General features: G+C 42.6%; 1 protein-coding gene across 2 annotated transcripts; it reads left to right on the top strand.

Moving 5' to 3' along the window:
• Positions 1–33,668: 33,668 nt before the first annotated feature.
• LOC126419841 (UDP-glycosyltransferase UGT5-like) lies at positions 33,669–115,431 on the top strand. Of its 2 annotated transcripts, XR_007576006.1 has the most exons (6): positions 33,669–33,770; positions 68,406–68,655; positions 84,105–84,685; positions 96,123–96,275; positions 108,590–108,809; positions 115,040–115,175. XR_007576006.1 is itself a non-coding variant. In XM_050087092.1 (4 exons), the coding sequence occupies exons 1-4, from the start codon at positions 33,765–33,767 to the stop codon at positions 115,347–115,349; spliced, it is 786 nt and encodes a 261-aa protein (XP_049943049.1). In that variant the 5' UTR covers positions 33,669–33,764; the 3' UTR covers positions 115,350–115,431. The 2 variants fall into 2 exon arrangements, 1 of the variants encoding a protein (XP_049943049.1); XM_050087092.1 differs by lacking the exons at positions 84,105–84,685; positions 96,123–96,275 and having other exon boundaries at positions 115,040–115,431.
• The last annotated feature ends 28,748 nt before the right edge of the window (positions 115,432–144,179 follow it).

Genomic DNA, 144,179 nt, shown 5'->3' on the forward strand with positions numbered 1-144,179 from the left:
GCTGGAAGCAACCATTATAGTCGTCCATTTATCTTCTTACTTGTAAAACTCAACGTTTGCACCACATGAAATTGTTAACTTGGTCACCCTCGCACTTTCTGTGCATCCACAGCCACACTAAGATGCAGAAAATTATGTGGAAGTCACCAGTTGACTTCTTCGCGTTGTCTGAAAAGCGATCTAAGTTAATCAACAACAATCACGTCTCTGGCCACACACTCATTTGTCACGGTGCATACCGTCCGACCGTCGATTATCGATATTTTCCTGGGCGCCTTCTCCGCCCTGCGCTTTTACGTGCACAATATTACATTTTTTGCTGTAAGTATTATAAAGATTTACGACGAAAGGAAATGCCACGCACCAGAGAATAAATATGTTAATAATAACAAATAGTTGTGTACCAGAAACCAAGCTGACACTAATTAGCAACATAAAAATACGTAACACAATGTAAAAAGAGAAAGAAAGAAAGAAAGAAAGAAGAAAAGAAGTAGCCAGTACGAGTAACGTGCCCACAGGTTCTGCTTAGAGATGGGTCGAACTCGTTCATTCCCGTGAACTACTTCATTCATTTCACTCTTTGCAGTGAAGCGTTCAAATGAAGTAGTTCATTCATGAAGTACGGAAGCCTGGCGAAGTAGCCCAGTTCGCCGCTCAGCCGCGGCTACGCTCGCTTCGCCTCGCTCGTACAATAAATGCTTCATAATTTTAACAACAGATGGCCGAACTATGCAGTAACGTGCACGCAACGTTTTACACTCTTACAGTGTCTGAGTTAAATAGAGCATGGTCGAAGGGAACAAAGAAAAGATAAACAGAGAAGCCTGTCACATATAAAGAAGGTATTACATTTTACCTTGCTCGACATTTTCTCATGAAGCGCCCAAAAAAGTCTTTATCTGCCAAATGAAACACTATTTGTTGTATTCATGGACTGAAAACTAGGGCTACCAACGAAATGCAGTCCAATTTTATGTTCCTTTTAAAACTTAATCCAAAATTGAATGAGTATGTTTACCACTGTCACAAAGTCTATATACCGACCGGTACGTTAAGTATTCATACAGAAGTTTTTCTGTAGATTTTATTTTTGATGAGAATAATAACCCTCCTTCAAAACTGTCACCTGTAGTCATTGGTACGATTTCAAGTAAAATCCCTCTTTCAGTGTTATTAACAACCTTTTATTTTCATGTTGGCTGTGTGTGCTCACACAGCCAGCCTCTTCATTTGTATCTTTAATATTCATTTGTCTGCAAGCGCTGCCAACGGTAGGTTACCCGTAGACGCGAAGTTTAACTGCACAAATAGTCACGGGTAATGATGTCAGCACTGCAGGAAGCAGCTGACGCTGCTTTCCCCTCGCCCCTCACCGCCCCAACCCTCGTAAACCTATCGTTCCCCACAAACACCGTGCGATTCGTCGACAGGCAGTAGAGGGAGGACTTCAGGTTGACTGAAGTGAAGGGAGGGTGAGTGACGTAGCGCCAATGTAGTGGGAGAGGGAAAGGGGAAGAGAGTGAGTGAACTAGAAAAAAGTGTGGAGTGTGCTGTCTGTGAAGAGTTTGAAGTACCAGTTCATTGAAATTGAGTGGTTAGTTCACACTTCACTGGAGTGAAGCGTTCATTTGAACGACTCATTCACGAGCTCCCCATCACTAGTTCTGCTGACACGCGATCAGAGCGTGATCTGGTAGGGCTATTGCCTGCCAGAACTTTTTTTGGAAGCACTCGGTCATCAGTTGAAATCCCCGTGAGCCTAGCTCTGTGGAGGTGAAGGCTCTGTTCTGCCGTAGAGGAGCTGAATTCATGATTACTCTGCAATTCACTATGAAGTGCTTGGCAGAGGGTTCATCGAACCACTTTATTTTTCTACTGTTCCACTCTCGAACGGCAGTTCTAAATACTGTTATTTTATCATGATGATCGTTTCGGTCTATGTAGGTAGGCTCTAACAGAATATTTTCTCAATTCGAGGAGAAATTTTAGTGAATGAAATTTCACGAGAAGATCGTGCCGTAATGAAAGCCGCCTTTGTTTTAATTATTGTCGCCCCAATTAACGTATCATGTGCGTAGCAGTCTCTCCACTATTTCGCGATAAGTCAAAACGAGTTGCACCTCTCTGAACTTGTTCGATACCCTCCGTCAGTCCCATCTGATGTGGATCCCACACCGGACAGCAACACTTCAGATGAGGGCTGACAAGCGTGGTGTAAGTAGTCTCATTAGTTGATCTATTGCACTTTCTATGTGTCCTGTAAACGAATCGCAGTCTTTGGTTTCCTTTTCACGCAACTTTACCTATGCGGTCATTCCAATTTAAGTTATTCGTAACTGTAATCCCCGAGTATTTATTTGGATTTATAGCCCTCAGAATTGTGCGATTTATCGTGTAACCGATATTTAGCGGATTTTCTTTAGTACTCTTGTGGATGACTTCACACTTTTCATTATTTAGAGTCAACTACCACTTTCTGCACCATACAAATATCTTGTCTAAATCATTTAGTAGTTTGTTTTGCTGACGATTTTACAACGCGTTAAATGACAGCATCATCTGCAAACAATCCAAGAGGACCGCTCAGGTTTTCTCCTATGTCTTTTATGTAGATAAGGAACAGCAGAGAGCCTTGTGGGACGCGATATATCACATATGTTTTACTGCAAGAGTTTCCGTCATTTACTACGAACTGTGACCCTTCTGACAGAAACTCGTGAATCCAGTCGCACAACTGAGACATTCACCACAGGCACGCTGTTTGATTAGAAGTCGATTGTGAGGAACAATATCAAAAGCCTTCTGGAAATCTAAAAATATGGAATCAATTTGACGACCCCTGTCGATAGTACTCATTACTTCATGAGAATAAGGTGCTAGTTGTATTATGTAAGTACGATAGTTTCCGAATACGTGCTAACTATCTGTCAACATCGTTTTCTTGGAGGTAAGTCATAACGTTCGTACACATGTCTCAAAACACTACTGCATATCGACGTTAGTGATATTGGTCTGTAATTCAGCGGATTAGCCCTATTTCCTTTCTTAGTTATTGGTGTGACATGTGCAATTTTCCAGTCTTTAGGTGCGGATCTTTCGACGAGCGAGCGGTTGTGTAAGATAGCTAAGTAGAGAGCTATTGTATCTGCATAACCTGAAAGGAACCTAAATGGTTCACAATATGGACCGGAGGCTTTGCTTTATTAAGTGACTTAATGGGATAAAATAGGGCTATCAGAAAAGCTACGAAAAACCACGACCAAATAAATTTAAAATCGGGGATTATGTTTTATGACAAGGATACAGGGCAGGGAAGAAATTCAAGTGTAGGCTTCATTTTAAACAAGAAAACTGAAAAAAAGATATTGAAAAACTCTCAGACAGAACAGCAAGGCTTATTTCAAAAGGGTTCGACCGACAGCCCAGCTATTCGTATTTATGCATAAACTTTTAGTTCAAAAGTAGGATAAGAACCAAGGAACCCTCTTCAGTAGAGAATTAAGAACAAAAATAACAGAAAATGGTCGTTGGTAGAAAGTGCGAACAGAAACTTATTGATCCTAAACATATTTTCAGACCAATATAAAAATTTTAACTGATTCAGCTTGGTGAAACATATATTGTGTTGTGTCGGTAGCTGGGCCGACACCGTGAAGTTTAGATGGCTGAAAATGCAATCTACACTAACGCTGTAGCCGATAGGGCACGCACGGCTAAAGCAGACGGGCGTGAAGTCTGGAACATGAGAACTTATAAATGAATAAGAAGAAAAGTATGTAGATGCTTATTACTTATCTTTTAATTAGTCCTTGGAATACATCTCTCTTGAATACTCGTAAGCTATAGGCACTGATACAAATGGCGCCTTGCTAGTTCGTAGCCATTAACTTAGCTGATGGCTATTCTGTCTCTCGGCTAATGAGAGAGAAAGGCTTCGTACATCTGGTCGGTAGCTAGGTTCTCGTACAACTGGGCGGTAGCTAGGTTCTCGTACAACTGGGCGGTAGCTAGGTTCTCGTACAACTGGGGCCGAGTCCACTCTCGTATCACGAGACCTGCCTTGGTGGTGGCGCTAGGTCTGCGATCACAGTGGCGACACGCGGGTCCGACATGTACTACATGGACCGCGGCCGATTTAAGCTACCACCTAGCAAGTGTGGTGTCTGGCGGTGACACCACATTCCTCCCCCGCAAATCGGCGAACGGTCGTGTGATAAGGCTTCCGCCCGCCGTGGGGAGGACCACATGTTGACGTATGCGATGAGGTGGGGAGCCTAACAACAGGCGAGGCTGTGCCACCCGCACCCGGCCATACGGTCCGAGGGGAGCTAGGAAACGCCTGAAAAACTAGTCCAGGGTGCACGTCAACATGCGGTGTATGCGCCCATAAAGAGACAGGAGTGACCGAAGGATCAACCTCCATTGCGTCGGGGTAGCCGACGCGCGATGACGTCATGTGGTCCGGAGCGGGCGGGAGTTCCATGGCGGAGGACAGCTGGTCACGGGAAGCGATCGGCGGCGCGTGACCCTGGGAGGCGCGTGGCGGCGGCAACGAAGCGTCGAATGCGGGCGGCGCCGGCGGGAGAACAAGCGGCGGCGGCGGCGGCTGCTGCTGCTGCGGCGGCGGCGGCGGCGCGTCGCCATGGGGCAAAATGGAAGGCATCGTCGGTAACACCTGGGGATGAGGCGAGCCAGTAGATGGGTCCCCAGGGCGCTGACCGGACGGCACCGTCGCTGAAAGCAGACGGGGAGCGGCAGAACCCGAGCGACGACAGAGGCGCAGCTGATTGAGATGCCGACGCACCTCACCAGAGGCCCCCAAAACCAAATACATCGCGCGGCCGAGGCAGCGAAGAATGCGCCCTGCGAGCCAACGCCGTGAACCTCGATAGTTGCGATAAAATACAACGTCGCCTGGAGCAAAAGCAGGAGTCTGCCGCTGCACAGGAACCTGATGCGGCGGATGCAGCAAAGACATCAAGGTGCGATGAGGACGACCGTGGAGCAACTCCGCCGGCGAGCGACCATCTCGGGGCTGAGAGCGATACGAAGACAAAAAGAGCAACAATGCGTCCTCCCGAGAATGCGACTCTTTCAATTTCAACATCTGTGACTTGAAAGTCCGGACCAATCGTTCAGCGGCACCGTTGGACTGAGGCGAAAACGGCGCGGATGTCAGATGTTGAATACCATTGGCCTGGCAGAATGACTGAAATTCTGCGGACATGAATTGTGGGCCATTGTCGGAAACAATAGTCTGCGGAAGACCTTCAATGCAAAAGATAGCAGACAACGCTTGGATGGTGGCGGAGGACGTCGTGGAAGACATCCGGACAACAAAAGGAAAATTACTGAAGGCATCGACCAGAACCAACCATCGAGCATTCCAGAATGGACCAGCAAAATCAATGTGCAAGCGTTGCCAAGGGGAAGTGGCTTTTGGCCACGCAAAGACTTTCCGCGGCGGTGCGGACTGTTGTGCGGCACACGCCGGGCACGAAGAACACATATTCGTAATCGCAGCATCGATTCCGAACCAAGTACAGTGCTGACTAGCAAGTTGTTTCGTTCGCACTATACCCCAATGTCCTTGGTGAAGAAGCCGTAAACAGAGGACTGTAACGAACGTGGGACCACGACTCTGGACTGATCATTATCAGAACGCAACAACAAAACACCACGTCGAACAAAAAGTCTCTCCTTGTGAGCAAAAAATCGGCGAACCAACGGATCCTCGATCCGAGACTGTGACAAAGGCCATTGCGTAGCAACAAAACGTAAAACAGTAGCAAGGACAGGGTCAGCAGCTGTGGCTGTAGCGACACGACGAAAATCAATCGGAAACGATTCGACCACTTCATCGGTTTCCGAATCAATGAACATGCAAGCAAGTTCGGAAGAATCGAACGCTTTATCCTCAGCAACAGGCGAACGGGACAACGCATCGGCGTTTCCGTGCTTAGCAGTGGACCGATACAAGATATCGTAGCGGTACTGCGAGAGGAAAATAGACCAGCGAATGAATTTCTGCGCTGTACGTGGAGGTACCGGCTTGGTCGGATGAAAAAGCGATGTCAAAGGTTTGTGGTCTGTGATGATGGTAAAGTGACGACCATACAAGAAATCATGGAACTTAGTAACACCAAACACGAGAGCCAAAGCTTCTTTCTCTATCTGTGAATAATTTCTTTGCGCAGACGAGAGCAATTTGGACGCAAAGGCAATAGGGCGATCATGGGAGCCAACTTTGTGCGCAAGCACAGCACCGATCCCGAAATCCGATGCATCTACCATCAACAAAAGGGGTTTCCGGGGATCGAATGGCGTAAGGCAAGTATTAGAAAGCAACGCCGATTTCAACTGGCGAAAGGCGCGTTCGCATTCCGTCGTCCAGAGAAACGGAACACCTTTACGGCGTAAGCGATGAAGCGGAGCTGAAATAGAAGAGGCATTGCGCAGAAAGCGATGATAATAATTAATTTTACCCAACACACTCTGTAGCTGTTTCACATTTTGAGGGGAAGGCAATTCTTGTATGGCACGGAGGTGCTCTGGACTCGGATGTATGCCTTGGGCATTAATGACATGTCCCAGGTATGGTAAGTCACGAGCAAAAAACACACATTTGTCCTTCCTCAAGCGAAGACCATTTTGCCGCAAGACCTGAAATAATGTTCGTAAGTTCGCAAGATGATCTTCTTCTGTCTGTCCGGAGATCACTATATCGTCCAGATAGTTTGCTGCAGTAGGGACCGACGCACAAATAGTTTGTAAATATTGCTGAAACAAGGCAGGGGCGGATGCACACCCGAATGGCAGTCTTTTGAAGCGGTACAATCCAAGATGCGTGTTAACCACCAATACGCGCTGGGATGCGTCGTCCACCGGTATTTGCAAGTACGCATCGGCTAGGTCCAACTTTGAAAAATATTTTCCCGGGCACAGTTGAGCAAAAAGATCTTCCGGGCGGGGCAAAGGAAAAGTAGCAGTCACTAGCTGTGGATTCACTGTGGCCTTGAAGTCCACGCAAAGTCTCAATTTTCCGGAAGGTTTTGGCAAAATTACTAAGGGTGAAGCCCAGAGAGAAGCTTGCACACGTTCAATTACACCCTGTGATTCGAGATCGTGTAACGTTCTTGCGACCTCATCACGCAATGCGTGGGGAACATTGCGCGCCCTGAAAAATTTCGGTTGCGCGTTGACCTTCAGTTCTAAATGTGCTTCATAGTTTTTAGCGCAACCTAAGCCCGGTGCAAAAATGTCTGCAAATTCGTCACACAGCCGAGAAACACTGTCTGTAGGCACAGTCTGATTCACTGATAGGACCTGATTTACAATAGACATGTTAAACAACTTAAACAAGTCTAGCCCAAACAAGTTCACTGCGGAAGAAGAACGAAGAACGTAAAATGACACAAGTTTTGTTTGTCCCTTGTATGTTGCAAGAAGGCTGCACTGCCCTAACACAGGAATTGTCTGTCCGGAATATGTAGTTAGCTTAACATTTGCGGAACGCAACGGAGGTTTGCCCAGTTGTTTGTACGTGTCATGATTGAGCAATGAAACTGCAGCTCCGGTATCGAGCTGGAATGGTATCACTTTGCCTTCAAAGTCTAAGTCCACAAAAAGTTTATTGTCCTGCTGACGACAAGAGCGACTGTTTTGTGCAATTGGAACAGACACTGGTACAGAATCACTTGCTAATTGACGTGATTTCCGGCGACGTCGACGCACAGTTTTTGTGGGACGATCACAGTTACTGTTAGAGAAAGTGTCACTGGACGAAGCGGAATTAACGACATGAATGTCCATAGGCGAAGGTCCACGAGCCTGAGTGTCCTGGGTTCGATTCCGGCGCGAAGCAAAGGGCCTGGAATGATTGTGATTGTCTGATCTGAGCTTTTTCTGGCAAACACTTTGAACATGTCCTTTCTTATTGCAGAAAAAGCAAATAGCTTGGCGTGACGGGCAATGTTCACGCGAATGTCTAGTAGCACACCGCGGGCATGATTTCACTGCATTTGTGTGCTGGCGCGGCACACCTGGCATAGCACGCGGCGGTCGCTGTGTCGACGTGCGCAAGGCCCGGTTACCGGGCCGCGCAGCGTGTCCAGCGGGCCGGTTAATGTTACACACGGCTGGCGAAGTTTCAAAAGATTCCTGAGCACAGTCAAGTGTGTCCTGTCTATCCAATATGTCTATCACTTGTTGAAGGGAGGGATTAACTAGTTTCAAAATTTGCTCCCGTATGCGAACATCAGAAACGTTCTGTGCAATTGCATCACGCACCATTGTATCTGAATAAGAAAGACCACAGTCACATTCAAAGGCACAGTCCCTAGTAAGTCCTTGCAATGTTGCTACCCACTCCCTATTAGTTTGACCGGCCGTACGTTTTGTACGAAAAAACGTATACCGTTTTGCAACCACATTAACTGTTTCTTTGAAATAGGCATCTAATGCAGACAAAATTTCCTCGTAGGACAGAGTTGCTACGTCGCGTCGGGGAAACAATTTCACTATCACACGGTATGTGGACACACCGACACAAGAAAGCAAAAACGGCTGCCGCTCATTACCTTGAATTCTGTAGGCAGCAAGGTGGAAGTGGAACTGGCGAGACCACTCTTGCCACGTCTCATCGGCTGCCACGTATGGTCGAAAGGGAGGTGCAACAGCGTTGAGTGGCAGCGGTAGCGAAGAAGCGGCGGCGGCCGCATCGGTGTGCAGCGCACGTTGACCCTGGACGAGCTGTCCAAGGGCATCCAGTAACGCCTGCGTCTGCTGATTCTGCAAGCGATAAAATTCGGACAGTACATCTGGAGAATGTGGCGAAGCCATGACACAATTAAATGTAAGCAATCAGAACACTTTAAATCGTCGCCAATGTTGTAAACTAATTAATACAAACTCTTTTGCTCGTCGCCAATAAATGTTGTGTCGGTAGCTGGGCCGACACCGTGAAGTTTAGATGGCTGAAAATGCAATCTACACTAACGCTGTAGCCGATAGGGCACGCACGGCTAAAGCAGACGGGCGTGAAGTCTGGAACATGAGAACTTATAAATGAATAAGAAGAAAAGTATGTAGATGCTTATTACTTATCTTTTAATTAGTCCTTGGAATACATCTCTCTTGAATACTCGTAAGCTATAGGCACTGATACAAATGGCGCCTTGCTAGTTCGTAGCCATTAACTTAGCTGATGGCTATTCTGTCTCTCGGCTAATGAGAGAGAAAGGCTTCGTACATCTGGTCGGTAGCTAGGTTCTCGTACAACTGGGCGGTAGCTAGGTTCTCGTACAACTGGGCGGTAGCTAGGTTCTCGTACAACTGGGGCCGAGTCCACTCTCGTATCACGAGACCTGCCTTGGTGGTGGCGCTAGGTCTGCGATCACAGTGGCGACACGCGGGTCCGACATGTACTACATGGACCGCGGCCGATTTAAGCTACCACCTAGCAAGTGTGGTGTCTGGCGGTGACACCACATATTGTATTAACTAAACGAAATACTTTTTTAGCTTTGTTTCACAAACTTTATTATTACTGCACTACTAAGGTCCCGGGTTATAAACCCATTTCTTAAATTCACCCAATAGATGGGAAACAAGTGAAGATAAACATGTAAACTTTTTAAATCTTTCCATTCTTGACTTAAACTGTTGAAGTTATCTCTGTTGACAGTTTTGGTAAATTACATATTGATTTGCAAAATTCATTAGGACAGCTTTCACGAAGCTCATTAGTACAATATTTACGATAGCTATAACTTAACGTGCATTGGACTAGAGCTTTGCGCAGGAATAGGATGTTTTGTTGTGTCATTGAGGGCACCTTCAGTCACACAACAAAAAATTCCATTTCTGCGCATAGCTCTAGTCCAACGTACGTTTAGTTACATTAGGGATGGTTGGGGGAGGAGACAAGACAGCGAAGTCATCGGTCTCATTGGATTGGGGAAGGACGGGGAAGGTAGTCGGCTGTGCCCTTTCAAAGGAACCATCCCGGCATTCGCCTGGAGCAATTTAGGGAAATCACGGAAAAACTAAATCAGGATGCCCGGACGTGGGTTTGGACCGTCGTCTTCCCGAACGCGAGTCCAGTGTGCTAACCACTTCACCACCTCGCTCGGTAGTTAAATTAGGGCTTGTACGAAGGCACAGGGTCAGTTTTTTTTTCTCTCTCCCCATTTGCGAGTAAAAAAAGAAGAGGAATGACTCTCCGCCATGCATCGTACGATGGCTTGTGGCGTATCTGTACAGACTCAGATGTACACTACTGACCATTAAAAATGCTACACCATGAAGATTACGTGCTACAGACGCGAAATTTAACCGACAGGAAGAAGATGCTGTGATATGCAAATGATTAGCTTCTCAGAGCATTCACACAAGGTTGGCGCGGGTGGCGACACCTACAACGTGTTGACATGATGAAAGTTTCCAACCGATTTCTCATACACAAACAGCAGTTGACCGGCGTTGCCTGGTGAAACGTTGTTGTGATGCCTCGTGTAAGAGGGAGAAATGCGCAACATCACGTTTCCGACTTTGATAAAGGTCGGATTGTAGCCTATCGCGATTGCGGTTTATCGTATCGCGACGTTACTGCTCGCGTTGGCCGAGATCCAACGACTGTTAGCAGAATACGGAATCGGTGGGTTCGGGAGGGTAATACGGAACGCCGTGCTGGATCCCAACGGCCTCGTATCACTAGCAGTCGAGATGACAGGTATCTTATCCGCATGGCTGTAACGGATCGTGCAGCCACGTCTCGATCCCTGAGTCAACAGATGGGGACGTTTGCAAGACAACAACCATCTGCAGGAACAGTTCGACGACGTTTGCAGCAGCATGGACTATCAGCTCGGAGACCACGGCTGCGGTTACCCTTGACGCTGCATCACAGACAGGAGCGCCTGCGATGGTGTACTCGACGACGAAACTGGGTCCACGAATGGCAGAACGTCATTTTTTCAGATGAATCCAGGGGTTCTGTTTACAGCATCATGATGGTCGCATCCGTGTTTGGCGACATCGCGGTGAACGCACATTGGAAGCGTGTATTCGTCATCGGCATACTGGCGTATCGCCCGGCGTGATGGTATGGGGTGCCATTGGTTACACGTCTCGGTCACTTCTTATTCGCATTGACGGCACATTGAACAGTGGACGTTACATTTCAGATGTGTTACGATCCGTGGCTCTACCCTTCGTTCGACCCCTGCGAAACATTACATTTCAGAAAGATAATGCACGACCGCATGTTGCAGGTCCTGTACGGGCCTTTCTGGATACAGACAATGTTCGACTGCTGCCCTGACCAGCACATTCTGCAGATCTCTTACCAACTGAAAACGTCTGGTCAATGGTGGCCGAGCAACTGGCTCGTCACAATACGCCAGTCACTACTCTTGATAAACCGTGGTATCGTGTTGAAGCTGCATGGGCAGCTGTAGCTGTACACGCCATCCAAGCTCTGTTTGACTCAATGCCCAGGTGTATCAAGGCCGTTATTACGGCCAGAGGTGGTTGTTCTGGGTACTGATTTCTCAGGATCTATGCACCCAAATTGCGTGAAAATGTAATCACATGTCAGTTCTAGTATAATATATTTGTCCAATGAATACCCGTTTATCATCTGCATTTCTTCTTGGTGTACCAATTTTAATGGCCAGTAGTGTAGATCATCAGCTATGTTCATCCATGTTGCTCATGCACTTTTTGCTACTATAGTCCTCTCACCTCCCATTAGCCATGTTTTGGAATCCATTGCCTGGCTACATGTCCAGCACCCCGAAACAATGCTTTCCATAAGAACCACAGAAAAAGTTTACCAACTCGATATGACTCGTCGGCTTGCAACGGCAGGCTTTCCTTCCATCCACAAAAGCCCAATGCTTTGAAAGTGTAAGATTATTCGTGACGAAAGAATCTTTGTGCTTGGCTGTTAAGGCAGTGCCAGCGTACCAACATTATCTTTTCTTCCCTATGCCGTCGTGTTTACGGACGAGGCTATTTCCTTGGCAGGATGAAATCACCATCAACGGCGTGCGTGCCAGTTTTCCCGTAGCATTCAATCGGCTATCAGGAAACAGTCTGGGCAGAAGTCGTTGGTGGCAACTTGACTGAGTGTCCTAATTCATAGGTACGAGTATAACTGACATAACTGAATAAAACTACCTGGGTTTTTAAGTCACGTCAGTTCGAATAAAATTCTCTAGCTTTCGATGACTATCTCCGCTATTGTCGTCAGAATAAAAACCAGTGGCTGTTGGGGCTGTTTTTCTTCTGCCAGCTGACAAAAAAAAAAAGCTCTACAGCCAAAGACTGGATACACTGTATTTAAAAGATCTTTAAAATATATAAAAGGTGACAATAACATATGATTTTGTAAAAAAGGTTTGTGGTCGATATTTACTACTTTTACACAAAAGCAAGTGACAATGAACGAGGGTTCTTATGAAAGACACATAGATGGAAAATACTGATGGTTTTTAGAACTCGTTTGACGATTTTATACGACAGTTAATTCTGGTACAAGAAAGACCTACCACGATGAAGGTGCAACGATGACTATGGCCGTGTGGCCTTGTAGAACTGTAGGTAGCGACGTGAAGACAGCAAGGTGGAAGAAGAGGGAGGGGCAAAAAGGGGGGGATGGCGTGGTGTGAGGTGGAGCGTTGTGATTAGGGTTGGAAAGAGTGGTACATCTCGGGAGTGGGAGTTGGTTAGTATTCCGGAGGGAGAGGATGAACAAGGAGTGGAGATGCACAGAATATGGACTATGGATGTAGTGGTGCACCAGGGTGCGTAGATTTGTTATTAGTGGGTGAGAAATTGGGTGCTGGGACTAGGTTTTGTGATTAAGTCATATGATCTGAAGGTGCTCTAGGAAGAGGCGAAGGTGTGCTAAATGGATGAGTTGGTACAAGATGCGAGTTGTGGAAGGTATGCGCAAGTGGTAGGTGCCGTGGAGTGCGAGTCTTACCAGCAATTCAAGGCACTTGTAGAATTTAGGGGAGGCAGGGATCCATTGAACGCTGGCCTAGGTTAGGATGGGGTGGACGAGGGATTTATAAGTGAGGATTGTTCCGGCGTAACGTCAAGCGCCGGAACGTCGGCATGGAACCTAACCATAGAGAAGGCTGTGAGACGACGTCAGCCAATAGTAACGCTGACTAGGACCGCACCACCACAGGAGCGGCCTCCATCCAAAGAGAATATAAGCCCCGCTCTAGAGTAAGAGTTGTGACCCAAACGAGTTAGTCGTGACTTATGTTTCGCTTCCATGGAAATTGTATATTTCGAATGGCACTGATTATTTGCATGTCGCCAATTGCTTCGCTGTAGCAACGGAAGTCAAGTATTGTCAATTCAATTACTGTAATGAACTCCATTAATATGATTTGCTTGTGTGTTGTCCAGCTATCCGAGAAAACAGCTTCCTAGGCACCCTATAAGAGACGAGTGGGCAGGGTCCCACAAGGATAATGGTAGAAGGAGGTATTCCATCTTAGTTCTCTGTAGAGAGTTAATCGTAAATTCTTTAGCATGTTAGTCAGAGGCATCTGTCGGTTGTGGATCGGGAGATGGAAATCTAGATTACGGAAATACAGAGGTTTAAAAGATACAGCAGGCGTGACTTGAAGAGCAGTCCAGAATTCCACACGCGGTCGAACGCTTTTTGGATATCAAGAGGGACAAATATGGCGGACATTCGTTTATTCAGTTGATGGGACATTAGGTGAATAAGGTAAAGAACTCGGTGGTCGGTGGAAGAGTTGGGACGAAAGCCACGGTGGGTGCTAAGAAATGGTAGGTAGGTGGGTTGCAAGGTGCTGGTGGACTCGTTGGGTATGAAAGGCTTTAAAGATGTTGCTACGGCTACAGCCTACTTGTCAAGCTCCCTTTGTTTAATACGTCACTTGTGCTCAGTACAACTCTCCGCTGCTGTGCAAATTCTCTGACCTATATAGATGCTGGCGCATTTGCGAGGGACACCGTGCATTCCGGGCACACGAAGGGCTGTGTCGTCTCTAACAGTGCGCATCATGTCTCGTATCATGGGAACACTGGCCTCCGTCCATGTCACTGCGGCACACTTGCTGGTTGTTGGCCCACAGTGTGGCAGGAAAGCAGCTGGCTTGGCATCTTTCTACCCAATCACAAGGCGCCCTTCTTCAGTGCCACCTGAAAGTGTTTGCACCTTGCAGCACTTACACAGCACTCTACGGAAAGGACTAAACACGGCGATAACAGCTGACGAAATTACACAAACACTTGGTAGTAACCCAAATACTACACCCAGTCACGATACTATTACCTACCGAAACCGCATGGAATGTCCCAGATCCTATCACGAAACCCTTTCCATCCTTTACAATGCCATCCTGTACCCAGGTTATTGTCCAGAGCAGTGGAAAACTTGTAAAGTCCTCGTCTTCCTGAAACCTGGTAAACCACACTCGCAGACCTCATCATATCCACCTATCAGCATCACGTAAGTTTTCAGCAACATCTTTTCAGCCATACCCAACGAATCCATCACCACCTTCCAACCCACCTACCCTTTCCCAATAGCCAACTTGGCTTTCGTCCCAACTATTCCACTGACGACGAACTTCGTTACCTTACCCACCTAATCTCCCATCTACTGAATAATAGGAAGTGCGCCATATTTGTCCCTCTTGATATCCAAAAACCCTTCGACCTGGTGAGGCATTCTGCACTGCTCTTAAAGCTACAAACTTATGTAATCCCGATTAACTATACCCACCTACTAGTATCCTTCCTTCAAACCGTCCTACGGATGTCGCAATCAACCAGGCCTGCTACCGCATCCTTCACACCGTTGCTGCCTCAGGGCTCTGTCCTTTCACCCCTCCTTTACATCCTGTGCACTGGAGACATTCCCAAACCGCCACCTTCGACATACCTCCTACAGTGAGTTGACAACACCTATCTAGCCACTCTCCATACTCTCCAACTCTCCCATGCCTCCCTCCATCGCCAGCGGCATCCCCTGGTCAGATGTTGTAACATGTGGAAACTTCAAGTAAATGCGCAGAAGAGACAGGCCACCACCTTTGGTCGCACCTCTCCGCGTTTCCGCCGGCTAGATGTCCATCTCTTCACCTACTGCCAACCCATCCCTCTGACTAACGTAGTAAAGCGTTTAGGTCTAACATGAAACACACATCTCTTTAACATCTCCTTACCATCTATCACAGTGCTCGAAACTGACTGAAACTACCAACAGGTTGTACCTAGGTCTACTGTTACTCTTACCTATGATTCCCTCATCCACCCCAACCTAACCTACGCCAACGTTGCCTAGAACTCTGCCTCAACTAAATTCTACAAGTCCCCAGGAATTCTAGCAAGACTTGCACTCAATCTCGCCCTCCACCTTCACCTACCTTCCCCAACTGCCATCTTGTACCAACACATCCATTTAACACACCTTTATCTCTTTCTAGAGCACCGTCGGATCCGATACCTTAATCACAAAACCCAGTCCCAGCACTGAATTTCCCCACTCTCTAATAACCAGTATAGGTACCCTGCTGCGCCACTACATCCATAGTCCTCCCTCCGAGCACCTCGACGCCTCGTCCATCCTCTCCCGCCGGAATTATAACCAATTCCCACTGCCCAACAATGAAATCTGTCCTGAGATGTACCGCTCACATCGTCCTCCTTCCACTTTGCTTATTTCTGGTCGCTACCTGTGGCTCTACAGTGCCCATGGTCATACACATCATCGCACCTTCGTCGTGCAATTTTTTTGTGTGTTACCTAGCATTACCATTAAACCATGGCATCATTCACGTTCAACAGTGAAGGTATTTTAAGTGTAGAATGAAATCGCCAAACGAGTTTTAAAAATCCATCTGTATTTTCTATCTATGTGTATTTTACAAATCCTCATTTATTCTCAGTTGTTTTTACGTAACAACCGTCTCTGTCGTCCACCTATGTATGTTTTTGCGAAATCGTCTGTCACCTTTTATGTGTTTTAACCTTTTAAATATAGCTATTGTACCTTTTGTTGAAGCGAGGTTTTTATCCGCTGCCAGTCCACCCCCGTTGTGGGGAATGGAAGTAACAATAAAGAAAATGAAAAATCAGCCCCGGGGAGCAGTGGTTTTATTGCTGACGACGATGGCGGAAATGGCCACAGAAAGCTCGAGGATTTTATTTGAACTACGGCGTCTTGAAAAGCGAGATCATTTTATTTAGACATGGCGCCGTGAAAGACTCCATGGACACAAATGACATAACTATTTTCACTTTTTGCAAGTGGAATTGGACCTATTTCATCTGCGTTTTAATTTACTCGCTAGAATGACTGCCCATTAACGCTCTCCGAACCATAATATTTAAATTAGATTTCATTGTTAACACTTTGTCCTTGCAGAATCAGATGTCGACTACATCACTGCAGTCGTGTTCCTTGATGGCAGTTTATTATCTTATCAAATTCATGTCATTTCCATAATTTTAATGCGTTTGAACCAACTTTCAAGCTTTACCCCAGTAAACACAAAAAAATCTCGTTTAACGGAACCAGTTGTACAAAGCGATCGAAATTTACTAAGTCATGATTGTTTAGCTTAAACAACTGTCTTGAGGTAATTTAATCAGTACTTGACACAAGTTAGCGTAGATGTACACACTTTGGTACTCTCATCACGTATTGTTTTAAAAGGTTGTCAACATAAATTAAAGAACATTAAAAAGCCGCCAATTGTCCGGACACCAGAGACGTAACAGTTCACGAAGCAACACATATATATATATATATATATATATATATATATATATATATATATATATATGCTGAAGTGAAATTAGTATTAGCGTATTACGGTGAAAATTTTATCTTACATGTGCTATAAAGTAATGAAACCACGAAATGGTATTGAAGCCTAAAAAAAAGTATCATAAATTTCTTAGGTCGTTAGACTGCCGCTTCAAATCTTGGTACCAATTCCCTGCTTCAGTTTACATAGTCTTGTGACTTTGTCGTAAGCCATACACGTCGGAAATTGTGAAAGTAGTGCCGTGTCTGGCTTACGACAGAATTAAAAAGGCCCTGTAAACTGAAGCAGTAAATCGGTACCGAGAAATGAAGATGGTCACTGCTGACCGAAAACGTTAGTCTAAGGATCTAACAAGCTCGTGGTTATAGGTGGAAATAACGAACTTTATTCTACACTTTCTGTATCACTGTTCTGTTCGCAGTTTCGGAGAGTAATGTACTGCAATGCGCTGTAATGTACAGCTGAACATCAGTGGGCGTTTGTCTGAACGTGAATGTGTGTTTATCTCACAGTTCTGGAATACTAAGCACACACACACACACACACACACACAAACACACACACACACACACAGAGAGAGAGAGAGTTAAAATCTACCAAGAAGTTCTTTAGCGACATTCGACAACTCTTTTTAAAGAAGCGCTTGTTAAAGTCTGCATCTGACTATCGCACAAAAATGGCCCAGAAAGTTTATTAAGTGTGGCTGCGCAGTGCCATGTGAACATAAACATAGCACAATGGAAACGACACTGCAATACGCTTGAGCACTCCCAACTATCTTACCGCCACATGTGGCTGCGAACATTGATAAGCGTTACATCACTGCAGTCCTGTTATCAAGAGGCAATGGATATCATTAAAGTAACGAACATCGTTTCTGTAAAGGCAGATCGTAGTTGTTTGCTTATTTTAGTAGATAAAAAAGTTACGGGAGTTAACCATAATGCAAAATACTCGTCCCTTTAAGTGCTATCACCAGTAGAAAATGTATTTTGTTTTGTTTTTTCTCCCACAATCTTGTTAAAACTTTGTTCACGATTAGCTCGCCTCCAAATTTCGATTCGTAAAACGTACCGTGGCTTAGTTTTAGAGCGCATCGCTACGGGGCAGACGTATTTTGGTGTCGTCGTTGTTGTTGCTGTGGTCTTCCGACCGAAGACTGGTTTGATGCAGCTCTCCACGCTACTCTGTCCGTTGCAAGCTTCTTCATCTCCCAGTACCTAGTGCAACCTACATCCCTCTGAAACTGCTTAGTGTATTCATCCCTTGCACTCTCTCTATGATTTTTACCCCACACACTTCCCTCCAGCACTAAATTAGTGATCCCTTGATGTCTCAGAAAGTGTCCTACCAACAGATCCGTTCTTTTGATCGGATTGTATCACAAATTTATCTTCTCCCCATTTCTATTCAGTACCTCCTCATTAGTTATGTGATCTACCCATCTAATCTTCAGAATTATTCTGTAGCTCCACATTTCAAAAGCTCCTATTCTCTTCTTGTCTAAACTACTTATCGTCCATGATTTACTTCCATACACGGCTATACTCCATAGAAACACTTCCAGAAAGGATTTCCTGACACTTAACTCTATACTCGATGTAAACAAATTTCTCTTCTTCAGAAACACTTTCCTTGCCATTGCCAGTCTATATTTTATATCCTCCCTATTTCGACCATCATCAGTTACTTTGCTTCCCAAATAGCAAAAGTCTTTTACTACTTTAAGTATCTAATTTCCTAATCTAATTTCCTCACCATCACCCGACTTAATTCGACTACATTCCATTATCCTCGTGTTCCTTTTGTTGATTTTCATCTTATATCCTCCTATCAAGAGACTGTCCATTCCATTCCATTGCTATTCCAAGTCCTTTGCTGTCTCTGCCAAAATTGCAATGTCATCGGCAAACTTCAAACTTTTTACTTCTTCTCCCTGGACTTTAACCCCTATTGCAAATGTTTCTTATGTTTCCTTTGCTGGTTGCTCAAAATATAGATTGAATAACGTCGGGGATAGAAAGTGTCTCACTCTCTTCTCAACCACTGCTTGCCTTTCGTTCCCCTCGACTCTTATGACTGCCCTCAGATTTCTGTGCAAATTGTAAGCAGAGTTTCACTCCCTGTATTTTACCCCTGCCACCTTTAGGATTTGAAAGAGAGTATTCCAGTGAACATCGTCAAAAACTTTCTTTAAGTCTACAAAATCTAGAAACGTAGATTTGCCTTTCTTAATCTACCTCCTAAGATAAGTCGTCGGGTCAGTATTGCCTCACGTGACCCAACATTTCTACGGAATCCAAGCTGATCATCCCAGAGGTCCGCTTCTACCATTTTTTCCATTCGTCTGTAAAGAATTCGCGTTAGTATTTTACAGCTGTGACTTATGAAACTGATAGTTCGGTATTTTTCACATCTGTCAACACCTACTTTCTTTGGGATTGGAATTATTATATTCTGCTTGAAGTCTGAGGGTATTTCGCCTGTCTCATACATCTTGCTCACCAGATGTAAGAGTTTTGTCATGGTTAGCTCTCTCAACGCTGTCAGTAGCGGTAAGGGAATGTTGTCTAATCCCGGGTCCTTGATTCGACTTAGGTCTTTCAGTGCTTTGTCAAATTCTTCGCGCAGTATCATCTCTCCCTTCTCATCTTCCTATACATCCTCTTTCATTTCCATAAGACTGCCCTCAAATGCATCTCCCTTACATAGACCTTTCTGCTTTCCTTTCCTTGCGTACGACTGGTTTCCTATCTGAGCTCTTTACATTCGTGCTGGTGGTTCTCTTTTCTCCAAAGGTCTCTTTAATTTTCCTGTAAGCAGTATCTGTCGTACCGCTAATGATATATGCTTCTACATCCTAGCCATTCCTGCTCAGCCATTTTGCACTTCCTGTCAATCTTATGTTGTAGACGACTCAGCATGTAGCGGAGATGCTGAGCAGCGACAGGCACAATAAAAAGATTCACATAATCATAGCTTTCGGCCATTAAGGCCTATGTCAGCAGTAGACACACATACACACACGCACACTCACGCAAGCGTAGCCTGCACACACGTCTGAAACTACACTGCGAGCAGCAGCACCAGTGCATGATGGAAGTGGCGACTGGGTGGGGGTAGGAGGAGGCTGGGGAGGGAGGGGGAGGGATAGTAGACGGCCGGAGTGGCCGAGCGGTTCTAGGCGCTACAGTCTGGAACCGCGCGACCGCTACAGTCGCAGGTTTGAATCCTGCCTCGGGCATGGATGTGCGTGATGTCCTTAGGTTTAAGTAGTTCTAAGTTCTAGGGGACTGATGACCACAGATGTTAAGTCCCATAGTGCTCATAGACATTTGAACTATTTTGAGGGATAGTATGGTGGGAGTGCTGCTGTGCTGCTAGAACATGTGCATTTACAAGTACGACACAACATGTGGTTCATGCACGATGGAGCTCCTGCACATTTCAGTCGAAGTGTTCGTACGCTTCTCAACAACAGATTCGGTGACCGATAGATTGGTAGAGGCGGACCAATTCCATGGCCTCCACTCTCTCCTGACCTCAACCCTCTTGACTTTCATTTATGGGGGCATTTGAAAGCTCTTGTCTACGCAACCCCGGTACCAAATGTAGAGAATCTTCGTGCTCGTATTGTGGACGGCTGTGATACAATACGCCATTCTCCAGGACTGCATCAGCGCATCAGGGATTCCATGCGACGGAGGGTGGATGCATGTATCCTCGCTAACGGAGGTCATTTTGAACACTTCCTGTAACAAAGTGTTTGAAGTCACGCAGGTACGTCTTATTGCTGTGTGTTTCCATTCCATGATTAATGTGATTTGAAGAGAAGTAGTAAAATGAGCTCTAACATGGAAAGTAAGCGTTTCCGGACACATGTCCACATAACATATTTTCTTTCTTTGTGTGTGAGGAATGTTTCCTGAAAGTTTGGCCGTAGCTTTTTGCAACACCCTGTATACAGTCGGCGCGGACGGTGAAGGGAACGCTTGCTCCTAGACAGCTTCTTGTCTTGGCAGCAGTGCCCAGCCAGCACACTTTACGACTACAAAATTATCTATATCGTTGTTAGCTGAACTTTACGATAAGAAAATCTGTACTCATTAATGTTCTATAAAATATTTAGTCCGATTGCTCTTAAGATTTTAACTCCAAAATTTCCCAAACGGAACCGACGGTAGATGGTGGCGTCTGAACTGTGTCCGTTTTTATCTCCTGTATCTTGAAGCTTTACAATAATATCTCGAAACTTGTTACATCTTGTAATTCTTCAGGCTTTCCCGGCGAGGCGTTGTCATGTTGAATAATCAGGTTTCTTCTTTCCTGCACGATGTTTCAACTGCAAGACTAGCAGTCTTCATCAGGTGCTGCCTGATGCTGATTCCAGTGCGGGACGAGTCCGGATATGCTGTGCTGGGCGTTTCCTCTGCGGTCCGCGTCGCACCTGGTGCTTTGTCCGTGGTGTGCACCGACCAATGGCAGCGCCTGTAGCGGTTTTTTCTAGACGCGACTCTTCCTAACGCAGTGCGGGTACTTTGTGTTTGTCAATCATGCTGTATTAGTTCTGAATGACGCCGCCGATGCCGTGCTGGACTCCATGATCTAGAACGTTTAGTTACCGTGGTGTGTCGTATTAGGCATTCCGTCCGAAATCCTTGACGAACCCGCTCCCCTCCCCACAGGAGCGGCTGAAGTGTTATTTTCAGGCCCATGGTGTTCTAATTGCCACTCGAGACTCGGGAGAACGTCCTCAGATATTGTGTCTGTTGTCTGAGATACCATTACACGCGGGTCCTTTGTTACATGTACTGGGCTGTTTTCTTTAACTCCATCTTCATACTTGCGTCTGTCGGGGTCTTGGCGTTGCCTTCGTTGTGTTTTCAGATGACCGAGTGCCGGGTTCCAGGCGGAGCTCAGCTGGAAACATGTGTCACCGTTAATGAGATTCTCCGCGACCTTAACGTCAAAGAATTCTTTGATGACGCTGTTCCAGTATCTCGACGTTTGTGTTAAAATCTTGGCATAAATCTACTGCATAGAATGATTGAGCTCTAAACAATGCTCGGCAGTCGCTGATTTGGTTGCTTTGACTTTGGTGCTCTTTGACATCAGATGCAAAGAAAGCAAACAATAGACCCCACAAGCACATCTTTGGTACTCATACATCACTCTGGTTTGTGTGCTCTCCACACGCCTCGCAGGCTGCAATTACAAGACGCACAATGTCCCAGAGAACCAGATGACATAGCGTCAGCTTCTGTTCTCTTACTGTACTAAGGAAGGATAAAATAAATTCTAAATCTACTTTCTTTTCCTTATTCATTTACAATATCGTAATCGAAGTCAACAGAAAGACTTTTCTGTTTAAAGTAACTTTTTTTAATATTATTATTGCAGCATAAATCCTTTAAAACGCACGAAATAATTAATGTCATCTTACTAAATTTTTCATTGGGAATCCATGACCTCTGCTCTTCATAGATTTCTTCACTCTTCTTTATATCTATGCAGATAGATATTTATTTTGTCTTCTTTTGGCTAGTTTGTATTAAATTATTCTTGTAATAGCTGTTCGATTGTTTCGTAAAGTCGAGTGACCTCAACAAGCTTGTATCTGTGTGTGGCTCACTTAGAATATGGATTAGCTCACTACTAAAGTCTTTCTTTATCGACAACTCCTATGCGTTTTCGTTGTCTACATTTAAAAAGAACTGTGTCTATTACATTTACATTTCTCAATAATACGCATTTCTTAATCATTTTATCTGCCCGTAACATCGCCCGTTTTAGTCAGTATTTACACTTTAATTAATCGTTTGTCTTACAGCAAGCATATGCGTTTTTAGAACACTTCTTGAGACGTGAGAGAAATAAATATACTCCATTTCCATTTCTCCACTAGTTATGTCAGTCTACTGACCCCATTACAACTCAATTCTCTACTGAATGCATCACCCTGAGACATCACATCCATTTTCTTATGTCAGCCTGTTGACCTTTTTACACAAATATGATCGTTACGAAACGTCCTCACCTCTCCTTCGAAATACAGCAGAAACATTTTTTCTTGCCTCTGTATGGTACTAGCTTATTGAATATTCTTTTAATTACAGACAACGCAATAACCCACTTAAATACACGAGTACTTAATGCAGATATCAGTTCTACAGATTTTAAAAAGCTTCTGTATTTAGTACACCTGTCGTGCAGTACTTAAAAATTTTCCTCATAATCGTTACCTTCAGCTGTCATAGCCTAATTTACTCGTACTACAATCTTCTCGGCTGAAGCTGCAGCGTTTCAACGAAAATCTTAAATTTTTAACGCACACTCACCTCCCGTGATTACCGTTACATAATCCTGATATGTCAAAATCGGCAGTAATACTTAAACTAGGAAGACTATTACTCACTATTAGACTCTTTTGTGTCCTATGCTCCGCATCGGAATAAAAAGAATTAAGTCTAAGTCTAATTAGACTCTTTAAAAACTTGTAGAAATATAATTCTTATTCATTAAGACAGGAAAGAAGCAGGAATGAAACCAGGAAACTGAAATAAGTTTTCATCCAACTGGGAGTGCACAGTTCACCAGGCTATGTATCTGTCAGGGAGAGGCAGATTCTCTGCAGACTCTAATCTATAGACAGGAGAATCAACCAGTTGGCGTCGCACCGGCCTCCAGACTGTGTATCTGCCAAAGATTGGGAGAGTCCCTTCAGACTTTGATACTATTATCCACCAGTTTCTTCAGATCCATAATGTTTCTGATACCCAAGTCTGTCTTACTTTCGGGGTACTCAAGCCTGTAAGCATTCGCATGGGGGTTACCTATTATTCACATAAATAAGGAACAGGGGGGGTCTATAACGGATCGCTGGACTACGACATGCTCCAACTTTAATTCTTGGGAGACTGTTTTATGGTCTGATACTACCTGCCTTCGGTTTTCAAGAAAACGTTGAAGAGTTGCCAGAACAACAGTTCCAGTGCCACAACACTTCAGCTGTTTAAGTAGTATGTTGAGCGAGGTGCAATCAAACGCCTTACTCAGGTCACAGAGTGTCAGTACCACACTTTCTCTGGCCTTAACCCTTGCCTTACCTTTATAATTAAACACAGTACTGTTACAACCATTGACCGTCTTTTGCAAAATCTGTGGAAGAGTTTATTGTCTTCAATATCACTGAGTGTCTGGTCTTTCATCACAGACTCCATAACTTAAGCTAAATTGGTATGATTGAAATTAGTCTAAAACTGGACACTTCACATAGATTACCTTTTTTGTAGACTGGTACTGTCGGTGCCAGTTTCAGGAATTCTGGGGAGATGTGACGAAGCAAGCTGGGATAATTTTAGTTCCCCTCTGATTTTGCCATCTGCCTCCTTAAATTCATTTTGTTACTTTTAACTAATTATCATTAACATACGTGAATATAACCTGCATTTCCATTAAAGAGAAAGATAGGCCCTTAGTTTTAAAGTAAATAACACCAGACCTAATTTCGTACTTTGTTTTATGTATGTAATTGATTTTCTAATTTATTTTGACTATCCATAGTTAGTATCTTTCATCATAGGGCGAAATCAGTAATTCGTAACGTAAATTCTATTGTTGTCATATAAACAAATATAAATTACGTATTGTTGACATATAAACAAATATAAATTGCGTAATAACTGCAAACATTTGGAAGACGAAGTACTACTAATCTTAAAGTATCTATTTAGCTCTGTTCAAAAACATGTTAGCAAAACCAGCTCTTCATTAATTGCAAAGCAATCAACAGTTTTATCAAAAGTATTGTTGCGTAACTATATTTGTTAATTTCACGATTTAAACAAATAATTCGGCCTAAACCTCGTAGTAGAAGAAATTGCTAAAAAGACGCAATTTTTCGATGTATTCAGTTAATTGAGTTAAGTTTTAATTGTAATTTCTGTAAATTTAACTTAGAACAATGTGTAGTTTCAGTACAGATTATTGTAATGATATATAAGGGCCCGATTTTTGGTCACGAGACAGTCAGTCAACGGTCGAGTTTCAGACGAGTAGCCTGTGCTGGTTAGAACAACAACAATGCTTCAAATTAACTGTGGAATAAGTGTTCAACAGTTAGCCGGTGTGTTACAACAGTGACAGTGTCTGCACCATACGTACCTGATTATTCTTCAAGAATTGTGAACTTTGTAGCTAGCTTTTACTGCTCATAGATGTTCAACAAGAAACTATTGTAGGAGTATGTGGAGTTTCGCTTGCTAACTATTAATGAGGCTTATCGAAGGTTAAACAATAGTGCACTGGCCATATAATTGTGTAATATTGGGGGTTGTGCAAAGTGAAAATTAAAGTACTGAGAAACGTAATTGTGCACCTGTCGGCTACATGATTTACAATAGTGTGTGTCGGAACCCACAATCCATTTTTCAGCCAGTGTAGCAACGCAGTACGCCGTCACCGAGGGCAACAAACGAAATAATTAAAAGCAGGTGGAACCGCCACAAAGATACCGAAGGATAAATACTTGTTGAGCACTATGGGTAGTGGCTGAGCAAGCTCTGGAATAATTTTCATCAGGACCGTGCAGGAGTTGCCATGCATGTCTGTACTCCCTGAATTTTTATGCGAATTCACTGTTTTTACAATGTCCTTATAGCGCGCTTCATTCCAGTTTTTAATAGTGCAACAGCTTACATTTTTTACATTAACTGTAGGATGCAAGTCTGAGTCTGAAATTTCACTTGCAAAATTTTTCACTACCCTAAAAAATTACTGGTTGAAGAAATCAGGACTGCAAAAATATAAAGCGACGGTAGGCTTCTTCGTGTGATCATTTACTAGATTGCAATCTGCTTTACATGGATTATGAGCCTCTTCGCTGAACCTGTCATTGTATTTCTTTCTTGCATCCGCCATTTCCCTTCCGTAAAATCTCTTGGATCTTAACTATTTAAGTGAAGCAGCTCTTTAGTTAGAGGATTCATTCGGTCCTTCAACATTATTACAACGTATTATAATTTATCTAAGGCAGGTGAATACCACATCTTCTCTTTAACAGGTTTTCCCCTTCCTTTTAATGCGTCTACAGGATTCTTCTAGGGGATTATGTGGAACATGTTATTGAATTTCGTTTTTAACGTTCGGAACAGACATCAAATGAGTTACTGGTCCTCTTCTCTGCAATTTCTGCTGCCATTTTACACCAGCATTGCTACTTTCAAGTCATTTAGTCCCTTTTCGTCACTAATCCGCCTACTGAGTGCGTAACTTAAGTGCCAAGCGCTTAGTTCCAATTTACTCTTGCTCTTCATCCTGAATTCCATTACTAATGCGCTGTGAACAGCAACCATTGGTCCAACTGCACTGATATTATAATCCCAAGTGTTGAGGTTGGTGATAACTGTGTCTAGACAGGCATCACTCCTTATTGGGAGTTGGTTTGCCACAAACAGCCCACAGGTGTTTATTAAGCTCGTGAAGACCCCCTCTCTGGGATTCCCACCACCTATATGTATGATGATCCGATGTTATTCAATCTGTGCATTCAGAAAGTAGCAAAAGAAACCAAAGAAAAATATGTAGTAGGAATTAAAATTCAGGGAGAAGAAATAAAAATTTTGAGATGTACCGATGATATTCTAATTCTGTCAGAGACAGCAAAGGACTTGGAAGAGCAGTTGAACAGAATGGACAGCGTCTTGAAAGGAGGGTATAAGATGAACATCAACAAAAGCAAACGAGGGTAATGGAATGTAGTCGACTTAAGTCGGATGATGCTGCTGAGGCAGTTAGATTAGGAAATGAGACACTGAAATTAGAGCATGAGTTTTGCTATTTGGGCAGTAAAATAACTGGTGATGGTCGAAGCAGAGAGGATATAAAATGTAGACTGGTAACGGCAAGAAAAGCGTTTGTGAAGGAGAGAAATTTATTAACATTGAATATAGATTTAAGTGTCAGGAAGCCTTTTCTGAAGGGATTTGTCTGGAGTGACTGGAGTGTAGCTTTACATGGCAGTGAGAGGTGGACGATAAACAGTTCAGACAAGAAGAGAATAGAAGCTTTTGATGTGGTGCCACATGCTGAAAATTAGATGGGTAGATCTAGTAACTATTCACGGGGAACTGAATAGAAATGGAGAGAAAAGGAATTTGAATTTTGAGACATGTGTATTCTCTTCCCAATGGGTTACAGTAACACACAAACAAAACGATTTGTGCAGCACGTATACGAGTTTAGCCGACGAAACGTGCGGTGGACGTGTTTATCTGACCAGACATGTAAGAAAAATGAAAGCGTTCTTGGACATCCATCCTTCACCTCGCTCCATTCTGTGTCATCCCACACCATTGGTCGGAGGCTCAAGGCAGCCCGACTGCGGAATTACGACCCCATGTGCAGGTTGCCATTAACATCACAACACAAAGATCTGCGTTTGGAGAGGTGCCAACACCGGGAAGTGAGAGTTGCTGACGAATGGCGTCGCATTGTGTTCAACAATGAATCTCTGTTGTGCACTGCCCAGGATGGCCATTCTCGGTGAGTGCAGCGGCGACCTGAAGAGAGGCCCCACTCTTCCAATACCTTGGAGAGACAAAGCGGTATCACTCGTGATGGAATGTTGCGCGGAGCCATCGGGTATGGTCTTAGGTCAAGGCTGGCAGTGCTTAAGGGAACACGGCACAGCTCTACGTCACGGGCATCCTGCGTCCTCATGTGTTACCTCTCATTCGACAATATTGTGGCGCCATTTTTCAACAGGACAACGTTCCTACAGTGGCCGCACGTGTCTCTGTGAATTGTCTGCGTGTTGTTGAGGTACTTCCGTGGCCAGCAGCAACCCCAGATCCATCCCCAGTTGGACACCTGTGGCATCAGATCGGATTCTGGCTCGGAACCAGTGCCCGTATCAACAGCTGTGGACCAGGTTACCTCACCAGAGGATAAGACGGCTTTACGATACCCTTCCCAACCAAATCAGAGCACGCATGCAGGAGAAGACAGCACTGTCACACTGATAGATAGGCTCATAAGCTTTCACTAAATTTGATTCAGTTTTATAATCACTGAAATAACACTTACATAGGCAGGTTGTTCGGCCGCCTAGAATTGGTAGGAGGGAGGGGGAGGGGGGGGGGCTGAATACTATCCAGTGTGCTGCGGCCGGGTGCTGCGGCCGGGGCAGCAGAACAGACTGTTGCTGGTCAGCCCAGATATTAAGGTGGGGACAGGGTGGCAGGAAATGGGTAGAGCCCAGAGCATGTGGACAGCAGTTGCTCGCTTAGTCAGAGGACAGAGAGTGCACCAGAAATGGTGGAGCATAAGGCAGTCTGAAAGGTGGCCTCTTACAACTTATAGAAATTCTAGAGTAAATCACAGTTCCACAATAAAACAAATCTGAACACAACTGATATTCAAGAAAAGGAGGCACAGCCAATGAAACAATAACATTTTGATTATCTTGACCACATCTCATTGCGGATGTAGGACGTCGCAGGCTGGGCAGACTGGTAAAACGGGACAGGTGGCGAACTGTGGTGGAAATAACATTATACTTTAATGCTGGCCAGAGTACAAGTGTGTCTGAACACACAGTGCACGGAACACTCATAAGAATGGGCCTCTGCAGCCGACGACCCATGCGTGTGCCGTTCTTGAAAACACGACATCGGCCACTTCGACTGAAGTGGGCATATGACCATCGGTACTGGACACTGGTGCATTGGCTGAGCATTCAATGGTCTGATTCTTCATCACTCCGATAAGAGGGCACGAATCGGTCGTCTTCCAGGGGAACAGCTCCTGCAAGACAGTGACAAGCTGCCTGTGGCTCCATTACGCTTTTGTGAAGATCCACGAGGCCATACATGGGTTCAGTGGATGTCGAGCAAGACACAATGACGATCAAGGAGTATCGTACGATGGTTGCAGATCACGTACACACCTTCATGACAATAACGTTTTTCAACAGCAGTGCCATTTTTCAGCAACGTAATGCGCCATGTAACAAGGAGAGGAGTGTGATGAAGTGGTTCGAGGAACACAGTGGCAAGTTCCAATTGATGTGCTGGACCCTCAACTCACCAGATCTGAACCCGATTGAACACATCTGGGATGTCAGAGCTCATCACCCCCACTTCCCCGGAATTTACGGGAATTAGGTAACATGTGCGTGCAGATGAGGTGCCAACTCTCTCCAACGTCCTTCCAAGGCCTCATTGCTTACATACCATGACACGTCACTGCTGTTGTCCGTGCCAAAGGTGGACAGTCCAGCTGTTAAGCAGGTGGTCAGAATGTTCTGGTAATCACCGTATTTTCACAATGAACCCTGGAATTACAGAATCTTAAAATGCTTCATTCGATTTCAGTAAATGATATTTTAGATTATGCCATTGGACTGTAGCTAACATCAATGAAAACTATGTATCTGTAACTATTTTATTTATTGATTTATTATTTTTATGTCATTTTTACTATGCAAATTTTTGTCAGAGCATTGTATCCTCCACCATAACACAGTAACTGATTGCAGCATGAGTACCTCACATCTTCTCTAACTTCTATGATTATTTAAGGAATCTAATACCGCCAATAACTTTAGTTCAATATGATTAAAGTCTATACAAAAAATCACTGTAAATTAAAAATGATCATTCGCCTATCATAGCTGATACCACTATTGAAACGAGTGCCAAAAGAGGCTTTTATCAAACAGACATGAATAATTGTTTAAGCGATATTTGACAAGATTTTGCAGTCACTTAACGTGAGCAGACTTTCACAAGAATGCTAGCTTATTTTTTATGAACAAACTTTTTTTGCATTTACTGTAAATTATCTGAATGTGAATGTTTATAATATTACATGTTGTTGTAATATAGTAATTTAGTGAGGAAATCATTAAATTCAAAATCACGTCAGTAGAACATAATAACGATCTGTTTTTGGTGGCGACAACCTTCAGCCAATGGAGAAGCGGGCAGTGGCGGAATAATACTGGAGTCAAGTGGAGAAAGACATTTCTCGAGTGGGGGCGCTCAAGAGAGCGATTTGGGGCACTTTAACGTTTTATTTGGTGAAAGGAAAACCTGTCTGTGGCAACGAGCGTTATTCAGTCGCGTGGGTGATAGGCTCCGGGGTGTGAGTGACCACTACTGTACTTTAACTTTTGAAGAGAGGCTAACTTTCGCGAGGTTCGAATGTGTGAATAGACAGAGCATGAGTTTCTACTTGTCATCTCTCGTGTGTTACTATGGAAATTGTCATACTGAACTCTAAATTACGTCAACTGGCGAATATTTCGTGTATTGTGATCACGAAATGGGCTTACCGTAGTTTTCCGCGTTTCCTGGTTTGGGGATCCTTTTACCATTCTAATAACGCTCTCAAAGCAACTTCATTGCATCATTATAAGGTTGTTTTCTGTATGTGTTTTTTCCTGTCTTGAATAAACGTTTTTCAACAGAATTCTCTGGTGTTGTCTACATCAGTTAGTGAAGTTACAGTAGAACACATTTTTATTAATTATTCATTTATCATTTATTTAATATTTCTGTTTATTTGATTAATTCGCAGTTCTAAAAAAAATGGTTCAAATGGCTCCGAGCACTATGGGGCTTAACTTCTGAGGTCATCAGTCCCCTAGAACTTAGAACTACTTAAACCTAACTAACCTAAGGACATCACACACATCCATGCCCGAGGCAGGATTCGAACCTGCGATCGTAGCGGTCGCGCGGTTCCAGACTGTAGTGCCTAGAACCGCTGGGTCACTCCGGCCGGCTCGCAATTCTAGCCAATGCATATTCCATTCGACTGCGGGATGACATTTCCGGATTATTTATTATTTGCAACGAGTTATCTGCTGGACATGAAAGCAGACATGTGTGGTTCGAGTCTGTGACGACACCGAGCTATTCCTTTTTAAACATAGCCATGCATCTTCCAGTTACCTAAAGCATGACTAACTGCAGGTAAAGTCGCAGTTGGATTGCTCGTTTGGGATGCTGCTTAGAGCTACTACTCAGCTGAATGTTCATTACGTAATATCACTAAAATCAACCAGTTACGTGTCATCTCGTTCCCCCCTGCCTTTCTGCGTGCTTCACTTTTCTTGTCAGGCTGTGTAGTTGCTCCAAATATGTGTCTCCATTGTGAAACGATTTCCGCACCACGGTGGATGGTATCATCGTTCACTGGCTGCAGCTGGTGCAGACCATAATTTGGGTAGGATTTTCGTCCCATTCTTTTGGGTGTTCAACAGTAGATTTGTGTCACTGAAATGTGTCACAGTCTATTACAACCCTATCATTAACTACAAGGGAGAACACTGTACGTTTAGACCTGCTGGTGTTCTGTCGAGTGTGAATGGAACTTAACATATCTTGTCGATGATGGTTATTTATGGAAGCCTTATCTCAGGCAACGTTCATTAATGGTCAAATGGTTTTTTCCCTAAATGAAATGCTTTTGCCTGGTAGTACTGCCAGTTCACGTTTACTACCGAAAAAACTTTGACTCGTCTGTCAGCTACCAAGTTCATCAATAGTATCATATATATTATTTCTCAAGTCAGAATCTCTTTCATCAACACGTACTAATCATACAGGGATGAATGAGGTATCGATGGAAAGGTTTTTTAAGCAATTTCTGACATTGCACATCGATTTTGTACTAAAACGTACTATTTGTGGAGAATATTAACATAAAAAAGGTTCTTAAGTATCATTAGGCAAACGGGTGTTCGGACGCCCAGCTTAACACCTATATTTTACGAAGCTAGCTTACTGATCACGAATTACAAACTCTATTTTTATATTAGCTTATTAGAAATACTATTTTATTTGTTTTAAAGTGCTTATTAACTGGATAGCTTATATTCAGAATGGTCAGAGATAACATACGTGACTACTGCGGTAGTCCATTACCTCTGCCCCTACTCACTGAAGAAAATGAGAAACAAAAAGTGTACAAAGATTACATTCCTACGTGAAGTATCGTTTACACAGAGTTACTGTAACGCCCAGTAAGCAATTTTGTTCAAAATTATATGCATCAAAATATATATAAACAAGGCTTTTTTCATAAATTCAGGATTATTATTTCACGTCGTTCAGTTCGTTTTTAAAGTTGTTTTCTCTTCCGCACACTACTCCTATCCCAAAAATTACACCTATGCTAAATACTGTTATTTACAGCTATAGAAGTGCGAAAATTTCGCACCGGTCAACTGTTTACAACCAATGCTCAGCTGACTGACACCGGGAAACCAGATGTAATACCAGGGATAAACTGAACGCTATAGTATAATAAAATAATGGAATAGATGATAATAAAATGCGTGGCTTTTTAAAATGTATTGAATTAATGAGATTAATTTTTCGGCGTGAATGACAAGCACAATAAGCTGAGCTATGCCTGGAAATAAGTCCGTATTAGTTCATATTATTTTGCAGGGCGGAGTAGTTTCTTTATCCGCTGTAGATTTGTGCTTACCATTCTTTATAATACTACGTTTGGTCGCCGCGTTCACCTTTGAAGTCTTGACCGTGTTCCTATTAAGCTTATCGGACCTTCGTAATTTTCCAAAGTACACAGGTGGGCTTCAGTTATTGTAATTATTGTACTATTTGAAATAACAACTCACACGACCTTTCTGTTAATAAAACAATACTGTATTTTTCTAAACGGTGCACATATGAAATCCACACTCCTCACTTATTCATAGCGACCCCAAAATGGCGGTCTACAATTACTCGCTAAAAAATTGACGTGCTTCTCACTCTTTCACTAGCTGAGCGCGAATCCCTCCTTCCTCCTACCGGTACCAGAAAAAATCCTCTGTTTATTAACAACTGAAAGTCAAAAAATACATGACGGTAGGCATAGGCTCTATGATGGGCTACCGCTTCATCTTGTCTCTTTGCCTTTAAGGAAGACGAAAACATAAAGGAAATGCAAAAGGTTTATCACAACGCCCAGCGTGCCTCTTCGATTGACAAGAAGACATTTGAAAATGAGCCGGCCGCAGTGGCCGAGCGGTTGTAGGCGCTACAGTCTGGAACCGCGCGACTGCTACGGTCGCAGGTTCGAATCCTGCCTCGGGCATGGATGTGTGTGATGTCCGTAGGTTAGTTAGGTTTAAGCAGTTCTAAGTTCTAGGGGACTGATGACCTCAGATGTTAAGTCCCATAGTGCTCAGAGCCATTTGAAAATGAAAATCGTATTTGCGATGACTATAAACACGTCTCAGGGCGAAACGCTTCAAAGAGCAGGAGTGTATTTACCAAATCTTGTCATTACTTAATGACATCTGTATGTAGCCGTATCAAGGTTAACTTAATCGGCTGCCATTTTTGTATCCCTTAAAGAAAATGAAAAACAAAAAGTACACGAAGATTACAATCTTACGCATTGTAATACACTTTAAGGAATTTCGTTCAAAATAATGTTCATGGAATGATTGTCATACAACACAAAGTGTAGCTACTCTGTATTCGACGGATTTTAATCATTTAATTTTCGTATTCTCAACTGTATGCAAGCTGACAAAGGTAACTGATGAACTAATATACAACGTTTAAACGCTTTTACGGGGGGTAATTGGCGTCCAAAATAAATCAACAATTGAGTTTTAAATTTCAGCAGAGGACAACAGGAAGTCGTAGGGACACTAATCCGTTTCACATGACAACCGCAGATCTTATCGTCGCATGCACTAGAGGTAAACAGTTTTGCTATCTGTGAGCTCACGTGAGTGTGGCGCCGCTGTGTCACGCACTTAAAGCGACGCTCCTTTATCGGGCAAGGCCAACCGGCTAAAGAGGCGGGACGATCTAGGTCAGTCGGGCTTCATCCGGCAGTCGCAACGCACCAGCACGGATCACGCTGCTGGGCCCAAGGAGTACACGGGAATATCGACGCACAATGGAAGTAAGTTGGCAGCACTGCTTGATAAAACTGGTATGAAACTGGCTTCGTCGTACCAGCAGCGTGTGTGTTCAGTGTACGTAGTTTTGTTGCTGAGCGAGTCGACAATGTGGATAGGCGCTCATAAGATATACGTTGTGTGCTAAGGGGTAAGGGGACTGGTCCGTGAATACTAAGGGAAACCTTGAAAAAACTGTTTTCCAACAGTGTAACTCAAAGAATATGATTTGAAAGCACATATAACGCTTACCATCTGCTAAGACATCTTTTGGGAACATCTTCGTGTCTGAACCACAGCTTTAGCTCTCACACTTTTTTTAATTGAATTTTTTTGTTGCAAGTGAAATAAACCTTGCTAACTATTAATGTACACCATAGGTACACATGAGTCAAAATACAAACGAAGTAGAAGGTTTATTTTTTTCCTGTAAGTTCTTTACACTATCATCTTGAAAGCAGACTATTGAAAAGACGGTGCTGTCAGAAATTGGGGCACAAAAAATTTCAAGTATGATTATCAAATACTTCAGAAAAGAATTCAGTGTTTTTCTTCAAAAAAGCATTTTTTTCAAAGGTAAGTCACAAGAGTAGTCTGCTTTGTAGTTAAGCATGTTTTAAGACAGTATACAAAATTACAGCTCTCTGTGTTTAGTAATTTTTTCGACAGTGTGTACCAGAACGTGAAATAATTTAACTTTCGGTGAATTAAAGTTAAAGTTAAAACTTGCTTTTTCTGTTAAACTTGCATGGCACTAATGCATCCCAGGTCCCTATTCATCTCGTTTCCTGTGTTTCTCTTCCTCCCTTCTACTTTTCACTCTTCTTTTTCTTATTCTTGCTTCTTTGGTGGTTTCCAACACTGATTTTTCTGCTTCGAAGAGTGCCCTTCGGTCAATGTATATTAGTGCTGTATGCATATTTACAGGCAAACCCATCAGCTCCATGACATTAAGCCTTGGCATTGCACCGACGTTGAAACGTAGAACAGCATCTAGCACACCGATTTTCAAAGTATTTATTCCTACCAGAACAGTTTTCGGTGTCCGTTCCCATATACAATTGTTGAAACTTTCATTTGGATTTTGAGTCCTAGCCGGCCGGAGTGGCCGAGCGGTTCTAGGCGCTACAGTCTGGAACCGCCCGACCGCTATGGTCGCAGGTTCGAATCCTGCTTCGGGCATGGATGTGTGTGATGTCCTTAGGTTAGTTAGGTTTAAGTAGTTCTAAGTTCTAGGGGACTGATGACCTCACATGTTAGGTCCAATAGTGCTCGGAGCAGTTTTTTCAAAAGCCAAAAGTTAAAGACAGTCCTGATCATTCATTACAATAGTAATTACAGTTTTATGCACAAAGTCTCAGCGGTAAAAGAAAATGCACACGGAAGTAGTGGATTCCCATGCAGTCTTGAAGAAGTAGTGTTGTCCTTCCAACGGAAAGACAGTACTGACTCTTGACATGCAGACAGGTAATGGGCCACAACAGAGCAAACCCACAGCAGAGTCAGTCGAAGTTTTGAAGAATATTGGTAGGTAGGTCATCACAGAGCAGACCTGTAGTATTTCTTGTAGAGATAATGGTATTTGTGGTCCACCACAGTTGCAGACCCACTGTAGTCCTTGTAGAGACTATGATATTGGTGGGCCACCAAAGATGCAGACCCACTGTAATCCTTGTAGAGATGGCAAGCAGCCATCCGTTGCGACTGTGCGGTCCACAATCACCATCGAAGAGTCTTGCAGATAATATAACAAGTTAATGAACCACCACTTGTGCACTAAAAAAAAAAAAAAAAATTGAAATGCCCTTCGAACCAGCAATGCTGTTAACCAGTCCCTTACTGAATTATCAACACACGTGATAGCACTAAGAGTCCTTTTTTCTAACTTCTCACATATTGTGCATATACTGTGACCAACAGAAATGTGTGCACTGAAATGAAAACCTACTATTTACTTAATTTGAAGAACTGGTGTCAATTACAATTTTATGACATGAGAATACATCTATAAAGGTACAAAAAAACATAATTAAGAAACGTAATGATAACATTAGTAGTAAACCAGGTGTTACAAAAGAATAGAAATAAGCATATACATGAGTAGTATAGGAATTGTGACACAAGCAGATAAATGAAAAAAAAGAGAATATTGCTATAGCTACATAGATACTCTGCAAATCACATTTAAGTGCCTGCCAGAGGGTTCATCGAACCACCTTCACAATTCTCTATTATTCCAATCTCGTATAGCACGCGGAAAGAACGAACACCTGTATCTTTCCGTACGAGCTCTGATTTCCCTTATTTTATCGTGATGATCGTTCCTCCCTATATAGATCGGTGTCAACAAAATATTTTCGCATTCGGAGGAGAAAGGTGGTGATTGGAATTCCTTGAGACGATTTCGTCGCTACGAAAAACGCCTTTCTTTTAATGATGTCCAGTACAAATCCTGTATCATTTCTGTGACACTCTCTCTCATATTTCGCGATAATACAAAACGTGCTGCCTTTCTTTGAACTTTTTCAATGTACTCCATCAGTCCTATCTGGTAAGGGTCCCACACCGGCCAGCAGTATTCTAAAAGAGGACGGACAAGCGTAATGTAGGCAGTCTCCTTAGTAGGTCAGTTACATTTTCTAAGCGTCCTGCCAAAAACGCAGTCTTTGGTTAGCCTTCCCCACAACATTTCCTATGGGTTCCTTCCAATTTAAGTTGTCTGTAATTGTAATACCTAGGTATTTAGTTGAATTTACGGCTCTTAGATTAGACTGATTTACCGTGTAACCAAAGTTTAACGAGTTCCTTTTAGCACTAATGTGGATGACCTCACGCTTTTCGTTATTTATGGTCAACTGCCACTTTTCACACCATTTTCTTTTCTAAATCGTTTTGCCGTTTGTTTTGACCTTCTGATGACTTTATTAGTCGATAAACGACAGCGTCATCTGCAAACAACCGAAGACGGCTGCTTAGATTGTCTCTCAAATCGTTTATACAGATAAGGAACAGCAAAGGGCTTATAACACTACCTTGGGGAACGCCAGAAATCACTTCTGTTTTACTCGATGACTTTCCGTCAACTACTACGAACTGTGACCTCTTTGACAGGAAATCACAAATCCAGTCACATAACTGAGACGATATTCCATAAGCACGCAATTTCACTATGAGCCGCTTGCGTGGTACAGTGTCAAAAGCCTTCCGGAAACCCAGAAATACGGAATCGATCTGAAATCCCTTGTCAATAGCACTCAACACTTCATGCGAATAAAGAGCTAGTTGTGTTTCACAGGAACGATGTTTTCTAAACCCATGTTAACTGTGTGTCAATAGACCGTTTTCCTCGAGGTAATTCATGATGTTCGAACACAATATATGTTCCAAAATCCTGCTGCATATCGACGTTAACGATATGAGCCTGTAATTTAGTTGATTACTCGTATTACCTTTCTTGAATATTGGTGTGACCTGTGCAACTTTCCAGTCTTTGGGTATGGATCTTTCGTCGAGTGAACGGTTGTATATGGTTGTAAAGTATGTAGCTAATGCATTAGCATACTTCGAAAGGAACCTAATAGATATACAGTCTGGACCAGAAGACTTGTTTTTATTAAGTGATTTAAGTTGCTTCACTACTCTGAGGATATTTACTTCCACGTTACTCATGTTGGCGACTGTTCTCGGTTCGAATTCTGGAATATTTACTTCGTCTTCTTTTGTGATGGCATTTCGGAAGGCTGTGTTTAGTAACTCTGCTTTGGCAGAGATAGTATCTCCATTGCTATCGCGCAGGGAAGACATTGATTGTTTCTTTCCGCGAACATAATTCACATACGACCAGAATCTCTTTGGATTTTCTTCCAGGTTTCGAGACAAAGTTTTGTTGTGGAAACTGTTATAAGCATCTCGCATTGAAGTTCGCGCTAAATTTCGAGCTTCTGTACAAGATCGCCAATCTTGGGGATTTTGCGTCTGTTTAAATTTGGCATGTTTGTTTCATTGTTTCCGCAACAGAAAATAAAACTGATACTTGGGCATAAATGAGAAAACATAACAGAATAAGTAAGATTTAAACATTTTTCCAGAGTAAAGAACAGGTTATATTTGAAGATAACAGTACTCCTCATCATAGTAAATGCAGCTTAGTATTAGAAAAATTCTACAATATAACTCCTACCAGATGAACACGTAAAGACAGGAAGAACATAGACACTCAAGGGTACACATAAACATATAGCAGAATAACACGGAAGGAAAGGACAGGGTTTTGTTTTCAGTATAACATTTGGTACTGCAGTATTTATCGTATTTCATTTTCAAACAACACATTCTTTAGAATGAGATTATCACTCTGCAGCGGAGTTTGCGCTGGTATGAAACTTCTAGGTAGATCAAAACTATGTGCCGGACCGAGACTCGAAATCGGGAGCTTTGCCTTTCGTGGGCAAGTGCTCTACCAACTGAGCTACCTAAGCACGACTCACGCCCCATCCTCACAGCTCTACTTCTGCCAGTACCTCGTCTCCTACCTTCCAAACTTTACAGAAGCTCTCCTGCTAAAGTGCGCGTCATTTACGACGGCGGCTGAGTTTAGGTTCGTTCTGCACATCTGACGTCACAAAACACAGTCAGCCAATGAACAGAGAACGACGTTGCCAGAGCTCGTCTGGTGTGCACAGCTCGGACGAGTGTCTTCAGTTTTAGAAACATTCAGTCATAAATAATGTAATTGAACAAAAGCAATACCTTGATAGCAGACTTTCTTTTATAGAAAGTTTGGAAAAAGCGTTCTTTATACCAATTGCTTCATATTCTATTAATTAATTAAACCAAACAAACAATAAGCCTCCTAATTCAGGCGATAGCAAGAAAAGGTGTTTGTATCATTCTCACTAACCGCTTTTCCGCAATAAAGAACAGTGGTAATTGTTTATTTCCTATTGTACTTTGACGAAACGTGAGTAATTTATAATCATACCAACAGTGTTTGTCGGTATTTTGCGTGACATATTAAAGTCCTCTGGGAGGTCTATTAAATGACAAGCTGCATTAGCCTAATGGTTAAAGTGTTTTGTTGCTAAGCGAAAGGTTCTGAATTCAAACCTCGTTCGGTGCTTAATATTTTCTTTATTTAAAAACAATATCAAAGTGTCTTACTTCATGAATTTTATTCGTTTGAATGCAATTTTTTGAAATTTCTAGTGGCAACTAAAATCGACCATATGGAAAGTATGCGCTATGGACTTTTACCTCTGCAAACTCTTCAAAATTTCGTGCAATGGTTTACTACATCTAACGCTGCACAATAACTGCATTGAACATCGAAACAAAATTAAGTCATTTATGGGGGGGAAGGTATCAGTCAAGAAGATGTGTAAAAATCAAATTTTTGGGCCAAATAGTTTTTGTGAATTCGAATGATAAAGTGTGTCAAAGCAGTCGAAACACCATGTATCTGCACAGGCGAGCAGTGCAGTGATGACAAAATCGCACGCAGCACGGAATGCGTGTAGCACGTCTCTGTAGCAGCGAAAGGGTTAATGTGGCCGTGGTGGCTTTACTTCATAAACTGCGTGCTCCCCCTAAACTTAAGTTTGCAAACTATACTATGGCGCTGCTTCTCTTGGCGCATACAACTGGCAACGCAGCAATTTCCCGCATCTGGGCAGGCATGCGCGAACCGCCAAGATAAAAGAATTGAACTATAGCAGAAGTAAAGCTGTGAGGATGGGGCGTGAGTCGTGCTTGGGTAGCTGAGTTGGTAGAGCACTTGCCCGCGAAAGGCAAAGGTCCCGAGTTCGAGTCTCGGTCCGGCACACAGGTTCAATCTGCCAGGAAGTTTCAACAGTTTCTTTACTTCTCAGAGATCTCCTTTAGTTCGTCATTATTCCCAAAAAGCCCTATCTTCGCATGCTTTCTGTATTAGTATTTTCACGTATTTTTTATCTCCATATTTGTTGTCAAGAAAGTCCTACCTAACCCTATTGTCCCTAAACCCTACTTTTCTATTCAGACCCTCTTTCAAAATAACTATTTCTAATTGTACAATACTCTTTTTGGCCCAAATCTTTTTCATATAACTTCTCAATGCAGTCTTTCCCTATTCTTCATATATAATTTCTTATATAATATCCCCTTCTTAAGCTAATTTAAATCTACTGAGTTCAGATACATAAACTAAGGGACAAGGCAATACAGCAGCATAAACATTACCACAAACAAGAACAAGAAAAAAATGCAAAGTGGCAAAGCAAGCAGCAATAAATGAAAATTAGCAAATCAAATGCAACATTGCAACTAATATCAGCCCATGTGCAGCAATAAGAAAAATAAGTCAGTAGTAAAACTGGCATAGCAGATAATACAAAGTGAAATTCAATAGGACAATTCCTGTCAAACAGCAGCAGCAAAAGCAATAAAGTATACCTAAACATGACAAAGCTCAAGCAGAAAAAATATTACAGCAATGCAGATAAAGGAAATGTCTGTTGTTGTTGTGGTCTTCAGTCCAGAGACTGGTTTGATGCAGCTTTCCATGCTACTCTATCCCGTGGAAGCTTCTTCATCTACCAGTAACTACTGCAACCTACATCCTTCTGAATCAGCTTAGTATATTCATCTCTTGGTCTCCCTCTACGATTTTTACCCTCCATGCTGCCCTCCAACACTAAATTGGTGATCCCTTAATGCCTCAGAATATGTCCCATCAACCGATCCGTTCTTCTAGTCAAGTTGTGCAACAAATTTCTCTTCTCCCCAATTGTAGTCAATACCTCTTCATTAGTTATGCGATCTACCCATCTAATCTTCAGCGTTCTTCTGCAGCCATTTGGAAAGCTTCTACTCTCTTCTTGTCCAAACTATTCATTGTCCACGTTTCACTTCCATACATGTCCACACTACATACAAATACTTGCAGAAACGACTTCCTGACACTTAAATCTATACTCAACGTGAGCAAATTTCTTTTCTTCAGAAACTCTTCACTTGCCATTGCCAGTCTACATTTTATATCCTCTCTACTACGACCATCATCAGGTATTTTGCTCCCAAAATAGCAAAACTCATTTACTACTTTAAGTGTCTCATTTCCCAATCTAATACCCTCAGCATCACCCAATTTAATTCGACTACATTCCATTATCCTCGCTTTTCTTTAGTTGATGCTCATCTTATATCTTCCTTCCAAGACACTGTCCATTCCGTTCAGCTGCTCTTCTAAGTCCTTTGCTGTCGCTGACAGAATTACAATGTCATCGGCGAACCTTAAAGTTTTTTTTCTTCTCCATGGATTTTAATTCGAACTCCGAATTTTTCTTTTGTTTCCTTTACTGCCTGCTCAATATACAGATTGAATAAAATCGGGTATATGCTACAACCCTGTCTCACTCTCTTCCCAACCACTGCTTCCCTTTCATGCCCCTCGACTCTTATAACTGCCATCTGCTTTCTGTACAAATTGTAAATAGCCCTTCGCTCCCTGTATTTTACCCCTGCCACCTTTAGAATTTGAAAGAGAGTACTCCAGTCAACATTGTCAAAAGCTTTCTCTAAGTCTACAAATGCAAGAAACGTAGGTTTGCCTTTCCTGCCATGGCTTATTAAACTATTAGTTCGGTAATTTTCACATCTGTCAACAGCTGCTTTCATTGGGATTCGAATTATTATATTCTTCTTGAACTCTGAGGGTATTTCGCCTGTCTCACACATCTTGCTTACTAGAAGGTAGAGGTTTTTCAGGGATGGCTCTCCCAAGGCTATCAGTAATTCTAATGGAATGTTGTCTACTCTCGGGGCCTTATTTCTGCTTAGGTCTTCCAGCGCTCTATCAAACTCTTCACGCAGTGTCGTATCTCCCATTTCATCTTCATCTACATCGTCTTCCATTTCCATAATATTGTCCTCAAGAACAACACCTTTGTATAGACCCTCTATATACTCCTTCCATATTTCTGCTTTCCCTTCTTTGCTTAGAACTGGGTTTCCATCTGAGCTCTTGATATCCATAGAAGTGGGTCTCTTTTCTCTGAAGGTCTCTTTAATTTTACTGTAGGCAGTATCTATCTTACCCCTAGTGAGATATGCCACTACATCTTTACATTTGTCCGCTAGCCATCCCTGCTTAGCCATTTTGCACTTTCTGTCGATCTCATTTTTGAGACATTTGTATTCCTTTTTGCTTGCTTCATTTACTGCATTTTTATATTTTCTCCTTTCATCAATTAAATTCAATATATCTTCTGTTACCCAAGGATTTCTACTAGCCCTCATCTTTTTGCCTACTCCATCCCCTGCTGCCTTCAGCATCTCATCCCTCAAAGCTACCCATTCTTCTTCTACTGTATTTCTTTCCCCCATTCCTGTCAATCGTTCCCTAATGCTCTCCCTGAAACTCTGTACAACCTCTGGTTCTGTCAGTTTATCCAGATCCCATCTCCCTAAATTCCCACGTTTTTGCAGTTTCTTCAGTTTTAATCTAAAGTTCATGACCAGGAGAATGTCTATTTACACCTTAATACCTACGTCACATCTTAGCACTAGAGTGATGCATCACAATAATTCATTCTACCAAACAAGTTACCAAGTCGTTGAAAAAAATTATGTATGCAATTCCTGTGAAGGTAAATGTTTATTTACATCCTAACATCTATATCAGTTCTCCTTCCTGTACTTCTTTAGTTTCCTAGTGCTGCCCTTTTTGTTAAGAATGAAATTATTATTTAATGGATATGTAGGCAGAAATTATTTACATTAGTGCATCTATTAATTTTTTCCTGTATGTTAACCAATGCTGCAGCACAGCTAGAATGTAGATATCAAATAAAATAGGCAAATATATATAAGGCAAAGTATAAAGATGTCATTCACTAGCCATATGGTATTTCATAAGGCAGTAAAAAAAAATCTCTCAACTAGAAAGACAGTACTCATAATGAGGTGTGTAGACATAAGATATTTCCCATCATTTCATAGGCATTTCAGTATATATCAGAAAGTACAAGATTCAAAGAGTACTCATATGTTTTCAAGTATGAGCGTGTCGTGTTTCTACAAAGAAATTTCAATAGCGAGGTTAATTGTCACTTTTTTTCTACACCTGTGCCTCTGAAAGGCCCAAACTAATGGTTTTTCTGCAGGTGACGGTCGCGCAGCTGGACGCCCACAGCGCACAACGTCAAGGTCACTCACCTGCTTTACTGAAATGTTTACGACAGCAGTTTCCACTACAGTGACAGTTAGATGCCAATAAAAATTTCACAGGTCGCAAATTTACGTTAGAAGTGTGTAGAAACAAAATCTCATACATAACAGTGTCTAAAACATTTTCCATCGGCATTGTGGTACTTACATTCACACACACACTAACCCTTCACAATGATCACAACCACACCTCGACGTCACAATACAGATCGTCGTCGCAATAATAACATCATAACACCTTAATCAAATCTCAAAAATGTCACAGCTTTCTTCAATAATTTCGAAGTCTCTAAAAAAAAATGCTCTAGTAGTATCACAGTGGTTTCTCAAGGAAATATGAACAGTTCTCAAAATGCAGACCAAATACAATTTCATAAGTGTGAAGTTAATCAACTGTGTATACATGCTGGCCGGTGTGGCAAAGCGCTTCTACGCTCTTCAGTCTGGAACCGCACAACTGCTACGGTCGCAGGTTCGAATCCTGCCTCGGGCGTAGACGTGTGTGATGTCCTTAGGTTAGTTAGGCTTAAGTAGTTCTATGTTCTAGTGAACTGATGACCTCAGATGTTAAGTCACATAGTGCTGAGAGCCATTTGAACCATTTGTAATTACGTAAACATGTGTCACTGACATGGGAAAAAAAGTTTGTCTCTCAGAAAAATATGGTCTGTTAGAGAAATATGGTACTGATGTGTGAAACTGAATAAGCAAATACCATATTAGCTAGGGCTCCTAGCGCTTGCCACACACTTAGTACACAAATTAAGCATACTCCCCTGAGGGTTAATGCAATTATGACCTCGGAAGATGAAATATATCACTAAAAACCTTCACTGTATCACTGTAATTCAAGAATCTTTCTAAACTGTTCCAAGTAGCTCTAAACTGTGCATGTCATTACTTAACGGTAAAGCTGTGCCAAGTGTCGTATCTATCGCCGTCCATAAGCAAAGTTCTGCAGAAGTCAATGTCATAAACAAAACTGAAATGCTATGCGTATAGATGTCGTAGTTACTACGATAATTGTTGTGATCAAGAAAATACTGCACTCTAACGTATTGTTGTGTTACGGAAAAGGGTGTCTCATTGTAGCTATACCACAAAAGTTACTGCTAAAACATGTTTTACTTTTCAGGAGAATGCAGAAAAACTGTGCAGTCACAAAACAAATACAGTGCAAAAGTAAGAATGTAAATTGTGTCACTCATTAGTAGCGTCGTGATATAACCGTGTAGCTGTCAAACAAACCAAATAATAAGTTATCTGTAATCTCTCAGAAACTACTTTAAATATAAAATGCCTTTTTAAGTAAACCAAAATGTTGCATTATATTCTCATTAGCAGTCAATGTTCCAAATATGTAAGCACTATAGTCGTTATGTAATCCTGCAACCAACAAACAAAAATGTATACACAATAACACTGTGTCGTCTGTTCACTATAACAATGCATTCGTAATTACTGTCTAAATAAGTGCCCTAGGTTCTTGACTGGATAGTTAACTTCATAGCAGGTTCGAATCCTGCCTTGGGCATGCATGTGTGTGATGTCCTTAGGTTAGTTAGGTTTAAGTAGTTCTAAGTTCTAGGGGACTGATGACCTCAGATGTTAAGTTCCATAGTGCTCAGAGCCATTTAGTTAATTTCAAAACATTATTGCATGTTAACAGTTTCCAAGTATGACAACGCGTGATAGTAAAGTGAAGTGAAAAATTTTATGGCAAAGACTAAGTTAAAAGGAAGATTATATCTCAATAAACGTTTTTACATGTGAAATGTGGTGTAGTCCTTTACTTTTCTTAGTATGCGGAGTTTCAACTTCAGCGCAGTTATCATGTGGCATACGTCGGATCCTGTAAGGCTCATTGTAAATCAGAAAGAATTTATGACTCTTATGTGACAATGAATGAGCTTTAATGAGATCTTTCTGACCATTATATTGTTTCTTTCCATTTGCTTTTCCGTATAGTTTTCTCCTTTTGTCTGCAGCAGAATTAATATTTGTATTAGCCAAATCAGTTATGTCTTTGTGTCGAAGTTTACATATATTCGGAAAAGGTAAAAGCTCTCTGATTCTGTTCGGTGGTTCTTCATTCTTCAGTTCAAGAATAGCTGGTAAAGCAGTGGAGTCATGAGGCATTTCATTCAGCTCGTTTTGAAATAAGTGTAAATATCTGTCCCAATACTGATGCTTTCTGTGACAATGATGTCTTCAAAGCTTATTGATTTCTTTCATAATCCATTCAGATGGGTTATAATGTGGTGAGTACAATGAAATAAAAACAGGTTTGATTTTATGATTCGGAAGCATGCGTGACCAAACAGCAGATCTGAATTGCGGTCCGTAGCAACGTGTCCAACTTCTCGTACGAAATCTTTAACAAAGGCGTTGGATACAGACTGTCCAGTGGCTTTACGTAACGGTGTGAAAGAAAGAAATTTTGATGTAAGTTCAACAGCGACTAGAACGTACGAAAATTCATTCGATGTTCTGACAAGGGGTCCCAAAAGATCAACAGCAGCAAATCCTTTTAATTTAGTAGGAATGATAGGAAACAACAGGGCACGATGTAAGATGGTAGATGGTTTAGCTTTCTGACAAAGTTTACAAATAGACAAGACTCTTCGAATTCTCTTTTCCATATTGTTAAAATAACAACTCGTCAGAAGAATATGATAACATTTTCGTGGACCAAAATGCGTAGCTGAAATGAATGTACCAAATGAGCTTATTAACAAAATCGTCAGGAATGCAAAGTACCCATAGCTTGTCATCAGCAGTGCAACGTTTGAAGAGTATGTTGTTTCTAACCAGATAATAATGCCGAATCTACGTGCTTGTCCTTTCATGCCATTTGCTTTTGATGTCTTTCCAAATCGGATCCTTATCTTGTTCATGAGCTATGTCCTTTAAAGATGTGGTGATGAAGTTTTCAAAGGCGACTTTCTGAATGTAAAGAATACTGAAATTTTTTTCTAGGTTGCCGTCTGTGTTGCTTTTCTCAAGCCCAGCTGGTGAACGTTATAGTGCGTCCGGAACAATGTTGTCCTTGCCGGGAATGTAGACTATTGTGAAGTGGAATTCTTTCAGAAACAATGCCCTAAGTTTAAATCTGTCATGATTTAATTTTGAAGATCTACGAAACGCTAATGGACGATGTTCACTGTAAACCTTTACGTGTTTACCAGAAAAAAATAAACGGAATTTATTAAATGCCCATACGATAGCTAAAGCTTCTAATTCAGTGACAGAATAATTTTTTTCAGGTTTTGTTAGCACTCGGCTAGCAAAAGCGATGATTTTTCTGAACAGCAGTGTCATTTTCTATGGCTTCTTTATATAAATGGGCACCAAGACCGACTTTAGAAGAATCCGAGACTTAGAAAATTGCGGACTTGTTTTATTGTGGATGGAACTGGAATGGCTCTGACTGCTTTCAGCTTTTCGGGATCCGGATGAATGCCTTTAGAAGAAATAATGTGTCCCAAAAACTTCACCTTTGTCCTACCGAAATCAAACTTTTCCAAGTTAACTGTAATTCCAGATTCTGCAAAAATACGTAACACAATGTTGAATTTCTGCTATTAGATAATCGTCCACATATAAGGTGATGCGACGTTTTAAGAACTCAGGTAATATGGAATTTAGCACACGAATTAATGCTGCCGAAGAAATTTTCAAACCAAAAGGAAGTTTCCGAAACTGATAACAAACGCCGAAACAAAGAAAAGCTGTGTATTTTCTACATTTTGGATGAAGTTCATCTAATAAAAGCTGTATCTGAGATCAATAGAAGACACCACTTTTACACCATTAAAATTTTGAAGAAGTTCTTCCAACGTTTGTGGTCTGTCTGTTTACGGAATGATGATAGTATTTATCTGCCTCGAAACTAACACAAGCCTTATCGATCCATTTTTCTTCTCAACAACATGTAAAGGATTGTTGTATGAGCTTATAGCATGTTCAGTAATGCCCTCGTCAAGCATAGATTGTATTTCCGTTCTGACACAGTCTCTATAATGTGCCGGAATTACATATGGTCTGGCACTAAATTTAGTATGCTCACGAACTCGAAACTGGTATTGAAATCCTTTGATTGTTCCTGTTTTGTGAGTAAAAACTGTGGGATGTGCTTGTAAAATGTCAAAAACGTCTTGCTTATTAGTGTCATTACAGTTCTCAGTTGTTTAGATTTTATTCTGAATTAAGTCATTAGTATCAAATACGTCATCAATATCATCCCTGTCAATACTTGCAAAGTGACTACTAGTGTCAAGTTCCGCCGAAAGTTCCGAACTGTTATCTAACAAGAGGTAGAGCCGATTAATTTCCTCGTCATGATTTGAGAGCCAATCTTCAAATTTCAAAGCTATTGACTTACCTTCTTTCTCTAAACTTATTTCAGGATCGTGAAAGTTTAATATTGCTTTGTATTCATTCAAAATGTCTGCTCCCAATATAATTTCCGTCGACAATAATGGAACAATAAGAAAGATCATGGTGAATCTGTGGCTTTGACAAAAGAATTCTAAGTTAGTTTGTCGGCGTACATTTATACTTTTTCCAAAGATTGCACCTTGTAATTTAATTTAACGTAAAGGAAGTGTGGGGCAATCGTTCGATTTGTTGCATTTGCTAAAAGCTGTTTCACTAATTACGGAAATGGGACTGTCAGAATCGAGTACTGCCGTAAATTTTACATCATTTACTGTAATGTGAACTACAGGATGTTTAATGTTACTCTGTTTTACATTGTGTTCCTGGAGTAAGATGTCCCTAATGTCTTCCATTTTTAAGTAATTAATAGCCATGGAAGCTACGTCGTCAGCTTCGTAAGTATGTTTTGTGACTGCCAACGGTGTGAGTCATTGTCTACTGTCTCTTTGTTGTCGCACGTTGTTATTGGGATTCGGAGATCTAACCTCTACAATTTCAACTTGTCGAGAGGGCCCTCTCCTGTTTGAATCATGCCAATTTTGATTAACTTCAGGTCTGTTGTCATGATTAAAGCGTCTGTCGTCATGTCAGCAATTTCTATAGTCATTGTCTACTGTCTCTTTGTTGTCGCACGTTGTTATTGGGATTCGGAGATCTAACCTCTACAATTTCAACTTGTCGAGAGGGCCCTCTCCTGTTTGAATCATGCCAATTTTGATTAACTTCAGGTCTGTTGTCATGATTAAAGCGTCTGTCGTCATGTCAGCAATTTCTATAGTCATTGTCTACTGTCTCTTTGTTGTCGCACGTTGTTATTGGGATTCGGAGATCTAACCTCTACAATTTCAACTTGTCGAGAGGGCCCTCTCCTGTTTGAATCATGCCAATTTTGATTAACTTCAGGTCTGTTGTCATGATTAAAGCGTCTGTCGTCATGTCAGCAATTTCTATAGTTTCTTTCTTGTCGGTTATGTGGTGGCGAATTTCTCCCAGAGTCGTAACTGCGAAGTGGACCGTTGCGTCTGAAGTCATTTTGTCTCCGTTGATAATAATTGTTCTGGTTTCTATATTGTCTGTTTCTACGGTTGTCTCTGTCAAATTAATTACTATGGAAATGCGATCTTTGCCTATAACTGTTGTTATTCTGCCAACAGTTGTCATATAGGTGGTGTCTGTTTTGGCCACGATTTGCGTTATGAAAGTAGTCTTGTCGTGTCCAGTTATTATTTCTACCGTCATGAAATTGTGATGGATATGACCTGTAATTGTTGTGTTCCTGTTATCGCATTGCGTTACTATCAGTGTCTATTTCCAATTCTTGCAACAGTCCCTGAAAAGCTTCGATGTCGTCTTTGCAACGTCCTACCAAAATAATATGTCGTAAATGTTCCAGCAATTTAATGAAGCAAATGCGGACGACATAAATGTGCAACATGTCTTCAAAATATTTTACCGGACTGGGAAATTCAAACTGTTCAAAATGCTTTATCATTATGGTGCTATGTTTTACGAGATCTTGAGTAGCTTGAGACCAATTTGCTAAGAGGAAGGCATTTTAAAATTCTCCTTAACTGTGACAATAGCGAATGACCGATCGTATTCTTGCAGCTGGTTCATTATCTAAGTAGCCACACATAAATTCTAATCTGTGCTCTAATGACAAGTTCGGAGGAAAACAATGAGAGAGTTGATGAAGCCACGCTTGTGGATGAATGTCGTTACCAGAACTCTTAAATGTGTAGTAATGAACAGCTTATAGCCAAAATCATCGTGTCAGCGGGTCGCAAATCGGTCGTTGTTACGTCGTATCGGCGGTTCCATCTCAAAATTCGATCCACCTTGCAAATTTCTTTCATAATTTCAGAAATGCCCTGTGTTATTACTTTGTGGCTTTTCCGTATTTTTAAATCCTTCTTCTCGTGTCGGAGCGCGAGTGTTCCCTGAAATATGTAATTCTTGTATTACATGTGCCAACTGATCTTGTACTTCCCGGATTTATCCTTTGTGTTGCGTATTAATTTGATTCTGATTTTGTTTTTTGCCCGTTCTCTTCTGTGTCAGTAAAGGCTGCCGGTCTTGTGTCATTCAGATCATCATCCACCTTTGTAGATAAGTCAGTGAACTGATAGGAAAGTTCGGCTACTTTCTCTGCTAATGAACTAATTTCCTCCGTGTGTTTTCTGAACCAAGTTTCAGAGTGTCCGTTTGTGTCGAAAGCGTATCTACTTTGTCCTTTAAGTTTTCCTGAGTTTTTGCAAGTTGCGTAACCGAATCGGTAGATGCAACTGAGTCAGTTTTAGCTTACAAGGTGTCGTGATTTTCATGAACAATAGTTTGCAGTTCTTTTATGGCTGCTTCGTGATTCTGTAATGCATTTTCATGACGCGGAAACATAGTTTGAAAATGCTTACAAATTTGTGTTTTTATGTCATTACAGACTTTTTGACATTTCGTTTCGATTTTAAGTAACTCGGCAGTTAAATCTTTACGTATTTGTTCAGGCATTTGTTCTATTGAGTCTAACTTTTGAAGCTTTTGCTGTGTTTGTCTCCGATTTTGTTTCATTGTGTCTAACTTTTGAAGCTGTTGCTGTGATTGTTTTTGACTTTGTTCAAGCGTTGTGTCTAACTTTTGAAGCATTTGTCCCATTTGTTGCATTTGTTTTAGTAACAATGCATTGGTGTCTGAAACATGTTCCTCTGTGCTTTTCGGCAGTGCATTTGCACCGGCAACATTCACATTTTGAAAAGCAGATAATATGTCTTGACTTAAATGAGAAAGAGGTAAGGACGCAAAACCTGAATCTACGTTATTTGCAAGATTTTGTCCTGTCATTTCGGATTCCTGAGGCGAGCTGTCGTCAACAGATCGATCGATAATATTTTCCTGTTCACTAATTATTTCCCACCTACACCATTATTTATTGCCTGGTCCATTTCCATATGCACAATTACCAAATTACTACTTTGAATATCTGTTCACTCATTACACAGTGGTGCTGATAAGCTACGCTCGTCGTCACTATCATTTCTCAGTTTACTTTGGAGCCTAGTGTTACGTTTTTCACACGCCATAATTATCACGTATTTCACATGATAACACAGAAAAGCACAATTAGAAGAGCAAAAATAAGAAAACACATTAAAATAGCACTGAAAATAATATCTAATTAATTGTAAGCACGACTGCGGAATACTTTGTGCAAATCTACAGGCATGCCACAACTGTTTTACAATACGACAATGAAAAACTACAACTACAAGGAAATTCTCTCTACAGTTACGCGCTAGCAATAAGCAGTGACTACACTAATAACTCAAACTACAAGAAAAAATCAGAAGATTGCAGTGAGGTACCCTCGGCTAAGGGTCGACATATGTAACTTCCACTTTGAATGTAAAGAATGACTGTGCTGGTAAAACTTCAACGTTACTTGATTTTCAAACTCCAGAGTCAAACTGAACGTACTCAAACATTTCTCTCTTTACTTATTCTGATCATTTCTAAACTGACACACAGTATGTTAGCGCAATGCAATCTGATTTTCAAAAAACCCTACAAAAGAATAGCCCTGACCAACAATAACCTTTACTCTTCATGAATCACTTACCTCACAAAAATCTTCGTTACTCGAACTACTGCTATACAGCGAGCGTCAATACTGCCAGCTAAATAAAAGATTCTAACTACAGCAGGCAATAACTACTGATATGCACAGAGTTAGCAAATGAAAGATTTTGGTAGAGAACAAACAATGTATTTACCTTAATAGTGTTCAAAAGTCATAATATATATTCGTGACATCCAGTTTGACAAATCTCTTTTTCTGACAGACACACACCAGATCGTCCACTCATATTAACATCTCAGACCTCTGGCATTTCTCTCCCACATCCACCAATGCTGGCGGCTCACTTCCAACTGCACAACGCTACGCGCTGTTCACATCCAGCTGCCCAACACTACACCGGCGAAAAACTTTCAACAACGAGTCCAACCAGCCACAGACTGCACACAGCGGAGTCAGCGATTTTAATAGAGAGCGCTACGGGGCGTTACCAACATTTAAACCTAAACAGCTACTTACAACTTTTATAGGCCTAAGAGCGTGTCGTGGTATTACAATTTAAGAGCAAAAAAACATATTTCATATACACAACATTACAAAAACTGAAGTGATAAAAGTCATGAGGTATCTCCTAACATCATGTCGGATACCCTTTTGCATGCCACGGTACAGCATCTCGACTTAGCATGGACTCAACAAGTCATTCGAAGCCCCCTGCAGAAATATTGACACATGCAGCCTCTACAGCCGTCCATAATAGCGAATGTGTTGCCGGTGCAGGACTTTGTGCACGAAATGACTTATCGATTACGTCCCGCGAATGTTCGGTGCGCCAAATCATTCGCTCAAATTTTTCAGAATGTCCTTCAAACCTACCAGGAACAATTGTGGCGCAGCTACAACTCCATCGTTGTTTGCGAACATGAAATGGTTCAAATGGCTCTGAGCACTATGGGACTTAACTTCTAAGGTCATCAGTCCCCTAGAACTTAGAAATACTTAAACCTAAGTAACCTAAGAACATCATACACATCCATGCCCGAGGCAGGATTCGAATCTGCGACCGTAGCGGTCGCACGGTTCCAGACTGTAGCGTCTAGAGGCGCTCGGCCACCCTGGCCGGCGAACATGAAATCCGCGAATAGTTTCCAATGGTTTCCAAAGGCCAAACATAACCATTTCCAGTCAACGATCAATTCAGTTGAACCAGAGGACCCAGTCCAGTGCGTGTAAACACCGTTATGTAACAACTACCTGTTTGCACGGTGGCTGTTGACAAAGTGGGACCACGGCTTCGTAGGTTCTGCGCCATCCTCGAACGCTACCAGCAACTCTTACCAACTGAAATCTGGACTTATCTAATCAGGCCACGGTTTTCCAGTAGTCTTGGGCCAAACCGATATCGTCACGACCCAGAAGAGGCGTTGCAGGCTACGTCAGGCTTTTAGGCAAGACACTCGCGTCGATCGTCTGCTGTCATAGCCCCTAACGGATACGTTCGTGGTACGTCCCACACTGATTTCTGCAGCTATTTCACGGAGTATTGCTTGTCTGTTAGCACTAACAAGTTTACCCGAACAGCGGTGGTCTTCATCGTCGACCACTGTGTTGTCCGTGGTGAGAGGTAACGCTTGAAATGTGGTATTGTCGACACGCTCTTGACACTGTGGACCTGGGAATATTGAATTCCCTAACGATTTCCGAGTTGAAATGTCCTATGAACATTCCGCAGTCTGTTAATACCTGTGTTGCGGCCATAATGACGTCGCAAACCTTTTCAGGGCAATCACCCGAGTACAAAACGACAGCTCCGCCAATTCACTGCCCTATCGCTATCCCATGACCTCTATCACATATGAGTACTTACAAGCCTAGTTTGGTAAGGATGGAATAGGCAGTCGGTCGTGTGCCTGTATTAGCAACCATTCCATACTAATGCTGAAGTAATTTAGGAAAATCACGAAAATACTAATCATAATGGCCAGCCTCCACCCCCCCCCCCCCCCCAAATGCAAGGGCAGTTTGTTAAAAACAGTGCAAGCTAATTTGGCTAATCACAAGCGTACAAGGTACTGCTTTGTTTACACATTCTTCAAAAAAAGTTTGATGATTTGAAAAGCCTGAACCACACTGATCGTTCATGTCGCAACACCAGTCACTGCACGCAAAACACACACTATACACGCACAACTGCTGACGACAGGATCGTGGCGATTGTGTTTGCTTTCCGTTTTGTGTATCGTAGTTTCTCATTTGCTAGCCTGACATACTAATCCTGAAAGACATAAATCTACTGCATCGGGTGGCTGACATTTCTATTTTTTTGTTTTGTGTGCTACCACATTTCGGCTGTGTAGCTATTCTGAAGCAACTGTACGACTATCAGGTAAAAAAGCTATTCGGTTCAACAGAGAAAGCAGCATACAGACAAGCCGTTTACTAGTGTGGGAGACCAGCGGACTGTGTGCTGCGACATCCCACAGCAAACACGTCAGAGGTAAACCTATATGTACAAGTGCGCTTCATGTGTGTCCACCACCTCATTGCTCAATCTAATGAACGCCCAATAAGTGTGCAACAGCGTGTATACTCCCACGATAAGGCTCTCTAGTATCCTAAGAGCTCGAAACGTAGTGATTAGTAAAGAGACTTGCACATCGTCATAGGGAGCTGAAATATCGAGGCAGAGGAGGTTGCACTACATGAACGTGGGCCAGCTGTCAGCTGTTACTGCCGCCTGGTGGCCACACGGTGAACATACGAGCCTCTCTGTCTCCTGGCCTCACGGAGGGCCTCTCCGGCGACAGCGCTTGTTATTGGATGAGAGCTCTGACGTCATGGTGAGCAGGCGAAACGGCGCTTGGCTGCCTCTTAAATGCGCCGACACGCGCTTTGGCGCTCATCTTTCTTTCGGTTAGGTCCAGTACACACTTGGATAGCTAAAATCAAGCAGAATGATAGATGTGTTGTACCTTCGGACTAATTAAATGATACTGAACATGAAAGGTAGCTCACTCGATTGGTAAAGAAGCAGATTTTAATATAGCATACTGCACGTTTCTATTATCCTTTACCAGATGAAGAGGCAATCATAGATGATTCCTCATTGTGACACATTGTTTCACGGGTTCCAGTTTAGCTGTATGAGTCAGATGCCTAATAAAATTTGTATAAAAGTTCTTTTTTTTTTTGTGATCAGTCTATTGACTGGTTTGATGCGGCCCGCCACGAATTCCTTTCCTGTGCTAACCTCTTCATCTCAGAGTAACACTTGCAACCTACGTCCTCAATTATTTGCTTGATGTATTCCAATCTCTGTCTTCCTCTACAGTTTTTGCCCTCTACAGCTCCCTCTAGTACCATGGAAGTCATTCCCTCATGTCTTAGCAGATGTCCTATCATCCTGTCTCTTCTCCTTATCAGTGTTTTCCACATATTCCTTTCCTCTCCGATTCTGCATAGAACCTCCTCATTCCTTACCTTATCAGTCCACCTAATTTTCAACATTCGTCTATAGCACCACATCTCAAATGCTTCGATTCTCTTCTGTTCCGGTTTTCCCACAGTCCATCTTTCACTACCAGACGTACAGCCTCAGAAATTTCGTCCTCAAATTGAGGCCAGTATTTGATATTAGTAGACTTCTCTTTGCCAGAAATGCCTTTCTTGCCATAGCGAGTCTGCTTTTGATGTCCTCCTTGCTCCATCCGTCATTGGTTATTTTACTGCCTGGGCAGCAGAATTCCTTAACTTCATTGACTTCGTGACCATCAATCCTGATGTTAAGTTTCTCGCTGTTCTCATTTCTACTACTTCTCATTACCTTCGTCTTTCTCCGATTTACTCTCAAATCAGACTGTGTACCCATTAGACTGTTCATTCCGTTCAGCAGATCATTTAATTCTTCTTCACTTTCACTCAGGATAGCAATGTCATCAGCGAATCGTATCACTGATATCCTTTCACCTTGTATTTTAATTCCACTCCTGAACCTTTCTTTTAATTCCATCATTGCTCCCTCGTTGTACGGATTGAAGAGTAGGGGCGAAAGGCTACAGCCTTGTCTTACACCCTTCTTAATATGAGCACTTCGTTCTTGATCGTCCACTCTTATTATTCCCTCTTGGTTGTTGTACATATTGTATACGACCCGTCTCTCCGTATAGCTTACCCCAACTTTTTTCAGAATCTCGAACAGCTTGCACCATTTTATATTGTCGAACGCTTTTTCCAGGTCGACAAATCCTATGAAAGTGTCCTGATTTTTCTTTAGTCTTGCTTCCATTATTAGCCGTAACGTCAGAATTGCCTCTCTCGTCCCTTTACTTTTCCTAAAGCCAAACTGATCGTCACCTAGCGCATTCTCAATTTTCTTTTTCATTCTTCTCTATATTATTCTTGTAAGCAGCTTCGATGCATGAGCTGCTAAGCTGATTGTGCGATAATTCTCGCACTTGTCAGCTCTTGCCGTCTTCGGAATTGTGTGGATGATGCTTTTCCAAAAGTCAGATGGTATGTCGCCAGACTCATATATTCTACACACCAACGTGAATAGTCGTTTTGTTGCCACTTCCCCCAATGATTTTAGAAATTCTGATGGAATGTTATCTATCCCTTCTGCCTTATTTGACCGTAAGTCCTCCAAAGCTCTTTTAAATTCCGATTCTAATACTAGATCCCCTATCTCTTCTAAATCGACTCCTGTTTCTTCTTCTATCACATCAGACAAATCTTCACCCTCATAAAAGTTCTTATTCTTACATAAATAGCTTCACTGAAGAGCCAAAGAAACTGGTACACCTACCTAATACCATGTAGGGCCCCTGCCAGCACGCAGAAGTGCCGCAACACGACGTGGCATGGACTCTACTGATGTCTGAAGTAGTGCTGGAGGGAATTGACACCGTGAATCCTGCAGGGCTGTCCATAAATCCGTAAGAGTATGAGGGGGTGGAGATGTCTTCTGAATAGCACATTGAAAGGCATCCTAGATATGCTCAATAATGTTCACATCTGGGGAGTCTGGTGGCCAGCGGTAGTGTTTAAACTCAGAAAAGTGTTCCTGGAGCCACTCTGTAGCAATTCTGGACGGGTGGTGTATTGCATTGTCCTGATGGAATTGCCCAGTGTCTGTCGGAATGCACAGTGGACATAAATGGATGCAGGTGATCAGACAGGATGGTTGGGTACGTGTCACCTGTCAGCGTCGTATCTACATGTATCAGGGGTCCCATATCACTCTAACTGTAAATGCCCCACACCATTACAGAACCTCCATTAGCTTGAAGACTCCTCTGCTGATATACACGGTCAATGGATTCATGAGGTTGTCTCCAAACCGGTGCACGTCTGTCCGCTGGATACAATTTGGAACGAGACTCGTCCGAACAGGCAACATATTTCCAGTCATCAACAGTCCAATGTCGGTGTTGACGGGTCCAGGCGAGGCGTGAAGCTTTGTGTCGTGCAGTCATGACGTACGTGACTGGGGCGTCGGGTCCGAAAGCCCATATCGATAATGTTTCGTTGAATGGTTCGCACGCTGTCTCTTGTTGATGGCTGAGCACTGAAATCTGCTGCAGTTTGCGAAAGGATCGCATATTTCTTACGTTGAACGATTCTCTTCAGTCGTCTTTGGTCCCTTTCTTGCAGGATCTTTTTCGGCCGCAGCGATATTGGAGATCTGATGTTTTACCGGATTCCTGACATTCACGGTACACTCGTGAAATGGTCGTACAGGAAAATCCCCACTCCTCGGAGATGCTATGTCCCATCGCTCGTTTGCCGACCATAACACGGCTTTATATAGCCGCGTCGTCGTAAATCTTGATAACCTTTCATTGTAGCAGCGGTAGCCGATCTAACATCTGCGGCACACACTTGTTGTCTTATACAGCCGTTGCTGACCGCGGCGCCGCATTCAGCCTGTTTACATATCCCTGTGTTTGAGTACGCATGCCTATACAAGTTTCTTTGGCGTTTCAGTGTACAACTATGTCATGGACATCAGGAAACATTTGTTTCAAAATAGAGCACGGAGATTTTTGAACTTTTCTTTTTTGTCCACTCTTTCCATGAAAAGCATCAAATTCTTCTTCAAAATGTAACACTTTGTTTGTCAATGTTGTTGTGAAGAAGGAAGACTACCAAGAGATTTAATTGCTATCCAGTCTGGATTAGACTCTTTTACTTTGCTTTTGACATGCGGAAAAATATCTGAGATCGTGGAGTAATCACGTACAATTACTACATTTGTTAAAATGAAGAGATCAGAGTGCGGCTGTAGGGTAGTGATTAAGTTTGAGCAAAGAAGATTGTGAGTTCAAATGGCAGTTTTTAATTTGTATTTTTAAATCATAATCTAAATAAGTTTCATCATTATTTTTATTCAATTAATTGGCCTAAATGTGGTTTTTTATTTTTAATTCTTTGCTGTGTCGTTTTTTATACGTTCTCATTTTTCCTTCCTACCATTCTTGTTTCGTTCGAATGACTGCGGAATGTGATATAAAATGTGATATAAAAAATAGAACACTCGGTGAAGAAAAATGAAGTCCATTGTCACTGTTTCTTGCTGCAGAATTTATCTACAACTTTGGAGTTGAAACTCTCAAGTTAGATCATCACATTCTTCTCAATAGAGAGACATTAAGTCATTACTTTGATATAGAATTCGGAAGAGAGGTCTTGGTCCTCTTCAGAAATGAAAAATATCTTTCAGGTTCAGCAGTTGTCATCAGTATTGTCACAACTATTTTCAGAAGTCTTGTTATGTGAGAGAAACTGTCTTGCAGGTTTTTTCTCTAAATGAACTGGTACGGTGATACAGCCCCAGTAATATTCCTGAAGCCTGGTTTTTGGTACTGTACCGAGAGCTCTGTCTTTAACCTTTGTCTCTCCTAAGTGGTGTAAGCATGGACAACAAGAATAAGTTCATTCTCTGGGAAACATCTCGAGAATTCTTCAAACTTGAGGAATCCAACAGCTGTGTCGCCTCCAGATGATATAAGACTTGAAAACGATCATGGTATTGTCTATTAATGCGTCGCAGACTTCTTTTGCATCGGAATGTCGGCAAACACTTACCTTCTGGCACTTGCTCTGACAGGTGGCTGTTGATGCGTTGTAGTGCTTCAAGGAATATAGCACCTTCAGCGCTGGCGTTGGTGACGCCACATCACAACGTGCTGAGAGGAACACAGACAGCTGCAACCCGTTTCTGAGTGGATCGTAGTGCGGCTGAAATCTTTTCAGCACTCAGCGCTGCGGTACCTAGTTCTGGCCAAGAGGCCACTACAACAGATGTTTTCGTCTGATTTGTCTGTATACCACCACGCGTTCGAAAAGAAGTAGTGTAATTTTAACGTGCTTTCTGGCACAGAGAATTTTAGGCGATATTTGCAGTGTGCTGTACGACATTAGCACATGATCACCGGCTGCCACTGCATTGAAATAGTTAATATACCTTGACAGTATGAAGCTACAATATCCAGGAGCATAAGCTAATAAACCTAAGCAAGATAATTTATTTATTTCCTCTTTATTCAGTGGGGTAGAGTAATGCAGTAACTTGTGGAAGATTAAATTTACGGGAATTAATTTATGTGAAAGTAATATCTGAGCTTTAATTAATTTGGAAGTTAATTATTTAAGTACTGACTTCTTCTTTTTTCACTTGCATCTGTACTTTCTGTAATTTTTCTCCATTCGAGTTTGGAATGTTTATGCTGCAGATTGGTATGGGTATTAGTTTCTTTCCTGAAGGTAACCACAGAAGTTCGTCTCTCAAATCTCGTTCATAATCTTTCGGCTGAAAATGAACTGAATACACGAATGCAGTTTCTACATTCAGTTTGTTCGCGTGTTTGCAAATTAAGAACATTGTAAAACGACTACAAAACTGCGAGTACATTTACGAACAGAACAGAGAGATAGCTTCTAGAGAAGACTGCAAAAGAAAAAAAAAGAAAAAAAGAAAATCAATAGCGTCTAGAGAAGACTGTATAAAAAATCAGTCATATGTACACACCATTGTTCGGCGATATGCTTTTTATATGCGTGGTACGCCACAGAATTGTGGGTGACTGAGAACCATTCACGTATATAAACCAAGTCTGTTTTGCAATACGCACAATGAAAAAACTATGGAAATGAAATTCAGCATTCATGGCTGTGCGGTATGTCGCCAAAAATTATTGTTTTACATGTTTCTACGATCCTGATTCGAGCTGTGTTCCATGGGTTGCACATTAAACTCCCCACACACGTAGATTAAATAAGATACATAAAATGACTACTGATTTGATTGAAAGAATCTCGTGTATCCTTTTTTATTTCAAATCTCCTTAAAAAAAGGAAAAGTAGCTGATTTTTTCAGGATAAAGATCACGAAAATAATAAGTGATTCATTAGATACAGATAATTTGCGCAGTCTTGGTAAATCTGTTGTTAGATTTACGTGTGAATCAAAAAAAGTACCAGCAGCGAGAATGAAGCCACGGACCTTATGCTTATGAAACTAGGCACTTACTCGCTTTGCTACGGATGCAGTTAGCGGCCGTACAAAATATATAAATACGCCTAAAATTTTGAAACTCGATTTTCTGGAAAACGTCTGAGAGTTGCGTCTTCCTGTTTACATATGTTTAAGTCTTATTCTTGCCCACACACCCCGTCAGTATAAATCATACTGGCGACGCGAAGTTATACTGTACCATTTTAAGCCACCGGCGGATGCACTGCCGAATGGTAAGGAGTCAACATGTAGCCACGAAATATTACATAGCAAAATATCAGAACTGAATACACTGGACCTGTGTGCTAAATGAGAAAAGCAAATTGTGCATCCTGGCGTCACACGTTAAATGCATCTTGCAACCTGCTACTTTTTGCACTAAGTTTTATGAGCAATGACTGCCACAGTCAAAAACAATAATTTAAACAGGAGCTTAGCTGTGCACTGATCACATGCTACCACAGTTTGTCTGCAGCTTAGCTCAGCTCCAAAGTGTCAAGACCTTGATTAAAACCATTCAATCAAGTCAACTATTAGTAGATACGGCACAGTTACACGTATTACGACGTCAGAGTTTTAATCTAGAGATCTGTCCTTTCCCTAAATATGTTTGTGTTTAGATATGCAAGACATTTCTGTTCCACACTAAATATTACGATATTTGAGTGTGACAGGCTTCCAATTAAATTATCTGTAAATGGCTCAAATGGCTCTGAGCACTATGGGACTTAACTTCTGAGGTCATCAGTCCCCTAGTCCTTAGGTTAGTTAAATTTAAGTAGTTCTAAGTTCTAGGGACTGATGACCTCAGAAGTTAAGCCCGATAGTGCTCAGAGCCATTATACATCGGTTTTTTGAATGAAGGATATGCAGCATTCAACTTAACTTCGCCACGACGTTGACTACATTATTTGTTAATTTGTTTCCACTGAATTTCAGTTCAATTTAGTTAAAGTATTTAGTTGTTCATTAATTGTTGTAATATGCGCCAAACTTGGTGCATGCAATTGGTGATTGCCTGATACAGGTGTTATAGGCAGCTGGTGCAATTACTAGGGGAGAAAAGCACACTGTTGGACGGCCGACTCCTGTGATCAAAAGTATCCGAACACCTGGCTGAAAATGACTTACAACTTCGTGGCGTCCTCCATCCCTAATGCTGGAAATCAATATGGTGTTGGCCCACCCTTAGCCTTGATGATAGCTTCCACTCTCGCAGGCTTACGTTCAATCCGGTACTGGAAATTTTTTTGGAGAATGGCAACCCATTTTTCACGGAGTGCTGCTCTGAGAAGAGGGATCGATGTCGGTCGGTGAGGCCTGGCACGAAATCGGCGTTCCAAACAATCCTAAAGGTATTCTATAGGATTCAGGTCAGGACTCTGTGCAGGCGAGTCCATTCCACCGATGTTATTGTCGCGTAACCACTCTGTGCATTATGAACAGGTGCTCGATCGTGTTGAAAGATGCAGTCACCATCCTCGAATTGTTCTTCAACAGTGGGAAGCAAGAAGGTACTTAAAACACCAATGTATACTTGCGCTGTGATAGTGCCACGCAAAACAATAAGGGGTGCAAGCTCCCTCCATGAAAAACACGATCACACCATAACTCTACCGCCTCTGAATTTTACTATTGGCACTATACACGCTGGCAGATGACGTTCACCGGGTATCTGTCATACCCACACCCTGCCATCGGATCGCCACATTGTGTACCGTGACTCGTCACTCCACACAACGTTTTTCCACTGTTTAATCGTCCAATGTTTACGCTCCTTACACCAAGCGAGGCGTCGTTTGGCATTTACCGGCGTGATGTGTGGCTTATGAGCAACCCCTCGACCGTGAAATACAAGTTTTCTCACCTTCCGCTTCACTGTCATAGTACTTGCAGTGGATCCTGATGCAGTTTGGAATTCCTGTGTGATGGGATGGATAGATATCTCCCTATTACACATTACGACCTTCTTCAACTGTCGGCGGTCTCTGTCAGTCTACAGACGAGGTCGGCCTGTACGCTTTTGTGCTGTACGTGTCCCTTCACGTTTCCACTCCCCTATCACATCGAAAACAGTGAGCCTAGGGATGTTTAGGAGGGTGAAAACCTCGCGTACAGACGTATGACACAAGTGACACCCAATCACTTGACCACGTTCCAAGTTCATGAGTTCCGCGGAGCGCCCCATTCTGCTCTCTCACGATGTCTTATGATTACTGAGGTCGTTGATATGGAGTACCTGGCACTAGGTGACAGCACAATGCATCTAATATGAAAAACGTATGTTCTTGGGGGTGTCCGGATAGTTTTGATCACATAGAGTACTTGATCGTTAAGGACCGTTCACTAGCCCCCGAACCCCGATAAATCCTGGAACCTGTACGAGAACAGTAACACAATACGTCGTGAATAATTTTGTCAAGTACGGGAGGGAGCGGGGAGTCGTCTTGCAGCCAACGTCATTTCCAGTAATGTTTTAACAGTCCGTAGAATTGTCCTTTACCATAAGCCTTTACTGTAGTATTCCCCTTGCTCCACATTGATTTTGGTGGCTCACGTCATTGAGTGCGATTCGCTAGGGCACATTTTACTGAAGACTGTTACTGTAATCCCCTCCTACCTTATTTCAGCTATCGTCCGCAATAAGCAAAGTCTTTTATGAAAAATCTGAGAGGAGCGAAGATTACAATAAACTTTCTAGTTTACTTAGCTTCTCGTGTGGAGTTGGCTCCAGTTCTTCTTGTCTAGGGATCTGCTCCTTGAAGCTGAAATTCTCAGGTTTTAAGTCTTTATAATTGAATTGATCTAAATAAATTTGAAGTTTGTTGTTGTAGAATTTTTGTTGTTAGGTTAACATATTTTGTCACATTTTACTGTATCATAGAGTCTTATTAATTTTTACATTAACAAAACCGGAATTACATTGTTCGCCCAAAATACTAAAACACGTCCGATCACATCATAGCATGCTTACTACTACTTCGCTCTGCGGTAATAACAATATTCCAGGGGGTTTACAATTTATCTTGACAAATTAGTTTCTGTTAACTTCGATTGTTATTTCATAAATGAATCCAGAAATAAACATAGCAAACAGTACTAGATTGCGTAATTAATAACAGGAATTTTAAGTGTGCCAAATAATTCGAAATTGCAAATGTTTCTAAAAAAATAATTTTAACTGTACATTCAGAGCTAGTACTTATCGATTGTAACATCGAAAAGAAAAGTAATTCCTTTTTACAAATTTTAACTTCAAATGTAAAATATTGTGTATAAAATTATGTGAAAGTTTCCAGAAAGCAGCTGAAATAATATTGACCTGTCCAAAATTCGAAAAATAATACTGGTATCGACAGCTACTGCTGAGGAATAGTAATGCTAGAGGAGGATGTCATGTTACAGTATCAAATGTTGCAATGGCTCTGGTGGGTAAAATAGGGTAACAAATGTTGCCAATCCCGAAAGTGTTGTGAGAGAGGTTTGCTTATTTATCTGCAGGAAGTTCCTCATTGTATCGGGGGTACATCAAAAGCGCTCTTACACCCCGAAATCAAACGAAATAGCGTGAGGGGTCATATATATTGAGTACACTGTACCTAAATGAGTGGGTTGATTGTGTCCACCAGTTCTTCCGCCCAGCCGGTGAAGATGTCTGATTCTCTTAAGTATATATCTTGTTTCTCAGTCTCTCGACTTTTCGCCACAGGTCCCCCATGTTAGCATCGCCCGTCAGTGAGACAAACATCGACTTTCTGGAGTCGCTTTGGTAATGGTTCAAGCATCTCTGCTCTCTGAAGTCAAAGCGTCGTATTTCAGATAAATTCCCTACACGCACTGCGGGCTAAACTTGCGTAATGGTGACCACCTTAGAGCAATAGGCTGACAGAATTGCGTCTTCAACCCTGTACTTCATCCAGTGAGGTAGGGTGCGAAACTGGTCGCATCGATTTCTATTCTTGTCTGATACTGTTACCGTCGGTATTGTCCAAGTTCCTTTGGGTTGACCCAGCTATCTGGACGGAGAACGCGAGTCTGCCGCTAGAGTGACCAGCATGGAATAGTGATTAGGCCCCATGAGGTTGTTCAAGACTTTGCAGTCACATATAGGAGCGAGAGATTGAGAAACGACGGAGACGTCAAGACCTGAGTGTCTTTGATAAGATGAAAGTATCATCGTGGGCGGAAGGTGTTTTACGCTACGAGGTTTTGATTTTCTTATAGTGAGGGGATAGTAGCAGTACTGTGGTCTGTTTCCTCGACTGCTGTGGTATGAGGGCTTAGGTCGGCAGAAGTCGAATAAAGTGGTTCGATCTGACAGAGATGTGTTGCCGTACGTCATTATGAGCTGTCAGGTAGACGCGAGCTGAACTTGTGATCACAGCAGTTGCAGTGCTATTAATTGCTGGTACACAGTGTGCTCATGAATGAATGTGGCATCCATCTCATCAATAAAGCCCTCTTGAGTTATGTGCCCTATTTATAATGTTATCTGGGGGAAAGGATTGGACCTAATCTCAGGAAGTGGCAGGATAGCTACACGAACGGTAATCATCCCACGGAGCAAACTTCCTCATTTAGGTCTTACTGATCAGGCATCCATTGGAAGATTATAAGTACTAATTGTAATCTTGCAAATAAGACTGATTCTATCTCGAACGTGTGGTCTGGCATTTGGTTTCATTGTACACCTAGATTACGTGCACTGTCAATCAGATTTTCAGTGTACCTATGGATCGGAATAATTGTTGTCTCTAATGTACTTGACAGAGCTTAATGTACTTGACAGAGCACTAAAAGACCTGAGTTGAAACAAGGCCCCGGGAGTAGACAACATTCCATTAGAACTACTGACAGCCTTGGGAGAGCCAGTCCTGACAAAACTCTACCAACTGGTGAGCAAGATGTATGAGACAGGCGAAATACCCTCAGACTTAAGGAAGAATATAATAATTCCAATCCCAAAGAAAGCAGGTGTTGACAGATGTGAAAATTACCGAACTATCAGTTTAATAAGTCACAGCTGCAAAATACTAACGCGAATTCTTTACAGACGAATGGAAAAACTAGTAGAAGCCGACCTCGGGGAAGATCAGTTTGGATTCCGTAGAAATGTTGGAACACGTGAGGCAATGCTGACCCTACGACTTATCTTAGAAGCTAGATTAAGGAATGGCAAACCTACGTTTCTAGCATTTTTAGCCTTAGAGAAAGCTTTTGACAATGTTGGCTGGAATACTCTCTTTCAAATTCTGAAGGTGGCAGGGGAAAATACAGGGACTGAAAAGCTATTTACAGTTTGTGCAGAAACCAGATGGCAGTTATAAGAGTAGAGGGACATGAAAGGGAAGCAGTGGTTGGGAAGGGAGTGAGACAGGGTTGTAGCCTCTCACCGACGTTATTCAATCTCTATATTGAGCAAGCAGTGAAGGAAACAAAAGAAAAATTCGGAGCAGGTATTAAAATCCATGGAGAAGAAATAAAAACTTTGAGGTTCGACGATGACATTGTAATTCTGTCAGAGACAGCAAAGGACTTGGAAGAGCAGTTGAACGGAATGGACAGTGTCTTGAGAGGAGGGTATAAGATGAACATCAACAAAAGCAAAACAAGGATAATGGAATGTAGTCGAATTAAGTCGGGTGATGCTGAAGGAATTAGATTAGGAAATGAGACACTTAAAGTAGTAAAGGAGTTTTGCTATCTGGGGAGCAAAATAACTGATAATGGTCGAAGTAGAGAGGATATAAAATGTCGACTGGCAATGGCAAGGAAAGCATTTCTGAAGAAGAGAAATATGTTAACATCGAGTATAGATTTAAGTGTCAGGAAGTCGTTTCTGAAAGTATTTGTGTGGAGTGTAGCCATGTATGGAAGTGAAACATGGACGATAAATAGTTTGGACAAGAAGAGAATAGAAGCTTTCGAAATGTGGTGCTACAGAAGAATGCTTAAGATTAGATGGGTAGGTCACATAGCTAATGAGGAAGTACTGAATAGGATTGGGGAGAAGAGAAGTTTGTGGCACAACTTGATTAGAAGAAGGGATCGGTTGGTAGGACATATTCTGAGGCATCAAAGGATCACCAATTTAATATTGGAGGGAAGCGTGGAGGGTAAAAATCGTAGAGGGAGACTAAGAGATGAATACACTAAGCAGACTCAGAAGGATGTAGGTTGCAGTAGGTACAGGGAGATGAAGAAGCTTGCACAGGATAGAGTAGCATGGAGGGCCGCATCAAACCAGTCTCAGGACTGAAGACCACAACAACAATGTACTTCCAACTTGGCTGATCAGTTATGGGATTGGTAACAATCGATATAGGTGTTGGCTGCAGATTTGGAAGCTGTCGTATTGTTACTGGATAACGCAGTGGTACGTATGCCGTCAGTCCGTACGAGAAGAGAAATTATCCACATACCTACATCAGTGATCAACCCTCAAACCAGCATTGTAAACGGAGGTGAGTTATCACTTTCGGCTACGCCGACATGACGGTGGAAACCACGTGCTGTGGTCACGTGGAGAGGTGCGCCACCCATCCACCACAGCTTGGGACACTTGTTACGTGCACTGGTTGAACAAAAGCGCCTCTGCGGCTGAAGCACGCTCTCCGACGGACTCGTTTTCTAGGCATCGGTCTTTCTACTCCGCTCTGCCTCATTCTAAAGCTTATGTTGCTGCCTTCCACGTAGACGGTGCATGTGGGCTTCTGTACGCACGCTCCACTTTGGCGCAACACTGCTGGCCCTTGTGTAGGCCGACTCTTTGTTATCGTATTCATGTATTGGTGATATTGTGTTTGTAATATATCCCTTTCCGAATAAAGGAAGAAATGTGATAGAAACGTAATGAACGTACGTAGTTCTTCGGAAAGAAAAATTGTTCAGAGTCGGGATACATCACAGTGACTACAGCAGGAACATGATGGAAGATATGTGATAAGAACTTCAAGTATGATTAAATTCACCTACTGTTACTTTTAAGTTCTTGTCCGATTTACTTCAAATTTCTACATTCAGATGAAACAGTGAAGTAAATCAATGACGAATTAAACGCCTAACAAACGACGTGTATTGTGAAAAGACTGTAAATCCAGTCGCGAGATTAACTTACAGTGCCAGTATCCGTGTGGGAGTCAGTACCGTCACACGTCAATAGAACGTGGGACGAACGAAAGCCCCACGCCCGGGTTTCCGGGCTCGATTCCCGGCGGGGTGAGGGATTTTCTCTGCCTCGTGATGGCTGGGTGTTGTGTGATGTCCTTAGGTTAGTTAGGTTTAAGTAGTTCTAAGTTCTAGGGGACTGATGACCATAGATGTTAAGTCCCATAGTGCTCAGAGCCATTTGAACCATCGAACGAAAGCGCGAGAATTTGACAGAAACATGACTGCAAACTCTAATTTAATGATCATTTGCTGTTGTCACATTGACATATACCCTACAGGATATTTTAGTCCGCGTTTCACAGCTGTTTTTTTATTATTAAAATCCGCGGCACGACACAAATCCTCAGTCAGGTTGTGGATATAGTATGTAATTGTAAGTAATTAGGGATTCTTTCACCCCTGCTAACTGTAGATATGTATTTATATTGTACAAAATATTAATAAGTATGTGAAAGATATATTCATTAAGCAAATGCTCATACTTTGAGTCAAAATATTTCTTTCAGAAAATTATATGTATTGAAATGATAAAAGTACGTGTTTTACAGTTAAATTTTAGTTTCATTATGCATTACAGATATATTACTTTAATTTGTATTTTAAAAAGGAACCAAAACATAATCTCTGATGCAATTATTATTACTAATCTTTTGGTACAAAAATGGTATATATTTGCAAAAGTGAGAACCGGAAGTCTAGAACCTGATTTTTAAGAATGTCGCAGCTGCAGACGTATTCAGTAGTCGCAATAGGTTGTCACTCAGTGTTCCAAATACCACCTTCAGTTTAAAGCTATTGCAGTTTCCCAACCGTCTGAATTGAATTTTTGAGATGTTTGGTGACAGCGTTGCTACATTTCTTCTTCATATATATAGTGTATATTAAAAGTAAATGTAACTTACGTCAGTCCAAACGTTCATTAGATAATCGTGTAGAAACTTGAAGTAAATCGGCCAAGGACCTTTAGAGACTATTGGTGACAATCTTTCCCGTTTGCACATTAAGCACATACAGAGTGTTACAAAAAGGTACGGCCAAACTTTCAGGAAACATTCCTCACACACAAAGAAAGAAAATATGTTATGTGGACATGTGTCCGGAGGGTGGATGCATGTATCCTCGCTAACGGAGGACATTTTGAACATTTCCTGTAACAAAGTGTTTGAAGTCACGCTGGTACGTTCTGTTGCTGTGTGTTTCCATTCCATGATTAATGTGATTTGAAGAGAAGTAATAAAATGAGCTCCAACATGGAAAGTAAACGTTTCCGGACACATGTCCACATAACATCTTTTCTTTATTTGTGTGTGAGGAATGTTTCCTGAAAGTTTGGCCGTACGTTTTTGTAACACCCTGTATATGTTTCAAGTCGGATTACAAAATCTCACGTTGACAATGATCGTCTCCTGTATTGAAGATAAAGTGTGCGAAATTTCATCAAGATTGGGTCGAAACTGTAGATTTGAATGAATTACAAACAAACGGACACTGACAAGAGAATGCGTCGTTACATGCATGTGGATAGAAGAACGAAGACGATATTCAGGAAGCTATACAGACTCAGTAATTTTTTAACTGAATAACAAAAATACATCAACGATGTTAAATATATGACACAAATGGACCTTTGGCTTAGCACATCAAATTAATTAGCTACGTATTTTCCGAGTTTCGCTTCATGCGGGACATTCGGTTTGGCAGTTGCGTTTACTGTACGTACGGCCCTGTCCACTGGGGTTGCAGGTGGGGGCGCGCCTGCTGCTGACGCTGTTTGTGGTGCCGGGGTTGCTGGTGCCGGCCCTGGAGGCGGCCGAGGTGCTGGGCCTCTTCCAGTCGCCGGGCCGCAGCCAGTGGGTGCTGGCGGAGACGTACCTGAGGGCGCTGGAGCGGCGGGGCCACCGCCTCACCGCCGTCACCACCTTCCCCTCCAGCCAGGGCAGCACCGGGGGCAACTGGACCGAGATCCTCATACCGAACCCTGTCAACGAAGTCGGTATGCGTCTTACACGTTGTCAGAATCTTCTTTGTTTTGCAGCCTGTAGGAGGCACCTGTTACCAGAGGAAACAATTTCTTGCCTGGCACGCTATCTACGTCTCTGTGGAAGTTGTAACCTCCCCCTCACTTACCGACCTTAATAACAGTGAAAAATTAAACCGCGTGTAGCTAATGGAAATTTGGGAAAAGCAATCGTCACCGAAGTTAATCCGTCGGTAAAGAGGGAGGAAAGGGCTACATCTAAATGAAAGGAAAAATGCAAATGAAATTGATGGATATTAATTTTGAAAAAGGGTAAAGTTTATAAAGAAAGTAAATGTGCGGTCGTTACGTTAACAATTAACTAGCGTTTATTAGATATTTGAGATTTGGGGAAAATTACGATCGCCAGTCCTATGGACAAGTACGATAATAACTGAAAAAGAAAGGTTAATGCACATACAATTAGCACTAAAAGCGTGGCGACTGAAGGTTGACACGTGCTGTGTGAAAACTGAATGTTTTTCAGAAGTAATAAATTTCGCTACACTCTGACTTAATTTCGCAAAAGAATTAATAAAACCGGAAAATTGAAAGTTAATTTAGTGACTGAAATTAATAGTGAGATTTGTTTCTGAAGCACTACGAAATTCAATAAAATAAGGTTAGTCTTGGGCTACCTCAACAATCATTTCAAAAGCTACTTGAATCTACGCAATTTAGAAATAAGGGATTTAACTTTGAACTTGAATTAAATGATTCTGAACAATTAACAGTAGTAAAATTTAGTACGTACCAAGCTGAGCTGCAGTCACAGGTAAGCTAAAATACGGTAACAAAACTCGCACTCTTAATTTGTGCTTGTGTAATCTAAATATTGTAGCCAGCTATGAATACTTTAACTGAACTTTGAAATTAAAGCAGTGAAATGGAAAGATATTACTTTAATGCTGGCGTTTGAATTTCAACGACACTCGGGTTCATTCCGGAGAAGGAAAGGACCCTGCTTGGTAATGCAATTGGGAGAATGAGCAACAAAGGTTCATGCTACGTTGCTGTAATTTAGTGAGAAAAATTTAACAGTTTGAAAAGCTGAGGTCTTCCATACAGTTCTAAAACTTTACGTGCTTCCAGTCTTCCTTGTTGGTTGATTGAAGGTTTGAAGTCGTCGATCGAGGAGGCGGCGACAGTTACTCATTGTCGGCCGTCGCTGTTGCAGAAGCTGGATGTTGGCGCGCCTTCTTCTCGACACGGTCACCAGGCGAAACGGGCTCTTGGTGTGCGCCAGCTAATGCTTCCCGTCCGCGACACCGTGTCAGAAACCATCATAGCAAGTCGAGCGCAATTACATGCTGCCAAACCCCGAAAGCGCGGCAACTCGCGGGAGCGTCACACAACACACCTGCTCCACCGCCCTACTCCAGCCACACTCTGATCTGCCCGCGCTCCACGCGGCAGAGTTAACACTACCAACAGATCCTATACACTTTGGTTCTCCACACAACCTCGAGGTAATCGTTCGATAGCATATTTTTACCTAGGCAAGACCCAGCGTAAAAATACAAATAATATTTACAATACAAACCAATTATACATCGTCATAAATGCAGAAATATATATATATATATATATATATATACATATATATATATATATAGTAAAATAATTACAATATATAAAGACACAGAAATGTCATATCTTCAGTTAACAAAATAAGGAAAAAAATTTATAGTACAATAGATGGAAATAGGAGGATATGCATGTCTGGCGTTACAAAGTCAAACTGCTTTTTTCCCAAGTTCGTCATTTTGCTTTGATATTTTAATACCAAAGCCTCGGAAGTAAGTGCCTTTAGCTGTCAAAGTAATCCTGGCTTGCAATGTCGTTAGTAACTCGTTTGTGTCTCAATGAAACTGTTGCCACAGATGACTTAACTTGTGGTGAAATGAAATGTGCGCTTGGCTAGGTCCTCGTGTCAGGTAGACTGGTCGCTGGACGCAAGTCTTTCAGTTGAAGCCGCTTCGGAGACTTGCGTGCCGATGAGAATAAAATGATGATGGAGACAACGCAATGCCCAGACCGCGAGTGGACAAAATCTGCAACCTGGCCGGGAATCGAGCCCGGGCCCCTTGCCTTGCACGTCATTCTGCCACGCTAAACATTCAGTTACCGATGCGGACAGTTGTTGCATAAGTAAGCGAACGAACTTGTGGACCAACACAAAACCAGTCAGATGAACTCACAGCTTTGTAAAGACTGTAAGAACTACCCGCTGTGTCATCGATTCAGAGAGCCTTCTAATGTGTTTCTGATACAACGTCAGTACTGCTAGTCTTCATCCAGGTCCAGATGACGTCGTCCCTAACTACAGAGGGGCAGTGATGAGCCAGCTGGTACTGAATAAGTCTGAACTCCGTTCACCAGCTGTAAATGACAGCAGTATATCTGTAGCGACTTGGACTACCTTATTTACACTGATCAGCGACAACATTATGACCACCAACCAAATAGCCAGTAGGTCCACCTTTGCCTGGGATAACAGCGGCGACGCATCGTGGCATAAAAGCAGTGAGGGCTGGGTAGGTTGCTGAAGGGACTTGGCGCCACATCTGCACACACAAGTCACCTGATTCCCGTAAATTCCTGGGAGCTCTGACGCCACATTCAATCACGTGACAGATGTCTTTAATCGGGTTCATATCTGGCGTCTTGGGGAGGGGGGGGCACCATATCAATTGGGACTCGCCACTGTGTTCCTCGCACCACACCATCACACTCCTGGCCTTGTGACGCGGCGCGTTATCTTGTTGGAAAATGCCGCTGCTGTCGGGAAACATGATCGACATGAAGGAGTGTACGTGGTCTGCAACCGGTGTACGACACTTCTTGGCTGCCATGCACGAGCTCCGCTGGACCCGTGGATGTGCATGTAAATGTTCGCGAGAACATAATGGAGCCAGGAGCGCTGCTGTCGCTTCACGTGACAAGGCGGTCAGCGAGCTTAAGGGGGGTAGTCGTCTTCGAACGCATGAAAAAACAGGTGATTTTCATTTTTTTTTTCAAATGAACCCATTGCAGCTGGAATATTGGTTACTGACGGGAGTTTCCTAAGCCCTCCTATTGGGCCTGTAACATAATAATTTGAGGTTCGCCGATGACATTGTAATTCTGTCAGAGACAGCAAAGGACTTGGAAGAACAGTTGAACGGAATGGACAGTGTCTTGAAAGGAGGATATAAGATGAACATCAACAAAAGCAAAACGAGGATAATGGAATGTAGTCAAATTAAATCGGGTGATGCTGAGGGAATTAGATTAGGAAATGAGACACTTACAGTAGTAAAGGAGTTTTGCTATTTAGGGAGTAAAATAACTGATGATGGTCGAAGTAGCGAGGATATGAAATGTACACTGGCAATGGCAAGGAAAGCGTTTCTGAAGAAGACGAATTTGTTAACATCGAGTATAGATTTAAGTGTCAGGAAGTCGTTTCTGAAAGTATTTGCATGGAGTGTAGCCATGTATGGAAGTGAAGCATCGACGATAACTAGTTTGGACAAGAAGAGAATAGAAGCTTTCGAAATGTGGTGCTACAGAAGAATGCTGAAGATAAGGTGGGTAGATCACGTAACTAATGAGGAGGTATTGAATAGGACTGGGGAGAAGAGAAGTTTGTGGCACAACTTGACTAGAAGAAGGGATCGGTTGGTAGGACATGTTTTGAGGCACCAAGGGATCACCAATTTAGTATTGGAGGGCAGCGTGGAGGGTAAAAATCGTAGAGGGAGACCAAGAGATGAATACACTAAGCAGATTCAGAAGGATGTAGGTTGCAGTAGGTACTGGGAGATGAAGAAGCTTGCACAGGATAGAGTAGCATGGAGAGCTGCATCAAACCAGTCTCAGGACTGAAGACCACAACAACAACAACAACAAAGTCATTTTCAATATACTTTCTATCAGCATACACAGGATAACTGGAAAAATTTTGAGTTCTAACAAAACGGTGACTTGTTGAAACAAATGTCACTTTCTTCGCCCACAAAATCGAAACAGAAGCGTGCACCGAAAACAGACTTTTGAAGATATCGCAACAGGTCCATTTAGAATGGCGGCGTCAAACTCCAACCAGAATCGTATGTACAATTCTCGAGTTGTGCTTACCGGCAATTTGAAACATATATTTTCGAGAGGAACATACCTGAAGTCAGCGACCGCTGGACCATACAGCAGTCCCTCCAGGTCTCCGTGACCGTTGGCGGTCCTGCGGCCGTCTTTGACAACTTCCGTCGTCATCCGCTGCTCTGCTCGCTGGATTCGCTTTCCGTCCGCTTTCGTGCAGAGTTTGTACCAGGATGGTCTGACCTCAAATTCAAGCACGTTCATAATTTTCATAACGCCTGTCAGCCCTTCGTTGAAATTATGTGTCGAGCATGTTTTTCCCACTATGAATGGTTTTTGGAGGTACTTTTTCACAAATCGTCTTGTAACTCGACAACAGACTGTTTGGCAAGTTTGGGATGAACACTACAATAAAGTAGACATCCCGGAGAACGTATTAAGCATAAAAAAGACAATTTCAAATTTTCGAAGAGGACTACTCCCTTTTGAGTAAGTACGTGAATCAGGCCTGCAGTTAACCAAAGGCTGCGCACGCAATCATTGCAAACAGTCCGTTGTGCATAACTTGTTACAGTCTTCAACTGAAAAGTAATATTAACGTTACAAATACCTAACAGCCAACAAGTGCTTCGACCAATTATCGTCTGTAGGAGTGGGTTTATTCTCTACTGAAAATGCGAGGGTTGTTCAAAAAGCAATGCAACACATTTTATCTCCTCCAGTTTGGGTTGACAAATGCAAAATTTGTTTTGGCGCACCGTGAGATATTCACGCCTTGGCCGCTATAGTTTCGTAAAGTTCCGGTCGGTGGCGGCGCCATACGCAGCCTTCAAAATGGCTTCTGTAACGGAGGGGTGTTCCAAGCGGAAAGCTGTCACGGAGTTTGTTTTGGCGGAAAACCAGAGGGTCGCAGATATCCGTAGGCGTTTGGTGAATACCTACCGAGACCTGGCAGTGAATAAAAGCTCGGTGAATCGTTGGGTGAGGTCACGCAAACCTGTTCGATCTCTCGCTTGCCGACCTGTCGCACTCAGCTGTGAATCCCGCAAAATTGGAACGTGAGCACACTCTCATCCGAAGTGATCGATGGATCACAATCGGCCACCTCGCTCCTCAATTGGACGCCTCTATAAGAAGTACTGAACATTTGTGTCCGCTGGTTTCTCACTTCCTAAGGGAAGACCATAAAGAGCAACGAAGGAACTTCTGTGCGGAACTGGTTGAGCGTTGGAATTGCAAATGCAGTGTGGCTAGGGCCTCCTGTCGGGTAGACCGTCCGTCTGGTGCAAGTTCAAAAATGGTTCAAATGGCTTTGAGCACTATGGGACTTAACATCTGCGGTCATCAGTCCCCTAGAACTTACAACTACTTAAACCTAACCAACCTAAGGACATCACACACATCCATGCCCGAGGCAGGATTCGAACCTGCGACCGTAGCAGTCGCGCGGTTCCGGACTGCGCGCCTAGAACTGCTAGACCACCGCGGCCGGCCTGGTGCAAGTATTTCGAGTTGACGCCACTTCGGCGGCTTAAGTGTCGATGGGGATGAAATGATTATCATAAGGACAACACAACACCCAGTCCCTGAGCGGAGAAAATCTGCGACCCAGCCGGGAATCGAACCCGGGTCGTTTGGTATGACATTCCGTCGCGCTGACCACTCAGCTACCAGGGACGGGCGGTCACTCAGCTACCAGGGACGGACGGTCGAGAGTTACGAGGCGAACAAAACAGCAACCCATGAAGCAGCTACACACCACCTCTTCTCCGCAGAGAAAGTTGGGTCCTGATCCTTAGCCGGCAAATTCATGGCGACGGTCTTTTGGGGCTGCGAAAGGGGTAATCTGTTTGATGTCCTCCATCATGGTGCAACGATCAACTCTGAAGTGTACTGTGGTTCCCTCGAAAATTTACAGAAATATCATCAGCGTGTTAAAGTTCAAATGTGTGTGAAATCTTATGGGACTTACCTGCTAAGGTCATCAGTCCCTAAGCTTACACACTACTTAACCTAAATTATCCTAAGGACAAACACACACACTCACGCCCGAGGGAGGACTCGAACCTCCGCCGGGACCAGCCACACAGTCCATGACTGTAGCGCCTTGGACCGCTCGGCTAATCCCGCGCGGCACGTGTTAAAGTGCAAGGCCTCAGGCAAGTCTGCACACCTGAAAGGAGCTGACAACACTCCATTGGACTGTTCCTCCTCACCCACCACCCAGTCTGGATGTCGCATTTTCCGACTTCCATCTTTGTGGTCCAGTGAATGATGCACTTTGCGGGAAGCTGTACGAGGACGATGGGGACGTTACTAACGCCGCAGGATGTTGGCTCTGACATGGATCAGTACAGTGGTTCCACGCGTGTAGAGAGGCCCTCCCAGTAAGGTGGCGTAAAGCCGTCGCATTGAGCGGAGACTGTCGAAAAATAGCGGTTTTTTTAGTCTAAGGGTTGAGGTATTGGACTCCTGAGCAATACCAACTTGCTTTCGAAAAAAATCTCTTGCATTTCCTTTTGAACGCTTCTCGTAAGGTCGCATAACGAAGAAATTTAATCAATATATTGCACTAGCGTGGACATAATGAAGTATCAATTTGGTAGCTTTCATTCAAGCTGTAAAACTTTCCTCATTGTATCTGCCATATAACTGAAAATGAAATCTGTGTATTGAGCTTTTTAAGAAACAATGGTCGTGCGGTACTAGGCGCTGCAGCCTGGAACCGCGCGACCGCTACGGTCGCAGGTTCGAATCCTGCCTCGGGCATGGATGGGTGTGATGTTCTTAGGTTAGTTAGGTTTAAGTAGTTCTACGTTCTAGGGGACTGATGACCTCAGAAGTTAAGTCCCATAGCACTCCGAGCCATTTGAACCATTTAAGTAACAATTACTGAGCAAAGCCGCTTATGGAAGTAACTGCTGTTCTGGTATCGATTTAAACAGTCTACGGGCAGATTAGCGGCATAATACACTACTGGCCATTAAAATTGCTACACCAGGAAGAAATGCAGATGATAAATTGGTATTCATTGGACAAATATACTAGAACTGACATGTGATTACATTTGCACAAAATTTGGATGCATACATCCTGAGAAATCAGTAACCAGAAAACCACCTCTGGCCCTAATAACGGCCTTGATACGCCTGGGCATTGAGTCCAACAGAGCTTGGATGGCGTGTACAGGTACAGCTGCCCATGCAGCTTCAACACCATACTACAGTTCATCAAGAGTAGTGACTGGCGTATTGTGACGAGCCAGTCGCTCGGGCACCATTGACCAGACGTTTTTAATTGGTGAGAGATCTGCAGAATGTGCTGGCCAGGACAGCAGTCGAACATTTTCTGTATCCAGAAAGGCCCGTACAGGACCTGCAACATGCGGTCGTGCATTATCCTGCCGAAATGTAGGGTTTCGCAGGGATCGAATGAAGGGTAGTGCCACGGGTCGTAACACATCTGAAATGTAACGTCCACTGTTTAAAGTGCTGCCAATGCGAACAAGAGGTGACTGAAAAGTGTAATCGATGGCACCCCATACCTTCACGCCGGGTGATACGCCAGTATGGCGATGACGAATACACGCTTCCAATGTGCGTTCACAGCGATGTCGCCAAACATGTATGCGACCATCATGATGCTGCAAACAGAACCTGGATTCATCCGAAAAAATGACGTTTTGCCATTCGGGCACCCAGGGTCGTCGTTGAGTACACCATCGCAGGCGCTCCTGTCTGTGATGCAGCGTCAAGGGTAACCGCAACCATGGTCTCCCAGCTGATAGTCCATGCTGCTGCAAACGTCGTCGAACTGTTCGGGCAGATGGTTGTTGTCTTGCAAACGTCCCCATCTGTTGACTCAGGAATCGAGACGTGTCTGCACGATCCGTTACAGCCATGCGGGTAAGATGCCTGTCATCTCGACTGCTAGTGATATGAGGCCGTTGGGATCCAGCACGGCGTTCCGTATTACCCTCCTGAACCCACCGATTCCATATTCCGCCAACAGTCATCGGATCTCGACCAACGCGAGCAACAATGTCGCGACACGATAAACCGTAATCGCGATAGGCTACAACTAGAGGTGTACATGTCCCGCTTTTAACCCGCCCATGCTTGCCCGGTGGCCAGGCGGGCAGGCCGCCGCGCGTTGTCAACAGAACGGGCAGGCTGCTTCACTCCCAGCCAAGCCAAGCAGAACCAAACCCGGGCAGGCTGCGGGAAACTTGCTTGCCTGCCCATATTACTGCTGAGCTGCGCTACGCAGCCGTTTAGTCTGCGCGCGTCATTGTCGTATTATGAACGTTAATCAAAAGTTTTTATTTTACCTGAGCACCAAAAGACAAACCCCAACATTATATATATATGTATTAATTTCAGGTAAAAAAAATATTGGTTTTATTTGTATATTCTTGCTTTACGCGTATATTTCGGGCTTCTTATCTATATAAATAAAAATTAATTGCCAAATGTGTTGATAAGCGTAAAACTCGAGAACGCCTGGACCAGTTCGGCTAAATTTTTTTTGCTGTGTTCGTAATTCTCAGGACAAGGTTTTTATGAAATAAAATTTTTCGAAAATCGACCGAAAAATTGGAAAATTTGACAAAAACTGAAAGTGCGTTTTCATTGTGTCCGTGTGTTTGTATTGCATACAATCTTGATGAAATTTTGCCCACTATACCTTGAAACCAAGAGGAAGGTCACAGTCTACATAAAATTTCATATGGTGCATGGCAGAGGTTCCTTTACATAACGGAATTCGACAAATTGTACGTATTTATTCCGATCTTGATGAAATTTGGCACACTTTATATTCAAAGCAGGATGAAGGGCGCTGTCTGCTTAAAATTCTGAATGGTGCATGGCGTAGGATACTTTACTTACACACTTCTACACCAACCTACAATTTTATTCCGATCTTGAAGAAATTTTGCACACTTGACCATCAAGAGGAACATCACTGTCTACATAATATTTCGGACAGTACATTGAAGAGAGTACCTCACAAAAGATTTTGACATCGTTTGCGGGCTACCATGAAAGTTCACTATGTACGCATGTTTCCATGGAGAAGGTTTTTGAATGTTTACATGTGCATGTATATGTATATGTATATATATATATATATATATATATATATATATATATATATATATATATGTATATACGTATATATGTATATATTTATGTATATATATATATATGTATATATGGATATATATATGTATATATGTATGTGTATGTGTATATGTATATATATGTATTTGTCTATGAGTATATATATATATATATATATATATATATATATATTTCTTTTAAACGAAATGTCTATGATCTTCTTGAAATTTGAGAGCTGTCTGACACATTCACAGTCATCGTGTTGGACAATTTGCGCACAGCAAATGTCGTTTAACAGTTGCAAACCATTTTTGGTTGAGTGAACGTGTTATATTGGCTGCAAGAAACCTTGATGTTAACGATATGAATTTTCAGGTTCAAAATATAACACCTGGCGAATTGCTGACATACAAGTCGGTTTATTCCGTTACTAACCAAGATGATGTAGTCAACTATCCTACGGAATTTTTAAATTCGCTGCATTTCCCCGGATTACCTCCTCCCAGTCTGTAATTAAGTCGGATCGGCATTCATGTTGCGAAAGGTAACCCAGCCACGTCTTTGTAATGGCACCCGGCTTGCGGGGAAGAAGTTAAGGAACAACGTAATCGAAGCCACAATTTTAAAAGGAAAGTACAAAGGTGAGGACAGTTTGATTCCAGTATCACTAAGATTCCGACCGACATGCCATTCGACTTTAAACGGTTATAATTTCCAGTGCAGCTTACATTTGCCATGTCGATAGATAAATCGCAAGGGCAGTTGTTATATTTTTGTGGCATCAATCTTGAAAATCATGTTTTTCACATGGCTATTTGTATGTCGCATATTCCCCTGTCGGGACACCTTCAACTTCATTTGTTTACGCACCAGAAAACAAAACTATCAATGCTGCATATCAAAAAGTATTACAATAAATGCTACCTAGCAATAAACTTTGACATTGATTCACTGATCACCACAAAAGTTGACAGATATATATGAGTTTTCATTGATAGGTGAAGAGGAGATGAACTGAGGTGGCGGAATCCAACAGAGAGAGGACGAGGAGATGGATAGAGGGTGGAAGGGAGATGGGCCAAGGGATGGGTTCAAAAATGGTTCAAATGGCCCTGAGCAATATGGGACTTAACTTCTAAGGTCATCAGTCCCCTAGAACTTAGAACTACTTAAACCTAACTAACCTAAGGACATCACACACATCCATGCCCGAGGCAGGATTCGAACCTGCAACCGTAGCGGTCGCGCGGTTCCAGACTGTAGCGCCTAGAACTGCTTGGCGACTTCGGCCGGCGAAGGGATGGGGAGGGGGGGGGGAGGTGATCAAAGAGATAGTGGGAGAGGACTAAATGGATAGAGAGAAAATACGGGAGGGAAGATGGACTACGAGAGTATGGAATAAATAAATGCCCAGGCAACGCAATGCAGTCTGTGCTGCACTTTTCAACACCGAAACGGATGGATATTTGTACTAAAGAAGTGAACCTCCACCCCCCAAAAAGAAGATTGGTCACCTCCCCAGAAGAATAAATTATCTACGCCCCTATTAACCACTGTACTGCAATGAGAACCAAATTAAAATTTTGGAAGTCTAGATTCTTTAACTTTAGTATGTCTCAGCCAAGTATGACACCAATTATATAAATATTTAACTACGTTTCCAGGATGTATTTTACTGGCTCTGTGAATTCATTCGAAGTTGGCAAAATCATTCTAAATTGCCAAAATGCATTTTAGCAAAATCGAAGGACTTGTTTTGTATCCAGTTCGTCTAAAAACTATAGTACTGGGAATACAATGGCGACCCTGAGCCATTTTTCGCGGCTCCTACGATTGCGTCATGAGAGTCCACACTTGTAGTATAGGTCTGCATCATGAGGGACCATATTTCGGACCATCATGATGCAGACTAAGACGAGGAGTGTTTACTTGCATGATGCAAATCTAAACGACGACTGTAGTCCCTCATAACACAGACCTAAACGACGAGTCTGAATCCTCATGACGCAGATATAGAAGCTGTGGAGAGTGGCTCAGAGTTTCCATTATATTCCTACTACAATACACTCATGGAGAAAGACGCTCTTCATTTTAGGAGTATTTGTAGTGTCTAGGTCTTCAGCATATTGACTCTGCATGTGGGATTCCCCTTAATATAGAAATACAAGAATAAAATTACATTTTGCAATGTGTGTGGAACTCAACAAAATAAATTGTAATTTAAAGTCATAATGTGTATTGCCTTACTCCACAAATGAATATTTTATTTTGCAGAACACTTTTCAACATAAAATCTTTACAAATTTTCCTTCAGTTCCCCTGAAAGTATTATTTAGGCCAAACCAGATACTCCTAAAAATATTTGGCTACTTTTGCAAACCCAAGTAACAGAAAATGGTTTACAAACAATAATTAATGTCACTTGGGAGGATTGAAATCAAAAAGTTTAGTCTAAAATAAAAATGAACTGTATGCATTACAAAATTTCTATCTCAGAAATTGACGCCCAGAAAGCACAAGAAAGAAATCTGCACTCTTAATTAGTAAATTTGCGCTCAAACTCATAGTTTCCCGTTTAATGTTCTACTGTATTTTCAATGTGTCTGCTGATTAGTGTTTGAATTAATTATGACGAGATCGTTAAGTCTGTCTGCATTAAGATGTGATCGTTTTTCGCTAATTAGGTTTCCAGCGCAACTAAAAATTCTCTCACTAGACGCACTAGTGGCTGGTATATTTAATATTTTTCTTGCCACACACGCAAGTCGAGGAAGTCGTTGGGAATTATTTTTCCACCACTGTAGAATATCTCCCTCGTTCACACAGTGTTCTTGCAAGTATCTGCTGACTTCATCATGTAGGAGAGGAGGCTCTTCTGCCCAGTCCTCAAATTTCGCCATTTTGTACGGCCCTGGATTTGTTTCTTGGTTGCTGTGATTGGGCACTTGTACTGAAACTGTACAGGTTCCAATTAATATTTGCAGAATAATGTGAAGATCGTACTACACATAGTTGAAATTATAATAGGTTTTAGATGATGCTATCATTTATCGTCCTGTAAAGTCACCAGAAGATCAAAACTAACTGCAGGACGATTTAAATAAGGTATATATTTTTGGTGTGAAAATTAGCAGTTGGCAATAAATAATGACAAGAGCGAGTTTATCCCTGTGTGTACTAAACTAAGTCCGTTAAACTTCGTTTACAAGATCAACCAGTCAAATCTAAAGGCTGTAGATTCTACTTAATACCTCTGATTACAATTACGACCTACTTAAATAGGAATGGACACACAGAAAATACTGTAGGCGTTTTAATGACAAAACACTCTTTTGGAGCATTGCTACGAAGTTGGAGAGCCTTACTATTGACGGAAGGGGTCGAAAGAGTCTAAATAAGGGCAGCTGGTTTGATATTATCGTAAAACAGGGGAAAGAGTGTCGCGGAAATTACACAAGAGTTGGGGTGGTAATCATTACAACAATGGCGTTTTATGACGTGGCGCGATCTATATATGAAATTTCGATTACCAACTTACACCTCCGAATTCGAAGAGATATTGTTGAGTCCCATATACATTGGAAGAAATGATCATCAGAATAAAATACAAAAAAGCAGCGCTCAGACGGAAAGCTGTAGCTGTTCTATCCCGCGCGAAATTCGAGAAAAGGAGACAAATAAGTTGAAAGTGGTTTGATGAACCCTCAACTAAGCACTTGCGTGTGTCTTGTAGAGTAACCATGTACATGTAGATGAAGAATATATGCATTATCTTAGGAGCTTACCTTCAGCACACATCTGTCGTGCTGCTTGGTAAACTTCAATTTTTTCATCCTCGGTTAACTTTCTTAATGTGCGGTAGTTAGCCACCATAAACGTTGCAATTTTATGCAACATACTAACGCACATTTTCTGTTCTAGGAAGGCATCAGCAGCTTGTTTCAAAGGTTTCATGTCCTGAAAATACATTTTCTCAACACACATATTTCACAAGTGGTTCTATAATATTCAGATGGAATAAAATTACAAACCTCTTCATCGTTATCCCGTACGGTACAGTGAGTTTTTAAGGCATAAAACCACGGTAGAACTAAATGTAGGGTTGGATCCTTGTCACTCTCTAGATCAACTGTGACTTCTTTAAACGGCCTAAGAAATTCTATAAGCTGGCCAGTTATATGGTGGTCATAACCCAGCATTTTATCAGAGGCACCTTCATTATGTAAAACAGCCTTCACTGAATCAATCTGAGAATGGACTGATACAAGCATGTCAAAATAACTATTCCAACGAGTTGAAACCCACTGCTTTAAAAATGGTTCAAATGGCTCTGAGCACTATGGGACTCAACTGCTGAGGTCATTAGTCCCCTAGAACTTAGAACTAGTTAAACCTAACTAACCTAAGGACATCACAAACATCCATGCCCGAGGCAGGATTCGAACCTGCGACCGTAGCGGTCTTGCGGTTCCAGACTGCAGCGCCTTTAACCGCACGGCCACTTCGGCCGGCCCACTGCTTTAAAGATGAGTTCAGTCTCACACAGAGACCTCTTCTCTTGAAGTACGAAACCGTAGCCCGCACTGTATTAAGAATGGCTAATATATTTGGAACATTTTCTTTCAAAAACTGTTCGCTCAGAACATGTTTCAAGACTGTGTATATACTATGAGCCATGCATGGAAGACGCTGATATACTTCGAGAGCTTTGACAACGTTACTGCCCTGGTCTGTGACAAACGTAATTTTGGCAATGTCTTCACGAGAAACACCCATAGTTTCTAAGCCATCTTCCAACTCGTTTCGAATATTCGAGCCAGTTTTTGGGCAGTCAGGAAACGCAGAGCACATCAGTACATATTTATTCAAACGCCAGTCTGAATTTATGTAATGCATTGTCACGGACATGTAATGCAACCCTTTGTAATTGTCTGTCCATAGATCAATTGTACTGGCACACATACCAGAACGAATCGCATGCACTATATCTGGGAGCATTTTGCTGCGCACTTTATCAGCTAAGGTTTGAACTTTCCTAGCTACTGTCACTCGGGAAGGCATAACATTTTTAATATCAACAGAGCCACCTTTTTTACCTATGTCGATCAGTGTCTGCCCTAAATTAAGAAATCCTTCTCCCTCTATACTGCTAAATGGTCTCAGGTCCGTAGCACACATTTCGACGCACTTTTCGGCCACTAAATCTTTGTCCTCTTTCAAGATATTTACGGAGTGAGGGAACTGCTTGTCAAATTTGCACACATGTCGTAACATACTCGAGGTTCCCGAATAAGTACTTAAGAGCTTTTTACATAGTTTGCACTGAGACACACCTACCGATTTATTTGAAGCGGCCTCATAAACACACGAAAACGTTTCCCATGCGGCACTTGTGCTCTGTTTCGTTATCAGCATGTATTCGCCAGTTGTCAATTTTTTTTCAATCTCACTAAAGTTCGACCTATTCATTGTGCTGCCTCCACCGTTGCGATAAATGAACTGCAGGCTAACTACCTGGCTACTCTAGTCACGGTAGCTTGACAGCGCAACCTGCTGTCAGGCGCAGCAAGCTGAGCGGGTCCCGTGAAGCTTGGCAGGCTTGCGGGAACCCAGGTAGCCCGGGCTTGCGGGAGCCCGTATCGCCCGCATTGCCCACTATGCCTCAGTACACGCGCACTCTTGTGTTTACGTCGCGGCAGGCTGACCTGCATGAATGGTTGCAGAGGTGCTAGGGGCAAGCAGGCTGCAAGCGGAATTTGTACACCTCTGGCTACAACCCGACCTTTATCAAAGTCGCAAACGTGATGGTACGCATTTCTCCTCCTTATACGAGGTATCACAACAACGTTACACCAGGCAACGTCGGTCAACTGCTGTTTGTGTTTGAGAAATCGGTTGGAAACTTTCCTCATGTCAGCACGTTGTAGGTGTCTCCACCGGCGCCAACCTTGTGTGAATGCTCTGAAAAGCTAATGATTTGCATATCACAGCATCTTCGTCCTGTCGGTTAAATTTCGCGTCTGTAGCACGCCATCTTCGTGTTGTAGCAATTTTAATGGCCAGTAGTGTATCAAAGTGAACTTGCAGGGAGTATGAGTAGAGCCCACTACTTGTAAGGAATTAGAGTTTTAACAACGGAGCACTTGGTCGTTTTTCAAACTAGACGTCTCGCCTGGTTGCACAAGCGACGCACTTCAGCTCACTGTGTCTTTTTCTTTTCAGGCGATCTCAACGTATTCGAAGAGGCGGCGACGGGAGTCTTGGACTTGATGAAACAGTTCTTAGAATTTGCTGAAAAAACGTGTCACGGATTTCTGAAAGACGAAAATGTACAGAATTTGCGCAAGTCGGGCAAAAAATTTGACGTCATTGTTTTGGAGAATATCTTCACAGAATGCCTACACGGATACGCTCATGGTCTGAAAGCACCTGTGATCGTTCTGTCTACCTTCGGGGGAACGGACTGGATGGCCGACATGGTGGGAAATCCGACCCCGTATTCTTACGTGCCGAATCCATTCCTCGAGTTAGGCACGCACATGAGTTTTCTCGAGAGACTTCAGAATACACTTGTTGGGATAGTAGGAAAAATCGCCCGACAGTTAGTGTATCTGCCGAGGCTGGATTCAATTTTACAGACGTATCTGAAGGATCCATTACTACCTTCACTGTCCGAAATCGAGAGACAGACGTCGCTTCTGCTGGTTAATTATCACTTCAGCCACGGATGTCCTCGGCCACTTGTACCGAGCATGGTGGAAGTTGGTGGACTGCATGTCAGGCAACCAAAGAAGCTGCCCCAGGTAAGCCCTGATGACAGTAGCTTAACGAATCTGGATATGTTGTTTCATGAATTTTTATAATTTTAGCCATTGTATACATTCTGTGTTGATTAGCTTTCTCTTACAATACCTCATTAAAATGAGTTCCCTCCGTCACTCCTTCTGGCTTAAATCCTTCTTATTGTAATACCTCTGAGTCCATACGCATTTACTTGCTTCACACACGGAACAGTTCTACGTAGATCATTTGATTTCACTTACGGGATGTCTTTCTCATTATTAAAAATCTGTATGCTTATTTAAACTGGTGCACATGGCAAAAAGAAATTCTCAAACAGTAAAATTCTTGCGAAAGTATACTTTGATTAACATGAGGAAACTCCACCCTTTTAGCTACGGTATTTTTTTTTAACAGAGTCCTTTGCTCGTTTTCGACAACGGTTTGTGTGCCTAATTCGTCTTCGTCTGTATCTTAAGGGAGAAGGTGGATTTTTTTAAAAGATTTCTGGAAGCCTTCAGCTGCCATTCTGTTTATTTCCTGCACGATTGTACAATTTCGGCCTTCGCCAATTTTCAAGTATTTTATGGATGATTTTTAGTGGCAGATTATGTCATATACGTCGTTGCTCCTATGATGTCATGTTATGTTCATAAAATAAATCCGAGGTGCTCACGCTATTTTAGCTTTGCAACCACTGCTCGAAAGTACCGTGCTCCTAAAGTAGCGCCAACACCTCGGATTTATTTTATGAGCATAACATGATGTCATAGGAGCAACGACGTATGTGACATAATGTGCCACTACAAGATGAACCATGAAATACTTGAAAATGGCGTAAGGCCGGAATTGTACAATCGTGCAGGAAATAAAGAGAATGGTAGCTGAAGGCTGCAAGAAATCTTTCAAAAAATTCATCGCAGCTGCGGACCCTATCGCACTGAAAATTACAGAATGTGGAATGTATTGGTCCGTAAACTAACCTCGTCGTCAAATGAGTCAATTTCGTTAGGCGTTTTAAAGTATTCAATATCAAATACTGCCGCGAATGTAATGTAGCTCGTTTTCAAACGGGTAACAAAAACCACAGAAAGTATATGACTGTAGAAGAAAAAATTCATACAAGAAATGCAATAAATACGTTCCGCTAGCAAAGACAGACCATAAGACTCCAACTTGGTAGACGATACAGCTGTTGCGCCGTGTATGGTAAAGCGAGCTTTGAGCGGCTGATTCGTGTTCATGGTGACCCACGGAGAACTTGTACAAAGAATAAAGAAAAGTCACAGCTGCACGGTGATACTTCACTTGTTTCCTGATTACGATGGCTCCCGAGCGTTCACATTGTTAGCAAGACACACTCGTCGTATCAACCACGCTCCAAAACTTGATGACATGATACACTACGCAACAGAATTAAAACACCACTTTTTCGGTATCCCGTACTTGCCTCCCACTAGGAAACTTAAGTCTGAAATTTGGCTCAAAAGCGCCTACAACTTTCCTTTGTAATAGCGCATAAGCGTGACGTCCTGTGACGTCACCCTCGGGCTCTGTGACGCTTCAAACAGCAAGGTGACGACACGTGCGAAAAAAAGAGGCCACAGCTCGGAAGTCCACAGAAGAATCGGGGCACCACTTCTCGGTGCGCCCTCACACACACACACACACACACACACACACACACAGAGCAGAAAGGCGAGTCGCTGACTGCACGGCGACGATCCAGACTCCCGTGGCCGAGGCGGTATGGGGCAAGAAGGCAGCAGCCTTCTGTTCACTGCCCAGCGAAATTAAAACATCACTTTTACGAAACATTGCAGTTGTCTCTCACTGCGACGCATTTGTTTGGAAAGAAAAAAAAGGGGGCACAACTCGGAAGTTCACTTGAGCTGTAAGGTGGGTTAATGATGTCACACCGGCACCAAATTTCGCCACAATTATGCCCAAAGCCACTGTGAACGTTTCCCACAGTGGGAAGGTCGTCACAGCCCCCTCTTACCCACATTTCACCCCTTCTTTTGACGCCTCTGCAATGGAGGTCAGAGCCTCAGCGCCCAGCGTTGAAGTTACTTTTTCCTTATGGCTGGCCCAGGGAAACATTTCAGACACACAGACGCTCAGAATAGACTCGAAAACGCCTGAGTGCGCGGCATAAATGGCGACAATGAAACGATCCCTTTCCCCTGGGGATGTTGATTCCCAGACATTTCGCCTTCTAAAACGACAGGTCGCAGTGTGTTGAGCTACAAGAAGACGTTATTGACAAACTTTGACAGCGCTGACTCCCTCGGACGTTTCAGCCCTTCTCTAATGACACTGTGGGGGTGCATCCGCACTCGACGTGACCGCACCCTTCTGGAGGGCACCGCAACTTTTGTCCCCCTTTCAAATCCAGTTAACGACATTTGAGTGTGATCCGAAGCGGCAAATGGTACTGGTGCTTTTTCAACCCTAATGTTTTCCACATTGATGTGGCCTGATCGCGTGGAAGCGCAACATTAACAAGTGCGTTCCTAATCCAAAATGTTGGGTTATGCGACCTCACTTTATACGTATTTAGCACGAAAAGTAGCCAAAAACCAACGTCAGAACTATTCATCAAACTCCATTACGTGCTTATCAATTAAGACCTTGCTTATTAAATACATATTCTGGCGTTCCACGTATTTGTTAGTATATCAAAATACAAGTCAACTTCATGGGCGAAAAAGATACGTTCGAAATTATCACATTAACACATCACATTAACATCGGTCTCAACTGAACACCTCTGTTAGGAGGGTCAATGTGGAGCTACATCAGCTGCTTCAGATGGCTGCGGTGTTTGGTTCCTGTTGATGGTTTGGTAGGTGGGACTTGACAAGACATGGCCTGCATCTAAGGGAAATTTAAACTGGCCGGAATGATAGCAAAACCTTTAAGGAGGGGCACTGAAACTCATGGGAGTACCTCTTCTTCAGTCTAAGATCAGTGTCCAGTGATTCAACATAGAGTGAAATTAAGCTTAATGAGAAGCTCAGACAGACAGGTGCTAGAGATGTTAAAATACCACAAGATTCTCGTAAAAATACAGAAAAATAATGTTAGTATGTTACAAGATTCTCATTAAAGCACAATGAAAAATAATGTTAGTATATTACATAAAATTATCAGGAGATTAAAAAACAAAGTAGATGAGCTTCTTGTTTGTTTAGAACATTTAGGGTGGAATAGATCTACTACGCCTCTCTGAACATCATATAGTCACAGATATGGGAATGGTAAATGTAGGTGGATGTAAGCTTTCAGCACATGTAAGAGGAGACACTATGGAGAGAGGGGGAGTTGCCATATATCTTGAAATCTGTCAGAGCATGAAAAATTTAGAAACTAAAAAATTTTGTGTAGAGCAACATACAGAAGCAAGTGCATGTGAGCTTAAAGTAAATAATGGTACTTTTATAATTGTTGTCATGTATAGGTCCCATGTGGGAAATTATCAACTACTTTTGAAAAAAAATGTATTTTTTCTTGTGCTATCTGTCAGACAGAAGAAAGCTAATTATTGTTTGTGGGGATTTCGCCTTTCATAGTCGAGCGGTTCTTGGCGCTACAGTCTGGAACCGCGGGACCGCTGCGGTCGCAGGTTCGAATCCTGCCTCGAGCATGGGTGTGTGTGATGTCCTTAGGTTAGTTAGGTTTAAGTAGTTCTAAGTTCTAGGGGACTGGTGACCTCAGAAATTAAGTCCCATAGTGCTCAGAGCCATTTGAACCATTTCTGTGGGGATTTCAGAGTAGATTTGCTGAAAGAGTCTGATAGAAAGCTTTATCTTGAAGTATTGCTTGGGTCTTTCAGTTTGACGTCAGTTATTGATTTTCCTACTCGTGTGGTACAGGAAAGAAGCACAATGATAGATAATGTTTTCACAGACCAAAATGCATTTAATCAAATAAAATCTTCTCCTGTTAAGAATGGTCTGTCTGACCATGATGCACAGATAATTACACTAGTTACTGTCCTGACATTGCTCCATGTAGTAATACAAAACAATCCTCCACAATCGTGCATTCAGTGAACGATTTAACTAATGAAAATTGTAGCGAACGCTTGCAACAGTTACCTGCGATGAGGTGTATAGGGAATCTCATGCTAATTTAAAATTTAACCTGTTTCATGATACCTATGTGTGTATATCTGGAAACGCTATCCCTAAGAAAACAGTGAAACATAATTGTAAGAAACCACCTAAAAAGGTATGTCTCAAAAAGGGATAAAAATATCTTGTAAACAGAAAAGGGAAATGTGTCTTGCAGCTGGGGGTAATGATCCAGAAACATTTAACCATTATAAAAACTACTGCACTGCGTTAAGAAAATATATTTAAAAAGTTCAGAAGTAAGTGCATTATGTGTAATATTAGCACCTCTGCTAATAAAATTAAAGCAGTTTGGAATACTGTTAAAAGGGGAACGGGGCAACTGAGAGCACAGGAAGACTGTATTTATATCAAACTCAATGAAAAGCATGTTAACAAGAAGTCAGAAGTAGAAAACATTTTTAATAGCCATTTTTAAGTATTGCAGAGAAAATAGAATCCAGCTATTCATTAGAAAATGCAATGCAGTATATCGAAGAAACAATACCTATGCAAATTGACAAAACTGAAATTCAACCCACCTCTCCTCTTAAATTTGGAAAATAGTAAATTCACTCAAAAATAAAAGCTCAAATGTAGTTGTTGGCATTTCCAAAAGAGTACTAAAAGCTTGTTCCTAACAGGTAAGTATGATTCTCAGCCACATACATAGTAGCCTACTGAAACAGCACATTTTTTTCAGATAGACTGAAATACGCTGTCGTTAAACCATTGCATAAAAAAGGGGATAGGTCTGAGGCTGACAACTACGACCCAATCTCACTGCAGACAGCTTTATCCAAAATTCTTGAAACAGTGATGTACTCCAGAGCAGTATCACATATTTGTAAAAATGAAGTACTAACATAATGTCAATTTGGTTTTCAGAAAGGCTGTTCAACAGAAAATGCTATTTATGCATTCACTGATCAAATATTAAAGGCTTTCAATAACTGAATATCACCCATTGGGATATTTTGTGATTTCTCAAAGGCTTTTGACTGTGTGAATAATGAAATTCTTCTAGATAAGCTTACATATTGTGTTATGGGTGGGACAGTGCACAAATGGTTTAATTGATATTTAATTGGTACAATGCAGAAGTTTGAATTTAATAGTATCGATAATCTGCAAAACTCAGCAGTGTCCTCTAATTGGGGAGGTATCAAGAATGGTGTCCCACAGGATTCAGTCTTGGGTCCCTTACTGTTCTTTGTGTATAATAATGACTTGCCACTCTATATTCATGAAGATACAAAGCTAGTTCTTTTTGCTGATTATACAAGCATAGTATTCACACCCAACAAACAAGAATCGGATGAGGAAGTTGTAAATAGTGCCATTTAGAAAATTGTTGAGTGGTTTTCTGCAAATGGACTTTCACTAAATTTTGAGAAAACACAGTATATTCAATTCTGACAATAAATGAGATAACAACATTGATAAATATAGACTTGGAAAAGAAGTCTGTTGCTATGGCAGAATATCCAAAATACCTGGCTGTATCTACTGATGAGAAATTGAATTGGATGAAACCCACTGATGATATTCTGAACTGGTTAGGTTCATCTACTTATGCTCTTAGGTTTATTGCAAATTTTGGTGATAAACATACCAATAAATTAATCTACTGCGCCTATTTTCATTCACTGCCTTCATATGACATCATATTTTGGTGTAACTCATCATTAAGAGAAAAAGTATTCATTGTACAAAATCTTATAATCACAACAATAGCTGGAGCCCACCCAGTCACCTTGCAGACATTTATTTAAGGATCTCAAGATATTCACAGTACCTTCAAAACATATGTATATATATACTTATGAAATTTTTTATTAATAATCAATACCAATTCAAAAATAACAGCGAAGTGCACAGCTACAACACTAGAAGAAAGGATGATCTTCACTATTCTGGGCTAAATCTGACTTTGATACAGAATGGGGTGAATTGTGCTGCCACAAAAATCTTTGGTCATTTGCCCAACAGCACTAAATGTCTGACCGATAGCCAACCAACATTTAAAAACAGATTAAAAGAATTCCTGAATGACAACTCCTTCTACTCAATAGATGTATTTTTAGGTATGGAGTAGTAATAGTTAAAAAAAAAATAATTTAAGAAAATAAAGAAATTAAAAATTAAAAAATTTATGACATTTTGTAAAGAAACCTTGTGTTAAACTGACACGTACCACAGCATTATGAAATGTATTCATGATCTATGGAAGAAGTCGTAATGTAATGTAATGTAATGTCGTGTAATGGAATCTTACAAAAGGAGCCTATAATTTAACATCATTCCTCCAGTAGAATTAATAAAACATTTGAAAGCACAAAAGTAATAATATACGTTTCTACAAGTCAAAGCGAGAATAAAAATAATAAATTATCGGTCAGGTGTTGCAAAACTTAGTGTAGAACATTAAGATATGATAAAATATAAGATCGTGGAAAAGAATTCAAAGCACTCAGTGTATGGTCTAACTTACTTGAAGTAGATCGAATCGATGTTGATGTGTGTGAGAGTGTTAGTGATGGTGGTCACAAATACCAAGGGGAGCGCTCCACTCAAGAATTGTCATCTTCTGGGGCAAAATCGCCATCTGTTAGGCTAGTATGACGTCGTACAGGAACAGCGAAGACGTCATGTCTACATATCACAAATAGCCCATTCTCTCTTTCGAGAGATCAGAAGGACTACCTATCCATTTGAAACTTGATTTACACAGGGCGTTGTATCAACATACACTATCCCACTTTATGTTGATTCCTTGTATCAAAAAACACAGAAACATGTATAAAATACAGGGTCTGAAATGATTCAACCGCTTCCAAAGTTTTTGACTTGAAATGTTCTATTCAGCGACACACTGTAAACCTCTGGCGCTAAACTACTGACAGCTGAGGTAGAGAAAAGTGTTCACAGAAAATTTACCACAGTACACGGCAATACGAAGGCTCGCTTTCATGCAGAAGCAAATTTACCTGTCCTGCTGAAGGGTGGCAAACGAAAAACAATGAAAAGGACGTCTTCGTAGCAAGCAGTAATAACGAATGTAAACACAGAAATCACATTTTTCAGGTGGAAAGCGAGTAAGCGTTTATCCGGGAAGTAACCAAATTACTGTACTGAAGACGCAACCAAGCAAAAACCTGGTTCAATTTTTGCTGCAAATGTAGAAAATCAATCTATTTTTACGCTACTGGTCATTAAAATTGCTACACCACGAAGATGACGTGCTACAGACGCGAAATTTAACATACAGGATGAAGATGCTGTGATATGCAAATGATTAGCTTTTCAGAGTATTCGCACAAGGTTGGCGCCGGTGGTGACACCTACAATGTGCTGACATCAGGAAAGTTTCCAACCGATTTCTCATACACAAACAGCAGTTGACCGGCGTTGCCTGGTGAAACGTCGTTGTGATGCCTCGAGTAAGGAGGAGAAATGCGTACCATCACATTTCCGACTTTGATAAAGGTCGGATTGTAGCCTATCGCGACTGCGGTTTATCGTATCGCGACATTGCTGCTCGCGATGGTCGAGATCCAATGACTGTTAGTAGAATATGGAATCGGTGAGTTCAGGAGGGTGATACGGAACGCCGTGCTGGGTCCCAACGGCCTCTTATCACTAGCAGTCGAGATGACAGGCATCTTATCCGCATGGCTGTAACGGATCGAGGGGCCACGTCTCGATCCCTGAGTCAACAGATGGGGACGTTTGCAAGAGAACAACCATCTGCACGAACATTTCGACGACGTTTGCAGCAGCATGGACTATCATCTTGGAGACCGTGGCAGCGGTTACCCTTGACGCTGCATCACAGACAGGAGCGCTTGCGATGGTGTACTCAACGACGAACCTGGGGGCACGAATGGCAAAACGTCATTTTTTCGGATGAATTCAAGTTCTGTTTACAGCATAATGATGGTCGCATCCGTGTTTGGCGACATCGTGGTGAACTCATATTGGAAGCGTGTATTCGTCATCGCCATACTGGCGTATCGACACGGCGTGATAGTATGGGGGTGCCAGTGGTTACACATCTCGGTCACCTCTTGTTCGCATTGACGGGACTTTGAACAGTGGACATTACATTTCAGATGTGTTACGACCCGTGGCACTACCCTTCATTCGATCCCTGCAAAACCCTACATTTCGGCAGGATAATGCACGACCGCATGTTGCAAGTCCTGTATTGTTCGAGTGCTGCAAGGTCTGGTCAATGGTGGCCGAACAACTTGCTCGTCACAATACGCCAGTCACTACTCTTGATGAACTGTGGTATCGTGTTGAAGCTGCATGGGTAGCTGTACATGTACACACCGTCCAAGGTATGTTTGACTCAATCCCCAGGCGTATCAAGACCGTTATTACGGCCAGAGGTTGTTGTTCTGGGTACTGATTTCTCAGGATCTATGCACCCAAATTGTGTGAAAATGTAATCACATGTCAGTTCTAGTATAGTATATTTGTCCAATGAATACCCGTTTATCATCTGCATTTCTTCTTGGTGTAGCAATTTTAATGGCTAGCAGTGTAAGTAATGGTAGTGTGGAATGGACGAAAGAAATGTATGAAGCTTCCAATATCAGAATATCTTCTGCTATATTTCGTATACATTGCGTTTATACGGCTGCTATATGTGCTTGAAGTGTAAACAATCCGTCAACAATACGTCGCTGATGCATTACACACGACATCACTGTGCAAGTGATTATGTCTTTCGGTTCCTCCTCGCACTCCTTCCTGAGGCTTCTAGTAAAGAGCTCTCGGCTGTGACCGCAATGCCTATACTGATTCAGGCTGCAGGAATATCATATTAAATACAGCAACTGAAGCAAAATTGTAGCCGCCGTTAAGTTATCAAAGAAAGAAACACTAAACAATCCCTTAATGACACTGACAGTTAGTTCTGGATGAGTTTCGATATTTCAGCGAACTAACCTTGCCACCCTCAACCATCTTTGAATGTGTGTTGTCTGTGTTCATAGTTGCCCACCCCACTGGCAGTAGAACTCAACTGATGTGTAATAGGATGACTGGAGTAGGTGGCGTGGTCAGGGTTGTAGGGCGTGGCTGGGCAGAAGAAGGTGGCTGTTTTTAGCGATCTTCCTCTTTATTGTCGGTTCTCACAATACGTTTTCCGGTAGCTCAGCCCCACCGCTCGTGTCGTGGTGGAGACGTGCTGATGCTCGCAGCCCGGAGAACGCGACGCCGCGCTCGGTCAGCGGCTGTGCAGGAGGTAGGAGGACAGCGGCACGAGACCCGGCCCTGCACACCTCCTGCAGACGCTGCAGCTCGTGACGACGCCGGGAGTCGCCGGTGCGGTAGCGGGCAACGCCCTTCGCCGGCCGGTCCTCGGAGACGGCGTCAGTGATGACGACGACGTAACAGCGACGAAACATCCAATCGGCCCAACCGATGCCGACGACCACCTCTGATGCCCTTAAATAGTGCAGACCGCTGCTGAATCCGCCGGTTACGTGGCGCCGTGTTTATTAGAACCTTCTCGATGAGTTGGCTAACGCAACCGCGCCACACACAGTCCGAGCCTGCGTAATTCTGCTAAGCATGCGTTCTGGCTGTTGATAGCTGCCGCACACGTACACACGTACCGACGCTCGTTGCTAAACTGTGTCACCTGCATAACGCGGCGGCCAGCCTTCGTCCGCCGTCTGCCGTGAGGCTGGCGCATCGCGCACTGAAACACACTAAATCGCAATTTCGCACCGTATTTCCTAAAAATAACCCCTTGTCCTCTACAGATGTGACGGACATGTATATCACATGTAACGCGGCACCACGGGTATGAGTGCAGTTAATATTAAATCGTCTAACAAATAAACGTGTACCTATCCATTAGTTGTGAAAAATACAGGGTTATTACAAATGATTGAAGCGATTTCACAGCTCTACAATAACTTTATTATTTAAGATATTTTCACAATGCTTTGCACACACATACAAAAACTCAAAAAGTTTTTTTAGGCATTCACAAATGTTCGATATGTGCCCCTTCAGTGATTCGGCAGACATCAAGCCGACAATCAAGTTCCTCCCACACTCGGCGGTGCATGTCCCCATCAATGAGTTCGAAAGCATCGTTGATGCGAGCTTGCAGTTCTGGCACGTTTCTTGGTAGAGGAGGTTTAAACACTGAATCTTTCACATAACCCCACAGAAAGAAATCGCATGGGGTTAAGTCGGGAGATCGTGGAGGCCATGACATGAATTCCTGATCATGATCTCCATCACGACCGATCCATCGGTTTTCCAATCTCCTGTTTAAGAAATGCCGAACATCATGATGAAAGTGCGGTGGAGCACCATCCTGTTGAAAGATGAAGTCGGCGCTGTCGGTCTCCAGTTGTGGCATGAGCCAATTTTCCAGCATGTCCAGATACACGTGTCCTGTAACGTTTTTTTCACAGAAGAAAAAGGGGCCGTAAACTTTGCACAAAACACGTTAACTTTTGGTGAATTGCGAATTTGCTGCACGAATGCGTGAGGATTCTCTACCACCCAGATTCGCACATTGTGTCTGTTCACTTCACCATTAAGAAAAAATGTTGCTTCATCACTGAAAACAAGTTTCGCGCTGAACGCATCCTCTTCCATGAGCTGTTGCAACCGCGCCGAAAATTCAAAGCGTTTGACTTTGTCATTGGGTGTCAGGGCTTGTAACAATTGTAAACGGTAAGGCTTCTGCTTTAGCCTTTTCCGTAAGATTTTCCAAACCATCGGCTGTGGTACGTTTAGCTCCCTGCTTGCTTTATTCGTCGACTTCCGCGGGCTACGAGTGAAACTTGCCCGCACGCGTTCAACCGTTTCTTCGCTCACTGCAGGCCGACCCGTTGATTTCCCCTTACAGAGGCATCCAGAAGCTTTAAACTGCGCATACCATCGCCGAATGGAGTTAGCAGTTGGTGGATCTTTGTTGAAATTCGTCCTGAAGTGTCGTTGCACTGTTATGACTGACTGATGTGAGTGCATTTCAAGCACGACATACGCTTTCTCGGCTCCTGTCGCCATTTTGTCTCACTGCGCTCTCGAGTGCTCTGGCGGCAGAAACCTGAAGTGCGGCTTCAGCTGAACAAAACTTTATGAGTTTTTCTACGTATCTGTAGTGTGTCGTGACCATATGTCAATGAATGGAGCTACAGTGAATTTGTGAAATCGCTTCAATCATTTGTAATAGCCCTGTAACGCGGCACCATGGGTATGAGTGCAGTTAATATTAAATCGTCCAACAAATAAACGTGTACCTATCCATTAGTTGTGAAAAATATATAGATATCCTGTTGAAATAGCTTTCCTTCTTCTGCAGGATATACAAAAGTTTCTGGACGAGGCCACAGACGGGGCGATATACTTCAGTATGGGCTCTAACGTGCAAAGTGTTCACTGGCCTGAGGAGAAGCGGTCCGCCTTCCTGAAGGTGTTTTCGCGGCTGAAGCAGCGAGTCCTGTGGGCATACTGGGTGAGTGCCGCGTCTGCGTCACACCAACTCTTAAAACAAAAAGGCGACACAAGAAACAAGCGGCGGTGGACGTGTCAGCTTCTGTAAGTGTGTTTCTTATTTATACGTCTACAAAAATTCTGAACACATTGATAAGAAGAAGGGGCAGCATGATGGGACATCTACGGTATTTGAGGGAACTGCGGGCGGTAAAAAACTGTGGGGGAAGTCAGAGATCGGAATGCATCCAATAAATTGTTGAGGACGCAGGGGGCAAGTAGTACTCCAGCAATGAAGAGTTTGGCACGCGTGAGGAATTCGTGGAGGACCGCATCAAACCAGTCACGAGACTGACGAATAAAAAAAAAGAAGCACTAAATTCTGTTCCTTTTTCTGAGGCTGCAGCATCATGTGCCATGGCAGTGGACAGCACGAAAAGGGGAAAACGGTCGTTATGGGAGAAGAAAATGGACGAGGAGTTTGGAACTGGGGGGGGGGGAGGGGGAAGATTGACATTTCTTCAAAAATAACTTGTGTTTCGATATAAACTGGTTGTGAACTAGGATTATTGTAGATTTCCACCAGACAGCTACAGAAATTAATGGAACAAGACTCTATCACGAACAAAACAATTATTTCTTCCCAAAAGGTACCCGGTATCCAAACTGTTCAGAGTTGCCATAATGCAACAGAAAGAGAGCATATACGAATGTCCGAAAGAGCGGATACCACCGGTGGCCATCCAGCTCTCCAGAATGAAATGATAATTAAATCAAGACCCTTTCGGAAGCTTAGCACGTATTCAACTGTCCCCTTTGATGTATATCAATGCCTGTCGGCAGCTTAGGGTCTTGATTTAATTATCATCTCATTCTAGAGAGCAATTACAAGATGCAGTGGAGTTAGTTCTTCCACTGCTGCATGCATTTTTCATTCGGGGAATGGCGAATGAGAGAATACAGACCACTGCTCACAGTAGAGGCGAAGGCATTAGCATAAGCGACTCAGTTGAGATAGCACAACAAAACGGCGCGTCTCCGGTTCGCGGACAGGAGAATACTCGGTAGATAAACCGGGTAGGTGGAAAATGAAATACCACCGGCGGCCAAAATGACAACCAGAATCCCTGCTGCGTCTAACTGGGAGCAAGCGGCGGTATGGTCGGCGTCTGTTCACCATGAGGTGCGACTGTGAACACGCTCCAGGAACTCACCATCCCTGGTTCTACACAACTAGCTATTAAGAAAATAATTTCTTCAAACAGATATCAGAAGAATTGTAAAGGATACAGATCGCATATATGGATATGTGTTACACAAAATTGTGAAGTCTTTCATATTAGGTACTACATACAACCATTCATTAGTATATTAACAGAATTTTCCGTCGGTTCTTGGTAGAACAACATTATAATAAATGAAAAGCATCAGTTTTGTAGAACAAAAGCAAACTGGTGCTTTTCATTTATCATTCATTAGTACTTAACTGTCTCCATAGACTTCTGTTTGACGAAATTATTTTCTTAATACGATTACCAGGTATATGAGTGTTTTGTAATAACCTCATTTCACAGTCCTCTTGAACATACGCTGAGATTTATACAAATTAAATTAAAATTCTCATTCTTAGTTAGCGGAATATTAATTACATATTCTAATACATTATTCTGAGGTACTGATTTTCTTTTCCATTTCCTCACTACAATCTAAGTTGATGTCTACATTTGCTACTATATCTTTTCGATTTACACACATGACGGTCCAGACTATATGCACTGAAGTGCCAAAGAAACTGGTATAGGCATGCATATTCGAATACAGAGGTATGTTAACAGGCAGAATACGGTGCTATGACCGGCAACGCCTATCTAAGACAACAAGTGTCTGGCGCAGTTGTTAGATCGGTTACTGCTACTGCAATGGCAAGTTATTAAGATTGAAGTGAGTTTGAAAGTCGTGTTACAGTCGGCGTACAAGCGATGGGACACATCACCTCCGAGGTATCGATGAAGTGGGGATTTTCCCGTACGACCATTTCACGAGTGTACCGTGAATATCAGGAATCCGACATGGCTGCCGCCGGAAAAAGATCCTGCAAGAACGGGACCAACGACGACTGAAGAGAATCGTTCAACGTGACAGAAGTGCAACCCTTCCGCAAGTTGCTGCAGATTTCAATGCTGGGCCTTCAACAAGTGTCAGCGTACGAAACATCCAACGGAACATCATCGATATGGGCTTTCGGAGCCGTAGCCCCACTCGTGTACCCTTGATGACTGCACTATACAAAGCTTTACTCCTCACCTGGGCCCATCAACACTGACATTTCACTCTTGATGACTGGAAACATGTTGCCTGGTCGGTCGAGCCTCGTTTCAAATTGTATCCAGCGGACGGACGTGTACGGGTATGGAGACAACCTCATGAATCCATGGGCCCTGCATGTCAGCCGGGGGGCTGTTCAAGCTGGTGGGGGCTCTTTAATAACGTGGGGCGTGTCCAGTTGGGGTGATAAGGGACCCTTGATACGTTGAGATACGACTCCGACAGGTGACACGTACGTAAGCATCCTGTCTGATCAAATGCATGCATTCACGTCGATTGTGCACTTCGATGGAATTCGGCAATTCCAGCAACACAATGCGACACTCGACAAGTCCAGAATTGCGACAGCGTGGCTCTAGGAACATCCTTCTGAGTTTAAACACTTTCGATGGCCACCAAACTCCCCAGACATGAACAATATAGAGCGTATCTGGGATGCCTTGCAACGTGCTGTTTACAAGACATCTCCATTCACTCGTACCCCTACGGATTTATGAACAGCCCTGCAGGATTCATGGTGTCAGTTCCCTCCAGCACTAGTTGAGACATTAGGCGCGTCCATGCGTCGTCGTGTTGCTGCACTTCTGCATCCTCGCGGGGGCCATTCGCGATATTAGGCATGTGTACCAATTTCTTTGGCTCATAAGACGCCCCAGGCGAATCACACTAGAAGAAATATAGTAGCAAATGAAGACACGAACCTAGATTGTAGAGAAAATATGGAAACTAAATTCAGTACCTCAGAAATACGATTTGAGTTGCCTTGAGAACTAGTCACATCGAACATAGATGACTTAAGAGTAGCAGGGAAAAGATTAGAAGGCATTGATAAGTTCATAGATAAAGCACAGGTCGATATCGAATGAGACAAGAAAGTCCACACGTATTAGATTGCTCCCTACGTGAGTATATGTTTAGTTAGTTTAGTTATTGTATTTGTGTGAAACTTCCTGGCAGATTAAAACTGTGTGCCCGACCGAGGCTCGCACTCGGGACCTTTGCCATTCACGGGCAAGTGCTCTACCACCTGAGCTAGCGAAGCACGACACGCGCGGTACTCACAGCTTTACTTCTGCCAGTATCTCGTCTCCTACCTTCCAAACTTTACAGAAGCTCTCCTGCGAACCTCCGCTGCAGAGTGAAAATCTCATTCTGGAAACATCCCCCAGGCTGTGGCTAAGCCATGTCTCTGCAGTATCCTTTCTTTCAGGAGTGCTAGTTCTGCAAGGTTCGCAGGAGAGCTTCTGTAAAGTTTGGAAGGTAGGAGACGAGGTACTGGCAGAAGTAAAGCTGTGAGGACCGGGCCTGAGTCGTGCTTCGGTAGCTCAGATGATAGAGCACTTACCAGCGGAAGGCATGGGTCCCGAGTTCGAGTCTCTGTCTGGCAGACAGTTTTAATCTGCTAGGAAATATTCATATCAGCGCACACTCCGCTGCATAGTGAAAATATCACTCTGGATTGTATTTGTGTGCTATTTAAAATGTAATTTTATTAAATATTTGTATAAAAATTGTACAATGAGCCTGACTGAGGAAATTTCAGTCTTTCCATTTGTGTAATCACGACTGTGGTGACTGCACCAGAGCCAAATAGGCTGATTTTACGAGCAGGGGGCGAGGAAGTGGTTGTCTATGAGAAACTACCAAGACCCTTGGATGATAGAGTGTTTATAAAAAATAGACGTTGATATGATGTTTTCTTTAAAGTGAAGTAGAAGAAACAAAAAATGAGAAACTTTAATTGTCTTAACGGCACTTTGTGTAGTGCCCATTAATGTACTTTTGGGGGGAGGCATCATGGCCTTAGAATATTTCAGTTATCTCATACTATAAAGAAAAAGAAGAGCCAGCCCCCGACATGATGAGACAAAAATGCAAACATGATATTTGTGGAAGATAACTCTTTTAAGCACAACTGGAAGCCAGCTATCTCTTAGCGGTCAACAAATACGCCAGCATGGAACTCACATTTGTCACCTCACGAAACAAGTCGAGGGTCAAGGACAATTTCGTGGTAGGATAAAGCCAGAGCTAGATTTGGAGTGTTAAACGAGAGTTAAGGTTACCATGTGCACATGTAAGGTTCCAGAGGCTAATTAAGAACTGTGTAAAGGATCAGCTACGAGCAGCAGGCGTATCAGTACCAAGTATCCAGTATTCAGTGAGCACCTCGCCAGTATAAAGACGTAACTGTTCGGTGACACCTAGAAGCAGCCACTGATGGAACTTCAGAAACTTCCACAACGAAAAGACGGTGAAATACCGACGTGGACACAACTAAAACTGTCAGAGAAGTAGTACCTAATGTTTTCACTGGAATAGTGTTGAAAAGAGGCAGCTGGTCTGCGTCTCAAACTGTTGCTGTTGTGAATTTCAGTAAATAACAGGAAAAAGTCACTGATTAATACTTGTCTCCGGTGCGTAAGGCCAAGGGGTCAATGATTAATGAGCTAGGCCAAGTGTACATTAGTTCACAGGACGGGTGACAGGAAGAACACTCGTTTCTGATAGAAACTGTAGTCAGCTGTAGTAAAAGTAACGCCCTTAGGATAGGATCTGGCTGAATCTATAGGAAATTATGTGACTCTGTATGTAGAAGAAGATGTAGTTGTTGGAACACCTCACATGTCATTGTGTTTAACTTGCTACTTAGGCAGACCATTGCTGCCAAAAACAACTCTCTGTCACGAGTCGCCAACAAGGGACCAAGGGTATTCTGCTCCCTCTCATCTCTGCTATAAAGTTTGATCAGGGTAACTACAACACCACGTTAAACTCACAATGTCGCCACGTAGCTGACACCGACCCTATACTTGTAAACTGGACCTTCCCATCTCTGTTCTTCAGATGGTACTACAGAAAATATTCGCCATTACTGATATCAGACTTTATGGAAATGTAGTATACTGAAAAAGTTCGTTTACGGCAGAGGGTGCTACATGCTACGTCACTGTGGAAAACCCAGACGGACAGCCGAGAACGGTTGTAACAGGTTATAATCACAAACGTGAGACACGTAACCTGCTGAAAGACAAATCTACCGACAAACGACATAGTTTGCTTCGTATTCTTGATGCTGTGCAACAGCTGTTCCTCAGATTAAAGAACGTGTTTGATGCTTACTAGGGTTTTCCATACAAAGGTAGGACACTGAAAGACGTTTTTATGGAGTAGTAACGAAACTCTGGGATGTGTGTGTGTGTGTGTGTGTATGTACCTGATGGCTTTGCCGCTCACTTTTTTATGTAGTATATGTTTCCGCAACAATGAAAGTCAGTATATGTGATGCGAATATCTGCTGCTTTTCTCTTGGTTTCCATTCAGATACCCTGCACATTTGTGAATATTTTTGTAGAATGGAGAGTACATCACATGTCCTATAGCTATAATGACCTAGATGGAACAATAAACAACAGAACTGTGGCTTTCTTTCATATCAAGTAGCCGGCCGCGGTGGTCTCGCGGTTCTAGGTGCTCAGTCCGGAACCGCGGGACTGCTACGGTCGCAGGTTCCAATCCTGCCTCGGGCATGGATGTGTGTGATATCCTTAAGTTAGTTAGGTTTAAGTAGTTCTAAGTTCTAGGGGACTGATGACATCAGAAGTTAAGTCCCATAGTGCTCAGAGCCATTTGAACCAACCCTATCAGTAAAATGTTGTGAAGTTATTAGAGTGAGATACCATAAGTACTTATGTGTAAGATGATTACTGCTTGATCGCAGTGCTGTGTAAATTGTAAATTGTTACAGTTTTTCACAGTCAAAAAATTATCGTAGTTACTTCTTCGGTGCGATTGTTCCAAAACTGCGGTTTGTCTGTATTCTACCCACGAATCGAGAATCACTGTGCATGGGTTTCTTGTTTGTTTTGATCGGACTCTATGTCTGATCAGCATACAGTAGCTTTAGTATGTTTGTGCGATGTGTCAGGTCAGATCGCCTAAAAGGTCATCCACAAGTCTTAAAGGTATTTCGAGAAAAGTGGACCGAAGTTCTCTCTGCACTGTACTGGCAGTAGACTGGTGTCCAAAATTAGAGCAACAGACCGCTATTTCCCCGACCTGTGTGTAATTCACAGTATACTCATACAAACTGTCAGTATATGCCCGTACACTCGCGTTATGCCTGGAAGATGTCATTCCAGTCAACGGACAACCATTCCCTGACGTCATGGCACCTATGAAACGGCGTAGTGTTGGAGGGTAGTCCCACATCCACAGTCGCTGTGTACACAATCACAGACGGTGCAGTATAGCACAGAGAAGACGCCTACCAGACACTTTGAGGTGGAAGGCCATGTTGTTGTCGTTGTGGTCTTCAGTCCTGAGACTGGTTTGATGCAGCTCTCCGTGCTGCTCTATCCTGTGCAAGCCTCTTCATCTCCCTGTACCTACTGCAACCTACATCCTTCTGAATCTGCTTAGTATATTCATCTCTTGGTCTCCCACTTCGATTTTTACCCTCCACCCTGCCCTCCAGTACTAATCCCTTGATGCCTCAGAACATGTCCTACCAACCGATCCCTTCTTCTAGTCAACTTGTGCCACAAACTCCTCTTCTCCCCGATTCTATTCAATACCTCCTGATTAGTTATGTGATCTACCCATCTAATCTTCAGCATTCTTCTGTAGCACCACATTTCAGAAGCTTCTATTCTCTTCTTGTCCAAACTATTTATCGTCCACGTTTCACTTTCATACATGGCTACACTCCATACAAATACTTTCAGAAACGACTTCCTGACACTTAAATCTATACTCGATGTTAACAAATTTCTCTTCTTCAGAAACGCGTTCGTTGCCATTGCCAGTCTACGTTTTATATCCTCTCTACTTTGACCACCATCAGTTATTTTGCTCCCCAATTAGCAAAACTCCTTTACTACTTTGTGTCTCACTTCCTAATCTAATTCCCTCAACATCACCCGACTTAATTCGACTACATTCCGTTATCCTCGTTTTGCTTTTGTTGATGTTCATCTTATACACTCCTTTCAAGACACTGTCCATTCCATTCAGCTGCTCTTCCTAGCCCTTTGCTGTCTCTGACAGAATTACAATGTCATTGGCAAACTTTAAAGTTTTTATTTCTTCTCCATGGATTTTAGTACCTACTCCGAACGTTTCTTTCATTTCCTTCACAGCTTGCTCAATATACAGATTGAATAGAATCGGGGAGAGACTACAACCCTGTCTCACTCCCTTCCCAACCACTGCTCCCCTTTTATGTCCCTCGACTCTTATCACTGCCATCAGCTTTCTGTACAAATTGTAAATAGCCTTTCGCTCCCTGTATTTTACCCCTGCCACCTTCAGAATTTGAAAGAGATTATTCCAGTCAACATTGTCAAAAGCTTTCTCTAAGTCTACAAATGCTAGAAATGTAGGTTTGCCGTCCCTTAATCTTTATTCTAATATAAGTCGTAGGGTCAGTATTGCCTCACGTGTTCCAACATTTCTACGAAACCCAAAATGACCTTCCCCGAGGTCGGCTTCTGCCAGTTTTTCCATTCGTCTGTAAAGAATTCGCGTTAGTATTTTGCAGCTGTGACTTATTAAACTGATAGTTCGGTAATTTTCACATCTGTCAACACTTGCTTTCTTTGGGATTGGAATTATTATACTCTTCTTGAAGTCTGACGGAATTGCGCCTGTTTCATACATCTTGCTCACCAGATGGTAGAGCTTTGTCAGGACCGGCTCTCCCAAGTCTGTCAGTAGTTCTAATGGAATGTTGTCTACTCCCGGGGCCTTGTTTCGACTTAGGTCTTTCAGTGCTTTGTCAAACTCTTCACGCAGTATCCTATCTCCCATTTCATCTTCATCTATGTCCTCTTCCATTGCTATAATATTGTCCTCAAGTACATCACTCTTATATAGATGCTATATATACTCCTTACACCTTTCTGCTTTCCCTTCTTTGCTTAGAACTAGGTTTCCATCTGAGCTCTTGATAATCATACAAGTGGTTCTCTTTTCTCCAAAGGTCTCTTTAATTTTCCTTTAGACAGTATCTATCTTACCGCTCATGAGATAAGCCTCTACATCCTTACATTTGTCCTCTAGCCATCCCTGCTTAGCCATTTTGCACTTCTTGTCGATCTCATTTTTGAGACGTTTCTATTCCTTTTTGCCTGCTCCACTTGCTGCATTTTTGTATTTTCTCTTTTCATCAATTAAATTCAGTATCTCTTCTGTTACCCAAGGATTCTACTAGCCCTCGTCATTTTACCTACTTGATCCTCTGCTGCCTTCACTATTTCACCCCTCAAAGCTACCCATTCTTCTTCTACTGTATTTCTTTCCCCCATTCCTGTCAATTGTTCCCTTATGCTCTCCCTGAAACTCTGTACAACCTCTGGTTCTTTCAGTTTATCCAGGACCCATCTGCTTAAATTCCCACCTTTTTTGCAGTTTCTTCAGTTTTAGGAAGAATAAAACACGGGCAGTCGCAAACTGATGTAGCCGGATGGCTTAATGTGAATCGTTCCATTGTTTCTCGGATATGGCGACAGTTTATAGACACCAATACTGTATCCCTAAAACCAGGGCAGGGTCGACCACGTATGACATCAGAATTGGCTGTAAGGGCACCTCGGTACCGTCTTGGTACTGCGCGGTAACCGGCATCTGATCTCCCAGCGTCCACTGGACGTGCTGTATCGAGGCAGAAGTCTTCGGCAGAGTGGCCTTTATTGTCGGCGACTTGCTGTATGTGTACCTGTGACGCGTCTTCACACAAGGGAACTTCTAGAGTTGAGTCGTCAACTGACACCTGGATGGTCGAACTGTGGGCCAACGTTCTCTTCACAGATGAGTCCCGATCTCGTCTGGAGAGTGACTCCCAAAGGATTCGGATCTGGAGGGAACGTGGAACACGATTTCGGGACCCAAACATTGTGGAAAGAGACCGAAAAAATGATTCAAATGGCTCTGAGCACTATGGGACTTAACTTCTGAGGTCATCATCCCCTAGACTTAGAAATACTTAAACCTAACTAACCTAAGGACATCACACACATGCATACTCGAGGCAGGAATCGAACCGGCGATCGTAGCAGTCGCGCGGGTACAGACTGAAGCGCCTAGAACCGCTCGGCCACCGTGGTCGGCCGAAAGAGACCGATATCGAGGAAGATCGCTGATGGTGTAAGCAGGGATTATGTTGACCACTCGAACATATCGTCATGAAATTTTATGGGTGAATCGGCGAGATTTAATTGCTGTGAGGAAGCGTGACGAGATCTTGGGACTTCACGTGTGGTTACTGCGAGGACTACGTATTAATGGACGATAGTGCTCTGCCTCATAGAGCACGTGCGGTTGAATTTTTCTCGGAGACGAAAGATACCGCACGCAAGTTGTAGCGTGCTCGATCTCCGAATTTGAATCCCCTAGAGCACATGTGGGGTGCACTTGGGAAACGGGTTGCACCACGCCACCAACCACTCTGCAAGATCTAGAAGCAGCGCTGCGGAAAGAATGGGCGTTAGTACCTCAACATGAGATTCTTGACGTCATTCAGAGCATATCCTGTCGATGGCAAGCCTATACTGATGCCGGAGGTGGTCAGATCCCACACTGAGCACATTAACCAGCTGCGTGCAAATCCGGTAAGTTGGAAAAAACTAAGAAAATTTTTGTATTACGTTACGCTTGTTGCAATTGTTTACGTTCTGTATTCTTTACATTGTTTCTAGTATCCTGTCACCTGTTTATACTGTTTGGTGGAAAAATAAACGCAATCTTGCAAAATTTCCCTTTGTTACTTTAGTTTGGACACCAGTGGAAATACAGTGCTTTCTATGAAACTTAAACGCTGTAAAGCAGGCAAGGAGTTCTTACATTTCATGGCTGTCGTATTTTGGATGCCGATCGCGATAGCCGCGTGGTCTTAGGTGCCTTGCGACGGTTCACGAGGCTCTCCCCGTGGGAGGTTCGAGTCCTCCCTCGGATTAGATTATATTAGATTAATACTAGTTCCATGGATCATGAATATGATATTTCGTAATGATGTGGAACGAGTCAAATTTTCCAATATGTGACATAATTAAGTTAATTTAACAACATAATTAAGTTAATATAACAACTTTTTAATTTTTTTAATATTTTTTTTTCTTAATTTATATCTAAAAATTCCTCTGTGGAGTAGAAGGAGTTGTCATTCAGAAATTCTTTTAATTTCTTCTTAAATACTTGTTGGTTATCTGTCAGACTTTTGATACTATTTGGTAAGTGACCAAAGACTTTAGTGGCAGTATAATTCACCCCTTTCTGTGCCAAAGTTATATTTAATCTTGAATAGTGAAGATCATCCTTTCTCCTAGTATTGTAGTTATGCACACTTCTATTACTTTGGAATTGGGGTTGGTTGTTAATGACAAATTTCATAATAGAGTATATATACTGAGAAGCTACTGTGAATATCCCTAGATCCTTAAATCAATGTCTGCAGGATTATCTTGGGTGGACTCCAGCTATTATTCTGATTACACGCTTTTGTGCAATAAATACTTTATTCCTCAGTGATGAATTACCCCAAAATATGATGCCATATGCAAGCAATGAGTGAAAATAGGCGTAGTAAGCTAATTTACTAAGATTTTTATCACCAAAATTTGCAATGACCCTTATTGCATAAGTAGCTGAAGTCAAACGTTTCAGCAGATCATCAATGTGTTTCTTCCAATTTAATCTCTCATCAATGGACACATCTAAAAGTTATGAATATTCTACCTTAGACATATGCTTCTGATTGAGGTCTATATTTATTAATGGCGTCATACCGTTTACTGTACGGAACTGTATGTACTGTGTCTTATGAAAATTCAGTGAGAGTCTGTTTACAAGGAACCACTTAGTAATTTTCCGAAAGACATTATTGACAATTTCATCAGTTAATTCTTGGTTGTCAGGTGTGATTACTATTCTTGCATCATCAGCAAAGAGAACTAACTTTGCCTCTTCATGAATATAGAATGGCAAGTCATTAATATGTATTAAGAACAACAAAGGACCCAAGACCGACCCTTGTGGAACCCCATTCATGATAGTTCCCCAGTTTGAGGACTGTGCTGATCTTTGCATATTATGAGTACTGCTTATTTCAACTTTCTGCGCTCTTCCAGTTAGGTACGAATTAAACCATTTGTGCGCTGTCCCACTCATGCCACAATACTTGAGCTTGTCTAGCAGAATTTCATGATTTACACAATCAAATGCCTTTGAGAGATCACAAAAAATCCCAGTGGGTGGTGTTCGGTTATTCAGATCATTCAAAATTTGATTGGTGAGAGCATATATGGCATTTTCTGTTGAAAAACCATTCTGGAAACCAAACTGACATTTTGTTAGTACTTCATTTTTACAGATATGTGAAGCTACTCTTGAATACATTACTTTCTCAAAAATTTTGGATAAATCTGTTAGAAGGGAGATTGGACAGTAATTGTTGCCATCAGATCTATCCCCTCTTTTATGCAAAGGTATAACAATAGCATATTTCAGTCTATCAGGAAAAATGCCCTGTTCCAGAGAGCTATTACACAGGTGGCTGAGAATCTTACTTATCTGTTGAGAACAAGCTTTTAGTATTTTGCTGAAATGCCATCAATTCCATGTGAGTTTTTGCTTTTAAGCAAGTTTATTATTTTCGTAATTTCAGAGGAAGAAGTGGCTGAGATTTCAACTGTATCAAATTGCATAGGTATGGCCTTTTCCATGTGTGTGTGTGTGTGTGTGAGTGTGTATGTGTGTGTATGTATGTGTGTGTGTGTGTTGCCCTTAGTGTAAGTTAGATTAAGTGGTGTGTAAGCCTAGGGACCGATGACCTTAGCAGTTTGGTCCATAGGACCTTACCACAAATTTCCGAAATTCCTCTTGGGGGAACGGCTTTTGCTGTCCAGAGGCTGTTGTCGACACAGTGCGTGCGATAGAAAATCACGCCGCACATTATCACGACTGCAATGTACCAGCCGAGTGGCGGCTACAGCTTTCGCTTCGCTTGTTTCGCAGCCCACAAGAACGTGCAGGCGTTCATCACGCACGGCGGGCTGCTCAGCACGCAGGAGGCGACGGCCAGGGGGGTTCCTCTGGTGGGGATCCCTGTGTTTGGCGACCAGCTGCTCAACATGGCGCAGGCGCAGAGGCAGGGCTACGCGGTCACGCTGACCGTCAGCAACGTCACAGAGGCGTCGCTGCAGTGGGCGCTCGACGAGGTGCTCACCGTCCCCAGGTGAGCGGGCTGCGGCTCACAGTACGGCGGCCAGAGAAATCTGACGTTTGCGCGAGGTTGGTGGCTTTTTCTACCTGCAACCTACGAAAAATTAGTGTGTGCCCACACATTCGTATTCCTACATGTACTAATCCTACATGTACATTAGAGGCTTATCTCACTAGGGGTAAGATAGATAATGCCTACATGAAAATTAAAGAGACCTTTGGAGAAAAGAGAGCCACTTGTATGAATATCAAGAGCTCATCTTCAATAAAATTCTTCAGGTTATCAGACCGCATCGTCATAATTTTAAAATGCGCCAACGTTTCGGCCAGCGTTGCAGCTAGCCTTCATCAGGGCCTTACGTTAACTGCTAAATGAACACACTTGGATTCCTTAAATAGCTGCACGAGTAAACCGTGTCGTTACTTGATTGGCTGTACTAGGAGGAAGAGGAGGGGTGAAAGGTATGCTTTATTGGTGTTTCCTTTATTATCTGTCATTGGCTGAAATAGCTGTTTTCTATTGGTCTTTATATTAATCCACCCCATTGGAGGAGACGGGCGAATAGCGAACAGGTGATGGCTGTGACGTCACACTGTTTCCATGCTGTCCAGAAGCCGGCTGCGGCGTGCCATTGCTTTGTGTGCTTGCGACCACTACTGTGGCTCTCCGCGTGTCCGCATGGGCCGCCACGGCTCTGCCGCCGCTCCGTAGCCCTGCTATTGCAGGCAGCCAAGACCTCGGAAGCTTGTACCCGTCCTCTCTATTCATGTTGGCGGGTCTTTTGGCTATTTCTATCGCCTCTCTAATCTTTCTTTTGAAAGTGAGAGGCTGTTTCTCCAGGACGCGGGCTTCTTGAAAAAATATTGGTTTCCCGCACTCGTCTCGGTGTTCCGCCACTGCTGACTTAGTGTGTTGTTTCAGGCGGATATATCTTTCATGTTCCGAGAGCCTAGTGCTGATCGGACGTCCCGTCTCACCTATGTAAACTAATCCACACGCACAACCAATTTCATACACGCCAGCTGTGTGTAGTTTGTCAACTGCATCCTTGGTAGAACCGGGCATGTCTGATATTTTGTTTCTGCTTCGGAAAATTGGTTTGATGTCGGCTTTTCGTAGAATTTTGCCAATACGTTCGGTGACCCCTTGTACATATGGTAACACAGCAATGCTCTGTGCCTCCTTCTCCTCTTCCCTATTAGTCTTCTCCCTTGCCGACATGGTGCTGTCTATCATCTGCTTCCCATAGCCATTAGTTCCGAAGATGGACCTGAGGTGTTCAAGTTCTGTCTTCAGATGTTCTTCGTCGCTTATCCTGTACGCTCTCTTCGTTAGCGTGTGCAGGGCGGACTTCTTCTGCGTGGGGTGATGGTGGGAGGAGGCGTGAAGGTACCTGTCCGTATTGGCTGGTTTCCTGTACACTTTGTGGCCAAGTTTACCATCAGGTTTTCGATAAACTTCCACGTCGAGAAAAGGCAGCACCCCATTCTTCTCTGTTTCCATTGTAAACTGGATTTTCCTATGCTGTTGGTTAAGGTGCTTGTGGAAGTTCTGTAACTCCTCTTCTCCTTGGGGCCAGATGACGAAAGTATCATCGACATAGCGAAGCCAACAATTTGGACGTAATGGTGCGGACTGGAGGGCTGTTTCCTCAAATGCCTCCATGAAAATTTCTGCTGCGATAGGCGATAGGGGTGAGCCCATAGCTACACCGTCAGTTTGTTCATAAAATTGACCTCTCCACCTGAAATAGGTGGTCGTCAGACAGTGGCGCACAAGCTCACATACATCAGGTGCCACGCGTTCTGCTAGGATGTTCACAGTATCTGACACTGGGACATTCGTGAATAGGGATTTGACGTCGAAGCTAACCATCAGATCTTGGTCCGTAACACGCATTTCCTTTAGGAGAGACACGAAGTGAGTGGAATCCTTAACGTAGGACTCGGTTTGATGCACTAGGTGTCGGAGCCTAGGTGCCAGTTCTTTCGCTAGGTAGTAGGTCGGCGAATTTATACTGTTTACTATGGGCCTTAAGGGGAAGTCGGTTTTGTGTACCTTCGGTACACCATATATCCTTGGTGCCTGTGTCACTTGCGGGATGAATCTTCTGGCCTTGTCGAAATTGATTCTAGAGTGCTTGAGCAGTGCCTGCGTCGTTTGATTACCTTGGCCGTCGGATCTCCCTGAAGTTTCTTGTAGATGCGGTCTGATACCCTGAAGAATTTTATTGAAGAAGACAACGGCCGCGGAAGCCTACGCTTACAATCAAGAGCTCAGATGGAAACCCAGTTCCAAGCAAAGAAGGGAAAGCAGAAAGGTGGAAGGAGTATACAGGGTATTACAAAAAGGTACGGCCAAAGTTTGAGGAAACATTCCTCACACACAAATAAAGAAAAGATGTTATGTGGACATGGGTCCGGAAACGCTTAATTTCCATGTTAGAGCTATTTTTCGTTTCCTCAGTATGTACTGTACTTCCTCGATTCACCGCCAGTTGGCCCAATTGAAGGAAGGTAATGTTCATTTCGGTCCTTGTGTTGACATGCGACTCATTGCTCTACAGTACAAGCACATCAGTATGTAGCATCAACAGATTAGTGTTCATCACGAACGTGGTTTTGCAGTCAGTGCAATGTTTACAAATGCGGAGTTGGCAGATGCCCATTTGATGTATGGATTAGCACGGGGCAATAGCCGTTGCTCGGTACGTTTGTATCGAGACAGATTTCCAGAACGAAGGTGTCCCGACAGAAAGACGTTCGAAGCAATTGATCGGCGTCTTAGGGAGCACGGAACATTCCAGCCTATGACTCGCGACTGGGGAAGACCTAGAACGACGAGGACACCTGCAATGGACGAGGCAATTCTTCGTGCAGTTGACGATAACCCTAATGTCAGAGTCAGAGAAGTTGCTGCTGTACAAGGTAACGTTGACCACGTCACAGTATGGAGAGTGTTCCGGGAGAACCAGTTGTTTCCGTACCATGTACAGCGTGTGCAGGCACAATCAGGAGCTGATTGGCTTCCACGGGTACACTTCTGGGAATGGTTCATCCAACAATGTGTCAATCCTCATTTCAGTGCAAATGTTCTCTTTATGGATGAGGCTTCATTCCAACGTGATCAAATTGTAAATTTTCACAATCAGCACGTGTGGGCTGACGAGAATCCGCACGCAATTGTGCAACCACGTCATCAACACAGATTTTCTGTGAACGTTTGGGCAGGCATTGTTGGTGATGTCTTGATTGGGCCCCATGTTCTTCCACCTACGCTCAATGGAGTACGTTATCGTGATTTCATACGGGATACTCTACCTGTGCTGCTGGGACATGTGCCTTTACAAGTACGACACAATATGTGGTTCATGCACGATGGAGCTCCTGCACATTTCAGTCGAAGTGTTCGTACGCTTCTCAACAACAGATTCGGTGACCGATGGATTGGTAGAGGCGGACCAATTCCGTGGCCTCCACGCTCTCCTGACCTCAACCCTCTTGACTTTCATTTATGGGGGCATTTGAAAGCCCTCGTCTACGCAACCCCGTTACCAAATGTAGAGACTCTTCGTGCTCATATTGTGGACGGCTGTGATACAATACGCCATCCTCCAGGGCTGCATCAGCGCATCAGGAATTTCATGCGACAGAGTGTGGATGCATGTATCCTCGCTAACGGAGGACATTTTGAACATTTCCTGTAACAAAGTGTTTCAAGTCACGCTGGTACGTTCTGTTGCTGTGTGTTTCCATTCCATGATTAATGTGATTTGAAGAGAAGTAATAAAATGAGCTCTAACATGGAAAGTAAGTGTTTCCGGACACATGTCCACATAATATATTTTCTTTCTTTGTGTGCGAGGAATGTTTCCTGAAAGTTTGGCCGTACCTTTTTGTAACACCCTGTGGAGTGACTACCTATACATCTCCATATGAGCCATAATTCTAATATCTTATCGTCGTAGTCCTTACGCGAAACGTACGTTCCCGGCAGTAGAATCATTCTGCTGTCAGCTTCAATCTCCAGTTCTCTAAATTTTCTCCATAGTGTCCCACAAAAAGAACGGCGCCTTCCCTCCAAGGATTTCCATTTCAGTTTTCAAAGCATCTCCGTAACACTTGCGTGTGATACGAACCCACCAGTAACAAACCTAGCAGCCTGCCTATGAACAGTTACGACGTCTTCCTTTAACCCTATCTGGTGCAGGTCCCAGACATTCGAGCAATACTCAAGAATAGACCGCACCAGTGTCCTATGTGCGATCTCCTCTACACATGAACCACAGTCTCCTAAAATTCTCCCGATGAACCCAAGTGGACCACTCGCCTTCTCTGCCACAATCTCCACATGCCCGTTCCAGTTCATGCCGCCTTGCAATGTTACGCTCAGATATTTAAACGGCGAGACTGTGTCAACAAGTGCACTGCTAATACTGTGCCCGTCATCCAAGAACAAGTATAGTCCCTCCTTTATTCTGTGTCATCCCATACCATCTGCTAGAGACTAGCAACAGCTGGGCGGGGAATTACTGTCCCGTGTGTGGGCTGCATGGCTTGAACAATCGTGTTTGGACTGTTGTCACAACCAGAAATCATGGACTGCCAGTGAATGGTGTCGCATTGTTTTCCGTTATGAATCACGGTTCTGCACTACTCTGGATCACCGTTGTGAGTGAGTGTGGTGTCAATTTGGGGAGGAGTCATATTCTTCCAATTATTTGGAGAGGCACAGCGGTGCTACTACTGGGGTCATGGTGTGGGAAACCATTGGGTACGACTTCAGCCCACAGCTGGTAGAGACTGAGGGAACTCTGATGCGTGCTCATCTGACAGTATGGTGATGCCCTTTTTCAACAGGACAATGCTCGTTGACACACGCCGCGTGACCCAGTGTACTGGCTGCCTGATGTTTAGATACTCTTGTGTTCAGCAACACCCAAGATCTGTCCCCAATAGAAGATGTGAGGGACCAGCTTGGATGTCAATCACAGTGTCAGTACGTAGGATATGAAGGACTAATTTCAATAGTTGTGGGTCAGCTTACGTCAACAGAGTGTGTAAAGGCCTTATGGCACGGTTTCCAAACGAATTACTGCATGCTTCCTATCCAGAAGGGGTGCAGCACTATACTGATAAATGAGATCACACCAGCCACTTTTTTTTTTATCAACCTGACGCTGTTTTATAATCACCTCTCCTCTCAAGCCATGAAATTTCATTTCGTTTTCTCTTCCCCTTCTGCGCCCTTCACCTTCTTTTGTCAGGCACTGAAGATTCCCAGATTCGTAACTCCAATGGGCGCCCCTGTCTTGTAGCCATTTGTCGTCCAGAGTTGTAGGCCCATGGCCTTATGTGATGATTGAGGTGCTTTTGAATCTGAGAAATGCAAATCGAACCATCTTAAATGTTATGCTCTTGAAAAATATTGAAGTTCAGGTACTAAATGAAGAAGAATTCAGACGAATAGCTGAAAAGAGTCAATAGGGGTCTGTTACCAGAGGGAGAGACTTGTGATAACTTGCTGCTAAAATGAGCCCTAGAGAGTGAAGATGGTAATAGATAAGGAACAGGATTTGCGAAAGAGATTATTGGGATGCACAGATGAAAACAATACCATAAGACAGGACAGAATCAGGGGTAGAATCATACTAGTCAAAAGTTAAATAATCTAAAAAGACACAATCTAAGCATTTTTGCAGAATGTAAGCCATAAAAAATACATTCGGTGTACTCCAGAAGGAGTACACTTATTAATGGAAGGAGTGTATTCTGTTGCATCCAGTAGAACACCTGATGAAGCAGAAAGCCACCCTTCTCAATGGCTGTTCGCCTATATTCCATTCATGACATCTTCACTGGGTTCTCTGGCTGAGTAGGGGATGGGGTGATGGAGGAATGGAGCTCTGGTTATTGAAACCCAAGAGTTAGAGCGATGTGGGAAAGGTCAGTGTTCAGAGGAAACAGGTTCCGCTTTCCTCACATATGTATTTGCTGATTCAGAGTGGTATGATAATCACTCCCTCATGTCTATGATGCATTCACATAGCATATTGTTAGATCGCTAATGTTGGCAGCACCCAGGCGGAAAACACTCGTGGGCCAAAGTCGAATGCCTTCAGCCAACCCAGGACTAGAAAGCCTTTGATCAGGACAATGTGAACAAACTACATAAAGCAGCGTCACCAACTGCTGTTCATTTGAACACCGATCTTTGTGTAACTCTTGACACTCGGTGTGCAGGTACCGAGAGAACGCCCAGCGGCTGTCAAGGATCTTCAACGACCGCCCGGTGAAGCCACTGGACGAGGCTGTCTACTGGACAGAGTACGTGATCAGGCACCACGGGGCACCTCACCTCAGGTCCGCGGCGCTGGACCTCGCCTGGTACCAGTACTTCCTGCTAGATGTCGTCGCTGTGCTGGTAGCCGCGGCCGCGGTGCTGCTCCTAGCGGTGGGGATCGCAATCAGGGCCGGACTGCGGCTACTGAAGCGGACTGCTGGTGGATCCAAAGCCAAGAGGACTAGTAGCAAGTCCACCAAGAGAGACTGACGGCGTTTTATTTATCTCTTGTATATATCTGATTTGTATATTTCCCAATTTGTATATTACCCAATAAAATGAGTTTATATGACTATCGAGTTTAGCTGTTCAACATTGGACAGTAAAACCTTATCCACTTAATAATCGTTTATTCACCCACAGATCGTTTCACAATTAAATCAGCCACACAAGCTTGATACAACAATGAAACATAACTCATTGTTAACATGCATGCGTGTGTCTAATGACTTACTACTCTAGTTAACTGCAAAGCTAATGCTTCACGCACTGTCCATATTTCAATGAGCACAACACGCTCGATACTTTACGCTGACGTCAGGGCACCTCCATTGCTGCCTTTGTGCTTCACCACTCGTCTCTCTGACTCTGCTCGGATGGCTTTCAGCTTTCTAAGCTGTCATCAGACAGCTTAAGTCTTGTCTGAAAGTTGGCCTACACATCCAAAAGCCAGTTCACAACATAATATAAAATGAACATTGTTCTCTAACACGTATTTTGCGTATTTTAATATTTAACGTTTCCATATATTTACACGAAAGTGTACTTGAATTGTAAAAGTGACTCACCTAAGTGTGACGTCACAAGTGTGACCCATTGAGCATACTGACAGCTAAATTAATAATTTGGAAAGGGTGTTCGTAGTCCTCTCATTCTATTACGTTTTCTCAGCGAAATGGTAGTTTTACTATTTGGGCAACACTGAAAGCGGCAGCGTGTTTAAATGAATTTAATTCCACTAATGGAGATCAGAAAACTTCTTGAAAAGGTATACCTGAAAAAGGGGGGACGGGTGTTTAAATGAATTTTCCTATGACACAATGTGAACTGAGGACGCAGACGCAATCTTGTCAAATACATGGGCTTCTTTTAATTCTCACATGTCCACGATGCGGCATCTACAAATCAATGAGGCTGTGCATGGAATGTGAAAAAAAAAAATCACAGGGATGAATGTACTCCAAATAGCCCGCTAATATCAGTAATATCGATTTTATGCACAACAGATAACTTTCAATAGCACACGAGCTCATGAATATGTGATGACCACGGTACAAAGCGAAATCTGACAATGGACAGTTGGTTCACGAGTGTACCCATAGCAGAACGATAACTCGCGTCTTACAAATTAACGCTTTTGGGCTTGTCATTGATACACTTCTTCTTCTCACGGTTAGCAATATCTTCACAAACCGAAAATATGACCACGAAGCTAACTATTGAATAGTAGCTCTAAACGGTAACCAATTGAAAACTGCTACAAGATGAAATATCAACTCAGTGCCTGATACCATAAACTCCAGGAAAATACCACACCATGTAATACATCGATTCAGTGCTCCTTTTACAACGACTTGTCTGCCATTATTCTGGATGGAGTTGCAATGGAGGGTACAGTTACTCTACCAAAAGCTAACTGTCTACTTAGCTGATTGTCTTGAAGTTGGCTTCGTTGACTTCTTATAAAGGTATCATAATGCCTGCAGGTCTCGTTTGTATGAAGAACTCCCAATGATGTTACGGTTCTGAAAGTCTGCTGAATCACTAACTACGAAATGAAATAAATATTTGCACTTTCGTATATTCGCATTTTAACTCTGCAAAAACTGGAATAACGGAATGTAATATTCTTTCGCTTCGTTGAACTAAGTGGCAATTGCAGTGTCTGGTTTCTAGTGCATCACAAGCACGGCGTGCCTCCATTACTCCACCACTTGTTGCCGACTGTCCACAAAGACAAAGTACAAAGATAACATTTGAAGTAAAGATATTTATATAATTGTCACTAACATTAACTGATAATATTTACCAAATCTTGGAAATTTTCAGTTTACAGATTTTTATGCTAAAACTTCAAAATTTACTCTACACTCTGTTAAGCGTGAAATGGTGAATTGTAGTGGGTATAGTTTATACAGATTTTTGATACGTGAAATGAAAATACCGATACCCATCGGTATCGCAGAATACTGACCAGTGGCCAGCCAAAGGACAGCCCATTCGCTGTATCCGCGGACCTGTTCGTGTTAAGTGAGGGGGGGGGGAGGTGGAGGAAGGGGGAGCAAGCGGTAGGGGTAGGCGAGAACTAGAACGCGCTCTACTTCTTTCTATACAACTACTGAACAGTGAGCATGAAAGGGAACAGAATACATTCGACACACTCCACCTTCACCAGTAATCACATAACTGCAGGAATACTGTCGGGCTAGCATAACTGACGCACGCTGTAGTTGACTGACTGGTTCGCCACGGACGGTTCAGAACAATCTGATTCATCCATCCACTCACGAGGGAACCTCCCCATCGCACCCCCTCAGATTTAGTTATAAGTTGGCACAGTGGATAGGCCTTGAAAAACTGAACACAGATCAATCGAGAAAACAAGAAGAAGTTGTGTGGAACTATGATAAAAGTAAGCAAAATATACAAACTGAGTAGCCCATGTGCAAGATAGGCAACATCAAGGAGACTGTGAGCTAAGGAGCCCCGTGGTCACGTGGTTAGTGTGAGCTGCTGTGGAACTGTAGGTTCTTGGTTCAAGCCTTCCCTCATGTGAAAATTTTACTTTCTTTATTTCACAAAGTTATGATCTGTCACGTGGTTAGTGTGAGCTGCTGTGGAACTGTAGGTTCTTGGTTCAAGCCTTCCCTCATGTGAAAATTTTACTTTCTTTATTTCACAAAGTTATGATCTGTCCGTTCGTTCACTGACGTCTCTCTTCACTGTATGAAGTGTATTTTGCGAGCGCACCGCAAAACCGTGCGATTGTTATTGAAGTCGCGAGCTATATTTGCTCGATTCATATTGCCCACGGAATACATCTCACGAGAAAATTTAGAGAACCTGCATTCCTACCTGACTGCAGAACGATTCTACTGCCGCCAACAAGCATTTCGCGTAAGGACCGCAAAGACAAGATTAGAGAAATTAAGGCTCGTGTGGAGATATATAGGCGGTTAGTTTTAGCTCGCACTACTCGTATTTGCGAGTGCATCACGAAAGGGAGTGAGTGGTAGTGGTACTGGGCACCCTCTGGCATGCACCATACAGTGACTTGCGGAGTGCGTATGTAGGTGTAGATGCAGACGTTGTTAAAGTCCCACTACACTTCACAGCCATCGGAAGTGTGAAACGCCACGCAGAGTGGCCGCGCGGTTTGTGGTGCTGTGTCACGGATTGCGCGGCTCCTCCTGCCGAAGGCTCGAGTCCTCCCTCGGACATAGGTGTGTGTTTTGTTCTTAGCATAAGTTAGTTTAACTAGTGTGTGAGTCTAGGGACCGATGACCTCAGCAGTTTGGTCCCTTAGGAATTCACACACATTTTAACATTTTTTTGAAGTGTGAATGCAAAGTGCAAACACGTATTGGTGGAACTGACTATCAGAGAACGCAGGTGGTGATTAGCGTGTCCCTTGGTCAGATTATTTCTGATACGCTAAAACAAGCAATATGCATTTTACTGCGGCTCATGGCGGCAGGGCTGAAATTCAGTTTTGTGTTGTCCTCACAACAATCAGTTATGGTGACCATTGTTTTCCCTGGAGTAAAGTGTTAGACAGTTTTCTTGAAGTCATCACTATTAGTTCTCTTAAAATTTGTCGCTGTTCTACCGCAAGATTCAGTTTAGTGTGAAGAGACAGTATGATGAATAGTTAGTCGTGTATGATGGAAAGAGCGATGAAACATAATAGATGTAGTCAATGGAGTTACAGAGATCAAGCAGAAACCATTGAAGTATTTACAACTCAAGGAAAAGCTGTTGAATGTGCGTGTATTTTCCCCGAACTTGAATCACTTGACGTTTTCACACATTGGATATGCAGGGTGACAATTATTGAAATATACGAACCCCCCTCCCCTCCCCCAAGAACCATGGACCTTGCCGTTGGTGGGGAGGCTTGCGTGCCTTAGCGATACAGATAGCCGTACCGTAGGTGCAACCACAACAGAGGAGTATCTGTTGAGAGGCCAGACAAATATGTGGTTCCTGAAGAGGGGCAGCATCTTTTTCAGTAGTTGCAGGGGCAACAGTCTGGGTGATTGACTGACCTGGCCTTGTAACACTAACCAAAACGGCCTTGCTGTGCTGATACTACGAACGGCTGAAAGCAAGGGGAAGCTACAGCCGTAATTTTTCCCGAGGGCATGCAGCTTTACTGTATGGCATGGAGAGCTGCATCAAACCAGTCTCAGGACTCAAGGCCACAACAACAACAACGAAAAAAACGTAAATTCGTTACAAACTACGGCGTGCACACACTTGATTCAACACGTAAACGTCACTACAAATATTCGAATTTAGGTTTGATTTCATTGACGATGATATGGTGCAGACGATTAGAAAAATTCTGAATGACCCGCTGAAGTCTCGGAACATCGATGATGTCGATGACATCCCGAATGGCTGTTTTCAGCTCAGTACAGGTTTTGAGGTTATTTCTGCACACTTTGTTTTTAATGTAGCCGCACAAAAAGGAGTCGCATGTGTTCAGATCCGGAGAATATGGCGACCAATCGAGGCCTATGGCAGTGGCCTCTGGGTACCCCAGGGCCAGAATGCGGTCCCCAGAGTGCTCCTCCAGGACATCAAACACTCTCCTACTCGATGTGGTCGAGCATCGTCTTGCATGAACCACATCTTGTCGAAAACAGAGCCACTTTGGATAGTGGGGATGAAATCGTCTTCCAAAACCTTCACGCACCGTTCGGTAGTCACCGTGATATCAAGGAATATCGCAGCGATTATTCCGTGACTGGACACTGCACACAACACAGTCACCCGGTGGGGGGAAGAGACTTCGCGAAATGCGGATTCTCAGCACCCCGAACGCGCCAATTTGGCTCGTTGACGAACCCATACAGATGAAAGTGGGCTTCGTCGCTAAACCAAACCGTACTGCGAATACTAATTCCCATGATGCACCGCGGTCAACTTCACAGTTTGAACGTCCTATGCAATCCGTTCAGAAGTTCTGGCGATTTTATTTCATATAGTTCAATAATTGTCACCCTCTATAATATACAAATATTTTGAGATGTTCTCAGTTATTCGTAAATCCACTAGGTGATTATTACTGCAATCTTGGCACACTTTAGCGCTATGTTGAGGGCAGTACAACTCGCTGTATGTGCCGTATGCCAATGACGTTTTCCTGTCCTTCCAATATGGGCATGTGAAATACCTCTTGCACTTTGAAATCACAACTTGCGAAGCTTCGGGAGTGTCCACTGCCAGACGCTTGAGGAATTCTTCTCTTCACAGTATCATTGCACTGATACCTGTCCGATCCATCAGGGCGAATCGCAGGGGAAGCGGACAATGCCACTTTTCCTTCGACACGGAAGATGTGCTGCGTAACTGATGAAAAAAATGGTTCAAATGGCTCTGAGCACTATGGGACTTAACTTCTGAGGTCATGAGTCCCCTAGAACTTAGAACTACTTAAACCTAACTAACCTAAGGACATCACACACATCCATGCCCGAGGCAGGATTCGAACCTGCGACCGTAGCAGTCGCGCGGTTCCAGACTGTAGCGCCTAGAACCACTCGGCCACCCCGGCCGGCACGTAACTGATGAAAGGCATCCTTTCCTGCCGCGGAGATGTTAGGCACAACCGCCGTCTGTTGTTTTCCAGTTTCTCCAACAGCAGTGAAGTCTCTAAGCATCGTCGACAAAAGGAGGATTACCCTATTCTTTCTCGGTGTACAAGACAGGACGGCCTTCTTCTGACCGAAATCGTCACATGTATTTTCTGGGTTTCTACAAAAAAATGAAGGCAATATCTCGAGTTTGTTTTTCTGAGCGTGCCCAAAATCGTTCATTTGTAAGACGGTAACATACGAACTCCTATAGGTACACTCATGAACCAATTGCCCTTGGACATGTTTCGCTTTGTATCGTGTATTGGTTCAGAAACATTTCTTTTTTCATATTGCTCTGGTACAGATTCATTTGCTTGCTTCCGTATTGCAATAGAGTACCCTTCACCATTTATCATATAATATGCCCTGTCTTCATTTATCGTTTCCATTTTCATGCCATATTTATTTGGTTTCTGTGGTCTACATATCCCGAAAGGGCAACGGTGTTGGAAACCAACAAGCCGCTCATATGTAGTACGGTAAGCATGCGGGCTGTATAATGTTTTGCAGTTACTTACAATAGTATTCCACAGACCCTTGATAGGAGCCAGTCTATGTACTCTCTGCCCCTCTGTCCTTCTGCCCTTGTACTTCTGTCATCCAATCTTAGGAGAGCTGAGAGAAGTTTGAAGCGCCTTAATCTCATCGCCGCGCGAAACAATGCACTCGCAAAATCGTGAGACCATAAATCTTCTAAATTCAGTTCACTGCTTTTGGGTAGTCTTCCAGGGTAGTATAAAAACCTATTCGAGCAAGAAAATCGCCGTGATTAGTCACATGAGCGAGGCTCGGACCGGACCCTTGTACACTCGTACCTCGAATATTTTTGTTGATGAATGTGAAAAGTTTTTCGACAACTAACTGATCGATCAGCAAATTCTATGCCCCTTCGCATTGCCTTTAACACCTGGAATATGGACTACTATGTTATCGGCAACTGGCCTACCACTTCTATTAGCGACAGCCGCTCTCCACCAATGACCAATCTTTCCTTGGGCGGCTGAGTGTTCTTCAGCGCTTCCTGAAGATTCAGCGGACTGGTCGGCTTCGGCATTGTCCGCAACTGCTGCAGGAGCGTCAACTTTACAGTCCCTTCCATCAGGATACTCATTTACGTACCTTTCACGACTGAGTTCTTCTAACAGTGCTTCCAATACAGCATCTTCCGTTAGTAAAACGTCATTTCTATGTGCCATTTACTCATGAATGTGCTTCACACTCAGCGACGGAACAGCTACACAATGTGCACTCCTCGGTCACAGTGATCCTTCAGCAAACATTTCTGCCAAATTGATTAGACAGCAATGCCTCATAACTACGAACGCCTGCCCTCTACTAGGTACCAGCCAGTAGTGAATTTATACAGTCGGCAGCGGGCTGTGTATGTGTGGTGGTGCATGCGCAGTAACAGGCAGAAAACTCCAGGGTCAGACTGACTCTGTAGTCTGGTGTACATATGCAGGGCTCTCATATTTGATCGATGACGATTGGTGACAAAGGCTGTATCTCAGTCAACGTCCATTGGTAAGCGAATGGCTTTTTTCCTGAATGAAAAGTCTTGGTCTGGAGCTGGTGACACAAAGAAATTTATTCCAGCATTGTTTGTTGGTTCACATAGTGTAAGTGGTTTTTATGTTTCCTATTGAGAAAACTGATGACAATTCTGACAGCTGTTACGAAGCCTTTTGGTAGTATTTTGAAAAAAAAAAGAATTGTGAGAGGATCGCTGTCATACAACACAAAGGATGTTCTTGATGTGGTCTTCTGTCCACAGACTGATCTGGTGCAGCTAACCATGCTATTCTATCCTGTGAAAGCTTCTTCATCTCTGAATAACTATTGCAACCTACATCTTTCTGTATCTGCTTACTGTATTCATCTCTTGGTTTCCCTCTACCATTTTTACGCCCCACGGTTCACTCCAGTACTAAATTGGTGACCCCTTGATGCCTCAGAATGTGTCCTACCAACGGATCCCTCCTTCTAGTCAAGTTGTGGCACAAATACCTCTTCACCCCAATTCTATCCAGTACCTCCACATTATTTACGTGATCTACCCATCTAATCTTCAGCATTCTTCTGTAGCACCATAATTCAAAAGCTTCCATTCTCTTCTTGTCTATTGACCAAGTTTCACCTCCATAATGGCTACACTCCATACAAATACTGTCAAATAAAAGACTTGCTGGCATTTAAACGTATACTTGATGTTAACAAATTTCTCTCCATCAGGAAGGCTTTTCTTGCCATTGCCGATCTGCACTTTATATCCTCCCTACAATCGTCAGTTATTTTGCTCCCAAAATAGCAAAACTCATCTACCACTTTAAGTATCTCATTTCCTCATCTAATTCCCTCAGCATAACCTGAGTTAATTCGACTACTTTCCATTATCCTCGTTTTGCTTTTGTTGATGTTCATCTTATATGATCCTTTCAAGACCGCGTCCATTCTCGTCAACTGGTCTTCCAGGTCCTTTGCTGTCTCAGAATTACAATGTCGTTGTTAAAGCTCATTTTTTTATTTCTTTTCCCTGGAATTTAATTCCTACTCCCATTTTTTCTGTTGTTTCCTTTACTGCTTGTTCAATATACAGACTGAATAACATCAGGTTAGGCTTCAACCCTGTCTCACTCTCTTCCCAACCACTGCTTCCCTTTCATGCCCCGCGACTCTTATAACTGCCATCTGGTTTCTGTACAAATTGTAAATAGCCTTTCACTCTCTCTGTTTTACCCCTGTCATCTTCATAAGTTGAAAGAGAGTATTCCAGTCAACATAGGCAAAAGTTTTCTCTAAGTCTGCAAATGCTATAAAAAACAAAAGTCTGCAAAGCATAAAAACAATGAAAGTCAAGTGCCATTCCGTACACGATGGATTTTACTCGTAAACGAAGAGCCACCAGGAAACGCGTTTTGTTTATAAATTCGTGCCGTCATACCATTATGCAAGCTGACAAAGGTAAGTGATCGATCATCTAGACCAACGTTTAAACGCTGTCGACGCTTGACATTCAAACAAATCGACAATCAGCTCTTAAAATTTCAACAGGAGAGAGCAGGAAGACGCTGCAGAGCTAATTGTAGGGCACAGGACAGCCACAGGGCGTATTGTTGGAGTCGCGTGTCATTTGACAGTTTGGCTCTGTGTGCGCTCACGTGAGCGTGGAGATGCTGTGTGACGCGCCTAAGACGGGTGTTGCCAAGGTCAGTTAATTAAAGCCAGCGAGCAGCGAAAGCGCTCAGTTCAGTCGGCCTTCATTCAGCGGCAGCAGCACAAACCGCGTTCCTAGACCGCAGGGCTACACGGGAACACCGGCGCACGATGCAAGTAAGTCAGCAGCCCTGCTCAAGTAAAGTATAGTTCAATTCTTTTATCTCGGCGGCTCGCACATGCCCGCCCAGACGAGGCAGACTGCTGCGTTACCAGTTGCACGTGCCAAGAGAAGCAGCGCCATAGTATAGTACAGTTCGCAAACTTACGTTTCGGTGGGAGCGCGCAATTTATGAAGTAAAGCCGCCACGGCCGCATTAACCCTTTCGCTGCTACAGAAACGTGCTCTCCTCATTCCGCGCTGTGCGCGATTTTGTCATCACCGCACAGCTCGCCTGTGCAGACACATGGTGTTCCGACTGCTTTGACACACTTATCATTCGATTGCACAAAAACTATTTGGCCCAAAAATTTGATTTTTCACATCTTCTTGACTGATACCTTCCCCCCATAAATGACTTAATTTTGTTTTGATGTTCAACGCAGTTATTGTGCACCATTAAATGTAGTAAACCATTGCACGAAATTTTGAAGAGTTTGCAGAGGTAATAGTCCATAGCGTATACTTTCGGTATGGCTGATTTTAGTTGCCACAATGTTGAGAATGAAATGTGGACAAGATGCCTAAATTTCATATAAAATTTACTGTATAAGAATATCTCATTTAATTTAAGTACCAGACAGGTATCGTATGTAATATTGAGAAATATTTCGTCTTTCGCGACTGTAATAAAGTTTTATTTACACTGGGCGTGTTTGGATTTATTTTAAAGCACTTGAATCACTCAAAAGGAAGTAGACAAAATACATTAAACAAAACTGTAGACTTACACAGTATATTCAAGTCCTAATGTTTTTGTATCAGCGAAGTGTTCTCAGCTATGTCAAATATAATTTCTGTGTGTGGCACACACAAACTGCATTTATTTGCTAAAACACTGATTAGCAGACACAAACGTTGAATATTGTGTTACCGCAGCACAAAACTACGAAAGATTACTTGGCAATGGAGGAGACAAAATACTGTCCACTAAAGATGCTTCAAAAGAGAAAAACGCGTCTGGTCTAAATAAGACGCTTGTTACAGTTGCAGAAGAGGAATATACTTCAAATTCTGCTCTAAATAATACTTTTAATACTGTCGCAAAAGAATATTTCTCAATATGAATAGTAAAACAGCGACTGTGGAAGAGAAGATATACAAACAAAACAGATAACGTGAATATTGTATGTGTGCCTTTTCATTGTTTTTAATAACTGTGAAAAGAAATATTGGAAGACAAAATTAGAAAAAAACGAAAACCTGTTATGGTTATAATGAAGAAACAAAGCATTAGAAATTTCAAAAAATTTCATTCAAAAGAATAAAATTCATGAAGTAAGACACTTCGATATTGTTTTTAGTAAAGAAAATATTAAATTCCGATCAACCGTTCGCTTGGCAGCCAAACACCTTATCCATTACGCTAACATAGCTCGTCATTCGATAGAACTCCTGCAGGACTCTAAAATATCACGCAATATACCGACAAACACTGTTGGTATGACTATGAATTACTCACGTTTTGTCGAAGTACAATAGGAAATAAACAATTACCGCTGTTCTCTATTGCGAAAAAGCGGTTCGTGAGAATGATACAAACACCTTTCCTTGCTGCCGCCTGAATTAGGAGGCTTATTGCTTGTTTGGTTTAATTAATTAATAGAACATGAAGCAACTGGTATAAAGAATGCTTTTTCCAAACTTTCTATAAAAGAAAGTCTGCTGTCAAGACATTGCTCTTGTTCAATTACTTTCTTTATGACTGAACGTTTCTAAAACTGAAGGCACTCGTCCATGCTCTGCACTGCAGTCGAGCTCTGGCAACGTCATTCTCTGTTCATTAGCTGACTGTGTTTTGTGACGCCAGATGCGCAGAACGAACCTAAACGTGGCCCTCGTCGTAAATGACGCACACTTTAGTGTGGCATAGCTGGCTTCTCTCGTAGCAGCAGTGTGCGTTCAGTGTGCGTAAAGTTGCCGTCGAGTAAGTCGAGATTGTGTCAATGAGGCCTTCATTTGAAACAGGTTGTGTGTTAGATGTCGAGAAACGCTGGTTCTCACATTCAAAGAAAAGGTAAAACGAGGGAGCTGTGAGGATAGAGTTGACGGAAAAGATAGAATCCTTGTGTTTGGGTCTTTAACATTGAATACTGTGACGGCTCCCTTAGACACCCTATTCAAGGTACAGTCGTTCACATACAGAGCCAAATGTGTTAACGTACCAGCTCGTAAAAGATAACATTCTCTGAAAAGGTACTGGGGATATCGAAAATGTTGATAGTCCCATTGCTCGCTGGTCGTATTTTAATAAAACGTGAACTGTAAAGTCTTCAACACAAGTAAAAAAGGAGCTCAGAATTTTGATTTTATGTAGCTACATTTTTATCTACTTTCATTCTGGTCATATTGACTCAGATTAAATACTGTTGTCAAATCTTTACTACACTACATGTGTACTACACTGCAGGTAAGTGTTATATTTTATTTTGTAACACAGCGACGCAGTTCGTGGTTCTTTTCTTTCAGTGGATGTTTTACACACACAAACTTCTGTCGCTATAACAGAACAAATTACTGAGTTAAACTACAAGCAATTTTAAACCTATAGCCCCTCCGTTGCCCCTTCTTCACACAGACACAATAGTCTGTGCACTATTTGATTGAATCTGAATTACGCAAGTTATGTTTCAGCGTAAAATGTAATATATGTTCCTGTAATGTCTGTAAATGAGAGCAAAAGCTCGAAGGGAGTGGCTATGTAATAAAAGGAAAAATAATAATACCAGTTTGCAATATTCCTCCTGATGTTGTGTGTGTTATTTACTGTCCTGATATGTAGAACCAGATGTAATAACTGCGTGTATTTTGTATTCTCTGAATTGGTTTACAAAACATACTGCCATGCAAAGCCAACTGTAATATTCTTATACTGTACTGTTAATAATAAGCATTGTAACAAACAGAAATACAGTTACCTATCTGGACAGCAAAACCACAAAAACGAGTGTAATAACCGTGTATGTTAATCTAAGGAATAAGCACCAGACTTTAATTCGTTTCTTCAAATAAGTCATTAGTTCAAAGGTATGGCAAACAACAGTAGTTAGACTGCTATTCTGCGTCGATAACAATATATGGTGGTTCGTGGTACACTATTATTCGCCAGTCTAATTAGGTACACGTAATGAAGCTGAGTAGGACAGCAGAAAAGATTGCATCTCCCTACTTACCTAACAGACTTCACTTTAGATTTAAATAAAAGATGGTTCAGCAATACAAGAAAAGTTTAGCCGCTCGAAACAAAACTACAACACCCAATTGCTTAATCAAACAGACTGATTTCATGAAAACAAAAGTAAATTTGGACAGAGGGTGAGGGGGTTCTACATCAACATATTTGGTACTCAACATTTCACTGATTCACTATAAACTGTTTAACGTTACTATTTATCACCATTAATCATCAACTTAGTATTTCCTTTCATTAATACGTAATGTGAAAGCAGCAAACAATTTATCTTATGTGGTCTCTCAATCTGGCATAACCTTACGTAATCTTTTTAACACAAAAATAATAGCAACGTTAATTACGAAATTCTCAGTTATTCTTTCCATCAATTATTTCACTGATTAATCACTGATTTGCCACCAATACATTAAAGATTTCAAACTTGGCTTAATACAGGTCACTCGGAATTTTCATGTACCAGGTTAGGATTCTGCTTGTTTTATGAGCGGGATAAACTACCAGGTGGACACAATTGTTAATCTGGATGATGGTTATTATTCTTAAAGCACATTTCAACTTCCTGGCACACACTATAATACATAGCTAAAATGTGGAACCCTGTAAGCTGTGATCAGCGACGGTGGCGTTGGTGTCAATAACTGCATTAATATCAGAACGGCCAAGAGCAGTTATCCATGTCGGCCTTATTTCCTCTTCATAGCGATGATCCATCTTATAATCAATAACTCATTTTTCTCCCCGTACCAGGCCGCGATAAACTGCAGTTTCCAACTGAGGCAAGATGCAACAATATGGCGCACTCCACACTATGCTGGCGCTGTACGTGTTGCCTCTAACATCACTGGCCACCAACTGACTTTTTTCGCCCCTGCCAAAGCGCACCAGACGTTTCCGCTCGCACCTTTTCCTACGCTTACACAGCTTCCCGTTCCTGACGGAACTACTCCACCTTTTATACTACACATATCTGATACAGCCCTAAGTGAGTGCCAGTAACTACTACATACATAATTACACTATAGCACCTTTTTACATTTAATAATTATAACAAATAGATATCTTTACAATATTTAAAACTAAATATTACACCCTTTTTCTTAATATGTACATACATTTTAATCTTATCAAAGAGTTTCAGTATCGATTTCGCTTCAAACAAGATTTCTCTACTTCTGCTATAACAGTTTCAATAAAATATTTACAAACAATTTTAAAAAAATATGAACAAACATACTGTCATGCAGAGCCAACTGTATTTCTGTTTGTCACATTGCTTATTATTAACAGTATAGTATAAGAATATTACAGTTGGCTTTGCATGACATTATGTTTTGTAAACCAATTCAGGGAATACAAAATACACGCAAGTATTACATCTGGTTCTACATATCAGGGCAGTAAATAACACACACAAGTCAAAAGGAGGAATATTACACTTGGCGCCGCGTGCCAGGACTTTTGAGAGAGGTACAGAAAGTGAAGGGGCACAGATCTGTTACAGTCATTAGGAAGAATACATGTGGTTTAAGAAGTTGTTAAACATGGATAAAGATTAGGCGATGCAATACAGGAAAGTGAGGATGATAGTGAAACAAACTCTGTACACAGTAATAGTGAACAAAACATAAATGAATCCCTCTCACTAGTAGAGGAACAGGTACAGCAGGTAGATCTGGAAGACGAGACTTTTATGTTGTTAAGTCCATCCAAGACAAAGAAAGAAAAGTTAGATTCCGAAGAGGAAGACAGGGGTCAGGAAAATGACACAGAACAAAAAGCACAATCATAAGTAGATTGGTATGCTTTGTTGAACAGCATTAATATGCACATAGAGACACAGACCAAAACTTTGAGTGAACAAATCAAATCCCAAAGTGAACAAATCAAATCCCAAAGTGAACAGCTTAAAATTCAAACAGCTTCAAAGGCAAACTGAGCAAATTAAATCTCAGAATGAACAGCTTAAATAACACACAAAACAATAATTTAAAGAAGACACAAAACATGTACATACACAGCTTAAAAAACAGACTGAACAGGTAGAAAAGGTAAACAATAAAATAGGATTTCTTACTGAGGAATTAATAAATATGAAAAGTGACATTAAGGATCTGAAGGAAGATGTTAGCAACATTCAAACTGAAATCGTTGAAATCAATGCTAGGTTGGAAACAGAAGTAAAGAAAATACAAGAGCAAGTCGAACCTATGGTTAAAGCTGAAGTGAAAGAGGAGATTTCACAAGCGAAGGAAACCATCATTGAGACGAATAAGGAACAGATATCTCAACTGAGAAATACTGTTCAAGGAACTGCAAAAGGGCTAAAGAAACAGGTAGAACTTTGCCAGGCAAAATGCTGTAATAACACGACTTGCATTCAGGAGAAGGTTAGCAACCGTGAAAATCAAATTAATAACACCATTTCTTACGTAGTAAAGGGACTAAATCACAGCAAAGTATTGGAGCACGATGAAAAATTTGACCCTTACAAAAAGACAGTGGATTATCCCCTGTGGATTTCATAAAAAATTGTGAGAGACTATTTCCCTAAAATAGCACCGATCAGGAAAAGATCAACATCGTAATTAGTGGATTAGCAGGAGATGCTAAAATCTGGGGCATAAACCTGAGTACTGATGAAATGTCCTTCAGTACGTTTGGGCAACAATTTTTGGACGAATACTGGTCCGAAAACATACAAAATAGCCAATGGCGTGAGGTTGTAACGGTCAAAATGTTCGAAAGGAACAACCGAATGACCATGAAAGGATTTTGTGAGTCCCGGCATAGGAAGTCAGCTGATTTACGGCATGGTAGAATGTACCCGTAGTGCAGGGGTAGCGGCTTTGATTCATAATCAAAAATGTCTTCGGTCCTGGGTTCGATCCCCGTCATTGCCTAAATTTTGATAAATAATCAGCATTGGCGGCCGAAGACCTCTGGCATAAGAAGTCAGCCTCATTCTGCAAACGGCCTTGTCAAAGAGGGCGGAGGAGCGGATAGAGGTTCAGGGCACTCTCTTGTCCTAGGGGTAGGAAATTGCCCCTAAAGGCGGAAGAATCAGCAATGATCAACGACATGAGGATGCAGAAGGCAATGGAAACCATTGCATTAAAGACACGTAACGTGTATCCACAGGATATGTGGCCTGTAATTGAAGAAGTGTCATGATGATCTCTGCATTGGCAAAAGATTCCGGAATAGTCCCCCATTCGGATCTCCGGGAGGGGACTGCCAAGGGGGAGGTTACCATGAGAAAAAGATTGAATAATCAACGAAAGGATAACGTTCTATGAGTCGGGGCGTGGAATGTCAGAAGCTTGAACGTGGTAGGGAAACTAGAAAATCTGAAAAGGGAAATGCAAAGGCTCAATCTAGATATAATAGGGGCCAGTGAAGTGAAGTGGAAAGAAGACAAGGATTTATGGTCAGATGAGTATCGGGTAATATCAACAGCAGCAGAAAATGGTATAACAGGTGTAGGATTCGTTATGAATAGGAAGGTAGGGCAGAGGGTGTGTTACTGTGAACAGTTCAGTGACCGGGTTGTTCTAATCAGAATCGACAGCAGACCAACACCGACAAGGATAGTTCAGGTATACATGCCGACGTCGCAAGCTGAAGATGAACAGATAGAGAAAGTGTATAAGGATATTGAAAGGGTAATGCAGTATGTAAAGGGGGACGAAAATCTAATAGTCATGGGCGACTGGAATGCAGTTGTAGGGGAAGGAATAGAAGAAAAGGTTACAGGAGAATATGGGCTTGGGACAAGGAATGAAAGAGGAGAAAGACTAATTGAGTTCTGTAACAAGTTTCAGCTAGTAATAGCGAATACCCTGTTCAAGAATCACAAGAGGAGGAGGTATACTTGGAAAAGGCCGGGAGATACGGGAAGATTTCAATTAGATTACATCATGGTCAGACAGATATTCCGAAATCAGATACTGGATTGTGAGGCGTACCCAGGTGCAGATATAGTCTCAGATCATAATATAGTAGTGATGAAGAGTAGGCTGAAGTTCAAGACATTGGTCAGGAAGAATCAATACGCAAAGAAGTGGGATACGGAAATACAAAGGAATGCCGAGATACGTTTGAAGTTCTCTAACACTATAGATACAGCAATATGGAATAGCGCAGTAGGCAGTACAGTTGAAGAGGAATGGACATCTCTAAAAACGGCCATCACAGAAGATGGGACAGAAAACATAGGTACAAAGAAGGTAGCTGCGAAGAAACGCTGGGTAACAGAAGAAATATTTCAGTTGATTGATGAAAGGAAGAAGTACAAAAATGTTCCGGGAAAATCAGGAATACAGAAATACAAGTCGCTGAGAAATGAAATAAATAGGAAGTGCAGGGAAGCTAAGACGAAATGGCTGCAGGAAAAATGTGGACATCGAAAAAGATATGATTCCCGGAAGGACAGACTCAGCATACAGGAAAGTCAAAACAACCTATAACACTGCAACAGCATTTACGTAGCTTATGTAATGAGATACCAAATTTGGCTTGTTACGTACTATGCCCCAACAGAGCAAATCAGTCCTGTCACGGAAAAGCCACGTATAACACCTCCTGTCTGCTACTGCTATACCATAACCTTAAAGTAGGAGTCAGTTTGCAAAACAGAATTATTTTGTTATAGCAATTATGGTATAAAGCAACAGAGCAGTGTTACCCTCTGAGAGGAATTTTGTTGTGTTGACCGTGTTGTACCTAACGGAGGTGGCTTATCGGAAGTGAAAGTCAGAATTACGTAAATATTCGAAAAGTAACAAACATTATTTTGCCTGTCTGCACTGTTTAATTAATAAAGAAAACGGTCGCCAGCCGAACTAGGCAAGAGAATGATTAACATTCTCGTTCAAGAAAATAGTTATTAGTAACTCTAATGGGTAAACACAACCTATACTTGGCCACACGCGAGTGCAATGAACTCTGACACACTCATATGTTTATGGTAAGAGTGAAACTAACAGTTGGAGCAGCACAAACTATTTGCAAAATTATAACAGGTACAGAAAAACACTATCACTTTCAGGGCTTACACAAACTGTCTTTATACTGTTAATATGCACACAAGAGAGACAAACACTTAGTAATCATGAACATATAATTTCCTACTATGCAGTTTTCCACTTTTACTACCGTGAGACATAAAATTAACATTTAAGTAAGATACTGACTCACTTTCTGCGATTAACAACAGGCAGTAATGTGATCATTTACTAAGCAAAACTTTATAAGCCTCAGTCTTGAGAAATTTTAATTTGAAGTTGGCAACAACACATAAATAAGCAGTTTTACTAGGAATATTATTTCAGCAAGCATCATTAACTCACTCTCTTGCCACATTAACTTTAACTTTCTCTTCACTATTAACTTTAACTTTCTCTTCACTATCTTCAAGAGGCATTAATTAGAAAACTGGGTTATAATGTACTTTCAGTAAGGACACTCGATAATCACTTTAGTTCAAACGGAGAGGACCCTGAGAGGTGTTATGATGAGGAGAAAAATCAAGGTAGGTACATAAATTCAGATACAAATTACCTTATATTTCAGCACATTAGCACATCCATTAAGCTGATCCTTCACTGTACATCATTATAGTATTACGTTGCAATGATTGCGCAATGTGGTGGCAACTACATGTTGGTAGGTGGAATTGCAGGCAGAATTGCTGGACTCGGTCATTTCTTGGTGGCGATGATAGATACAAATTCCAGAATAGTTCCATCCATCCGAGGTCTTGGAAAGAAGCAGGAAAAGCCTCTCTCGGAATCAGCACAAAATGCATCTTTTACATGGCAGTGCACGGACTCGTAGCTCGTCCCCGACTCGTTGCTCGTCCCCGACTGACTATCAGTTCCACCTTTTCTGCATAGGCCAACCACAATTTGCGCGCGTACACAGTTCCGTTCCCGAGGGGAACCACACCACCTTTTACATACAGAATAACTAAGAACTCTAAGTGAGGATCAGCAATTTACATAACAGTAACCAAATGCATTAAATAAAACAGAACATTTGCACATATTGACATTTCTACCAAAAATTATTCACACAAAATACAATTATATACAGTAAGTTTTGTTCCCTCCAAATGGGACAAAGCATTTAAACGACAGGTATCCTAAATTGCATAGAACCAAACCATGACATCAAAGTTCGTGCAAAGAAAGAAATATACATTTTTATGTTATCGATTCAATCACACACATTTACAAAAGCTTAGCGATGTAACATTAAATGAAACAAAGGCGAAATAAATCAGTACAACATTGGAGCTATGGTGTTACAAACCTTTGGTGACATTAAAAGTAACGGTGGTAACATTAAGAGTGCAATGGGAATTCCACTGTTAAATGCAGAGGAGAGAGCAGATAGGTGGAAAGAATACATTGAAAGCCTCTATGAGGGTGAAGATTTGTCTGATGTGATAGAAGAAGAAACAGGAGTCGATTTAGAAGAGATAGGGGATCCAATATTAGAATCGGAATTTAAAAGAGCTTTGGAGGACTTACTGTCAAATAAGGCAGAAGGGATAGATAACATTCCATCAGAATTTCTAAAATCATTGGGGGAAGTGGCAACAAAACGACTATTCACGTTGGTGTGTAGAATATATGAGTCTGGCGACATACCATCTGACTTTCGGAAAAGCATCATCCACACAATTCCGAAGACGGCAAGAGCTGACAAGTGCGAGAATTATCGCACAATCAGCTTAACAGCTCATGCATCGAAGCTGCTTACAAGAATAATATACAAAAGAATGGAAAAGAAAATTGAGAATGCGCTAGGTGAAGATGAGTTTGGCTTTAGGAAAAGTAAAGGGACGAGAGAGGCAATTCTGACGTTATGGCTAATAATGGAAGCAAGGCTAAAGAAAAATCAAGACACTTTCATAGGATTTGTCGACCTGGAAAAAGCGTTCGACAATATAAAATGGTGCAAGCTGTTCGAGATTCTGAAAAATGTAGGGTTAAGCTATAGGGAGAGACGGGTCATATACAATATGTACAACAACCAAGAGGGAATAATAAGAGTGGGCGATCAAGAACGAAGTGCTCGTATTAAGAAGGGTGTAAGACAAGGCTGTAGCCCCTACTCTTCAATCCGTACATCGAGGAAGCAATGATGGACATAAAAGAAAGGTTCAGGAGTGGAATTAAAATACAAGGTGAAAGGATATCAATGATACGATTCGCTGATGACACTGCTATCCTGAGTGAAAGTGAAGAAGAATTAAATGATCTGCTGAACGGAATGAACAGTCTAATGAGTACACAGTATGGTTTGAGAGTAAATCGGAGAAAGGCGAAGGTAATGAGAAGTAGTAGAAATGAGAACAGCGAGAAACTTAACATCAGGATTGATGGTCACGAAGTCAATGAAGTTAAGGAATACTGTTACCTAGGCAGTAAAATAACCAAAGACGGACGGAGCAAGGAGGACATCAAAAGCAGACTCGCTATGGCAAAAAAGGCATTTCTGGCCAAGAGAATCTACTAATATCAAATACCGGCCTTAATTTGAGGAAGAAATTTCTGAGGATGTACGTCTGGAGTACAGCATTGTATGGTAGTGAAACATGGACTGTGGGAAAACCGGAAGAGAAGAGAATCGAAGCATTTGAGATGTGGTGCTATAGACGAATGTTGAAAATTAGGTGGACTGATAAGGTAAGGAATGAGGAGGTTCTATGCAGAATCGGAGAGGAAAGGAATATGTGGAAAACACTGATAAGGAGAAGGGACAGAATGATAGGACATCTGCTAAGACATGAGGGAATGACTTCCATGGTACTAGAGGGAGCTGTAGAGGGCAAAAACTGTAGAGGAAGACAGAGATTGCAATACGTCAAGCAAATAATTGAGAAGGTAGGTTGCAAGTGCTACTCTGAGATGAAGAGGTTAGCACAGGAAAGGAATTCGTGGCGGGCCGCATCAAACCAGTCAGTAGACTGATGACAAAAAAAAAAAGATCATATACCGAAATTATTTGGAAACTCTGGCAGAAGCTGCCAGAAGATTCTAACAAGGGAACATCCCCATCGCACCCCCCTCATATTTAGTTATAAGTTGGCACAGTGGATGGGCCTTGAGAAACTGAACACAGATCAATCGAGAAAACAGGAAGAAGTTGTGTGGAACTGTGAAAAAAATAAGCAAAATACACTCCTGGAAATTGAAATAAGAACACCGTGAATTCATTGTCCCAGGAAGGGGAAACTTTATTGACACATTCCTGGGGTCAGATACATCACATGATCACACTGACAGAACCACAGGCACATAGACACAGGCAACAGAGCATGCACAATGTCGGCACTAGTACAGTGTATATCCACCTTTAGCAGCAATGCAGGCTGCTATTCTCCCATGGAGACGATCGTAGAGATGCTGGATGTAGTCCTGTGGAACGGCTTGCCATGCCATTTCCACCTGGCGCCTCAGTTGGACCAGCGTTCGTGCTGGACGTGCAGACCGCGTGAGACGACGCTTCATCCAGTCCCAAACATACTCAATGGGGGACAGATCCGGAGATCTTGCTGGCCAGGGTAGTTGACTTACACCTTCTAGAGCACGTTGGGTGGCACGGGATACATGCGGACGTGCATTGTCCTGTTGGAACAGCAAGTTCCCTTGCCGGTCTAGGAATGGTAGAACGATGGGTTCGATGACGGTTTGGATGTACCGTGCACTATTCAGTGTCCCCTCGACGATCACCAGTGGTGTACGGCCAGTGTAGGAGATCGCTCCCCACACCATGATGCCGGGTGTTGGCCCTGTGTGCCTCGGTCGTATGCAGTCCTGATTGTGGCGCTCACCTGCACGGCGCCAAACACGCATACGACCATCATTGGCACCAAGGCAGAAGCGACTCTCATCGCTGAAGACGACACGTCTCCATTCGTCCCTCCATTCACGCCTGTCGCGACACCACTGGAGGCGGGCTGCACGATGTTGGGGCGTGAGCGGAAGACGGCCTAACGGTGCGCGGGACCGTAGCCCAGCTTCATGGAGACGGTTGCGAATGGTCCTCGCCGATACCCCAGGAGCAACAGTGTCCCTAATTTGCTGGGAAGTGGCGGTGCGGTCCCCTACGGCACTGCGTTGGATCCTACGGTCTTGGCGTGCATCCGTGCGTCGCTGCGGTCCGGTCCCAGGACGACGGGCACGTGCACCTTCCGCCGACCACTGGCGACAACATCGATGTACTGTGGAGACCTCACGCCCCACGTGTTGAGCAATTCGGCGGTACGTCCATCCGGCCTCCCGCATGCCCACTATACGCCCTCGCTCAAAGTCCGTCAACTGCACATACGGTTCACGTCCACGCTGTCGCGGCATGCTACCAGTGTTAAAGACTGCGATGGAGCTCCGTATGCCACGGCAAACTGGCTGACACTGACGGCGGCGGTGCACAAATGCTGCGCAGCTAGCGCCATTCGACGGCCAACACCGCGGTTCCTGGTGTGTCCGCTGTGCCGTGCGTGTGATCATTGCTTGTACAGCCCTCTCGCAGTGTCCGGAGCAAGTATGGTGGGTCTGACACACCGGTGTCAATGTGTTCTTTTTTCCATTTCCAGGAGTGTATACAAGCTGAGTAGTCCATGCGCAAGATAGGCAACATAATGAAGAGGATGAGATCAGGAGCCCCGTGGTCCCGTGGTTAGTGTGAGCAGCTGCGGAACGAGTGGTCTTTGGGTCAAGTCTTCCCTCGACGGAAAATTTTAATTTTTTATTTTCGGACAATTATCAATGTTCGGGCACTCACACATAATCAACTTCGCTCTCCAAAATTCCAGGACATGTTCAGATTTGCTTGGACAGATGCAGGATTTGACGGTCTACACACGGAAAAATTTGAAAGCGTTAAAAACATATGTTTTGACAGAGCACAGGGGAAAACTGTGCGGCTGTGAGACTGTTGCATTCATTTGTTGCAGTTTATGTGTCAAACTCTTCTGTTTTCATCACTTTTTTGGGAGTGATTATCACATCCACAAGAAAACCTAAATCGGGCAAGGTAGAAGAATCTTTTTACCCATTCGCCAAGTGTACAAGTTAGGTGGGTCGACAACATATTCCTGGCATGTGACGCACATGCCGTCACCAGTGTCGTATAGAATATATCAGACGTGTTTTCCTGTGGAGGAATCGATTGACCTATGACCTTGCGATCAAATGTTTTCGGTTCCCATTGGAGAGGCACGTCCTTTCGTCTACTAATCGCATGGTTTTGCGGTGCGGTCGCAAAACACAGACACTAAACATATTACAGAACGAACGGTCAGGTCATAACTTTGCCAAAAGAAAGTAAGTAAACTTTTCCCTTTAGGGAAGAATAGAACCAAGGACTTCTCGTTCCGCAGCTGCTCACACTAACCACGGGACCATGGGGCTCTTAAGTTCATTCTGTCCTTGATGTTGCCTGTCAGGCGCATGGGCTACTCAGTTTGTATATTTTGCTTACTTTTTTCATAGTTCCACCCAACTTCTTCCTGTTTTCTCGATTGATCTGTGTTCCGTTTTTCAAGGCCTTTCCACTGTGCCAACTTGTAACTAAACCTGAGGGGAGTGCGATGGGGAGGTTCCCTTGTAAGAGATATGTGGATAGCAACCACAAATCGTTCACAGCGTCTCTGGAAAAGGTCAGTGATGAGGACCATTGGCGCGAAAACAATAATTACCGCCAGAATAGAAATAACGGGAATAGGAACCAAAGATTGCATGATGATGACAAAAGAGATAACGAACGTTATTAAACCGATATGATGCGAAGGGGAAGAGGAAATTAACAGTCATTCCTGACTAGGCATAGAGAGAGTGATATACCTCGATTTTAGACAGTATCAGTTAAGAAATATCAACTTTAAATTACATAACGTAAATATTTGTAACGGTCGCGAATTCCTACCCAGCATCCATTAGGGATTCGAACCCAGAACCTAATCGGATTGGTATCGAAGCACAATCAACTTTGACATATCGGATTTTCTCGGCAGTAGCTAAATGTATTAAATGAAATGACGAGACGAAACATTAATTTTTCCTTTCCAAGACTCCAACCCGGCACATATCGCTGTTATATTCTAGAGAAAAGGAACGTTAAGTATGGGTTTGTTACACCAGCAGCGACATGTGAGTATGTTTGAACTAGAAATAATATGACGAAGTGTTCAGTGCTGACTGAGAATCGAAGCCCAAACATATCGCTGTTGACTACACACAAAGAGCCCACTTGCCGAATTTTTCTCCACCAGCATCTCGGAATAACATCCCTAAACTTACAGTGATCTCGCAAATAGTTCTGTGTCTCACTGGGAGTCAAAAACGTCAGATATCGTTAGTGTTGACAACGAATAAAAATGCATTAAAAATAAAAATTATTATCCACCAGCAGATAGGTGTTCTCTTGCTAGAGCTTGAGAATACATAGTGAAAAGTTTAGTGCTGGGCCAGGATTCCAACCCATTCATGCGCAATATGTGGAGATGTTAAGGAATCTGCAGTTTTGAACAAACAACAAGTTGTAGTCGAGCTGTATTGTCACGAAGGGATCAAATTCCGCGTTAAGGGCGGTCTGAGTTGCATTCCCAGTTCAGAACCAATTTTATCGACATACATAAGCTCAAATAAAAGACGGAATAAATGTCCTGTGACCATACACAGTGTTTGTTTCGCCACTAGAAATAAATAACTAGTATAAGAAAAGTTACTGGTGATAGAGTTTCTACATGTCGCCACTCCTTACTTTGTTGTGGTTCCACCTAACGTCTGCTTGGTAGAGAAGGAATATCATGATTTTCAGACCACAATGCCATTATACCTTCTTCACTTGGCGTAGCCAGAAGAGAATAGAATCTACCTCTCCTTATCAAAAGACATTGGGAGAAGTTGGAATCGAACCGAGACCAGCAGCATATGACACTATCGTCAGTCCAACAGACCACGACACCCACTTCTCTACGGCTCATTTCTCTATCATAACACCGTTGCGGCACACACGATGAGAATTCCGACACACAGGCTCCCTGTAGTGGTCTGCAGGATGTTCAGTACATTCATTTACTTGGTTGACCGAATCGCCGTGAACTAGCTGCCTTGGCTACCCAGTGCATACATTCGACTTTATTTTTAATCACCGAAATAAAATAACGTAACTGCCACCTACACAGAACTGCCAACAGTGTAGGATGCAGAAATTTAAATAGGAAGTTTTCCTTTCGATTTGAGCTACTCTATTGCGCTATCTGTTTGTTGAAACCATCGTGCAGTGCAAAATAAATGCTGTAACTGTCTGTCTCTCAGAAGTCTATGTCCGGCCATATACATTATCTCACAGCACTGTGGAATGCCGAAGTTCTGGAGGAACTGTTGTTCACTTCCAGAGGTGCTGTACCTATGTCACAGCTAGTAGCGTAACGGTAAGCGTCGTGCACTGATGATAAGACGTCGCGAGTTCTGTTACATTCGTTGCTACATTTTTTTTAAACGCAATTCTGCTGTCTGCTAAAGTTATCAATTTAACGGAACTTTGAACATAATTCTCTTCACTTCTCAACCCAAAATAGTCGCATGTGGAAAAAGGCTAACTTCTGCTTCATTCTGTTCTTTTCAGGTTTAATAGCTGGCCAGGCAGCGGATGTGCTCAAAGCTTTTGTATTACGTATGGGGAGAGCGCATCGTGCCAAAATAGTCAGAAAACTATTTTCTACATTAGCTGTCGTCTCGTGGTGGCATTTTATTCTTCTTCAAACCTTGTTTGACGGCTTTAACTCAGAACAAGTTTTCTACATGCATGTAATCAATAAACTGCATGTGCATTGTCAGACTGTTATAGATAACATCAGAGAATTCGCATATATCGTTGATGATTAATTTCTCTCTCATGTTTAGCATTGTTTTAACAACACTAAAAGAAACCTTACGAAAACTGTGCACTGTATTGTAAGAAAGGAAATAAAACTACCCACGATAACCTTACGACGAAAGTCTGTTTTAACAAAACTGAGTATCTGTACAAAAGCGTGTCTCTATCTGCACGAATTAGTAAAACACTATTCACTTAGATTTCGATTGGGTCTGTGTTTAAACGGTATGCTGTGTCATACTCAACAGGTATTCAAACGTGGCATTTCATAAATAAAGTTACGTATTCCTAGAAACCCAAAATTTGCTTGTCAGCAGCGGAAAGAGGCGTTACCTGTTGTGCAGCATTGTAAATTTTTCACCATTGCACTGTGAGCTGAAAGTATTTTCTTACGATTTGCTTATCGATGTTTGATATAACTGCTTGCAGCTCTTACACAGAATGGATAAAAACGTTACATTCAGCGAGGCTGGAACCGCGAACCATAAGAGTCGCGTTTGCACAGGTCAGCCCGTCAACACAAAGCTAGCGGATAGATATGGTTTGCGCCATCCTCTTAGGTCAATAGTGGTTACAACTCGTAAACCGCTATTTACAGGACGAGATTAGTTGCGATTGCCACGTTCAATGTCTGTCTTTCCTGGGCTGAAAACCGTAAATTTACTATCTTTTGTTACACCTCAAGCGATAATAACTCAGATTTTTCAATGGAAATGATAGGAAAAAAGTGAACTATGAGGCATAATTCCGTGCACACCAGGAAGTAACTCGTCGATCACAGAGTTGCCAAACATACCTTGCGTCGTTGCCAAATCTCAGTTACAGTACCAGCAGGCAACGAAAAGTTCTGTGCTGAATGGAATTCAAACCCCGCACACGTGGTCATGAAGAAACGTTAACTATCAAATTATTTTCCAATAATAGCTAGGAATGGCATGTTTGTCCTGTCAATGATGTGATGGAAAATACTCTGCTGGCTAGAAGTTGAATCCACAACATGTCGTCGTTGGTGATCACAACGAACACAACGTCAAACCCAAATCCGTTTTCACCAGTCGGATGGAGAGGAATGTTTGAACTTGAAAAGATGTAAGGAAACGTTTGATCTTGTAATATTGTGATAAAACGCTCATCATGTGGCTGTGAGTTGAAACGAACACGCTACAGCTGACAACGCACGAAGAGACGTTGAAAATGCAACTATTTTCCACCAGTAGTTCGGAGTGCACATGCTAGGGCTTGAAATGAAATAATGAATATTTTGTGCTGATCAGGATTCGAAACCAGATAGGTGCCTTACGAGGACGCCTAGAAGAGTTTGCAATCTTCGGGAACATAGTGAAATCGAATTCTAATCCCAGTCCAGCACCACAATTTTCAACGTCTCCGTTTGAAATCAAGTAAGACCCTTGTGAACCTACATGGCCATTGCTTCATTAAAATGAAATACGTTTTCTAATTTACGACGGCTTGCTGGTGACAGAGTCTCTGCCTTACGGGGTTTCTCCATCTGTCACAGTTCAAACGAATGCCCAGTCGGCAGCGAAGGGATGTTATCTTTACTGCGGATATTGAAATACGGAGCTTACAGGCGTTCTGCACTTGGCGTAACTAGGGGTGAAGGAGAGCTACTTGTGTGTGTTAAAAATTTACGCCCGACGTGAGATGTGAACCTACACGTTTTACACCTCAATACAAGATTAATTCACTAGACCACAGAACCCCCTGCCAAGCACATAATTATGAATTGCAGAGTATTCATTTAGATGTAGATGCAGATGTCAAGGGACGCGTAAAAGGAAGGAGGGCTGGATCTGGGAATGGATTGAAGTGCAGAAGTGCAAAATATAAGCGTGAAATGCTTGAAAAGTATTGCTTATTTAGACGTGTGTCACAGTTCGTTTTATCTTAGGACCGAGAGATAAGGAAGGACTGTTCTCAGAACGAAGAATGGGTTACAGGGAAGGGGAGATCAACGAATACGGTTTCATAGGTGGTGAGAGGAATGAAAGAGAGTATAGACAGCAGCAATTAAAAGAGAAAATGTAGCGTCATTGGAAACCACTAGATTTGTTTACAAAGTTTTAGGGGAGTGTAATAGAAGGGCACTTGCGGCGATAGTGACAGAGAGAGAGAGAGAGAGTGAGAGAAAATAGAAGAGATATTAACAACGAGTAAACATAAATGTTCATATGTGTGTGAAACCTTAACCGACTTAACTGCAAAGGTCATCAGTCCCTAATCTTACACACTACTTAACCTAAATTATCCTAAGGACAAACATACACATCCATGCCCGAGGGAGGTCTCGAACCGGCGCCGGGACCAGCCTCACAGCCCATGACTGCAGCGCCTAAGACCGCTCGGCTAATCCCGCGCGGCGAGTAAACATAATATGAAATCGTTGGCGTATTGTGTGGAGGACGGAGGGTTTATTCATGGATGGAGGGGAAGAGAGAGACGTATTTGAAATAACCAAAACTACTGTGACAGAGTCCATCTACGCTGATTAGTTTGTAAGTATGTAGACATGGTATAAATGAAATCAAAATAGAATACTTAACAAACTGTATATTCAAAAGAAACCCGCTTGAATTAAAAGGGCAACTCAAAGGAAAGCTAATCCATATTGTATCTTTTCTGTTGCCATGCGATCTTCCACTAACTTCCATTGAGGAAAAATGGCCGGCCGAAGTGGCCGAGCGGTTCTAGGCGCTACAGTCTGGAACCGCGCGACAGCTACGGTCGCAGGTTCGAATCCTGCCTCGGACATGGATGTGTGTGATGCCCTTAGGATAGTTATGTTTAAGTAGTTCTACGTTCTAGGGGACTGATGACCTCAGCAGTTAAGTCCCATAGTGCTCAGAGCCATTTGAACCATTTTTTGACTCTACCTCGAATAGACCCCTCCCAGTGAGCCATTACGGCAGACAGCCTGATGTGTATTTCTGCTTGCCGCTCTTATACTGATTCCAGGAGAGGAGGTAAACATATTTACGTCAAACGGAGCGGCAGAGGCAGAAGCAGAGGCATGCGGCGCAGCCGTGCTGGCTCGTCCCGGGCTGTTGGCCCACCAACGCCACCGCCAGCTCGCTCACTTCCGTCTCGCCTCGGCCAGCCTGGCTGGCCCGTAGCTCGCGAGCCGCGGCTAGTACAGACCCGGCCGCAGGGCCACGATCACCCCTTGAAGGATCAAAAGTTACACCTAACCTACCCAAGTCTGTAGTACAAACTAACGCAGCTACAGCTGTTATGCTATAACATGAGCAGGCACACCTAGAGTTGACGATTCATTCAAATATTTGACGAACAATACGTTCAAAAATACATTCATTTTAAACATAGGTACCACAAAATATTTCACCTATCTAGCAATAGCATGACACAGGAAACTCTACTTTCTTGTAAGCGCTGTGCATTAGATGTAGCCTTAAGAAAACCTGTATTCAACCACAACAACTGAGCGGAATGTAAAAGTAAACAGGTTTGGCGGCAGCTTCTCCAAATAATAGTATACACTTAGTACATAATACACGTTTTGTGCACTTATAACATGTTCTCAGTGTCTCTGAAACAATACGTGCTGCACGACGGAAATTACCTTCTGCTGAGGCACTTCATTTACATCTCAATGATACACGACTACTAGAGAACATTGCTCTTTACGGCAGTCAATCCACTTTTAAATTAACATCATGATATCGCTGATATTAGGCAAC

The sequence above is a fragment of the Schistocerca serialis genome, chromosome 9, assembly GCF_023864345.2.
Source record: "Schistocerca serialis cubense isolate TAMUIC-IGC-003099 chromosome 9, iqSchSeri2.2, whole genome shotgun sequence".
In the NCBI taxonomy this organism is placed as follows: Eukaryota; Metazoa; Arthropoda; class Insecta; order Orthoptera; family Acrididae; genus Schistocerca; species Schistocerca serialis.

Coding starts and splice junctions, on each gene's coding strand:
- LOC126419841 (XM_050087092.1), top strand. Junction 68,656..108,589: donor GAACCCTGTCAACGAAGTCG/GTATGCGTCTTA, acceptor CTTGTTTCGCAG/CCCACAAGAACGTGCAGGCG. Junction 108,810..115,039: donor GAGGTGCTCACCGTCCCCAG/GTGAGCGGGCTG, acceptor CTCGGTGTGCAG/GTACCGAGAGAACGCCCAGC.